This window comes from Schistocerca gregaria, chromosome 1 (assembly GCF_023897955.1).
Source record: "Schistocerca gregaria isolate iqSchGreg1 chromosome 1, iqSchGreg1.2, whole genome shotgun sequence".
NCBI lineage: Eukaryota > Metazoa > Arthropoda > Insecta > Orthoptera > Acrididae > Schistocerca > Schistocerca gregaria.
Genome location: NC_064920.1, coordinates 702,811,933 through 702,956,111, shown reverse-complemented (window position 1 = coordinate 702,956,111; position 144,179 = coordinate 702,811,933). Strand labels below are relative to the sequence as shown.

The window sequence follows — 144,179 nt, the reverse complement described above, 5'->3', positions numbered from 1 at the left end:
GAAGGTAATACATTTTTGTACACATGTGGGAAGGTTGTAGTCATTTTCACTAGTAGCCTCATACTTGTATGGCTCCACATTGTTCATTGCGCTACGTAGACTATTAGAACCAATCAGTACTGGCAAAAAAGGTTCTAATAGCCTCTGATGTTCCATGATATCCACTGTCTTGTCAGGATGGCATCAAATCGTGTTTCCTGACTTTATTGAAAATGTACAGTTGTTGAGGTTCACTAGTGTGGGAGTTTTGTAGTGGTGAGTATGCAGAATAATATGTGGATATTTGCCACAAATGCCACCACTTTATTGAATGAATCAATATGTGATTAGAGAGACACTCTTCAATAACCCAAGCATACAGCAAGACAATAATGAGAGAGAAGAAAAAAGTCAACAGAATATTCAAAGACATAAACTAATACATTGTTCATGGTACCGATTTTGTATGTCCATATGGATCTCAGTGGTTGGTGTTGCCACAAACATATCTTTCTATGAAACACACAGCTAAAAATGTAAAAGTGATCTTTGTTAGAAAAAATCTTAACATGCTATTTGTCAAATGACAACAGGAGGCATGAGCAATTGTGGGTTAATGAAACAGTTTAACTGTCTGTTAAAGTGTACGACGGGCATGCTATCTGCCCTCCTGTGAGATAGTGTTCAGCTTGGTATCATATATGAACCAAATCGTATCACAGATATATTCATCTTTTCTTTGAGTTATTATAGTTACAAATATATGGAGGACACCAGGTATTATGAAATAATAACTGTGAAAGAATATGAAGTTACTGAGGTGAACCCAAAGTGAGATGTCGCTTTCATTGTAAGCTACTAAAATCCTACCAAAACGTAGAGCAAAGATCTAATTCTTTGGCACAAAATAATATTGACATAACTGTATGTTTGTGTATGCAGTAACTCAATTATAGAGGAGCTTTAAAATGAAAAACTTTAGGTGTCAGAGTAATTGCACTGAGGGTGGCAAAACTGTCATGCTAAGTGTTCCAGAAATATTCAGCACAGGCAAAATTGGCTGGGCAGCATAACCAGTACACAGAATATGGTCTCCCAGCAAAAGGTAGCAGTATTAGGTGACAACAAAGTTGTGCTCAGCACAGAATGCATTTAGAAGGTCTATAGAAGTAAAAATGTTAACCAAACTAAAAAATTCAAGTCTACTGGATCTAAGATGTTACCTTCACAAGTCAATTATATGATTAACTGCTGAAGGAAATTTTCAGATGAAGCATTAGAACAATATCAGATGGTTCCCTGTACTTACTACCCACCATAATCACTTGAGTCTCCCCATCTACAAGTGGTAATTTGAGATCTCCACCTAATACTACAACATGGCCCAAATTTACATTCAACCTTCCCAAAATTTTTCCTCATATGTTCTGCCTGTACTTCTCCTGAGCAGGGTTCCAAAAAGCACCATATTACCATGTTTGATCCACTTTTAACTCAAATTATTTGCATTCAGAATCTGTATTAACATCACTAGTTATTACCTCATTATTTATGGCCATAAATATGCCCCTACTATAGGTGTTCAGCTGATCTTTGTGATCTACATTCCAGTCAGAATTTAGAATTTCATTGCTATTAATATTTGCTTTCAGCCAGTTTTCTGTCTCTAGTACTACGTGGGGCATTATTAAGGTTTATAAACACAGCTAGTTGTGAATATTTTCCATGTATGCTCCAGCAGTTAATATAACTTTTTCTTTCTCTGATCTGTCATGACAAGTGTCACTGTCTTTATGGCCATAAATATGCCCCTACTATAGGTGTTCAGCTGATCTTTGTGATCTACATTCCAGTCAGAATTTAGAATTTCATTGCTATTAATATTTGCTTTCAGCCAGTTTTCTGTCTCTAGTACTACGTGGGGCATTATTAAGGTTTATAAACACAGCTAGTTGTGAATATTTTCCATGTACGCTCCAGCAGTTAATATAACTTTTTCTTTCTCTGATCTGTCATGACAAGTGTCACTGTCTTTAATTAAAGGGACTGTTATTCATCCTTGTCTAAAATCAGAAAAAAAACCAGCAGCCTTTATGAACCAAATAGGAAGTTTCAATGGAAAAGATGGCGCCGAATGAAACTTTGTTCTGTAACGATGTCTCAGTTTCCTTAAAATGTGGTAGTGATGTGTGTAAAATCTGTGTAAAAAAGGTAAAAGTAGGTATCCTATGCAACAAGTGCAGGTCATGGTATGATGAGAAATGTGTTAAAGTGATTCTAAAATATATAAAAGACGAACCTGACTGTACATGCCATCAGTGCGTTGCGAGTGTCATGAAAAACCAAGTAATGGACACGATAAAATCAAAAGAAAAAATAATAAGTGTGCTTACACATGATTTAATGACTATAAATGCGAAATATGAAGAACTTCAGCAGAAATATCAAGAACTGGAAATGAAATACAAAGAGATACAAGTGGTTATATGTGCTGACTTCAACATAGATGTAAGGACTGATGACAAATTTTCTTCACACTTAAAGAAGCTGGTAGCCACAAATGGGCTAAATCTCAATTTTGATCAGTATACAAGAATTACAGCAACCTCTGCAACATGTATTGATAATATTGTAAGTAGTTATAATTATTATGTAAAAGAAAAGTTTCTTCTGGATTTAGGAGTATCAGACCATAAAGCACTATCTGCATCACTACCGAAGCAAAATTTAGTCTGCACAACAAAAAGATGTAGGAATTACAATCAAGAAAATGTGGAAGTATTCTCTAAAAAACTAAGCCAAACTAAATGACAGACAGCAAATACACTTCCACAAATAACAATTACCATAACTTCTTAACTGAATTCTTGGTATATTCAATGAATGCTTCCCTTTTGTAACAGTGACGACCAGGTCCCATAAAAGTAGATCATGGGTAACAAAAGGAATTAGAGTGTTTAGTGCAACTAAGAGGAAACTGCATACGGAGGTAAAAGTAAATCCAAGTCCTGAATTTCATAAGTATGTAAGCACAAACAAAATACATTCAACAAACTAGCAAAACATACTGCGAATAAAAACTCCATTTCAAATGCAAAAAACAAATCAAAAGCTGTTTGGTCTGTTAGAAGAAGTGAAGTTGGCAGTGAGGCAGAGAGAAAAAGCCCTTCTAAAATAGTGATAAATGGTAGAGCTGCTACAGAACACAGTGCCATTTGTGAATCATTCAATGACTTTTTCATAAACTATTACAAATTTGGTGACTGTTCACCACCAAAAACAAAGCCCAATATGACAGACAGTAATAGCCCATGTTTTAAGTTTTCTCATGTTTACATTTCAGATGTCATCAAAATCATAATGTCCCTAAAAAATTCAAAATCTGTGGGGTGGGATGAGATCCCCATTGAAATAATAAAAACAGTCCGTCACAGTATTGCACATCCACTCTCTTTCATAATCAACCAATCTTTCGATGAGGGATGTTTCCCAGATCGATTAAAATATGCAGAAGTTTGGCCACTACTTAAAAAAAAGGCAAACAAGATGATTTGGGCAACTATAGGCCAATCTCACTGTTACCAATTTGCTCAAAAATATTTGAAAGAGCTGCATGTGATCAGATCAAAAATCACAATTCATCTAACAGCATTATCTTATGCAATCAATATGGTTTCAGAAAAGGCCACAGCACAATCCATGCATTAAATGAATGAGTCACAAAAGTCAGCAGATGTCTTGATGATAGAATGTGTGTGTCAGGCATCTTTTGTGACCTGTCCAAAGCCTTCAACACAGTAAATCCAAAACCTAGCTTGCTATGGTTTTCAAGGCAAATCTCTTAGCGGGATGTCATCATACTTGGCAAACAGAAAACAAAGAGTACCTATTAACATCAATAACAAGAAACTTCTCTCTGGCTGGAAACACACACTATTAGGTGTTCCACAAGGTTCAATATTAGGACCACTACTTTTTCTGTATTACATTAATGATATGCCACACCAGGTCCAGTCTGATGAGTCAACAGCTGTCATATTGAACAAACACTTGGGAAAGTGGAGGCATGGGTCAAAAACAATAACTTGACATTAAATTTTACAGAAACAGAAACTGTTCATTTCACCACAAAACAATTTGCATAGTCTATAAGTGAAATAAGGTATATGGACTAAAAATCAGAGACTGCAGACTGTCAAATTCCTTGGCGTATTAGTCAATAAAAACCTGTTATGGAGTTACCATGTGGACAAGATACTGGGTCGACTAAATAGTCTTGTATATATTATGAATATCTTGTATAATATTACTGATTTAGCTGTAAGAAAAACTGTGTATAACGCATATTTTGTTTCAGTCATTAGCTATAGTATAATTTTCTGGGGGCTGAAAAAACAAATTTACTTAGAGCTTTTAGACTACAAAAAAAGAATAATCCAATCAATGGTGGGAGCAAAACCAAAGCAACATTGTAAACCTTTATTTGTAAAACTAGATCTAATGAGTATTCCAAGCATATACAGCTATGAAACTCGCACTTTCTTGAAAAGAAACCCACAACTTTTTGAGGGCAACTGCTTCTTGCATCAATATGATACTAGATATAGAATGATGTAAATAAAATAGAAAGAAACTTCCACATGGGAAAAATATATTAAAAACAAAGATTCCAAGACTTACCAAGCGGGAAAGCGCCGGCAGACAGGCACATGAGAAGACTTACCAAGCGGGAAAGTGCCGGCAGACAGGCACATGTGCCTGTCTGCCGGCGCTTTCCCGCTTGGTAAGTCTTGGAATCTTTGTTTTTAATATATAGATATAGAATGAGCTACACTGATTAAAATCATATGAAAATAACCCATACTATGATGATGATGATGATGATGATGATGATGATGATGATGATGATGATGATGATGATGGAGTCCCGTACTCCGTGACGGAGCGTAGGGGAACGATGCGGGAGACTCGCACCGCCATACTAGGCAAGGTCCTAGTGGAGGTGGTTTGCCATTGCCTTCCTACGACCGTAATGGGGATGAATGATGATGATGAAGACGCCACAACAACACCCAGTCATATCAAGGCAGGAAAAATCCCTGACCCCACCAGGAATTGAACCCGGGACCCCGTGCTCGGGAAGCGATAACGCTACCGCGAGACCACGAGCAGCGGACACCGATACTATAAGGGCACAAAATTTGTAAATAAAATATGGAAAGGTATGGATGACCCAAATGTAAAAGGACCAAAAGAGACCTGGAAAAATATCTGAAAGATTACTGTTACTATACTGTAGAAGATTTCTTGAAATGCAACAATGCATTATAATTGTAATCAAAATACCTCTTTGAAGATGTTACACCAAATGTATTATTAGTTTATTGTCTATTTTTATTAGTATTATATATAGCGTAAAACTGACAAGCCACTTATGTCACAGTCTTTGATTGTATAAGGCATGTTATGTGATAATAAAAATGGAAATGGACCTCCAAACTCTGGGAACAGGCATGATTTGTGTGGACATGAGCCATAATTTGCAACCGGGTGCTCATTTGGTGCTGGCAGTGCCATGTCCTCATTTGTATTTTCTTCTGTAAATGAAATTTCTTCTTTGGACAGTATGGTCAGTATTTATTTGGTGTAATTATCCACATTCATTAAATTCTACATGCTTTCTTAATGCCTACGCTTTTATGACTTGGCTTAACTCGCCATGATTTCTTATCAGGACTAACATCAACCTTTATAGCTGACTGAGTCAGCAAATGTAATATCAAAATTTATAGCAATGGTATTCCAGGAAAAGAAATATTTTCAAATTTTCTCTCTCAAATACGGTAAAAAAACAATAAAAATCTTGAATGATTATTCCAGAGAGAGAGAGAGAAAGAGAGAGAGAGAGAGAGAGAGAGAGAGAGAGAGAGAGAGAGAGAGAGAGAGCACATTTTAGTATTTTGCCAAAAACCAAATGTGAAAAATGTCAAGTAAGATGCCATACTCTGTAGCCTGTATCCAGGCTAGAAATTCTTATGGCAAAACAAAAGATATGAATTTCTTAATTTCTTTTGACATTAGTCACATTAAATCTAATAACGTCTACAATGGCCTGAATTGATGTGGATCATATCTGCAATAATGGCCACTATCTGGTCACTCACAATTTCAAATGTGTGTGCTGCCAGTTACTCCACCACATTTCCTACAGTGGCACAAGGATGCTGCCATGAACGGTTACATCACTGCCAATGAGATGCAGCACCCCTCTCCAGAGCTCCAGTCGCAGTGTATTTGAACATTGATGCACAGACCCCATTTTGGGTGTTTGTCTGTTGAATAGCATTTACAGACTTTCACAGTGGCCAGGGCTCAACACCTTCTGAACAGACATTGTACTGAAGAGTGACAGATTTACAAACCTTTTGTATCTGTACATATTTCTGCGTTCAGATCCGATGTTAGCAACTGATGCTACTACTTAGCAACAAATTTATGTATTATTTTTACTGTTTGGTATTTGATGAAGAATTCATTAATATTTGAATTCTCTGTTCATGAACCACATCTGTTCTTCACTCCTTTATCCACTAAAGAACCACAAAGCATGCAAAGGAAGATGTAACAGATTGCAATGAGCAAAAGGAAAGTGAAACAAGGAACTTTGGACAGCAGAGCGGGACAACTTTTTTCCCTATATTGAATATTTTGTCTGTCAGCAATTTCTTGCCTTACACAAGTGCAAGTGGCCCAGCAGCAAAAGGTGCCAGAAACTAAAGAAGGAATTCAGCTGCTGCCTCCACCCTTTTGACAGTTTGATGAGACAAAGGAAACAATGAATGAATACGTAACACAGCTGCATCAACATTTCAATGCCTACAAAATCACAGGTGAATCATGTCATGCATTTTTCTTTTCATGTGTAGGAGTGTATACCTGCCACCTCCTAGTGAAATTGCTTCTCCTCAGTGAGCCCAAACCTAGCCCTACAAGGCCATAACTGCAAGGTTAGATGAATTTTCTTAGTGTCAGATACATGCTGCTGCTGCATGATGTATATTTTTCTGCACACAACATTGTTGTGATCAGTCCTATACAGAATGGATTGCAGAGTTGCAGTGCATGACTAGAAACTGTAGATTCAAGTGTGTCAGTGGCACAACTTATCTCGTTAAAATGCTTTATGATTCTATTATTCAGAATTTATCATATCTAAGGTAGAGGGCCATAACAAACATTTTGTCATGCATGGCTTGTGCCGCATTCATTACATGACAACATGGCTGCAGAAATCCAGAGTGTGGAGTCTCTTGGTGTCTTGAAACCTATTTCAGCTAGTCGGTAGGCATCACCCTTAGTCATCTTTCATAAGTCAAATGGGAAGTTTCAGCATTGTGCAGATTTCAAATGCACAGTTAATTCATACACAGGCACTGATTCCTACCCTATTCTTGTATAGAGGAAATTTTGGATCGCCTAGTGAAAGGACAGTTCATCTCAAAAATTGATCTTGCAGAAGCCTATTTTCAATTACATCTGGATGAAGAGACAAAGAAGATTTTTGTTGTGAATACTCATCTCGGCCTGTTTGAATATTAATGCCTATCCATTGGAAGTGCTTCAGTGCCTCCGTTGCTTCAAAAATTTCTCAAACAAGCAACATTCAATTTGCCTTCTTGTTTTAATTATCTTGATGACATAATTGTCTCCAGATAAACACTGGAACAACACCTTAAAATCTGTACTGTCTCTTTCAAGTTTTAACGGAGGCAGGCCTCAAACATAACTTGTAGGAATGTTCTTTTTTCAAAACAATGATTGACTACATAGGACATATCACTATGCCAGTGGTGCTTGTCCTTCAACTAATTCAGCAATTGCCATCTGCTAAGAATCTACATAAACTGCAAACTTTTCTTGAAAACTGAATTAATACATAATGTTCATTCTTAATACATGCAAACTGCCATGCCTCTGAACTGCATCAAATGTAAAAATGTTCCATTCCATTGAACAAAAGAATGTGACCAAGCTTTTCAAAGACTGAAAAATGCATTGCTTCATCAGCCTTGCACCATGATCTGTTCAAACCATTTGTGCTTGCAGTCGCTGTCTCATCCCATGGCTTCAAGGCAGTTTCATCCCTCAAAATTGCCAAAACAGAATGCCACATTGCATTTGATTCTGAAACTTCTAACAGTGCTGAGATTAATTATAGTCAGCTGTGGAAGGGGCCCTGGCTTTAATATATGGTGTCACAAAATTTCATGATTACTTGTATGGCAGAAAATTTTTGCTGGTCACAGACCATAAACCCTTGACAGCATTGTTTCATCCATTGAAAGAAGTTCCCAACTGAGTGGCACAAAAGGTTCAACACTGGTCGCTATTATTGTGAAATTGGAAATACGAAATTCTGTATCGCTTGACGTTACAACATGCAAACGCCAATACACTGTCTCATTTACCTGTTGTCATAGATGCAGCATTCAATGCATTGGATGTTTCTTGTATACATATTGGTTCTTCTGATTCACATGACTGGATTCTTTCCCTACTGATTCATGGCAGATTGCACAACTCACAGAGCATGACCAATCATTACAATTGCTGAAAAGTTCCATTCGCAAAGGTTGGTGGTGCTCTCAGAAATGTATTCATGATCCCTTAGTGCAAAGATACTTTGTGCACCCCAACAGCTTACCTCTCCTGAATGATATGATTCTGCTACACATGCCTAACGGACAAGAATGTTAATCCCCACATCGTTGCAAGAGGAAGTGTGAAGTCTTCTACATAGTGACCACTGGGGTACAGTTTGCACCAAACAACTGTCACACCAACATTGAACATAGTGTGGTTTAGATAACCAAACAGAACATATCTTGACACAATTTAGCACTTGTACAGACAATCAGGCTGCTCTGCACCAGGAATTTTTCTCCTGTTACATTCTGATACTCCATGGCAATGCCTCCATACAAACTTCACTAACCCTTCTGGCAAACACATTGGTTGATTATTGTCAGTATCTACAGCAAGTATCCTTCTGTTACCCCAATGCATTTGACAAATGCTGCGAGCACTATCAAGGTGCTCACTTCTGTATTTTCTCTCACAGGCTTGCCATAAACAATTATTTCTGACAATGGGCCACTTTTTTCTTTCAAAAGAATTTGCACAATTTTGCAAACACAATGGGATACAGCATATCAGGACAGCACCATTCTCACCATAGTCTAATAGTGAGGCTGAACATTTTGTTCAGACATTCAAGATACAAATGTCAAAAGGCATCTTCATATGGAGATGCTTTACAGATGTTTCTGAGTTCATATCATACTTTGCCTGTTCCTGACATTTTGCCTCCAGAATGTTTGCATGAGAGATGCCAACAGACCATGCTTCATACTTATTGCTCTGCTCCAGCTTCAGAATTCACCACAAAGTTTCACCTGAACATCAGAGTTCAATATCGAGTATACAACAAGCCACATTTATAGAATCTGGTGGTGTTCTCAGATCAGCTGTCAGAACACATTACACTATTCACAGCAGCCTGGGCACACATCTTTTCCACCAAAAGCAGCTACAGCTCTGTAAATTCAATGATCCTGCTGTAGATAAAAGTGTTTCAGATTTCTTCATTGCACGACATCCAGCTACCATGATGTAGCCACATCCATCTGCTGCAACGCAGCCTCCTGCGCAGCTTATCGAGTGGGCTCCTCCACCCAAGGCTGTCTCACCAATGGAAGTCTCTGCCTGTCCATGTGGTGCCGATGCTGCCAACACCACAAGTGGCCTCTCCCATGGAAATTAACGCTGTCACTATTGGCTGGTTGCCAGCACCCTCCATGCTCCAACCTGTGTCGCTGGATGCATCCTAAGGCAGGTTTTCCACGGCAGTTTTCCTGGTGCTCACAAGGCGCAATGCCGTGAGGTAGGTTAATCTGCTCTGCCCCCAGCCAAGCAATCAGCCTCATCACCGTCCACAACATAGGCCTCCTCCTGTACCTTCCAAGTTGGGTGGAGAGGGGCACGGTATTGGCCACTATCTACTTGGCCATACTTTCAAATACGCGTGCTGTCAGTTATGCCGCCCCGTTTCCTCCAGCCACCAACAGGGCATGAGGGTGCTCCCACAAACAATTACACTGCTGTCCATGAGATGCAAGCACCCCATCTCCGTAGCACAAGCAGTGGGTGGTATATTTGAGCATTCATGCACTGACCCCATTTTGTGTGTTTGCCAGTTGAATAATGTTTACATACTTTCATAGTGGCCATGGCTCAACATCTTTTGAATAGACAATGTATTAAGGACGGACAGAATTGTAGTTCTTTTGTATCTGTATATATTTTGACGTCAAATTTACTGTTGGCAACTTCAGCAACAAAGTTATGTACAGTAGAGTCCCGGTAATCCGAACTAATTGGAACTGGACCTTGTTCGGATTAGCCGAAATTATGGTGGCAAGTTTCTAGAATGGAATATACCAAGCAGATAAGTAGATACACCATGGTAACAAATGGGAACAAGTGTGGGAAGAATGGCTCACTCTCACTTCCTCCCCTTATTTTTGTACATTGTTGAGACCTTTGTAGTGTCTGAGGTCAGTGCACTGCCAGTTGGTTCACAAAGTGCTTGGTTATGTTAGTTATCGATCCTGGCACGTATAATAGTTATATTGTATTTGTTCAGGTGTAGTGGTGTACGTATTTTCGTCATGAGTAAATGGAAACATACAACGTTAACTCTCACAGAAAAGCTGAATGCTTTGAAGTGGATAGACAATGGTGAGAATGTATCTAAACTGGCAATGGAACTGGTTGTTGGTAAATCAACCATTTGTGGTTGGAAGAACAACTGAGTAAAGCTTGAACACTCCTGTGCAATGTCTTCGGGAAAACACTCGAAATTTGGCAGACTTTGAAACAGTCCCAGTACAATAAAGTGTATGAAGCTCTCTCCTTTGGTTTACACAGGAAAGAAAAAGGAAAATTCCTTTGTGTGGAGGACTGGTTAAGGAGAAGGCTGTTTAGCTGAACAAGTTAAATGAATGTGATGAGTCTTTTGGTGTGAGTACAGGTTGGTTGGACAGATTCAAAAAACGTTATGGAATCTGTCACCTAACAATTACTGGAGAGAAGCTTTCTTCTGACCGTGATGCACCAGTGAAAGAATACTTGGGTGAGTTTGAAAAAATGATAAGAGAGGGACAGCATTCTCCCAAACAAATATGAGACTGGCCTTAGCCTAGCATCAAAAGCAGAAGACCATGCTCCTGGTTTTAAAATGTGCAAAGATCGTGTGACTTTATTAGTGTGCACCAATGCTGCTGGTAATCACAAGCTGCCAATAATGCTGATTGGCAAATCTGTTAGGCCCAGAGCTTTTAAAAACTGCAACATGAAGTTCCTGCCCGTATATTATTGCAACCAGAAAAGAGCATGGATGGATGGTAAGCTGTTCAAGAATTTGTTCTCTTGGTTCAATGGTTTTCTAAGGAAATCATTTGTCTGCCCGTGCAATCCTTTTGATTGATAACGCGCCATCTCACCCCAGCACTTATGTGATGGAGAAATTGTGGCGGAGTTTTTGCTGCTGAATGTTACACCACTTCTACAGATGATGGACCAGAGCGTACTGCAAACATTAAATCTGATTTACAGAAAACAATTTTTAAGAATGCTGATCCAAGATGATTCCATTCCTTTAGTGGAAAAAATAAAAAAGACCAATGTGAAGGATTTTGTTTATTGGGCCACTGAAGCATGGCAGAATATTTCAGAAAATACTCTGGAAAAATTGTGGAGAAAACTGTGGACATCTCTTGAATTTCAGGACAACGTAGCTGAAAATGAAGAGGAACACAATCCCTGGATGTGAAGAAGCTAGTGAAGGAGATGTAGATGAGTGGATGACAGTGGATGGGACACGTGTGGAGAATCTTACTGACGCTGATTTAGTTGCTGCTGTTACTCAAGACCAGAAAGCAGTGGACTGCTGTGATGGAAGTGACAATGAGCCTGAAAGTGACACAGGAGAGCTGGTGCCACAGAGTGACGCAGCAGAAGCCCTTGACCTTGTGCTACGTTATTTGGAGCAACAGGGCACTGCTACACCTGCTGATTTGATGTTTATGAGATGATGGCACAACTATGCGTCATATAACAGACTGTCTTCATTACACCAAAAAACTATGACTGAGTTTTTGTCATCTAAAAAGCAGGGAAAAAATGTCCGCTGTATTTTAGTAAGTTTGAGAGCTTTTCTTTCACTGTTCTACATTGTTTAGACCTAATGTTTTCATGCCAATTTTTCTAATACACATTTAATTACTATGTAAATTAAAATAGTGTGTATGTACAGCAGTTTACCACACAGTTTTCCATACATAGACTAACATTTTTCATGCTCGCATTAACAAAATGTTTGGATTACCGGGGTTTGGATTAGCAGGACTCTGCTGTATTAATTTTACTATTTGATATTAGATGTAGAATAAATTAATATTTGAATTCTCTGTTCATGAACAGCGTCTGTTCCTCACTCCTGTATTCACTAAAGAACCATACAGCGTGCGTAGGAAGACATAATAATACCCTATGATAACCTCCACTACAGTACATGAAATACAGCAGTGAAATATAAAAGTGTGCTGTTAATTTCCCTCACAGATACTACAGTGCCACTCCTGCTAGCACACAATAAGATTTGCCAAACTTTTCTGGCAATTGCTACTTACCTTAAGGAGCCAAAGTCTGTTGTACTACCAACTGACAGATAATCACCACAGTTTCGGAATATACTGTTCCTGTGAAACACAACTGATTCTTTATTGACATGAAGTAATCAGTTCTATTGACAGGGGATCTCAAGTAGGTTGTTAAATTTTCAGAAGGCATTTGACACTGATCCTCACAAATGGCTTCCACTTAATTTCCCTGTCTGTTGAGTATTGTCTCAGCTGTGTGAATGGATTAGTGATTACCTATCACAAGAATCATGATTTGTAGTAATCAAATAGGGGTAATGCAGGAGTAGGTTTAATAATGAATATGAAAATAGGAATGCGGGTAAGCTACTACAAACAGCATAGTGAACGCATTATTGTGGCCAAGATAGATACAAAGCCCACACCTACTACAGTAGTAGAAGTTTATATGCCAACTAGCTCTGCAGATGAAGAAGAAATTGAAGAAATGTATGATGAAATAAAAGAAATTATTCAGATAGTGAAGGGTGACAAAAATTTAATAGTCATGGTTGACTGTAATTCGGTAGTAGGAAAAGGGAGAGAAGGAAATGTAGTAGGTGGATATGGATTGGGGCTAAGAAATGAAAGAGGAAGCCGCTTGGTAGAATTTTGCACAGAGCACAACTTAATCATAGCAAACACTTGGATTAAGAATCATGAAAGAAGGTTGTATACATGGAAGAACCCTGGAGATAATAAAAGGTATCAGATAGATTATATAATGATAAGACAGAGATTTAGGAACCAGGTTATAAATAGTAAGACATTTCCAGGGGCAGATGTGGACTCTGACCACAATCTATTGGTTATGACCTGTAGATTAAAACTGAAGAAACTGCAAAAAAGGTGGGAATTTAAGGAGATGAGACCTGGATAAACTGAAAGAACCAGAGAATGTACGGAGTTTCAGGGAGAGCATAAGGGAACAATTGACAGGAATTGGAGAAAGAAATACAGTAGAAGAAGAATGGGTAGCTTTGAGGGATGAAGTAGTGAAGGCAGCAGACGATCAAGTAGGTAAAAAGATGAAGGCTAGTAGAAATCCTCGGGTAACAGAAGAAGTATTGAATTTAATTGATGAAAGGAGAAAATATAAAAATGCAATAAATGAAGCAGGCAAAAAGGAATACAATCGTCTCAAAAATGAGATAGATAGGAAGGGCAAAATGGCTAAGGAGGAACGGCTAGAGGACAAATGTAAGGATGTAGAGGCTTATCTCACTAGGGGTAAGATAGATACTGCCTACAGGAAAATCAAAGAGACCTTTGGAGATAAGAGAACCACTTGTATGAACATCAAGAGCTCAGGTGGAAACCCAGTTCTAAGCAAAGAAGGGAAAGCAGAAAGGTGGAAGGAGTATATAGAGGGTCTATACAAGGGCGATGTACTTGAGGACAATATTATGGAAATGGAAGAGGATGTAGATGAAGATGAAATGGGAGATACGATACTGCATGAAGAGTTTGACAGAGCACTGAAAGACCTGAGTCGAAACAAGGCCCCCGGAGTAGACAACATTCCATTGGAACTACTGACGGCCTTGGGAGAGCCAGTCCTGACAAAACTCTACCATCTGGTGAGCAAGATTTATGAAACAGGCGAAATACCCTCAGACTTCAAGAAGAATATAATAATTCCAATCCCAAAGAAAGCAGGTGTTGACAGATGTGAAAATTACCGAACTATCAGTTTAATAAGCCACAGCTGCAAAATACTAACACGAATTCTTTACAGACGAATGGAAAAACTAGTAGAAGCCGACCTCGGGGAAGATCAGTTTGGATTCCGTAGAAATATTGGAACACGTGAGGCAATACTGACCTTACGACTTATCTTAGAAGAATGGTTAAGGAAAGGCAAACCTACGTTTCTATCATTTGTAGACTTAGAAAAATCTTTTGACAATGTTGAGTGGAATACTCTCTTTCAAATTCTAAAGGTGGCAGGGGTCAAATACAGGGAGCGAAAGGCTATTTACAATTTGTACAGAAACCAGATGGCAGTTATGAGAGTCGAGAGACATGAAAGGGAAGCAATGGTTGGGAAGAGAGTGAGACAGGGTTGTAGCCTCTACCCGATGTTATTCAATCTGTATATTGAGCAAGCAGTAAAGGAAACGAAAGTTCAGAGTAGGTATTAAAATCCATGGAGAAGAAATATAAACTTTGAGGTTCGCCGATGACATTGTAATTCTGTCAGAGAGAGCAAAGGACTTGGAAGAGCAGTTGAATGGAATGGAAAGTGTCTTGAGAGGAGTATATAAGATGAACATCAACAAAAGCAAAATGAGGATAATGGCATGTAGTCGAAGTAAGTCGGGTGATGCTGAGGGAATTAAGATTAGGAAATGAGACACTTAAAGTAGTAAAGGAGTTTTGCTATTTGGGGAGCAAAATAACTGATGATGGTCTAAGTAGAGAGGATATAAAATGTAGACTGGCAATGGCAAGGAAAGCGTTTCTGAAGAAGAGAAATTTGTTGACATCGAGTATAGATTTGAGTGTCAGGAAGTATTTTCTGAAAGTATTTGTATGGTGTGTAGCCATGTATGGAAGTGAAATATGGACGATAACTAGTTTGGACAAGAAGAGAATAGAAGCTTTCGAAATGTGGTGCTACAGAAGAATGCTGGAGATTAGATGGGTAGATCACATAACTAATGAAGTATTGAATAGGATTGGGGAGAAGTTTGTAGCACAACTTGACCAGAAGAAGGGATCGGTTGGTAGGACATGTTTTGAGGCATCAAGGGATCACAAATTTAGTGCTTGCAGGAGTGGCACTGTAGTACCCGTGAGGGAAATTAACAGCACACTTTTATATGTCACTGTTGTATTTCATGTAGTATAGTGGAAGTTAACATAGGGTATTATTTCTTCCTTTGCATGCTGTGTGGTTCTTTAGTGGATACAGGAGTGACTAACAGATGCTGTTCATGAACAGAGAATTCAGATATTAATTTATTCTATATCTAACACCAAATAGTAAAAATAATATAGTAAAACTTGCTCAAATCGGCATTTGTATAATTCAGAAATCTCCCATACCATAGAAGTATTTCAGTCCGATGCATTCAGTACATTTTTATATGCTGATTTTTTTTATATAAAGCAGAACGTGCCTAACATGGAAACAGAAAGTGAATCTAAGAACATACTTAATAATTCATTGTATAATGCGGAAAAGAGCCTATACAGTACTTCTGTATTACACTTCATTAGTTATTCACAACCCCCCCCCCCTTTTTTTTTTTTTTTTTTCAGTCTACTGACTGGTTTGATGCGGCCTGCCACGAATTCCTTTCCTGTGCTAACCTCTTCATCTCAGAGTAGCACTTGCAACCTACGTCCTTAATTATTTGCTTGACGTATTCCAATCTCTGTCTTCCTCTACAGTTTTTACTCTCTACAACTCCCTCTAGTACCATGGAAGTCATTCCCTCATGTCTTAGCAGATGTCCTATCATCCTGTCCCTTCTCCTTATCAGTGTTTTCCACATATTCCTTTCCTCTCCAATTCTGCGTAGAACCTCCTCATTCCTTACTTTATCAGTCCACCTAATTTTCAACATTCGTCTATAGCACCACATCTCAAATGCTTCGATTCTCTTCTGTTCTGGGTTTCCCACAGTCCATGTTTCACTACCATACAATGCTGTACTCCAGACATACATCCTCAGAAATTTCTTCCTCAAATTAAGGCCGGTATTTGATATTAGTAGACTTCTCTTGGCCAGAAATGCCTTTTTTTGCCATAGCGAGTCTGCTTTTGATGTCCTCCTTGCTCCGTCTGTCATTGGTTATTTTACTGCCTAGGTAGCAGAATTCCTTAACTTCATTGACTTCGTGAGCATCAATCGTGATGTTAAGTTTCTCGCTGGTCTGATTTCTACTACTTCTCATTACCTTCGTCTTTCTCTGATTTACTCTCAAACCATACTGTGTACTCATTAGACTGTTCATTCCGTTCAGCAGATCATTTAATTCTTCTTCACTTTCACTCAGGATAGCAATGTCATCAGCGAATCATATCATTGATATCCTTTCACCTTGTATTTTAATTCCACTCCTGAACCTTTCTTTTATTTCCATCATTGCTTCCTCGATGTACAGATTGAAGAGTAGGGGCGAAAGGCTACAGCCATGTCTTACTCCCTTCTTAATACGAGCACTTCGTTCTTGATCGTCCACTCTTATTATTCCCTCTTGGTCGTTGTACATATTGTATATGACCCATCTCTCTCTATAGCTTACCCCTACTTTTTTCAGAATCTTGAAGAGCTTGCACCATTTTATATTGTCGAACGCTTTTTCCAGGTCGACAAATCCTATGAACGTGTCTTGATTTTTCTTTAGCTTTGCTTCCATTATTAGCCGTAACGTCAGAATTGCCTCTCTCGTGCCTTTACTTTTCCTAAAGCCAAACTGATTGTCACCTAGCGCATTCTCAATTTTCTTTTCCATTCTTCTGTATATTATTCTTGTAAGCAGCTTCGATGCATGAGCTGTTAAGCTGATTGTGCGATAATTCTCGCACTTGTCAACTCTTGCCGTCTTCGGAATTGTGTGGATGATGCTTTTCCGAAAGTCAGATGGTATGTCGCCAGACTCATATATTCTACACACCAGCATGAATAGTCGTTTTGTTGCCACTTCCCCTAATGATTTTAGAAATTCTGATGAAATGTTATCTATCCCTGTTAAGCAGCACAGAACCAAGAAAAGAGGTCCAGTGCAGCACAGTGCTGCTGGTGTAGACCTAAAACGGCACCGCTCTGTGCAACAAGGAATACATTATGCTCAGTGTCGGTACAGTACATAAAAGGAAACGGTTCGTTTGTCAGCACTCTGTCGGCTTTCTTGTTTTCCTCATTATTGACACATGATGGCTCATACAGGAGTATTGTTGTGCATCTACCAACTTTCTGCTGCAATGTGCACAGTGAAACAGGTGGGTATTGTTCAGTTAAACAATGGTTTTATCTGGGAATGTCATCATTTTCTGCCTGTTTCAGTTGACTAGTAGCACTTTAACAGATACAGTAACATGATGTCTAAAAAGCAGTGTGTCGTTAACGCTTAACAAAAAGACTAATGTGAGAAAGGCAAACACTCTATGCGCAAAGTTATGTTGCGTTTCAATTGCGGTAAAACACAAATTTGTCAGACTTTAAGAAACAAAGACAAGATTCGAGATGAATGGATGAAAGGGAATGGGCAGATGAAAAGAAAGGCAAAGTAGATCAGAAATGAAAATTAACTAAATAGTGTGGGAATGGTTCATAAGTGCACAGGCTAAAAACTTACCTTTATCTTAACCCATATTGCAGAGTGAGTCTCTGAAAGTCACTACACAGCTTGGAATTACAGAGTTTAGGGCATCCACAGGATGGCTGGACAGTTCCAAAGCTACGCACATCATGGTGTGGAATGAAGTGTGTGAGGAAGCTAAGGATGTACGGAAAAGTGTAGCAACAGAATGGAAGACAGTACTGTCCAACTTAATTGTGAATTATGACCCGAAAGATGTGTTCAATGCTGATAAACGGGACTGTTTTATCATGCGCTGCCTTCAAAATCGCTAGCAATTCAAGGTGAAAAGTGCACCAGTGGAAAAATGTCCAAGGAAAGACTCACTGTACTATTGTGTGGAAAAATGTTAGGTGAAATGGAGAAGCCAACGGTGATTGGAAAGGCAGCAAATCCACATTTTTTCAAAAACATAACAGACATCAGTAAGCTTCCAGTCACATGGTGAAGCAATAAAAAGGTGTGGTGAGTGGTCTTATGAAGGAATGGCTGGGCTCTTTCAGTGGCAAAATGGAAAAAGGAAATCACCAATTCTCCTTTTCCTAGACAATGCATCCTGCCACCCAAAAGTAATGCCGCCGTCAAACATGAAATTGGCTTGGTTCCATCCAGGTTCAACCAGCCTCACACAACCCATGTGCCAGGGGGTTATTTACACATTCGAATATCATTGTAGAGGATTACTGATGCAATCTCTTATTCTTAAGTGTTGAAGAAGCCGAGTGTGTTTGATCTTGCAGGATCAGTTTCTGTCCTGGATGCAGTAAACTGGATTGGCTTGGCAGTAAAGGAAAAAAAATCCGAAACTGTCACAAAGTGCTTCAACAAAGCGGGGTTTGGGGGTCACGAACAAGCTGCTTCTGTGGCCATTGCAGTTCCAGAAAATGCAGCAGCAATTGCTGAATTAATGAAAATGCGAAATATTTCATGTAGTGCAGATGATTACATTCGAAGTGATGATTTTCTGTCAACTCACTCCACTTTCATTACAGCAACAGATTTAATATAAATCTGTAACAAAGAGCATGATGAAGAAGAAACAAAGGAAGAAGAAGAGGAGCAAAATGATGCCCCTAGAAAAATTAATACGCCTGAAGAAGCCATTGCATGCATAAATGATGTTATGCAATTTGCAGCACACACAAATTGTCCCAACTTGTAACTATTCTGTGGTACAAAAAATTGCCTAGAAAAAACAATTTTGAACAGGAAATTAAAACAAATTTCTCTCCTTGATCTGTGGTGAAAAAAGTGAAATGTAAAGCAAATAAACATGAGAATAATATGTATGTACAGACAATAATAAATAAATTTCAAGTTCAAATAAATATATAGAAATGCTATGTTATTTATCAATTAGTGTAACAGTCCAGTGTTCTATTGTCAAATATACAGCAAATAAACATCTACTGCAGTGTAGTGAAGATATGTAAGTACAGTATATGCATAATTAAAAATTTTTACTGTGATTTTGTGCATGATACCTGACAAATTTTATGTAGCCTAGTGAGTTTTGTGTAATCAGAAACTTGTCCAATTTGGAAAATTATTTTAGTCCTAGGTGATTTCATTTTGAACAGGTCTTACTGTGCACAACTTTGTTGCTGAAGTTGCTAACAGTAGATTTGAATGTAGAAATATGTAGAGATACAGAAGGAACTACAAATCTGTCTGTCTTTAATGCAATCTCTATTCAAACAATGTTGAGCCCTGGCCACTACAGGCCCTTAGCTGCTTTTAGTCCAAACAATTCAGCAGACAGTCTGAGCAGCCCTTTTAGATTGCTTGCAGATGATGCTCTTGTTCCAACCTAGTATTAGTCATCTTAAAGTCAAAACAAATGACAAAATATTTAGACGAGACATCTGCATGATGAGGAAAGTGAAAATTTACCTCTGACAATTACGTGCGAAGTCCCCCTCCCCCGCTCCCTCTCCGTGTGTGTGTGTGTGTGTGTGTTTTTATCTAGGGATTATAATTACAAACAGCTTAAACTGGAATCATAATGTAGAAATTGTCATTGGAAAGGCGAAACAATCAAAGACTGTTTTATTGGCAGATCACTTAGCAGTGCAACAGATCTACTAGAGAGACTGCCATCACTATGCTTTTCTGGATTTGTGCTGTATAGTATGCGATCCTTACCAGATAGAATTGATGAAGGACATCAAAAAAGTTCAAAGAAGGGCAGCTTGTTTTGTATTATGATAAAAAATGTTACACTTATTAGATAAAATTTTTCAGTCTTCATGTGAATTGACCATTTTCATTTGAAAAATTATATTCATATAAATTAAGATGCATATTTTGAGGAAGAATCTATCACTGTCAAAAAGACTGTATTTCATGCTTTCTGGATGCAGTTCCAAATGCCAAGAGCTGCTTGTTAGATGAAAATTTGTTAAACATTAGAAGCCTTTGAATTTCGGTAAAATATTCTCTATGGCTTAAACTTGTGAAGCAATGACGTTTCAGATAGATCCACCTTTATTGTCATGACATGAATTGTAACATATGCTGCCTAAACCATCATTAGCTAGCATACAATGAATCTATTCATCAACTGTCTTTTTCTAGTTAGAGGAACAGGATACCTTTTGCTTCTGAAAGGTTCAGTCTCTTTGACTTTTATATTATACACAAGAAAAGATAAAAAATAAAATTAAAAAATAAATAAATAAAAAACTTAATGAAGTCTTCCTCTTATGCAGATCGAAATAACACCAATCCTTTGCAGCTCCAGGACAATCTGAAGAGTGTTGTGAAACGGATACATTACTATTCACCATAAAGAGGAGACACTTTCAGCCAGACATGCCTTCGTCAGAAAATATATATATATATATATAGGGAAACATTCCACATGGGAAAAATATATCTAAAAACAAAGATGATGTAATTTACCAAACGAAAGCGCTGGCATGTTGATAGACACACAAAATTCAAGCTTTCACAACCAACGGTTGCTTCATCAGGAAATAGGGAAAGACGAAAGGATGTGCGTTTTAAGGGAGAGGGTAAGGAGTCATTCCAATCCCGGGAGCGGAAAGACTTACCTGAGGGGGAAAAAAGGACAGGTGCACACTCGCACACTCACACATATCCATCCGCACATACACAGGCACAAGCAGACATTTGTAAAGGCAAAGAGTTTGGGCAGAGATGTCAGTCGAGGCGGAAGTACAGAGGCAAAGAAGTTGTTGAAAGACAGGTGAGGTATGAGCGGCGGCAACTTGAAATTAGTGGAGGTTGAGGCCTGGCGGACATCGAGAAGAGAGGATATACTGAAGGGCAAGTTCCCACCTCCGGAGTTCTGACAGATTGGTGTTAGTGGGAAGTATCCAGATAACTCTGACGGTGTAACGCTGTGCCAAGATGTGCTGGCCGTGCACCAAGGCATGTTTAGCCACAGGGTGATCCTCATTACCAACAAACACTGTCTGCCTGTGTCCATTCATGCGAATGGACAGTTTGTTGCTGGTCATTCCCACATAGAAAGCTTCACAGTGTAGGCAGGTCAGTTGGTAAATCACGTGGGTGCTTTCACACGTGGCTCTGCCTTTGATCGTGTACATCTTCCAGGTTACAGGACTGGAGTAGGTGGTGGTAGGAGGGTGCATGGACAGGTTCTACACCGGGGGCGGTTACAAGGGTAGGAGCCAGAGGGTAGGGAAGGTGGTTTGGGGATTTCATAGGGATGAACTAAGAGGTTACGAAGGTTAGGTGGACGGCGGAAAGACATTCTTGGTGGAGTGGGGAGGATTTCGTGAAGGATGGATCTCATTTCAGGGCAGGATTTGAGGAAGTCGTATCCCTGCTGCAGAGCCACATTCAGAGTCTAATCCAGTCCCGGAAAGTATCCTGTCACAAGTGGGGCACTTTTGTGGTTGTTTTGTGGGAGGTTCTGGGTTTGAGGGGATGAGGAAGTGGCTCTGGTTATTTGCTTCTGTACCAGGTCAGGAGGGTAGTTGCGGGATGCGAAAGCTGTTTTCAGGTTGTTGGTGCTTCAAGCTTTCCACTTGATCAGAATCAGAACCAGATATTCTCTGCCAATTGCTGGAATGAACCAAGTATTACCTAAGACTCCAGGCAACGTGCATGATTTGCCCAGTGTGTGCACCACAATCTACAACTGGTTCCACCATTAACTGGATGGCTATTGGAACAGCCTCTGGCATGTTGAATGACTTGGCTTACGTCCTACGTGCATAAGGATTTCCTTTGCATACCTTGCATCCATCTGTTTTAACTACCAGCAATTAACAGACACGCTCCCCCTGCACTTTTCTATTGACTTCCCCAGCTAGGGGACAAAGCAGGCTTCCCCACAGGAGAATTGTGTCACATTTGTCAGTCAATTTCAGTGGGTTTAAACCTGTTGGCAAGAGAGAGCAGTGTAGGTCCGCAAGTTTTCCCTGCTCCTTGCCACCTCTACACAGTAACCTGAAATGTACTATTAACTCACAACTTATTCTAACTGTTGATTGTCCAATATTTCCTGGAGTAGAGAGTTTTCGTGGGGGTATCTTTGGTATCTCTCCTACATGATTCTCAGTAGTTCACTCAGCACAGCCATTCACAACTTCTAACAACAGTAGTCAACACAATCTTCAGCTTTATTGCAAACAGTAACTAATTTATCCTGTACCTTAGAAAAGCAATATGGCTGTTGCTATGGCTTTTGCAATGTTTCAATGTGATCACTAAACAAATAACTTTAAATTAACCTCACTGATTCTCTTTCAGTTTCTGGATCTGTTATGCTATATGGTTAGGAAGTTCTGAAACTACCACACCTATGCAAAAGGTTTGTGTTGTAATGGGGGGAAAAAAAAACTAACTTGGGACAAAATTTACTGATTCCTTGATGATAACTGTGTCTTGAACTTTTGTTAAGACTATGCTGGACAAAAGATTTACAATTTTGATTCCATTTTATCATATGATGTGTCTTTTCCAGATCTGTTTTTCTATGTGAGTATCCTGTTGTTGTTGTGGTTTTGGTTTTAGAGCACACTTCTATATGCTATGTTCTTTCTTTTTTAGCATTACTGTACTACCAGGAATGTGACAGGCTAATGTGGTGGATAGCTCTACCTATGTCTACAGAAATACTATTACAACCCTCCGAGCTCAGGGGGTGTAACACGTCAGAATGACAGAGGTATGGTTTTGGGAGAGGGATGATTCATGCCAAATTGTGCAGAGAAACACAGGCACATGTGTCACTAACTTTATTACATAGAAGGTACACAGATGGCCTTGCGCTCAAGTAGGCGATGGTACTGTGCAGCGTGCACGGGTCACTGCTATCTCGAATGCCGGAATCTGCAGTGTCATCAGTGTCTGGTTGGCCAGGCTTACGAACGTAGCAATCCTGCTCGCGCCATGACTTAGTGGCCACTGCATGCGTTAAGTGTGCCCATGGCCTGGGACACAGCTGACTCCTCCCTCAAGTGAGACTCGTGGATTACACGTAGTGTGTCAAAGGGAAACAGACAACTGCCACCTTAGTAAGCCTTAGCAGCTCTGGGCGTCTGCCCAGGACAGCTCATTCAGTGCCCACAGACAGCTCTGTACCTGGGAGGCCATGAGTACACACCCCAGGTGTGCCCCACCGGATGGCAGCTTGCAGTCCACCAGATGATGCTGCCCAGAGAGTGGAGGATAGCAGCCCGCGCCCTACCACAGCAATGACTTGCCCATGCAGCGGAGGTTGGAGGTAGCTTCAGTGGGCCTGTTGGCCACCAATATCCATCACCAAAAGGTCACTGTGCCTGGCCTGCAACTTAAACAACTGTCATTCTCTCTGGTCCTAGACGTGGACAAAATTGTGATATTACAGCCTGCTTTGAGCCTCTTGGCTCATTTATTTATACATCCTTTCCCTACACCTTTGGTGTAGTTCCTTTGGAGGGAACGAGTGTAGTGCTATTTGTTAATTACATCATCAGCTTTCCTCAGCCCACTTTGGTCCCTACACAGGTCACTTGGTACTGTTTTAACTGCAATATGTGTTCTTCACAGTATGCTGGTGCCTTGTGCTGCCCTGATTACTTCCCAGTTGTATACTGTGCCTGCCGGGTTGTGCTTTCTAGCCTATGAGTGGTGTCTTGCAAAATATCAACATACCTCATGCCTGCCATCCGATGTGCCAATCGGTCCCTTAACTACTACCTTTCAGCCACAGCTGCATTGCACAATCAGTTATATAGTTCTCCCATACAGAAATAACCCCTACAACACCTCGAGTTAAGAAGAGGAGGGGATGGGGCCCTGATTAATGTGTTTCATGACTTAATACCACATCTTTCCAAGGTATATGGAAATGAAGTTACTCATCCTTGTATGGAATATTTCGGGTGAAATGTATTCATTTGGTTTTGCAATAACTCATCCATGACTTGAACTAGTAATTCTTGTCATCAGAATAACTCCAGTTTAGTATTTCTGATTGTTGAACTCAACTTATTTAGGGAGAGGAATCTAGCAGAATGACTTACATCAGTAGTAAGCAGAATGATCAAGAAAGTCCCATTGAAACCAGCCTTTCAGTATATGCATTTAACTTCATTTATTTCTTTAATGAACAATACAATACAATAAAGTACAATACAAATTTAGAAAAACTTAACTTTAAATAATGTGTTTATCTTTGGAAATTATTTTGCACTGAATGTGGTCAGCTACAGTCACTCTATACAGAAACCTGACAGTTCTTCAGAGCATGTGCATCAGAAAATTTCTGACATTCCTTTCCTTCAGTTGTCTCAGTATAGCCTTTCAAACACATCGCATCAGAGTTGGAGCAGGTCCCTCGTATTGGCATCTGCATCAACATTTACTGCTTCATCTGTAACTGTTTTATAAGTTTGTTAGGGCTACAAATAAATTCATACAAATTTAAACTGCATGTATGTTATGTGAGACAGTTAATACTTCTGTTTGTACTTTCTCTCTTGCAACAATTGTGATCATCAAATTTTTTGGATTAGCTTTCACTCAGTGTGTTACAACCAGTAGTGAGAATGAATGAACAAGAAAATATGGCAGGACATTCACTGTGGAAAACTGCTACAGACAACAAAAAGATACCCTTGCACCCTATACAAATATTTAATCTAATATTATAAAATCGCCAGTTTCAGAATATCAAGAATATTACGAGAAGGGTAGATTGCTACTTACGGTATTGACAGGAGTTGCTGACAGGCAAAATGAAATTAGTATCACACTTTGAGCTTTCAGCTAAAGCTTTTTTCAGAAAAATTATTCTCACAAGTAAGCACACATGACCATTATCTCTGGCCAGAAAGCAATGGAACTGAGGCACAACCATGAACAATCACGACACCCTCCTACGTCAACCCATTTACAGGCCACCTAGAGGAAATCTTCCTAGCCTCCCAAAACCGAAACCATTGGACTGGTTCAGGGCCCAGACACCTTATCTTCATTCCTTCACAATCTTAACACCTTCTCTCTAATCTGCTTCACCTGGTCTTCCTCAATCCAGCATGTCACCTTTCTGGACACAGACAACCTTTTCTCTGATGGATCTATTCCCATATATGTCCACATTAAACCCACTAACAGTACCTGCATTTCGACAGCTGCCATCTCCTCCAACACCAAAAAAATTCCTCTCATACAGCATGGCCACCTGGGGACAGCATGGCTGCAATGACAAGAACTACCTTGCCCAGTATGCCAGTATGCTGAAAGTCTCACAAAGTCCTTCACAGGTAGGCACTATCCCCAGAAACCTAGTCCACAAATATATTTGCCATGCCATATCCTCACACATCCCCGAGCACCAGCTACAAAGGGTCCAAGGTGAACATGGGCCTCTGCACAAAGCCAAGGCGGTGCACGGTTCACACACATTGGGAAAGTGGCAGGTAGTGTGAACTTAAGCTGCCAGTGCAGTAACAAAGCAAACTCCAGGATGTAGCAGAAGAGGTACACACCCCATACTGGCAGTCAAAGGAGTCATTGGAGGCAGCATAGGATGGGTGACCAGGCTTGGCAGACAAATGACAGGCATATCCGCTGAGGAGAACATCACAGTAGTATGGCAGCATTAGCACAGCAGCTTCTGCATAGAGACTCTCAACCAGTCGAGTGTAAAAGGTGCCAGTAGCCAAATGGATGTCACGGACATGCAAATGTATAAACGAAACATCCATAATCTAGTTTCAAATCGACAAGGGATCAGTACAAACCAAGGAGGGTGGTCCGATCCACTCCCCAGGAAGCACCATTGAGGACACATAGGACACTGAGGGACTGTGTACAATGGCTGGCCAGGCTAGACACATGGAGGACAAAGCAAGTTTCTAACTGAGCCTGAGCCCCAGGAATTTGTAGTTTCAACAGGCAGAAGAGCAACAGGCTTAAGATGTAAACACAGTGGAAGAAACCCATTGTGCCACAAGAACTTCGTACAAATGGTTTTGTCTGTGGAAAAGTGAAAGCCACTGTTGATGCTCCACAGTAAAGACAATCAAGACGTCATTGAAGATGCTGCTCAAGGAGACAGATCAGCGAAGAACTGCAATAGAGTGCAAAATCGTCAATGAAAAGGAAAATGGAGATGCCTGGTGGGAGACGCCACAATATTGTGTTAATGGCGATAAAGAGGGTGACACTCATTATGGCACCCTGAGGCACACAGATTTCCTGGATGAAGGTATCAGACAAGGCAGAACCCACATATACCTTGCAAACTACTTATTCCTGAAGGAAATGAAGCAGGCGGCCTCAGAAGCCCCATGTGTAGAGAGTATGGAGGATATCAGTCCTTCAGAACGTTTCATAGGCTTTCTCCAAATCAAAAACACAGCCACAGTCTGGTAATTCCACAGAAAGCCATTCATGACATGAGTTGACAAAGTGACGAGATGGTCAACTGCAGAACAGCACACTCAAAATCCACATTGTGCAGTGGTTAGCAGATTGTGAGACTCAAGCCACCATACCAGCCGAGCACGAATCTTATGTTCCATCACCTTGGTAACACAACTGGTGACAAATTGGGCAGCAGCTAGCAAGAAAGTGTTTATCCTTATTGGGCTTGGATATAGGCATGACAGTGGCTCTATGCCAGCATCTGGGAAACGTGCCATCTGCCCAGATGCAATTGTATGAATGAAGCAGAAAAGTGCTTGCCTGCAACAGAAATGTGCTGCAACACCTAAATGTTAACATCATCCAGCCCTGGGGTGGAAGATCAGGAGGAAGTGAGAGTGTGATCAAGCTCCTGCATAGTAAAGGCGGCATTGTAGCATTCACGATTCTGTAAGTTGAAGGGTATCCCCAGAGCTTCCTCCACTCGTTTCCGATGGAGGAAGACAGGGTGATAGTAGGCAGAGCTCAAAATCTCTGCAAAATAGTGCCCCAAGGTGTTGGGGATAGCAATAGGGTTCCCTATGACATCACCTGCTACAGCCAGGCCAGAAATTGGGGAATGGACCTTGGTCCAAGGGAGACACCTGACATTCGCCCACACTATGGAAGAGAGTGGGACTGTTAAAAGAACTAATAAATGAAATTCAGTTAGCTTCTTTGATATCCTGAAGAATATGATGACATTGTGCATGCAAGTGCTTATAACAAATGCAGTTCACTATCATAGGGTGAGCGTTAAAAACATGGAGAGCATGTCTCTGGGCATGCCTCAGTATGTCAGGGCATAGTGCAGTAAACATGAAGTGTGACGAATGGAAAATTCTGCGGTAGTAAGGATAATGTTTATAAGGTACTGTACGTGGTCTTCACAACTGTGAAAATAATGTTCATCGTAGGTTGCCAGGGAGGTGTAAAGCCTCCATTTGGCCTTAGAAACATGCCAACTGAATTTGCACGTAGGTGGGGTAGGAGACAGCAAACAGATAGCACAGAGGAAGTGGTTGCTTGAGTACGTGTCGGAGAGAATGGACCATTCAAGATGACGGGCAAGCTCGGCAGTGCAGAACAAAATGTCCAAATGGGTGTAGGTGTACATGGAGTGTGAAAGGAATGTGGGTGCTCCAGTATTAAGGCAGACGAGGATGAGTCGATTGAGAAGGTTGGCCAAGAGGGCCCTCTTGACAGGTTCTGGGAGAGTCCCAAAATGGATGGTGCACACTGAAGTCACCAAACAGCAAAAAAGAGGTGAGGGAGTTACCCAATAAGCTGGAGAAAGTAGCCCTAGTGACACTGAATGACAGACGGATGTAGACGGTACAAAAAGAGAAGGTGAAACGAGTAACGCAATGCGGACTGCAACAACTTGCATCCGGATGTACAGTGAGATGGTTTCACTATGAATGTCAACCTGGATGAGCAGCATGACTCCTATGAGATGGAATGCTGTCTTTGGGGGAAAGCGATTGCAAGGACGCAATTTTGTTGCCTGAAGGCAGAAAACCAGTGGACACTGCAATTCCAAGAGCAACTGCAGTTCCCCCTTGTTGGATCTAATGCCGCAAACATTCCATAGGAGGAGAGTCATGAAGGGAAAGGGGAGGAGGGAGAAAAAGAAGCGTAGTCACTTCGGTAGCTCCCAAGCGTCAGCCTTCGAAGACACTCTGCCACAGACCGCAGAGGCTGGAAGATCCTGCTCCACGAGATCTACAAAGGCTTTGGCATTCACACTGGGTCTTCCAGTGTGATTTTAGGGCACAGAAATGATTGGCAGTGCGCAGCAGAGAAGTGGAGTTTGGCTGGCAAGGGTATCATGGGGGAGGAGGAGGAGATCATTTGCCTTTGTTTGGTTTCTTGGAGCCTTTGCAGTTGGCAGGTGAAGACTGAGGTGTTTGCTGGCTGGAGGGACATAAACAGTCTTTGCAGGAGTGTTCCTTTCATCCTTTCCAGCCTGCTTGTTATGTAGCAGATAATTTGGTGGCTTGGTGCACAGATGCAGGAGAGGAGGAGGAGGAGGAGGAGGAGGAGGAGGAGGAGGAGGAGGAGATGGGTATACTACCATAACACTGGGTGATTATGCAACCACGGAGCTGAATTTGATGTTGCAAGTCTGTATGACCATGTCCTTCATGGATCAAGATGTAGCGAGAATGGTACCAAGTGCCAGATGGTAAAGGACAGGCCTTCTGACTAGCCAACACTTGCGAGCAACAGGGTAAGGCACTCTTTCCTTCACCTGGATAGCTCACTCATTAAGATACCAAGGAGATACAAAGGACATTCTCGGGAGAAGGTTGCATGGTCACCATTGCAACTGATGCTGCAGGGAGAAGGAGGTGGGCAACTGTCCTTGTGAGCGTCCCTACCACAAGTAGCACATTTGGTTGGATTTTGACAGGACATCCAAGTGTGGTAGTAATGCTGACATTGGTAGCAATGCATAGGGTTTGGAATGGAATGTATTGTCGGACCATGATGGCTTCACAGGCTGCTTTGATCTTCGAAGGAAGCACTGCTCTGACGAACTTGAGAAAAAGAATGTGTTGAGGCATGAAGGATGCATCAACCTTTTTCATCACCTGTGGACTGCTGTAACACTTCTCCACCAGCGTGCTTCTTCCAGCAAGGGGGGGGGGGGGGGGGGGGGCTCAGCTCACCCGCCTTGGGTGAGTGCTTAAACTTCAGGCCACAGCTGCTGAATTACTGACAGAGGGACCAATTGGTAATTTGGGAAAGGAACACCTCAGGCAATTACCCTTCGCTAGACCCGACCTGTACCAGAGGGACAGGTGAACCCTAACTGTCAAACTGAGGCTGGGAATTATGCATTACCTAGTTACCTATTACGTGTCAGACGTGTGGCCCAGCTTTCAGAAGTGCACAGGGAGGAAGGATAAATGAAGAGGAATCTCAAACACTGCAGTAGAGGAAGGATAGGAGATGGAGAACGAATAAAGAAAGAAAGAAAAAACAGTGGAGGAACTGTTCTGACAGCCTTGTCCAGGCAGTGCTGACTCTTCTACTCCTTTCCCTTCCACCCATATCCTGCTATCCCTCCTCCTTCCCTGAATCATTCCAGATAGCTACTTCCTTTTGATGTGACATCACTGCATTCTGGCCAGAGATATTGGTCATGTGCTCGTGAGGTATCCCTGCTTGTGTGAATTTTCATTTCTTTTCTGAAGAAGACTGACCAAAAGCTCAATGTGTAACACTTTTTGTTGTGCCTATCTGCAACTCAATATTTCACCTTAGGATGAGGAGCAATCCATCCTTTCAATAACATTATTGATATTGAAACCTGGATGTTCCATAGTTTGATTTTTCCTAATAGCGATTCCAGAATAAACAGATGTGTCATTACTGATAAAAGCATAGATCTGACTGATGCACTACTACACTGAGATAGGTACAGCGAAATTTATAATGTTTATTTTATACACTGTGGTCTATAAACAGTGGCTTTTCTTCGTAACAGCTTCTTCGAAAGACAACAGATTGGTTGAGACGATGATAATGGTATTTGGATCTGTTTTAGTAACGTCTGCTGATATACCCACCAGTTACAGGAGTCAGATCCCACTCAACTGGCTGCAGATTAACACAGAACGGGTCATTCAAATCAAGACCCTCATAAATGTCTTTTTGCTGGCCAGTCTCCATATCAGATAAGTTTTCATCTGAATCATAATGCTTATCATCTGGTTCACTTTCATTTTCAAGCCCATGTATTAAGTGTTCTAACTGTAATTGCTCCAGCTGAAAAATATGACAACTACATTAGATGTTGAAGTGCAATTACATTACAAGAACATTCCAGAACATCTGCAAAGATGTTGTTACATTTAGATATACACCGCATCATATGACAGTGACACTCAGTTTAAATGAATGTCTTGTATTGTGTTTCCACAAAAACTTAAGGTGAAACCATGAGCATCTAAGGTAAGTTTGTGTATCAACAATAAGAAATGGATGGAGTGCCTGCTCGTCACATAGATAAGGCACTGAGTGGCATGTGGCATATGCATTAAAAAAGACTGCTGGATATTATCAGCTGTTGGATTAAATACTTTTGTCTGTCTCAAAAACGCGAGCCCCCCCCCACACACACAGTCATTTCTAGATGCTAAAAATGATTATCCCTGTAAGTATATTTGACATTGAACACGCTGCTTTTGACATTTACTGTGAGATGCAACAAATTTTGGAAGGACAAAAATGCATCACTTGATTATTGCTACAGAGCAGAAGTTGCAACAGAGTTTTCAGAATGCAATAAGATAAGTCACATGGTGAAAGCATTAATATTTAGATGGTTTTAGGATCTTCTCTGTACGCATTTTTCTTTCTGAAAGATGAAATTTTAATTTCACAACTACAAATGCTCTAAGTACTTCTAGTTGATCACATTTGACAAAAACTGATTTCTCGGTACATCCTCTTGTGCATTCAACTGATCTACTTGCGAATAACCAGTTTGATAGTGACTGTATTCTGCATCATTGTTTCACTACATTACATATAACCGCCATGATCTTTATCTATCTTAGCATTAAAGTAATTTTGTTCTATCTACGAGATAAATTAATGCCTTTCACAATTTTTAACCATATTTCTGGTTTGTAATTGCTTGTGGTTAATTATTAGTGGAATATTGTTTCACATTCACAGATCATTTCCCTCTGATATATTAATTATTAAAACATTCATCCTGAAACAATCAAGAAAAATTGCTATTAAGAAGAGGTGTCTAATATCTTGTTCATGGACTGAAAAACTTAATTGGCTGCTACAGTTTCATTTCAGTAGTAATGTCTCAAGGTTTTTTTTTTTTTTTTTAAAATCTGATGGTTTCATATATAATTATGTCCAAGCTCACTTAAAAATTACAACACTCACATTACCGGTTTCAGCACTTGATTGCCATGTTCAGATGTCATTAATCCGCAAACAGTTTCATCAAGAAATACAACAATTCAAATTAAGCATTCCGAACATCATGAAGTCTCATAAAAGGTGTCAATGAATACATCACTTCACATATTAAAGAGAGTCTGAAGACAGTATGTACAAACCAATCCAGCCAACAGAAGAAGACATACGCAGAGCATTCCTTACATTCCTCAGAGCTAGCTCAAGCAAAATTGGGTGCATGCTACGTAAATGTGGTATTAGACCAAATGTCTAACCTCCGCACAAAACTGAGGATTTGATGCATCTAGTGAAAGACAGCCTTTGATGTCAGAGTAGTTTCTAGAAAGTGGCAACATTATGCAGAGCAGACCACTGCTGCATTACCAGTTTACAGCTTTTGTGCATGCAAATCCCACCTGCCAGGTGACATCACCAATGGAAGTAAATATCAAGTAACATGACCTGGCTAAACAGAAGTTTTGACAGCACTATAAAGGAAGCAGACTTTGCTCCCAGCTGATGAAACTGATGGGATAACCTTCAAAATCTCAAGTTTTAACTCCAATCTTATGCTGTCTGAGTACTGATAAAACTTTATACTACTTTCTTTCATGATTATTAAATCAAGAGTTAGCAACCATTTAATTGGGTTCTGTACAAAATTCCACCAGGCAGTTTCCCTTTCCATGCCCCCCCCCCCCCCCCCTCACCATTTATGTTCATCTTCTATCCCCTTTTCTACTTTGGAATTACAGTTCCCACTGCAATTAATTTTTGTCTCCCTTGTTGTCTTCAGTCTGAAGACTGGCTTGAAGCAGCTCTCCAAGTTATTGTATCTTGTGCAAGCCTTTCCATCTTTGCCTATCTACTGCAACCTACATCAATTTTCACCTGCTTACTGTATTTGAGTTTTGCTCTCCCTTTACAGATGTCCTCCACTTCCTTCATTACCAAACCAACAATTCCTTGATGCCTTAGGAAATGTGGTGATCAATCAGTCTCTCCTTTTAGTCAAGTTGTGCCACAAAATTCCTTATTCCACTTAGATTCAATACCATCTCGTACGTCGTTCAATCTACCTATCAGATCTTAAATTTCTTTTGCAGCATAACATTAGAAAATGTTCCAATTCTCTTCTTGTCTGAACTGCAAATTGTACACATTTCCCTTCCAGGTAAGGCTACACTCTCTACAAATACCTCCAGAAAAGTCTTCCTAAACTTTAAATTGATGTTAGATGTTAACAAATTACTCTTTTCTTTCAGATACTCTTTTCTTGTTACTGCCAGTCTGTCTTTTATAACGTCTCTCCTTCAGCCATCATCAAACTATGTAAAATCCAGCATGGAATGTACAATGTTACAAAAAGGATAGTTGCTACTCATCATATAGCAGAGATGCAGAGCCACAGATAGGCACAACAAAAATAATGTCGGGAAGTGAGCTTTCGGCCAACAAGCTCATCTTCAAAATTAGACAACATTCTCTCCCTCTCACACACACAAGGCAACCTGGTGGCGGCAGTAAGGAGAACACTGGGGTGGGGAGGGATAACAGGGTAGGGGTAGGGGATGGTAAAGTGCTGTTTGTGGAAGTGTATAGGGACAAGGTTGAGAGAGCATAGAGCAGCTAAGTGCAACAGAAACAATGGAAATTAGACTAAGGACAGGGGTGCCAGTAGTGGAAAAGGAGAGAAGTAAAAAGACTGAGGGTGCATTGGTTGAATGTTGTTGGATACAGGGCTTTGTAGTGCTGGAATGGGAACAGGGAAGGGGCTAGATGGCTAAGAACAATGGATAATGAAGGTCAAGGCCAGGAGCGTTACGGGAATGTAGGATATACTGGAGGGAGAGCTCCCACCTGCTCAATTCGGAAAAGCTGGTATTGGTGGGAAGGATCCAGACGGCACAGGCTGTAAACAGTCATAGAAATGAAGGATGTCGTGTTGAGGGGCGTGCTCAGCAGTGGGGTGGTCCAGCTGCATCTTAGTCACAGTTTGATGATGGCCATTCATGTGGACAGACTACTTTTTTATTTTCATGCCCACATAGGATGCAGCACAGTGGTTGCAGCTTAGCTTGTAGATCACATCTATGGTTTCACAGGTAACCTGTCTTTCATGGTAGGCCACCACTGAATATGGGACAGGTGGTCTTGCATCTAGGCCTATTACGGGGATATAAGCAAAGAAACAAGAGGGTTAGGAGCAGGGGTTGTGTAGGGATAGACTAGGATATTATGTAGGTTCGGTGGGCAGTGGACTACCACTTTGAGAATCATCAGTTATTCTGCTGCCTAAATAGCTTAACTCTCATACTACATTTAGTGTCTCATTTTCTAATCTAATTCCCCAGCTTCTTCTACATTCCACCACCCTGATTTTTTCCTTTGTTGATGTTCATTGGTTGGTTGGGTGTGGGATTGAAGGGACCAGACTGCTAAGGTCATCGGTCCCTTGTTCCACGATAAAATCACACGAAATAAAAACTGTCAGTCGTTAAAAACGGAGAACTGAGACAAGGGACGACACAATACAAGAAAGACAGACAAAGACCAGACAAACGGAACTAAAATCACACCGAGTGTGAAGTTGGTTGGCCGACCATGAAAATAAGGAAAAGCCAACCACCAAATGACATTAAAACCCACAGTTTAAAACCACAGGCCAAAGTCCCAAGTCAATACAGGAAATAAAAGGACAAACACTCATATCATACGATAAAAACCCCCTGCCCGAATAAAACTCAACACGAGGTCCGCCATAGAAACGTCATCACATAAAAGGGCAGGGAGGGTATCAGGTAGCGCAAACGTCTGCCTGAGTCCTGTTAAAAGCGGGCAGTCCACCAAAATGTGGACCACCGTCAGAGCTGCCCCTCAGCGACATAGCGGTGGGTCCTCCCGGCGCAACAAATGGCCGTGCGTCAGCCACGTGTGGCCAACGCGCAGCCGGCAGAGGATGACAGAGTCCTTCCGAGAGGCCCGCAGGGAGGAGCGCCACACACCGGTCGTCTCCTTCACCGCCCGAAGTTTGTTGGGCGTGGGCTGGGTGCGCCACTCGTCACCCCAGGCACCAAGCACTTTCTGGCGCAAAAGCGACAGGAGATCACACTCCATAAGGCCGAGTTCCAGAGCCGGTGAACTCACTGCCTGTTTAGCCAGTGTGTCAACCCGCTCATTGCCCGGGATGCCGACATGACCTGGGGTCCAAACAAAGACCACGGAGCGGCCGCAACGGGCAAGAGCATGGAGCGACTCGTGGATGGGCATCACCAGACGGGAACGAGGAAAGCACTGGTCAAGAGCTCGTAAACCACTCAGGGAGTCACTACAGATGACAAAGGACTCACCTGAGCGGGAGCGGATATACTCTAGGGCACGATAGATGGCAACCAACTCGGCAGTGTATACACTGTTCCCGGGTGCCAGCGACCGTTGCTCACAATGATCCTCTAGAGTAAGAGCGTAACCAGTGCGACCAGAGACCATCGAACCGTCGGTATAGGCCACGGCAGATCCGGGAAACTCGGCAAGGAGAGAAACAAAGCGGCGGCGGAGGGCCGGAGGAGGGACCGAGTCTTTCGGACCCTGTGCCAAATCCAGCCGAATGCATGGTTGGCGCACACACCAAGGGGGCAGACGAAGATTGGCCCGGAAAACAGGCGGGAGAGGAAAAAACTCAATCCCACACAGTAGAGCCCGGATGCGAACCGCGATCGTACACCCTGACCGGGGCCACCTGTCTGAAAGATGGACGACCGAGTGCGGGAACAGGAGACGGTAGTTGGGATGCCCTGGCAAGCTACAAACGTGGGCAGCATAAGCGGCCAGAAGTCGGTCGCGCCGGATCCGCAATGGAGGAACACCAGCCTCCACAAGTAAGCTGTCAACAGGGCTTGTCCGAAATGCTCCTGTGGTGAGTCGGATCCCGCAGTGATGGATGGGATCCAGCAATTGCAATGCTGATGGCGATGCCGAACCATAAGCCACACACCCATAATCAAGGCGGGACTGGATCAGCGCTTGATACAGCCGGAGAAGGGTGGACCGATCGGCACCCCATCCGGTGTGTCTAAGGCAACGGAGAGCGTTTAAATGCCGCCAGCATGTTTGTTTAAGCTGCCTAATATGAGGCAGCCAAGTCAACCGGGCATCAAATACCAGTCCCAAGAACCGATGCGTCTCTACCACAGCAAGAGGTTCACCGTCAAGGTAAAGGCGTGGCTCAGGGTGAACCGTGCGACGCCGGCAGAAATGCATAACGCAGGTCTTAGCGGCCGAAAACTGGAAGCCGTGCGCTACAGCCCACGACTGCGCCTTGCGGATAGCGCCCTGCAGCTGGCGCTCAGCAACTGCAATGCCAGCGGAGCTGTAGTAGAGGCAGAAGTCGTCTGCATACAACGAAGCTGCGACGGACGATCCCACCGCCTCAGCGAGCCCATTGATCGCAATTAAAAACAGGGAGACACTGAGGACAGACCCCTGCGGGACCCCGTTCTCCTGGACCCGGGAGGAACTATGGGACGCAGCAACTTGCACGCGAAAGGAACGAGACAACAGAAAATTCTGAATAAAAATCTGGAGCGGGCCCCTAAGACCCCACCCATGAAGTGTGGCCAGGATGTGATATCGCCAAGTCGTATAGTACGCCTTCCGCATGTCGAAGAAGACGGCAACCAGATGTTGGCGGCGTGCAAAGGCTGTACGGACGGCAGACTCTAGGGAGACCAGATTATCGACGGCAGAGCGGCCTTTACAGAACCCACCCTGAGACGGAGCCAGAAGGCCTCGAGATTCGAGGAGCCAACTCAACCTCCGGCTCACCATACGTTCTAGCAACTTGCAAAGAACGTTGGTGAGGCTTATGGGGCGGTAGCTGTCCACCTCCAGCGGGTTCTTGCCAGGTTTCAACACGGGGAGGACGATGCTTTCTCGCCATTGAGACGGGAACACACCCTCAACCCAGATGCGGTTGAAAACATCTAGGAGGCGTCGCTGGCAATTCACAGAGAGGAGCTGTTTAAAAACAATGAGGTTCTCCAAGAACGGGTGCCGCTTATGGTGTTGAAGAGCCCGCCGGCGATCTCTAATCGCCTCTGCGATCTCGGGCGCCCACCAAGGCACAGTCCTCCGCCGAGGGGACCCGGATGAACAGGGAATCGCAGATGCCGCAGCAGAAACGATGCCGGTGGTGACCGACTGAACCACCGCATCAACGGTGTCATGGGAAGGAGGTGCGATAGTGGCGAGAGAGGAGAACAAGCCCCAATGAGCCTTATTCAGAGCCCATCTGGAGGGGCGTTCAGAAGAGTGACGCTGTGGTAGTGACAGAAAGATGGGGAAATGGTCACTACCACATGAGTCGTCATGGACACTCCAGTGGATGGATGGTGAAAGTCCGGGGCTGCAGATAGAAAGGTCGATGGCCGAAAATGTGCCATGGACTACGCTGAAATGTGTCGGCTCTCCCGTGTTTAAGAGGCAGAGGTCAAGCTGCGAGAGAAGAGTCGACATCTCTACCCCGGCCACGCTACCCCACAGGGGGTTATGGGCGTTAAGGTCGCCCAGTAACACAAAAGGAGGAGGCAGTTGTGCTATCAATGCAGCCAACACATGACGCGAGACATCACCATCTGACGGAAGATACAAACTGCAGACAGTAATAGGCTGAGGCGTCCACATCCTTACAGCGACAGCCTCTAAAGGTGTGTGAAGAGGTACACATTCGCTGTAGACAGAGTTAAGGATGTAGACGCAGACTCCACCAGATACCCTCTCATAAGCTGCCCGGTTCTTGTAATAACCCCGATACCCACGTAGGGCAGGGGTCCGCATTGCCGGAAACCAAGTTTCCTGTAGGGCAATGCAGAGGAAAGGGTGACTGCTGATGAGTTGGCGAAGCTCAGCAAGGTGGTGGAAAAAAGCGCTGCAGTTCCACTGGAGTATCGCTTTGTCCATGTCCAGAAAAGGCGTGAAGGGGCCGAGGAGGCAGATCACGCCACTGGGTCACCTGCTTCCACCAATGGAGGACCAGTACAATCTGCTTCCATGGTGTCTGAGGGTCCGGCGAGATCCATGTCCTCAGCGGACGCCCGGATCTCCACCTTATCCTCGGACGCAGAGCCTGTAGGGAGCAGTGGGGTGGATGCCACCGCGTGTTCCTTGGCCTTAGAGGTCTTCTTCTTCGTCTTGTCTCTCTGGTCCTTGGGTTTCATTGGCTGGGAGGCCTCCAGCGAGTCAGTCTCCGGGACAGAGGAGGAGCGGGAAGCCCTGCGACCAGCCGCTGGTCTGCTTTTCTTCCATTGGCTGACGTCACCCTTCCCAGAGGCGGAAACCTGGGAAGGAAGGGACCCAAGGGACCCTTTCCGTGCTATTCGATCCGGGGAAGTTTGAGGCTTCCCCAGCTTAGAAGTGGGGACTGATGTCCCTGATGGTTGGAGGGTTGCTGCTCCTGAGGCAGGTAGTGCAGGAGCAGCAGGGAGTGAAGTGCCCCCCACCATCAAGGGGGCAGGTGTAGCATTCCTCCTCTGAGAGGTGGCAGTCTGAGGGAGAGCTAATGGGGCCATAACAGTAGTAGCCGCGGCGTAAGAGGCAGTCATTCGAACAGGATGGAGGCGTTCGAACTTCTGCCTGGCCTCAGTGTATGTTAGGCGGTCCAGGGTCTTATACTCCATGATTTTGCCCTCTTTCTGGAAGATCCTGCAGTCCGGCGAGCAAGGCGAGTGGTGCTCTCCGCAGTTTACACAGATGGGAGGTGGAGCACATGGAGTATTGGGATGTGATGGGCGTCCACAATCTCGACATGTGAGGCTGGAAGTACAGCGGGAAGACATATGCCCGAACTTCCAGCACTTAAAGCACCGCATCGGGGGAGGGATATATGGCTTGACGTCACAACGATAGACCATCACCCTGACCTTCTCAGGTAAAGTATCACCCTCGAAGGCCAAGATGAAGGCACCGGTGGCAACCTGCTTATCCCTTGGACCACGATGTACGCGCCAGACGAAGTGAACACCTCGCCGCTCTAAATTGGCGCGAAGCTCGTCATCGGACTGCAATAGAAGGTCCCGATGGAATATTATGCCCTGGACCATATTAAGACTCTTATAGGGCGTGATTGTAACCGGAACATCCCCCAGCTTGTTACAATCGAGTAACCGGCGGGACTGGGCGGAGGACGCCGATTTGATCAAAACCGAGCCCGAGCGCATTTTGGACAAGCCCTCCACCTCCCCGAACTTGTCCTCTAAGTGCTCGACGAAGAACTGTGGCTTCATGGATGTAAAGGATTCACCATCAGCTCTCGTACACACCAGGTAGCGGGGCGAGTAAGGTTCGCTGGCATCCTTAGTCTTTCGTTCCTCCCATGGTGTAGCCAGGGAGGGGAACGATTTGGGGTCATATGTAGTTGCGTTGTATTGAACCCTGGAACGCTTAGAGACTGCTGGCGGCTGGCCGCCAGCAAGAGATGATGTACCACACTTCATTGCGGGTCATCCGCCCTGATGCCACCTACTCCGACCAAGGGCCCTCCCCACGGGCGCCACCCAGCCTCAGCAACGACCACCTGGCAGGATGGCCATTGCTGGGAGTCCCAATGCCCCAAGGAGATAGGCACCTACTCCTTGGCATACGTGGGGAGTTAACGGCGCTGGCATCAGCAGAGCGATCCCTGTGTAGTCAGGGGGCTACAACCAACAGGGTACATGGCGGCCCCACCACAACGGACTGGCTACCGTGCTGGATTTCAGGTGATGTAGTCCAATATCGTCATTGGCGCATAAAGCGACACAGCATAGCAGACTGCAATAAACTGCACCCAAGAACAAATCCACACCCAAGAGATGGTAGGTGAGCGGGACTGCTAAGCGATGACGACAAACCTGGCTAGAGATGGTAATGCATGATGGACACATCGCTCCTTGTAAGGCGCCCTTCCCCAATCGGCTCGCTCTTCGGAAAATTTAGAAGGATGGACGTCAAACCCGTTAGGGGACCATCTCACAAGGCCAAAACGTTTGAGACTCCTTTTAGTCGCCTCTTACGACAGGCAGGAATACCGTGGGCCTATTCTTACCCCCGAACTCACACGGGGGTTGATGTTCATCTTATAATCTCTTTTCAAGATACTATTCACTCCATTTAACTGTTTTTCCAAGTCCTTTGCTATCTCTGATAATATGACAATGACATTGGCAAACCTTAAAATTATTTCTTCTCTCTAAACATTAATTCCCTTTCCAAATTTCTTCTTGGCATTCTCCACTCATTGTTCATTGTGCAGAGTTAATTACTTTAGGGATAGAATATGACCCTGTTTTACCTCCTTGTCAACCACAGATTCCCTTTCATGTCATTATGCCCTTTTAACTATAGTCTGGTCTCTGTAGAAAATGTAAAAATCATTTTACTCCCAATATTTTATCCCTGCTACCTTCATAATTTCGAAGTGTAGTCCAGTTAATATTGTTAAAAGCTTTCTCCGACCTATGATTATAGCATCTGTAGATCTAATCTTCTAAGGTAGGTCATAGGGTCAGCACTGTCTTTTGGGTTTCTACATTTCCCCAGAACCCAAACCAATCCTCCCCGAGGTCAGATCCACAAGTTTTTCCATTTTTCTGTGAAGAATTCGTGTCAGTATTTTGCAACCAAGACTTATTAAACTGACAGTTCGGTCATATTCTCACCTGTCAGCAACCGCTATCTTTGGAATTTAAATTATTATGTTCTACTTATATATCGGGTGAACATTAATAAAAACCAACAAACTGCACAGACAGATTCCTGAATGGGAACAGAGGAAAAAAGTCTTACAAACTTGTGTCTGGAAAGGGAAGGTGTGCGTGCAATTCCAACAAACTGTCTCTGAACACAGTACAGAGCTGCATTGCATACATGTCACGACATATGTTCAAAGTGGCCTCCATGGGATGCCTTGCACACCTTCACACGTCACACCGTGGATTGCTGCACTCTTTTTGCATGTTCTCTCTCCCCTCTGAATAGCGTCACAGACATTGTGAAAATGATGTTGAAGTGTCCGCTCATGAGCAACCAGTTCAGCACCCAAGGCTTTTTAGATGTCCCCAGAGGCAAAAATCCATTGGTTTAAGTCTGGTGATGCTATAGGGCCCCTAAGTCCTCTCCAACATCCACGAAAGATGATGGTATGAACTGTAAAGCAGAAGTGAGGTGATGCTCCATCATGCAGAAGCCACATAACCTGTCGTAGTGACAGAGGCACATTCTCAAGCGGCCCAGGTGGAGTATCCTGAATGAAGTCCAGGTACATTCCTCTGTCAAGGTGTTGTAGAATAACTACTGGTCCAAGTACATTGTCACCAAGAAACCTTGCCCACTCATTGATGCTGAACTGATGCTGATGAGATGACGCATTCAGTACTCAAGGTTTATCTTCAGCCCACAGATGACTATTATGAAGACTGGTTATGCTAGTTCTGGTAAAAGTTGCTTTGTCAGTAAAGATGACTGATGGCAGAAATTCCATAATCGTGATGGTCTGCTGCAAAACCAATGGGGAGGGGGGGGGGGGGGGGGAGGATGCTTCACTTGTCGTAGAAGGAAATCCGCTACCGATATTCCTTGCACTCATTGCAGGTGAGAGGGATAGTGGTGATCATTGTGCAGGACACACATAATCGTACTTTGGCTTACATCATGTTGGCACACCACTTGCCTGGAGCTTGTACAAGGGTTCTTCTCAATATCCTGAAGAAACTGATCCTCCAAATGTGGTGTATACATGGTGCACTACCTTCCAGCTTGTCTGTCCGTCTGAAAGGACCCATGATCCCACAAACACCCCAAAAGAGCTTGACATCTTGTGTGATGTGGTTGGTGTCTCTGAGGGTACTAGTTTTGGTATAGCCGTGCTGCCCCTCAACTGTTTCCACCTGACTGGCTGCGCACAAACACCATCTCAGTTTTTCCTGATGTGAATACCACACCATTTTGCTGTTGTATTTCTTTCTCCTGTTCCAGTCCAATGTCGCCTAAAGCTCCATCTGATATTCAACAAACTATGGTTCCTTCAATTTATCCAGGTTGAATCCCCTCACTCTCCTAACTTTTTGCAATTTCATCAGTTTTAATCTATGCTTCATAACCAATAAATTATGGCCAGAGTCAACATACACTCATCAAAAGTATCTGGTTCATATTAGGTGCATTGTGCTGCCACCTACTGCCAGGTACTCCATATCAGCGACTTCAGTAGTCATTAAACATCGTGAGAGAGCAGAATGGGGCACTCCACGGAACTCACTGACTTCCAACATGATCAGGTGACTGGGTGTCCCTTGTGCCCACATTCCTAAACATCCTTAGGTCCAATGTTTCTAATGTGATAGTGAAGTGGTAACTTGAAGGGGCATGTACAACACAAAAGCGTACAGGTCAACCTCATCTATTGACTGGCAGAGACCGCTGACAGTTGAAGTGGGTCGTAATGTGTAATAGGCAGACACCTATCCACACCATCACACAGGAATCCCAAACTGCATCAGGATCCACTGCAAGTCTATGACAGTTAAGTGGGAGGTGAGTAAACTTGTATTCCATAGTCGAGCAGCTGTTCCTAAGCCAAATATCACGTCGGTAAATGCTGAACGATGCTTGGTGTAAGGAGTGTAAACATTGCAAAAACATTGTGTGGAGTGACAAATCATGGTACACAATGTGGCAACCCAATGGCATGATGTGGGTATGGTGAATGCCTGGTGAAAGTCATCTGCCAGCATGTGTAGTGCCGAGAGTAAAATTTGGAGGCTGTTGTGTTATGGTGTGATCGTGTTTTTCATGGAGAGGGCTCGCACTCCTCCTTGTTTGGCATGGCACTATCACAGCACAGGCCTACATTGGTGTTTTATGCACCTTCTTGCTTCCCATTGCTGAGGAGCAATTTGGGGATGGTGATTGCATCTTTCAACAACATCGAGTACCTGTTCATAATGCACGGCCTGTGGTGGAGTGGTTACACGACAATAACACACCTGTTAATGGACTGGCCTGCACAGAGTCCTGACCTGAATCCTATACAACACCTTTGGGGTGTTTTGAAACACCGACTTCATGCCAGACCTCACTGACAGACATCAATACCTCTCCTCAGTGCAGCACTCTGTGAAAAATGGGCTGCCATTTCCCAAGAAACCTTCCAGCACCTGATTGAACATATGCCTGCGAGAGTGGAAGCTGCCATCAAGGCTAAGGGTGGACCAACACCATATTGAATTCCAGCATTACTGATAGAGGGGGCCACAAACGTTTAAGTCATTTTCAGCCAGGTGTTCGGGTACTTTTGATTACTAGTGTATATCCTTGGACATGAACATCAGTTTAAAATATGGTTATGAAATCTCTGTCTAACCATTATATAATAAACCTGAAACCTTCCAGTGTCACCAGGACTCTTCCACATATGTAACCTTCTCTCGATATTTAAAAAAAAAAAAAAATCAAGCATTGGCCCTGGTTACATTACACTATGCAAAATTCTACCAGGTAGCTTTCTCCTTCATTTCTTTCCCCCAATCCATATTTTCCTTTCTGTTACCAAATTCCAGTCACCCATCACAATCTTTGGTCTCCCTTAACTACATGAATAATTTTCTTTACATCATCATATTATTTCAGTAGCTTCTTCAACTGAGATGCAAGTTGGCCAACAAGCTTTTCCTACTCTGGCTGGGTGTTCACTTCCTGTCTATAATGGCTACTATAATGTCTTAACTATGACATTAAGAGTAACTCCCATTATTTTCTCATTATTATTAGGCCTGCTCCTGTATCACCCCAATTTTCTTTTCTTTAAGGTACCCTGTACTGACCTAACCAGCAGACCTATCCCTTCTGCATCTGCACTTCACTAATTCCTGCTGTATTAACAGCTAGCTATTCATTCCCTTTGTAACTTTTCTAACCTACCTGACTACCTACTTACTTACTTACTTAATGGGTCAAACATTCCAAACACTGAACATCAGAATGGCAGATTTGTTTTGGTTGATGATGGCATCATCCTGAGCAGACCCATCCACAGACCTGAACAGGGGACTATGTTACTGCTGGAATATTTTATCACAGAGGATGCATCATCATTAAGCAACACAGTTGAACTGCTTGCCCTTAGCAAAACCAAATCACAGCGGTAATTTCCCTTGCTTTCAGCCATTCACAGAAACAGCATGGCGAGGTCATCACTAATGTTACAAGGCGAAATCAGTCAATAATTCAAACTGTTGCCCCTGCAGCTACTGAAAATGCTGCCGCCCCTCTTCAAGAAACAAGGGTTAGGTCTGTCTCTCCACAGATTTCCCTCTGTAGTGGTTGTACCTATGGCACAACTATTTTCTTTGAGGATCACAAGCCACCCCACTTCAGCAATGTCATCTCCACGAACAATCTCAGTCTTCACAGCTAGTAGACATATAATCTTTACTTATTTGGCGGGTATTGGCTTCATAGTTAGACCTATCTTGGCCATGATAGGTTCAGTATGCTCTTCATACCAGCTCACCCACATATTTATTTTCTTATTAGAACTACTCTTATATTACCCCTAGAAGACCAGTTCTTCCAGTTTCCCTGATACCATTGCCCTCTTGAGTAGCCCCTGTCTGTACATCTGACTGCACGAGGGAGGGGGGGGGGGGCATATTATCTCCTGAATAATTTACCCAAGAGGGTGCCACCATCTTTAAACAATACAGCAGAGCTACATGTCCTCACAGAGTGTATTCATGGACAAGGGAAAAATTCCCAGATTTCTTGGTTAAAAGGAAATTTTCCCATTTGAAAACACATTTTTTCTAGAGGGGGAGGGGGAGGGGGGAAGAGAGAGAGAGAGAGAGAGAGAGGTCATTTTGGGAAGATCTTTTGTGGGCAGCAACAGATACACTCCATTTTCGTAGTATGAAAGTATAAATATAATGTCCACCAAATATAGTATGTTAAGTTTCTAAAGCACTGAAATCGAGATACCAACATGTTTTTGTCAGCCAATCACAGCTCACTTCACATTATCTCGCCACCCAATGACAACAGAGTATAGGATATACGATGTAGTCAGTCCATAGCAACATCACTATTACGCAGTGCAACACACAAACAAGGAAAGTTAATGTTTGAATTAATACATGCAGAGTCAAGCTACAAGAAAAGGTAATCTTTCACACATAATATCAACCTTTTTTTTTTGCATGTGTTATCCTTTAAGACTATCAAACACGAATGTGCCAGTTGTTGTTGTTGTGGTCTTCAGTCCTGAAACTGGTTTGATGCAGCTCTCCATGCTACTCTATCCTGTGCAAGCTGCTTCATCTCCCAGTACCTACTGCAACCTACATCCTTCTGAATCTGCTTAGTGTAGTCATCTCTTGGTCTCCCTCTACGATTTTTACCCTCCACGCTGCCCTCCAATACTAAATTGGTGATCCCTTGATGCCTCAGAACATGTCCTACCAACCGATCCCTTCTTCTGGTCAAGTTGTGCCACAAACTTCTCTTCTCCCCAATCCTATTCAATACCTCCTCATTAGTTATGTGATCTACCCATCTAATCTTCAGCATCTTTCTGAAGCACCACATTTCGAAAGCTTCTATTCTCTTCTTGTCCAAACTATTTATCATCCATGATTCACTTCCATACATGGCTACACTCCATACAAATACTTTCAGAAACGACTTCCTGATACATAAATCTATACTCGATGTTAACAAATTTCTCTTCTTCAGAAACGCTTTCTTTGCCATTGCCAGTCTACATTTTATATCCTCTCTACATCGACCATCATCAGTTATTTTGCTCCCCAAATAGCAAAACTCATTTACTACTTTAAGTGTCTCATTTCCTAATCTAATTCCCTCAGCATCACCTGACTTAATTTGACTACATTCCATTATCCTCATTTTGCTTTTGTTGATGGTCATCTTATATCCTCCTTTCAAGACACTATCCATTCCGTTCAACTGCTCTTCCAAGTCCTTTGCTATCTCTGACAGAATTACAATGTCATCGGCGAACCTTAAATTTTTCATTTCTTCTCCAAGGATTTTAATACCTACTCTGAATTTTTCTTTTGTTTCCTTTACTGCTTGCTCAATATACAGATTGAATAACATCGGGTAGAGGCTACAACCCTGTCTCACTCCCTTCCCAACCATTGCTTCCCTTTCGTGTCTCTCGACTCTCATAACTGCCATCTGGTTTCTGTACAAATTGTAAATAGCCTTTCACTCCCTGTATTTTACCCCTGCCACCTTCAGAATTTTAAAGAGAGTATTCCAGTCAACATTGTCAAAAGCTTTCTCTAAGTCTACAAATGCTAGAAACGTAGGTTTGCCCTTCCTTGATCTAGCTTCTAAGATAAGTCGTAGGGTCAGTATTGCCTCACGTGTTCCAACATTTCTACAGAATCCAAAACTGATCTTCCCCGAGGTCGGCTTCCACTAGTTTTTCCATTCGTCTGTAAAGAACTCGCGTTAGTATTTTGCAGCTGTGACTTATTAAACTGACAGTTCGGTAATTTTCACATCTGTCAACACCTGCTTTCTTTGGGATTGGAATTATTATATTCTTCTTGAAGTCTGAGGGTATTTCGCCTGTTTCATAAATCTTGCTCACCAGATGGTAGAGTTTTGTCAGGACTGGCTCTCCCAAGGCAGTCAGTAGTTCCAATGGAATGTTGTATACTCCAGGGGCCTTGTTTCGACTCAGGTCTTTCAGTGCTCTGTCAAACTCTTCACGCAGTATCATATCTCCCATTTCATCTTCATCTACATCCTCTTCCATTTCCATAATATTGTCCTCAAGTACATCGCCCTTGTATAGACCCTCTATAAACTCCTTCCACCTTTCTGCTTTCCCTTCTTTGCTTAGAACTGGGTTTCCATTTGAGCTCTTGATGTTCATACAATTGGTTCTCTTATCTCCAAAGGTCTCTTTGATTTTCCTGTAGGCAGTATCTATCTTACCCCTAGTGAGATAAGCCTCTACATCCTTACATTTGTCCTCTAGCCATCCCTGCTTAGCCATTTTGCACTTCCTGTCGATCTCATTTTTGAGACATTTGTATTCCTTTTTGCCTGCTTCATTTACTGCATTTTTATATTTTCTCCTATCATCAATTAAAATCAATATTTCTTCTGTTACGCGAGGATTTCTACTAGCCCTCGTCTTTTTACCTACTTGATCCTCTGTTTCCTTCACTACTTCATCCCTCAAAGCTACCCATTCTTCTTCTACTGTATTTCTTTACCCCATTCCTGTCAATTGTTCGCTTATGCTCTCCTTGAAACTCCGTACAACCTCTGGTTCTTTTAGTTTATCGAGGTCCCATCTCCTTAAATTCCCACATTTTTGCAGTTTCTTCAGTTTTAATCTACAGGTCATAACCAACAGATTGTGGTCAGAGTCCACATCTGCCCCTGGAAATGTCTTACTATTTATAACCTGGTTCCTAAATCTCTGTCTTATCATTATATAATCTATCTGAAACCTGTCAGTATCTCCAGGCTTCTTCCATGTATACAGCCTTCTTTTATGATTCTTGAACCAAGTGTTACCTATGATTAAGTTGTGCTCTGTGCAAAATTCTACCAGGCGGCTTCCTCTTTCAATTCTTTGCTCCAGTCCATATTCACCTATTACGTTTCCTTCTCTCCCTTTTCCTACTACCGAATTCCAGTCACCCATGACTATTAAATTTTTGTCACCCTTCACTATCTGAATAATTTCTTTTATTTCATCATACATTTCTTCAATTTCTTCTTCATCTGCAGAGCTAGTTGGCATATAAACTTGTACTACTGTAGTAGGTGTGGGCTTTGTATCTATCTTGGCCACAATAATGCGCTCACTATGTTGTTTGTAGTAGCTTACCCGCATTCCTATTTTCCTATTCATTATTAAACCTACTCTTGCATTACCCCTATTTGATTTTGTGTTAATAACCCTGTAGTCACCTGACCAGAAGTCTTGTTCCTCCTGCCACCGAACTTCACTAATTCCCATTGTATCTAACTTTAACCTATCCATTTCCCTATTTAAATTTTCTAACCTACCTGCCCAATTAAGGGATCTGACATTCCACGCTCCGATCCGTAGAACGCCAGTTTTCTTTCTCCTGATAACGACATCCTCTTGAGTAGTCCCCGCCCGGAGATCCGAATGGGGGACTATTTCACCTCTAGAATATTTTACCTAAGAGGATGCCATCATCATCATTTAATCATACAGTAAAGCTGCATGCCCTCGGGAAAAAATACGGCTGTAGTTTCCACTTGCTTTCAGCCGTTCGCAGTACCAGCACAGCAAGGCTGTTTTTGTTATTGTTACAAGGCCAGATCAGTCAATCATCCAGACTGTTGCCCCTGCAACTACTGAAAAAGCTGCTGCCCCTCTTCAGGAACCACACATTTGTCTGGCCTCTCAACAGATACCCCTCCGTTGTGGTTGCACCTACAGTACGGCTATCTGTATCGCTGAGGCACGCAAGCTTCCCCACCAACGGCAAGGTCCATGGTTCATGGGTGCCAGTAAAATTTTAAATTATAACAGAGGTCTGGTCTTTTGGGCCGTAAATTTTGCTAGCTGGCTGCTCCTCAAAGTGTTGAGTTTTGAAAGAGAATCTAACATACTGATTTAAGAAAATGACTGCACATTCTCACTTTTAACATTATTCATCTTGAATGAGATTTTCACTCTGCAGCGGAGTGTGCGCTGATATGAAACTTCCTGGCAGTTTAAAACTGTGTGCCCGACCGAGACTCGAACTCGAGACCTTTGCCTTTCGAGGGCAAGTGCTCTACCATCTGAGCTACCGAAGCACGACTCACGCCCGGTATTCACAGCGCACACTCCGCTGCAGAGTGAAAATCTCATTCTGGAAACATCCCCCAGGCTGTGGCTAAGCCATGTCTACGCAATATCCTTTCTTTCAGGAGTGCTAGTTCTGCGAGGTTCGCAGGAGAGCTTCTGTAAAGTTTGGAAGGTAGGTGATGGATACTGGCAGAAGTAAAGCTGTGAGTACCGGGCGTGAGTCGTGCTTCGGTAGCTCAGATGGTAGAGCACTTGCCCGTGAAAGGCAAAGGTCCCGAGTTCGAGTCTCTGTTGGGCACACAGTTTTAATCTGCCAGAAAGTTTCATTATTCATCTTGCATAAAAGGAAATTTACTTTGAAAGTAACACTTCTCAAACCACCAATCACAATATTTTCACACAACCTATTAGAAATGTAGATAGTTGTGATTCACACACATCTAAAGCAGTCTGTTGCCAAGTATTACATAGTCTTCATCCTAAAGATTTTGACACATTTTGCTGTTGGTGCCAGACAGTTGTTTGCAAACTGTGTTCTGTTGTTGTACAGGGAAGTATTTTCTTTGACACTCAAGTTTTATTATGGTGTTTTTCTCTTTTTGGTTTATGTTTTATTCCTGCATATTACAACTCAAAATTGCAAAAAAATAACTGAAAACTAAAACAGTGAAACATTCCCTGAATTCTAAAACTGTTATGTAAAGACTCCACCTTTAAGCTCTCATGTTTTCAAATCTCGTCCAGTGCAGCTCCCAACAATCAGTCTTTTCTTCTCATCTCGTCCAGTAAGTCTCCCCTGAGATTCTGGGTGACTTTTCTAAACTGTACCCATTTTCCTAAGTCACTCCAGTCCTTTCCCATCACCCCCCTTCCTTCCCCTTCAACTCTTCTGCCAGAAGAAGGAGCCCCTAGCTCTGAAAGCTTGTTAAAATTAAGTCCTTGTGTGTGTGTGTGTGTGTGTGTGTGTGTGTGTGTGTGTGTGTGTGTGTGTGTGTGCGTGTGCGTGTGCGTGTGCGTGTGCGTGCGCACCCCTACCATAGCTTCGTGAGTAGATTTTTTTTTTAATCTATCCATTTATATTATACTCATATAGTAAGGATTAGTGGTCTCTCCAACTTCATGTGGCTGATATAGAATTAACATGGGTGGATTCTTCTTTTAGGAAAAATCTTCTCTGTACGATAGGCAGTTTCTGACTAGTCTGTATCTGAGTGTTATAAATGTTAGCTGAGCAGCTGTTTTTATCTCTAAAGAACGTAGGCACTGATATTGGACAATTCTTTTTTCTTACATGGTTTCAATGTCATTTTTGCAGAATTTATGCCAGTGTTAACAGTACTCATTCTTGATGAAAGTACACTGCTCTGCAAAACCTAAGGGCTGGCTAGATAAAGTAAGTTAACTATTTGTTGGAAATGAAAAAGTTGGGGCCATCTCGCCAAAAGTCTCAGTCTTGCACAGAAACTTGGATGTCACAGAGAGTGAGGTCAACATGACTGTAGCGAGTAAAGGGACTGCCTTCACAACATGAGGCAGTGAAAGGAACAGAAAAAGAATGGTCAAGCGAGCAGTTTCAGTGCATTCTGACAGTGATAGTGGTCTGCTTTACAACATGCTACAGAGACATCTGGATGACTTCACAGGGGGGGGGGGGGGGGGGGGGAAAGACTCACCGAAAACTGGAAAATGGGCATGGTATGACAAGTGTTGACCAGGATTCTGACATTCCTCATAGTACTATTTCCATGCACATGATGAGTGTTCCGAACCACAATCACTTCTGCCACTGTGTACTATATTGTGCAACACTCAAGGAAGGACCCACATTAAACAGCAGGTTCCATTAACACCTGCACATCAGCAGCACCGTTTGTGATGGTGTCAAGAGCATAGGGACTAGACCAATGATGAGTGGAGTCACGCACCCTCCTCAGATGAAAGCAAATTCAGTATCAAGGAAAAGCGATTCTAATCATACCCTCATATGTAAACATGTAATACATCCAGGAACATTGTCAAACATAATTGCTTGGTGGTCGCAATGTTATGGTGTGGGGAGATACTGGCCTCCAAATCTTTGAATGCAGTACACTCACCAATTAACATTGTGACACTGTCCTACTACTCATTATGCATCTTTTCATGCATGGATTCAGACCTGAATCCACCTTTATGGATGACAATGCACAACTGCAGCAAACTCACAGGTGGAGCAGCTCTTGGAACAGAAGGATATTCCGCAAATGGACTGGCCTACCCGTTCCCTCCCCCGTCTTAATTTCCATCATCAACAAGTAACAGGTGGGTGGAATACAGACTAGCCACAAAGGTGAAAGGACATTCTACACAAAGATGGTAAAGACTTGATGAAATTTCAACTCCAAATGGCAACTCCCATGAAGATATGACCTATGGATGAAACTGAGGCCATGTCATGTGAAAGATCCAAATATTACAATCCACCTACTCCCCAACTCCCTGCAATGCTGAGAGCTTACATGGTTATGATCATAAACCAACAGTCTATCTACTTTCTCCATAAATGTGTAGATTAATGTCACGTAATAGAATTGCCAAAACCTGTTACAAAAAATACAATGTATACTTATGTTCTTTGAACCACAAAATTGCTTGATTTTTTTTAAATAATATGTTCTTGGTCTGTTACATTGTTGTTAGTGTTTTTCAATCATTGTTTTCCTACAACTTTAATGAATTATTAGTATTTACATACTAGTTCGCACATAAATGAATAAAAATGGATCAGACACACAGTATTATCATAGTCTGTCACATTATTACTAATAGTTTCTCAATGACTTGACATATGACTAATTATTTAAATTTATATTCTAGTACACAGTTACATGAATGCTAGAGTATGTAATAATGCTTTGACGAGATAAATACGTAGTTCATCTGTTAATAACAGTAATATGAACTTCAGAATACAGCATATATTTTATAAGCAAACATTAACCCGTACGCCCGTGAGGGTCGTTTTTCCGCCTACTAAATGAAAGGCATTTTTTAAAAGTACTTTTCCCGGCCTAATTGTTGGCTATAAATAAAATTATGGCCAGTAGTCCATTAAATTTAAACAAAAAAACTTTCAGGACAGAAAAAGATACTGTACAAAGGAAGTGCAAATGAGCTTAGCTTCACTTGCCGTAAGGCTTGCGGCAATGGTCCTTGCTTTCAAAGTGTTGTTATACACATTATTTCCTGTACGTTTATCAAACCAAACTTATCGAAAAACTTGAGTCTTTGCTGTTGAAACATTCACTCGGGTGGGTGGAAAGTCTGAGGATGTAGGCCTATAAAGGAAAAATATTTTTTGTAGCCTGCTGGTGAAAGGAGTATTCTGTTATTGTCTGTAATGTTATTATTAATTTCGCATTATATTTTAACAACTAACCATCTTGTGATACAGTCACATTTGAAAACGAAAACCTACAAGAATACACAACACACCGATTTATATACATCATGGATGTTTGAGGCTTGAAAAAGTCTCAAGAACTATATAGTTTCATTTGATAAAAAAATTTAAACCATTCAATTACATTATTTTCATAACGCTGGTTAATATTAAATATAATGTTACACCGTTTCTTACCTCAACTCTGTGCTTTGCATCTCTAATAGATCTTATGCACGATTCGAGAAATGACTGGTGTTGATAAAGGATCCTTTGCTTAGCGACAAGTGCTGCAATATGTGGGGAAACGACTTTATTTTTCCTTCTGTCTGTCATGGTCACTACTCTCACTCAACTGCATCCAAGTTTCCATTCCTACACCACAGGTCTTACATGTCACCCACCGAGACCCCTACTGACAAGCGACTAGTTGAATGTCTACTGTAGTAATATAGTACTGTTGCAGTGTGGCTTAAACTTCGCTTCCAACAATTTCAAAGTAAAGTATCACAGATACTACCCCTGCAATCGAGCTCTATCCGAAGAAAGACACTATTCTACCTCTTTGGTTCTATCAAATATAAACAAGGGCTTCTTTATAATTATACGACAGTGATTTGAATAAAAATGTACTTTATACACATATGTAGTTCGAAATTGCATTGTTATATTGCTAATGAAAACGTATTTTTTCTAAATTGTCCGTAAACGATTTCAATAAATTTTCAAAACTGATTTGCGTTGGCCGCACTGACTAACAGAGTAGCTAACTAGAAGTGGCGTCTGTGTTGTGTGTACATTAAAAATCGGCAAAATGATGACCTTAGCGCCAAAAAAGGATGGGGGCCCAAATACAAAATTTTACGAATCACCTGAGACAATATCACTTTTTGATGGAATTAGGTCTTGGCTCCAGAAAAACTGTAAAAAGGTAAGACCACAAAATATCTCCGATCTTTCGTGTGCCGCTACATTGTATTTACTGCTCTCACGGAAAATAAATAAAGCCAATAATTATGGTATGAAATCTGTGCGTATAAGTAAAATGTAACAGTAACGAGTATTAGATTTGGAGCTTCATGTTCAAGACTCCTGGAACATCAGCAACCTTGATTATAGGGAAGAAATAAGAGCCTCTGCAGTTTCTCTTTGAGGAGGGAGCTAAATTCGTTAATATAATGTAAAATTTTTAAATGTATTATAAGTCTTTCATTTTAGTAATACATATACTTCAACCTTATTTACATGCTGGAATTTCCTGTACATAATCCTCCAATCATTGCTTAACAAAGCTGCAGAATTTTTCGAGTTACAACTGCATTTGAAAGGAATCTCTTGTTGCTAAAACCTAGTGAGTAATAGCAAGTATTTGGTTCACAGGAACTGCATTTGAAGATTGTGTTTTTATCTGAAGCAAATTCCTCTCCCATAGTCGAAAGTATTGACATCTCAGTCAAATTAAGCAAAGCAACTCTATCTTCCATGTAGTATATAATTCCCGAGACATCTGTCATATATTTTTGTCCACCAGTGATTACCACCATTTGCTGGACATAGTGTGGAACACAGTTATATACACAATGTGAAATATTTGGCACCAGCTTCAGTGTAGCAGATGATGCAAATACATGTACCGGTACAGAGATGTTTGTCACTGATATCGATGGGGATGGAGTTAATGAACGTAGTTACAAACACAGTGCAGACTTTTCCAGGAACAGTATTGTGAATGGAAACATGTTTTTAAACTTGTTTTAAATGTGGCTTTAGATGGTGATCAGTTTTGTGTTACGGAATGAAACCCATAACAGAAGCCCTTCTGATCTAAGGCTTTATTATAGAAACAATATTTGATAAGAATTAAGACATCGTAATAGATGTTATCGTAAAATGGTGTAAAATATTTGACTTATTATAAATATTACAGTTATTATAGTAAAAACAGATGCATTTAAGCAGTCATTCTTCCTGCAGTTAATACGTGGGTTAACAGTCAGAATCATGTAACATGTGGTATCACACTAAGTACTCTCTACAATGCACTTCACAGTGATTTGTGGCTTACGTACGTAGAAGTATACTCTGTAGAGAGAGAGATGGGAATACACAACAATAGGTATTAGAGAAGTACTGGGGTTAAATAAGGATGTAACACAGAAAAACTTTCATCTACTCTTCAACGTGTGTATTCAATTCGGATATGGGATTAAAAATGTGGGCAGAAGGAAGGCAATGGTAAGGTTTACTGATAACAAATGCCATTCTGTGTGAAAATCAAGAGGAATTGCTGGACCTGATGGATGGAGTGAACTGACTGCTGGATGCAGAATATGGATTTAAAGTAAACCAAACTAAGATTAAAGTATTAAGGAGCACGAAAAATGAAAATAGTGAGAAATTTAGCATAAAAATGGAGACCATCTGACTGGGGGAAGTGAAGGAATGATGGATGATGAAGTGTTAATTTTGAAGAAAACTACTTTCTAGTCAAATGAAGAGTTTTCTCAGAATGTTGTAAGGCAGTGGTGAAGTGAACTAGTAGCAATTAATGCAGTTCTTCTCTGTTAAATTGGCATGCCCATTTTACTGTATAACTGGAAGATGATAGTGAATGTTTCCTCTAGTACAACTTCATTACTAATGTAAACAGCTGGTTATCATATTTTAATGATTTTGGGTGGTAACCCTCGCCAACCCCATAATACCCCCCCCCCCCCTTTCCCCCTCCTCTCTCTCTCTCTCTCTCTCTCTCTCTCTCTCTGCACCGGAACTGTGTTTTAGTTGCTGTTTAAGCTTTACACATTGGTGCGCTGTTAAAATTGTAGTTCAGTTGTGGTAAATAATTGTCAAGTGCTTGCCTTCTAGCTTCTGTTACAGCAAGCATGATCACATCAGTAGGTGCTACTGTGGACCAGTTTCAGTCTTCAAGAACTGTCACCTTTCTAAGTGTGTGTGTGTGTGTGTGTGTGTGTGTGTGTGTGTGTGTGTGTGTGTGTGTGTGTGTGTTTAGGGCAGGAGGGGGGGGGGGGGCACAGCTTAGACTTCAACGTATATGTAAACAGAAGGCACAGCTCTTAACTGTTTTCAAGAAGATGAAGTTTGAAAATTCCAGGCATGGTTATGTACTTTGAATGGTCACTACTATTCAAGCAGTCTGCAGATGAGTGGGTAAGCACCTGGTTTCACTAGTGTGAGGTCTCTGTATCAAATCTTGGACTTAGTGCTTTTTCTTTTCACTCCTCTGTAGTTCTGCCTACGCGATTTTAAAGAAATTCCTCCAAAACATTCTGTGCTGGTGGAGCCTTGCAACTCTTATTTTTACAGGCAGGTGAAAAACCACATAAAATGACTAGAGAACTGTGCGAACACCATTGAACAGAATAGAGATATATCTTCTCTAGAAGATTGCAGAAAAATTCAATCTGCAGTACACCATCAGTTGTCTGGACCAATATTCGGTGATGTTTCAATATGCATGGTAGGCCGCGAAAAGGTGTGAAACCGAGAACTTTTTATGGTTGTAAAACAAGTATGTTTTACAACAGACAGATTGAAAAAGCTGAGCACATGCACAAATTTGTGTTCATTATATGGATTGTGTGTTGCAATAATTATCTGTTACCCATGTTTCATGAAGTACTTAATATGTTGCATATAACACTTGTCACAGCTGTAAAAATATTTATGTAAATAAAATGACTATAATGATTTGATTGAAAGTTGTGTGTATCCTTTTATTTCCAATCCCCTTAAGAATATTTTTTTTCCCCTTTTGTCGAGATAGAGAATATGAAAGTAGTGGATGAGTCATTAAATGTTAGCAATGTGGAGAGCCATAATAAATATGTTTTAGAATTATGTGGGAATGGAAAAAATGTACCAGCTAAGAGACCGAGAGATCTTGCACTTATGAAACAAAGTGCTTACTCGCACAGCTGCAGACTCCTTAAAAACTTGTGACAACATAGAGCATATAAGCACACATACAATTTTCAAGCTTGATTTTCTTGAAAATGGTTGAGAGTTCATTTTCCTGTTTACATATGCTGATATGTGACCAACATATCCTGTCAGTATGAATCAAATCAGTGTGAGGAACTTGTTAGCAAGGTGTCTGATGTTAGGGTTTCTCCTGTTCCAGTTGTGTATGGAGTGTAGGAAGAATGACTGCTTAAATGCCTCTGTGTGTGCTGTATTTAGTTTAATCTTTTCCTTACCATCCCTCCATCAGTGATACATAGGGGACTGATTCTCGACTCTGCACATGCTAATGAGTCTTTAAACTTTCTAAGTGTTACGGGATAATTGGAATCTATCTTCAGGTGTGTGACAATTCAGGTCTTCCAACATTTTTATGCTATTCTCTTGTGAGTCAGTCAAACCTGTTACCATTTGTACCATCTATCTTTGTATAGCTTCAGCAACCCCTGCAAACCCTGTTTGGTATAGGTCCCCCACACTTGACTAATATACCTCAGATGGGATGCACAAGTGATTTGTTATCAGTCCCCTTTGTAAACTGATTACAGTTTCCCAGGAATCTGGGAATGAACCAAAATCTGCCACCTGCCTTACCCACGATTGAGCCTGTCATGATCATTCCATTTCACATCCCTGCCAATTGTTATATCCATGTATTTCTATGAGTTGACTGATTCTGAGTGTGCTTTATTGATGTTGCAGTTATACAATTTTTCCATGTTTGGTGAAGTGCTCAGAGACAGTATTGCTGCTCACTACTTACTTTCAGGGTCAATGGTACGCTCTGCCACTATATGTTCTACTTTGCTCTTAGTCACAATTTGGAGGATGCCATTCATTCATGTGGATGGCTGGTTGGTGGTCATAGCCACGCAAACAAGTGTAGAAGTTGCAGTAGGTTTGACACATAGTTGACGTGATTTTACAGTCGGGCCTGCCTCTGATACCTGCCATCATAATCGAGGTAGCTACTGTATGTTTTATGCAGTGACACTCAGATCGGAGGTATGTCGGTTTGAATCCTGGTTATGGAAAATTTTCACTGCCAATATTTGGCTAGCTAGGGGAGGAGGGATGGTGGAATAAAGTTCCTGATCACCAGCCAATGCCCTGGACTGAATTCTAAACCTCTCTGCAGTCTCTCATGAAGGACATGTGATACTATTGATGGTGATCTGTCCATTGGCTGGGGACCTAAAGTTAAGTGAGACCCTCGGTGCTACCAGAGAGACATAGGCTAAGTACTGGCACCAGTTTTCAAATGGCTCTGAGCACTATGGGACTCAACTGCCGTGGTCATTAGTCCCCTAGGACTTAGAACGAATTAATCCTAACTAACCTAAGGACATCACACACATCCATGCCCCAGGCAGGATTCGAACCTGCGACCGTAGGAGCAGCGCGGCTCCGGACTGGAGCGCCTAGAACCGCACGACCACCGCGGCCGGCCACCAGTTTTCACCCTATGCATTCGCTTCACCTGTAACAGCATAAACAATGCTGAATGCTGCACTATACAGGCATTCGAAACTCTCTCTCTCTCTCTCTCTCTCTCTCTCGACATTTCATAATTGGTCAGAGAGAGACAGTGGCAAATCACTTCCTCTGGCACCTTGCCCAGAATGGTAGTGCAGGACTCCTTCACCTAATCTCATTCCAGTAGTATGGGACTACTTTGACTGCCTCTGATTTCGTGAGATGTGCCAGTGACAGAACTCATTTGTTCTAATCTGGTGTGGTACTGGGTAATAATTCTGGAGCTGGTTAGTAGGGGTGATTTGAGAATTAGGTGCATGTCGACATGGCACAGGTGGTGAGTTAGTGTATTAGGTGATAACTAGGAATTCAGGTGGGAAGATTTTATATCAGGTCATCCTAATGGAAGGACCGGGGTCCTTACATAACGCTTCAGCGTTCATCATCTTCGATACATAACTTGTCTGTATTAAAGTGAAATGAGCTTTAAAAACAATCAGCAGTAAAACTGACTGAGCAGACTTGGTGTGTGTGTGTGTGTGTGTGTGTGTGTGTGTGTGTGTGTGTGTGTGTGTGTGTGTGTGTGTGTGTGTGTGGGGGGGGGGGGGGGGTGGAGTGAGAGCATAGGTAAGGATGTGCATGGAAGTTAACGTAGACAGGATGACAGCCATCCTTCCATTCCTAAGTAGCTGGGCTCTCATGGAAACTGCTTTGCTGGGCCTCCTGTCCCCCCTCCCCCCTATCCTCCCCAGCTGACTCGCTCCACAGACCACACACTTGCTCACCGAAACCTTCCTGCTTCACAGCTTTTGCCCCCGTTGCTGGCACTGCCAATATACCTCCAAAGCTATGTAGATAAAGATTGTCAACAAGGGGAGAAACAGATGGAAGGCCGAGCCTTCATGACACATCTACACACCTGACACCAATGCATGAGCTCTATATTGCCCCCCCCCCCCTCTCTCTCTCTCTCTCTCTCTCTCTCTCTCTCTCTCTCTCTCTCTCTCTCTCTCTCTCTCTCTCAGTTGTGTTGGATGGTTTGGAGGGGGGGCTGACTCACTCGGGAAGTAGCTCGTCAATGGTTCAAAGATTGCTCAAGGGAGATTTAATCGGATAGGCTGGTGTTAACGAGGCCAGAATGACCTTGTTTGCCTCATGATGTTGAGCAGTATTAAAACCAAGAGTTTTACTGTAGTGCTCAGTGGTCTAAAAATGGCAAAGATTTTGGTAAGATGATGTATAAATTGGCCTTTAGTGACTGTGGTCAGGAATTAACAGCTACAATGGGAAAACCTGTTCGCCACCACCAACCCTCTTTGGGTGCGTGGAAGGGGTCGTATGTAGTCCACAAAGAGATGGTCCATGTGTCTGCTCTCACAGGTAGACTCCGGAAACCCTGCATGTGTTGGAATTGGATTTCCCTTGAGGCCCCCTCCGCTCCACTAACCATATGAAATTGTAGATGACTGCTATGAAAATACTTAACAACAGTGGGTCAATCCAAATCAAATTCCTGAGGCAATGTTGCTTATCATTTCTTATTTTCCTGATTTTTATTGTGTGTTCCCTGTAAGTAGAGTCATAAAGCACTGGTTGAAAAAATTTTATAAGCCACAGCTTTGTTCTGGCACCCATTTTTAAGATGTTAGTTGGACAAATTTTAATGGAAAACATGGTTTGCAGATAGTTTAATTGCCAAGTTATTTTAAAAGATATCAGAATAATTCAAAAACCATTGTTTCAGAATGGAAATGAACTTCAGGCACTTTTTAAAAAAAAAATTCTGTCATGCCAGAGACCAGACAAACTCGTCCTGTAAGGACTCGGAAAAAAATTTATCAATCGGTCCCTTTTAAGACAATAAGTTTTTATGAAGGAAGAGAGTCTCACTAAGAATATGTTATTTCTGTGTTGAGTACTTACAGAACTCCGTGCAGAAGTAGTTTTACTGCTGAGAATGTACTCATGTTTTTTCTACAGCTTTTCAAAAATGGCCAAAAACCTTTTGACATCGATTTTCGCAGGTCTGAATCTAAATAGGGACTGAATGAAAGCAAGTGAAAATTTAACAGAGTGCTCTTTATTCTGAGAGGAATATCTCACTAAAAGACTATGATTGAGACTCAATTACATTGAGAGCAATGGAGCAGTGAGTTTCAGTAAAAACGCAACTCTTCTACATGCTCGTTCAGTGCCAAGTTAGCAAACAAGGGCCAGAAAGTATTAAAATTGACAGTGGTTGAATGATTAAATTATTGCATACAAAAAATGATCAAATATTTCTAATTTTAAATAACAATAGGCAGTGATAACAGTAGGTAAGACTTCTAAATCTTAATCTTAACTTAACAATACTTTGGTTGTAATACTCTTGCGTACAGTATACACACAATAATGTTTCTTTATGTATTTAAACTTAAGTTGTAGCTACTTGATAGCTACAATTTTCATTAGAGAACTAAACAAACACTATAATTCACTGTATAGTTTGTCATCTACGTTGTGTGTTCTACCAGACACTGTTGCGAGTCCCAATGGAGTCACTTTTTGTACTACTTTCTATGCAGGTATCCAAGCAGTATCATTTGGAAAGTTGAAAGGCAGTTTTTGGTCCAAAAGGGTGAAAAAATTCTCCAAAACATCATTGTTATCTTCCCTTTGCCTAAGCCACCACTTTTCATCATAGATACAAACAACATAGTCATTATTTGTGAAAGATGCTATGTTTGTAAAAATTACTTAAGTTTAATCATCATTGAAGTTTGAGCCTTTCAAAGTAATAAAACATCTTATTTGATTGTCACTTAAAGGGACATATCTGTGATAGCTTCTTGTGCTTTAACTCATAAACTACATTCAAATCTCTCAGTCAGCTTTGTTATCATTTTCTCAATTTCAGGTGAAGAAACAAAAATATATATATATTTGACTCCAGTAATATTTTGTCGACAATATTTGAACATATCTTGTGGAGTTAGGATCTGTTGAGTCTAAGGTTTTTGAAGTGAAGCTTGCGTAACTTCTTGTTTCGTTGTTCCTCCTATCCCATTGCAAGGATTCTGTCCAGGTGATGAGGCAATGAAATTTCACTCCGTTAGTAAACCAAAATCATTTTTGTGTTGGTATACATTAATGAAGCTTTCTTTTACTGGCTGCTTGCACCATCAATAAAGAAAATGACCATTTCAACACTACAATTTAATTGGGTAGATAAAAAAATCTACTCACCAAGTGGTGGCAGGACACACGCATAAAAGAGGGTTGTAATTAGGCCAGCTTTCGGAGTCAGTGGTTTCTTCTTCAGACAGAGGGGTTGAAGGGGAGGGAAGAGGGGTGAAGGTATCTGGGGGAAGAATCCAGAATCATTACCTTGGTGGCTGTTATCCATTCACGGTTCTGGGTGAGTTTTCTGAAATATACCCCTTTTCCTAGACCTCTCTGTCCTTTTCCTTCACCCCTCATCCTCTCTTTCTTCTCCCTGAACCCTTCTGCCTAAAGAAGGAGCCACTGGCTAATTACAACCCTCTTTTATGTGTGTATGCTGCTGCTGCTTGGTGAGTAGATTTTTTTTTATCTATACAATTAAATTATTTTGTCAAAAATTGGTTGTTTTTGTTGTTACATTTCAACATTACGTGTGTTATTCATAATTTCCCCAATGAGAGGATATTGAAATGTGTACACAGTCATGGTATTGTGATCGAGGTGGTCTCTAACTATATACATACATTTGGAACATAGCGTGTCCTTATTTTTTTTAAGTAAATACAAACAGATGCTGTATCACGTGTGTATTAGTCCAGTGAAAACTTTGAATTTCGTCCTGTATTGTAAGTGGAAGTTTCTTTCAGGTTTTCTTTCATTTCCTTGAAATGCTAGGCTTGAACGTTTGAGATACAGTGATGAAATCATGAAAGCACCAGCTCATCAACAATGGAATGTAAATACTCCTCACTGGGCATTACCTGTGTAATTAGATCCGCTCTGTTGGTTTGTACCCACTGTTTGAAAATTTCTTCATCGAGCAAGATGTCAAGTTCTTTTTCTTAATACATGAGGTTGGGTTTCCGGTCCAGGACAGTCTGTACAGGTGACAGGCATACATTTTTCATTATTATTGTCACATACCATGAAAGCTATCAGGTCTTTATAATTTCCATTTAGCTTTGCTCCTTCATCTTAAGCTTCGTGTTCTGATGATGCTTGCAAGAGCATGCACTATGAATTCCTGATGCCCTTTGGTCGTACAAAGCATAACATGGAGTGGCCAATTTTGTGCTCTCGATATTTCTGCGTATAGTGGCTGTAGAGCTCGTTCAACGAGAGAAGAATTAACCTTTTCTGCTTCTGCATGTTAATATCATTAATCACAGTTGAAACACACTCCTTTTTACCAGGTCACAAGTGACTATTTTTGTCATCCTTGTGAAAGGGGGGGGGGGGGGGGGGGGGGAGCGAGAGGTAAGGACATACATGGAAGTTTGCCTGCAGTAATGTTGAACTGCCCAAATGACCTCCAAGTCACTTGTGGTTTCCAAAATATCATGCCTACTCACGGAAAACGCTTTGCAGGGAAGGTGATAACTGACAGTCAAATCCAGGCTCCATGCCTTCACAGGAGCCAATTCATTCTTTTGTGTACCATACAGAACTCCAAACTTTGCAACCCTGGCCAGCTCGCTCCACACACCACACACTCACTGTTCAAAACCTTCCTGCTTCATGGCTTTTGTCCCCACCAATGTCACCGCTAGCATACCTCCAAAGTTATCCAGGCAGTTGTCATCATTGAGGGGCGAAACTGATAAAAGGCCCAGCCTGCATGGCCCACTAATGTTGTAGGCTAATGTGTGTCTTTGAGAGTCCCAGTAAGAAAAGATCATCTTGGGGTTCCAACAGCAGTAAGTGGTCATAAATCAATAAGTTTTTGGATGAGGACTCCTGAGACATTGTCCAGTAACTCAACCTTATACAGCCATGTTGCCAGTTGCAATGTCACTGGTGTTGAGTCCATCACTATATAAGGCAATGTTTTTGTCTCACATCTGCAATTCCCACTTATCCTCATCTTGGTTTGGATCTTGCTGTACACAGCTGCACACTGTTGTCTTTATTGAGGGTTCTGTTAAGTATTGTCACACTTGTATCTTCATTTATTACACCACCCCAGAAACCAGTAGCCCTTGCGATGATAAAGCTCTCATCAAATTCAGTTTTATTTCTGTTTACTGAAGCATGTTCAAATGCCACAAATTTAACAAGATAGCTAGTTGCAGATACCCCTGATGTTCATCTGGCATTGTTCTGTCGTGCACCAGGTCTGCTCAGCTTAATACTCGTACTTGTCTGCATTCACAGGGTATTTTGTTACCACAAGGGACTTTGAGACTACATTATCTTTCACAATCGTCATCTTCATCTGAAATTGCATGCAATATTTATTTGCTATAACCATTGTAATGAAGACTGTTTGAGTATTATTCCCCCCTTGCGGCAAGTTTTTGGCACCGGAGGCAACTTCTGCTAGGTGAACATGCACTTAGAACTGTGCAGGTATCATTCTGCAAGAGTTGTCTTGTTTTCCAATGCACTCTGTGGCAGAAATATACATTATGTGTTTGAATGATGAAGATATTAAGGAAGGGCAAGACAAAGATTCTGTCATCAACATAGCAGTAAAAACATGGATTTTCAGTAGACAAGGCACTATCCTCAATGTTCTCCATGAAAAAGCTCATGGCTTCCCCATCGCAACACTATTCATGTGTTCAAAATATCATTTGCTAGGTGCAAATTAAAATGAGGTCAGAGTGTCCTTGAACAGTTGAATTACCAAAGAATGGGGGCAGCAGATCTATTGACCTTTTGATGGGAGCATGCATAAATAATGACTCCATATCAGTGCATCTCCAAGACACAGGTAGTATTATTTGGCTGATAATGTCAATGGTATTTTTTATGTATTACGTGCAGTGGCATACATCTCAAGTAAGTAGACTAGCAAGATGTTGTGGCAGTCTGTATGTTTGAAATCCAGTTTTATTAGTGATGAGTGATGAAGTTATCTTTGTAATGTGTACTTCGTCTTTGACATGCCAGAAAACTTGTATTATGTAGGTGGCTGAGAGAGGAGATTCTTGATAACACAGTCTTCTAGCAATGAATGCTTATGTAGCTTCAGCACCTTCTTCATTATTGTTGAGGTTGGGCCCTTGGGGCAATCTATAGTAGGTGTCCAACATCAATAGGATGTTCACATCATAGTTAGCTTGTTTTGAATTGATGGCTTGATTACCTATGTCGGCTGAAAGGACAGTGAGGAGACGATTATTGTGGAGTGCACTTAGGCTGTTGCCCTACGTCCTTGTCCTGTTAGGGATTGGTAGTTTGGATTTTTAATGGATCTGGCTCATTTCATAGTTAATTTTATCAGCAGTTTCAGAGCGTCTTGCAGAAAGGAATACTCACGCGTAAAAATAACTGATCTTTCTGCATTCTCCTTAGAGAACAGAAATATACAATAGGTATTAGAAGAACCTTACTGTCCTACAAAAGTGCAAATAAAAGGAGATTACTCTATGTTACAAAAAAAATAGAAATATTTACAAAGAGATTTAAACACAACTTCTCTCAGTGAAAACGTGGAATACATGGAGACCTGGAGTAAGTGGTTAATGGAGAATTCCTGACTAGATACTAAAAATGCAGAGGGAGTTTGTAATTACTATGGATCCACATGTGGCATTAGGATATTATTTTATGCATTCAGACATAGCACTAGATTATTATTTTGTAGCACTATTTTATCCTTTAATGTAACAAATTAACTGGCGACTTTGTATAAAAATGGATAGTCATTTAGTTACATTTTTAAAATTCTGTGACAATTGTACTTCTATGTACACAACAGTAATTCTGGTGACAACTATTGTTGTGTTGTGGTCTTCAGTCAGAAGACTGGTTTGATGCAGCTGTCCATGCTACAGTATTCTGTGAAAGCCTCTTCATCTCCGAATAATTACTGCAGCCTACATCCTTCTGAATCTGCTTACTCTATTTACCTCTTGGTCTTCCTCTATGATTTTTATTCCTCACATTTCACTCTATTACTAAATTGGTGATCCCTTAATGCCTCAGAATGTGTTGCGTCAACTGATCCCTTCCTTTGGTCAAGTTGTGCCATGGATTTTCTACCTGCCCAATTCTTTCATTACCTGCTCATTAGTTATGTGATCTACCCACCTAATCTTCAGCATTCTTCTGTGGCTCCCCAATTCAAAAGCTTCTATTCTCTTCTTGTCCAAACTGTTTATTGTCCTCACTTCACATCTGTACATGGATGGCTATACTCCAGACATATACAAGGCGTGTTTTTTAAGCAAGTACCATTTTGAAATTAAAGAAAGATGTGCTAAGATATCTCAATAATTTTATTTTTACATGAAAGCCTGTACCTTAATCTAATTTTCTACATAATTTCCGCCAATACTGAGGCATTTCTCATAACGTTGTACCAGTTTTTGAATACCCTCCTCATAGAAGTCTGCACCTGAGTTGTTAACCACTGCATCACCACTGTTTTGACTTTATCATCTTGAAGACGATGACTGCCCAGGTGTTTCTTCAAGATGAAACATGGATGGCCTACATCACACCAGACTCAAAGCAAGAGTCTATGGAATGGTGGCATTCAGATTCACCTAGTAAAGTGAAGTTTAAGCAAACAATTTCTGCCCAGAAAATCATGTACACATTTTTTTTTGGGACAGAAAAGGATTACTGCTTGTAGAATTTCTGTCTCGTAATGAGACAATCAATGCAGCAGCTTACTGTAAGACATTTCACAATCTGTGCCGTTCAATTCAGAACAAAAAACATGGCAAGTTGAGCAAGGGCATCATTTTGCTGCAAGACAATGCCCGTCCGCATGTGGCGAATCAGAACAAAGATCTCATTACATCTTTTCGGTGGGAAACTCTAGATCATCCTCCGTGCAGCCCAGATCGTGCATCCAGTGACTACCATCTTTTCCTACACTTGAAGAAACACCTGGGCGGTCAGCGTGTTCATGACAAAGTCAAAACAGTGGTGGTGCAGTGCTTAACAAGTCAGGCAACAGACTTCTATGAGGAAGATATTCAAAAACTTTTACAACGTTATGACAAGTGCCTCAATATTGACGAAAATTATGTAGGAAAGTAGATTAAGGTACAGGCTTTCATGTAAAAATAAAATTATTGAGATATCTTGGCACCTTTTTTTTTTGAAATTTAAAAAACACTCCTCGTACATTTGGAAATGACTTTCTAACATTTAAGTCTATAATCATTGTTAACAAATTTCTCTTCTTCAGAAACACTTTTCTTGCCATTGCCAGCCTACATTTTATATCCTCTCTACTTCGACTTTGTTTTGCTTTTGTTGGTGTTCATCTTATATCTTCCTTTCAAGACACTGTCCATTACGTTCAGCTGCTCTTCCAAATCCTTTGCTCTGTCTGACAGAATTACAATGACATCAGCAATCCCTGAACTTTAATTCCGACTCCAAATTTTTCTATGGTTTCCTTTACTGAGAGCTCAGTGTACAGATTGAATAACATCAGGGATAGGCTACAACCCTGTCGCCTCCCTTCTCAACTACTACTTCCCTTTTATGCCCCTTCACTCTTATAACTGCCATCTGGTTTCTGTATAAGTTGAAAATAGCCTTTCACTCCCTGTATTTTACATCTCCTACCTTCAGAATTTCAGAGAGAGTGTTTCAGACAATGTTGTCAAAAGCTTTCTCTAAGTCTGCAAATGCTCTCATAAGTTTGCCTTTCCTGTAGCTATCATAGGATCAGTATTGCCTCGCGTGTTCCTGTATTTCTCCGGAATCCCCACTGATCTTCCCTAAGGTCAGCTTCTAACAATTTTTCCTTTCTTCTGTAAAGAACTCTTGTTAATATTTTGTAACTGTGACCTAATTAAACTGATAGTTCAGTAATGTTTACACCTGTCAGCAACTGCTATCTTTGGAATTGGAAATATTATATTCCTCTTCAAGTCTGAGGGTATTTCATGTGTCTCATACATGTTGCACAAGAAGTGGAAGACTTTTGTCAAACTATCGTTAACGATTTGGATTAATTGATTCATAGCAGTGTACAATATTTGGGTTTTAATATGGCCCATTTTATATTTTTTTACATTATATTCCTAACTTAGCTTGCATTATTGCAGTTCAAAATTTATTAGAACACACAGACTTGTGCACAAGATGCTAAGATGAATATATGTCTGTGCATTACTTGTTATCTACCTTGATTGTTAATAATCTGTGCATTGTTATGCAGCTATGATTTTGACATAGGCCTGGTATAGTAGTTAGGCATATACTGCAGCCAAACTTTGTTCCATTTGGTAATATGTTATACTCTCCAACTTTGTGGGTTTTTCTTTTTCTTTTTTTTTTTTTTTTTTTTTTCTTTTTTTTTAAAGCATACCTTTAATAAGGCTATACAGCAATGACTACTGGGATTTATGTGTATGAACATTTTGTAAACACACTACAATCAAATATAATCATGCACGGTAATGTGAAACACTTAGCCGTCACTGTGTGGGAGACCTTAGTACCTTTAATCAGAGCACATGTTTACCAATTGATCACAAGAACTGTAGCCACATACTCCTCAGAGCACTAGAATTGCAAAGATGTGTGCAGTTTGTTTTCTGGTGAAGCTAGAATGCACTGTTGGTTCTGCCTTATGATTTTAACAAGATACCATTTATTTACATAGTTATATACTTCAATGTAACTTTCTTCCATATTAGCATATGTGAGGCAGTTAGTTTTTGACTGTTAATATCTTCATCTTCATTTACAGCTACATCTGCCTCATCAAACCACCTTGAGGTGCTTGTCCCAGGGTACATCCCACTGTACCAGTTATTAGAATTTCTTCCTGTTCCATTCGTATACGGAGTGCGGGAAGAATGATTGTTTGAATGGCTCTGTGTGTGCAGTAATTGTTCTAATCTTATCCTCGCAATCCTTGTGTGAGCAATAAGTAGGGGATTTTAGTATATTGCTAGAGTAATCATTTAAAGCCAGTTCTTGAAACTTTTTAATAGGTTTTCTTGGTATAGTGTAGGTCTATCTTCAAGAGTCTTCCAGTTCACTTCCTTCAGTATCTCTGTGACACTCTACCATAAATTAAACAAACCCGTGACCATTCTGTATAAGTTCAGTATCCCCTATCAGTCCTATCTGGTACAGATCCCAGACACTTGAGCAGTATTGTAGAAACAGTTGCACGAGTGATTTATAAGCTGATTGCACTTCCCCAGTATTCTACCAATAAACTGAAGTCTACCACCTGCCTTACCCATGACTGAACCTACATGATCATTCTATTTCATATCCCTACAAAGTGCTACACTCAGGTGTTTGTATAGCCATAGGATACTCCATTTTTTTTCCATTTTGTGAAGTGCACAGTGTTATATATCTGAACTTTTAGAGCTAGTTGCAATATCTGCACCACATTGAAATCTTATCAAGGCCTGACTGAATTCTTATGCAGCTTCTTCCTGACAGTACTTCATTACAGATAACTGCATCATCTGCAGAAATCCTTATTTTAGGGTGTTAATATTGTCTGCAAGGTCATTAATATGCAATATTAACAGAAAGGATCACAACAGACTTCCTTGGGGCACACTCAAAGTTACTTCTGCACCTGTGGCTATGACTCTCCATCCAAGATAACATGCTGTGTCCTCCTTAACAAAAGATCCTCAATCAAGTCACAAATTTTACTTGATATCCCAATTCACTGTACTTTTGACAATAAGTGTAAGTGTGGTACTGAATCAAATGCTTTTTGGAAGTCAAGAAATACTGCATCTACCTGGTTGCCTTTATACAAAGCTTTCAGTATACCATGTGAGAAAAGTACAAGTTGGGTTTCATGTGATCAATGTTTTCAAAATCCATGCTGGTTGGCAGTGAGGAGGTCATTCTGTTCGAGATAGCTCATTACGTTTGAGCTCAGAATATGTCCTAAGATTCTACAACAAATCTATTTCAAGAATATTGGATGATAGTTATGTTCAGCCCAATTTTCCAGGTCCTTAGCCTAGTTTTTGACTCCAGGGGCAAGGGATCATTTAAATTGGCAGCCTGGAACAAGGATTCCAACCCTGACCTATGTTTTGTAACACAGGACGCCCAGGGACAATCTTTATGTACAGTAAGGACAGTCCTTGGAGGTTTCCGCAAAAAGCCAACTCCGCCCAGTAATTCTAGACGTAAGAATTCAAATTCCTGTAATCACATCAATGCCTAGACCAAGATGGAACTTCAAAAAAGCAGACTGGACTAAATTTTCCAAAGAACTTGATACAGTGATCAGATGGACCCCCCACTAAGTGAAAATTATGAAAGATGAAAATTATGAAAGATTCGCCAGAGCAGTTCTAACAACAGCAAAAAAAAATCCACGTCTAGAGAATTCCAGAGAGAATATATGCCAGGCTGGAGTAATGACTGCGAAGAACTGTATCAGTTCTATTTAACCACAAATGACAGCGGAACTGCTGCAGAACTCCTAAAACACCTTGATAAAGCTCATAAAGAGTGCTGGGAGCGAAAAACAGAAAGTTTGGATTTTAAGAGGTCAAGCAGAGAGATGTGGAACCTCTTGAGAAAACTGGAACTCTACCACGGACCCGAAAAGATCCTGAAGTAACACCAGACCAGATTGCAAACAGAATAAGGTCTCTCTCCAAAGCATCCCCACAGGAGCCACAATCAAGAATGGTTAAGAAAAGGCTTATAAACCTGAAGCAGAAGGCACCCAACAAATCAGAGTACTCCAGAGACTTCACCAAAGATGAGATCACTGCAGCAATCAAAGAAATGAAAAAAGGCAAAGCTCTAGGATTTGATGGGATACACCCAGAGTTCCTCTTCAGTTGTGGAAACAGGACTCATAGATGGCTTGCAAGTTTCTTCGCTAATATTATGCTATCAGGGAACATGCCAAAAGCCTTCAAAATACTGAAGCTCGGTAATCCAGCAAACAAAACTGCTAGCTATCGCCCAATCGACCTTCTGAGCTGCTCCTACAAGCTTTTGGAAAGCCATTCTCAACCAAATCACTCCAAAGACCCATGAATTTATTCCTATTGAACAGGCAGGATTCAGACCAAACAGAAGCTGTGCAGAGAAAGTGCTCAGCTTAACTACACATGTAGAAGCTGGAGTCCAACGTCACTTTAAAATGTCAGTGGCTTTTATTGATCTTACAGCTGCCTATGACGCAGTACGGAGACAAGGACTCTTCTACAAACTCGCCAGTATCATAAACTGCCAAATCACTATCTGGCTCATAAACAACATGCTATTTGAGAGATGCTACCAAGTAGTCCTTGGCAACCAACTAGGCAGACAGAAGAAACTTTATAATGGTCTTCCTCAAGGCTCAGTTTTGGTGCCAATCCTGTTCAGCATTGTATACATCTGACCTCCCTGAAACAGAATCAAGGAAGTAGATCTATGCAGACGATCTGGCCTTGGCCACCCATCTGATGAGGAGATCCTATGCACAGATCAGCACAATAGACAAATACGTCATAAAGTGGAGACTGATACCAAATCCAATGAAGACTGAAGTCAGCTGCTTTCACCTTAACAACAGAATGGCCAACGCGAAGTTGAATGTCACCTTTAATGGCCAGGTTCTTCACCACCAAGACTCTCCAAAATATCTAGGAGTGACGCTTGATAGATCCCTCTCTTACAGGAAGCACATAGAAAACACCACAGCAAAGCTGAGATCATGCAATAACATCATACAGAATCTGAGAACTACAACACTGCTATACGCTGCCCTATGGCTGGTCTATTCTGTTGCCAAATACTGTGCCCCAGTGTGGCTCAATAGCACATGTGTGAGAGAACTTGACGTGGAGCTAAACACAGCAATGAGGACAATAACAGGCTGCATCAAATCTAGTCCTCTATACTGGTTACTGCCTCTAAGCAGCATTGCGCTACCAGACCTCTGAAGACAGAATGCCCTCCTCAATGAATACCAAAAATTACTTAAAATCCCCGAGCTTCCAATGCACTCCGACGTTCCTGCACTCTGAATGAACTGATTAAAATCTAGGCAGCCATCTGTCCTACTGGCAGAATCGCTACAGGCAGCTACTTTCGGTATCAACAAAATGTGGACAGAAATGTGGAACACTATTGCCCATGAGGAACATCAGACCATCCAAAGACCCAACACAAGACCAGCTGGCTTGGAGCTAATGCATTGTGGCTGGAAAACAATCGGATTCACACACTAGCTAGTCACTGTGTATATGTAATGCCATATGCTAAATAAATGGATGATAGTTTTGTGGATCACTTCTACTACCCTTCTTGTAGACAGGTGTGAACTGTGCCTTTTTCCAAAAACTGGGCATGGTTTTTCATTTGAGTGGTCTGCGATTGATTATAGTTAAAAGAGAGGCTAACCCAGCTGCAAATTTAGTATAGAATCTGACAGAGATTCCATCGGGGCCTGGACTTTTGTTCAATTTTAATGATTTCAGCTGTTTCTCGACACCACTAACACTAATACTTATTTCTTTCATCTTTCTGGTGCTATGAGGATTAAATTGGGGAAATTGTCCTTGGTTTTACTTTGTGAAGGAACATTTGAAAATGGAGTTAAGCACTTCAGCTTTTGTTTTACTACTCTCAATTTTAGTTCCTGTCTCATTGGCTAGGGACTATACCTTAACTTTGGTGCCGCTGACAGCGTTTACATACAACCAGAATTTCTTGGGGTTCTGTGGCCAAACATGTTACATTCAGCAGCTCTCTATCTATAGCCCATGCTTTATTTTTCACCTATCATGAAGTAATCTCTGTTTCTTTAGAAGATTCTTTACAGTTACTGTATACCATGGAGGTTCCCTTCCTTTATGAACTACTCTTCTGGTTATTTATCTATCCAGTGTATGGTCAACTATTCTTTTAAACTTGAGGCTGAGTCCTTTTACATGCTCCTGCCTTGTACTGAAAGTTTCAAGTTCCTCATTGAGATATGATACTACTGATTTTTTAAAATCTGGTTTACTGAGCACACATATCTTTCTGCTTGGTTTAGTTGTCCTTCGTTCCGTAGTAATCATTGTTGCCACATCCGCAGCGTGGTCACTGATACCACTTTCAATGTGGGCATACTCAAAGAGGCCAAGTCTATTTGTTGCCATCAGATGCAATATATTTCCATCATGAGTTCTCGGAAGTTTCACAGGATGTCTTATCATGCCAACCATTAACAAAGCTGTAATTTTCCCAATTAACTGTTGGATGATTAAAGTGCCCACCGATGATTACAGTGTGATCGGGGAACATATGTACAAGTGAACTGTGGCTTCCTCTCAAGTTCTCAGTTACATCAGGAGATGAGTCTGGTGGGTAATAGAAGGATCCAATTATTTTATGCCCAACTCTGAGACTGAGTCTTGCCCAAACAGTCTCACATACAGCTTCAGTTTCTATCTTGGTGGCTTTGAGTTTCTTGCCTACTGCGACAAATGATATGCTGGCAGTTGTTAGGGCAGTATACATGATGGTAACTTGGATGTATTAAGGCTTGTTTACTTTTATTGTTCCTATTTATTATCTGCCATAACAACTGTGATTATAGCTTACTAATTTTGTTTATTATATCCTCTGTCAAATTTCTGATAGCTTAGAGGAATTGTTTAAAGGAATATATTTTTAATCTTATCTTGCAGCTGCTTGAAAGTGAATGCGTAATATTCTAGTTAGGAATTTTTTCTGTATTTTTTGCATATTGGCTTATATGACTTTCTATTTGTAATTTTTTTTTGTGCAGTATATTCAGACAGATCCACCAACAAATAAAGGCCTAGCAGCCCTTGTTATTCAGCTTATCCAATTCCAGGAGGACAATCTTGGCAAAAATGTCAGCAAACCTCCACTTACTAGACTTCCAGTAAGTAAACTAAAAAATATATATTTTGTACGTATATGATTTGTCATTTTCAGAGTTCATTTTATTAAATAACCAATTTCATTTCACAGATGCGATGTTTCTTGGACTTCAAGCCTGGAGGAGCACTATGTCACATCTTGGCCACAGTTTACAAATTCAAAAGTGACCAAGGTTGGAGACGATTTGATTTTCAGGTATTTTTTCTTGGTTAATATGTTCTAGAACTTGTAGTGCAAATGTATTAATTTTGGATGGAAGAGTCTTGCTGTTGTAACTGTGTCAGGTTATGAGTTAAAACACCAATAATCATTTGGCTCAACCTAAAGAAGAAGATGAAAATTATTATAGGAATATTAGTGTGCAAGATGTGAATCAATATTGTGAGAATAAGTGAATTGTTTATGTGTGTGTAACACTGTTAAAGGCTTAAGGTATGATACAAAGTGTGAAATTTATAAACAGTGTACAAAGATTTTGTGTCTATAGTTGGTAGCTTGATTCCATGTGTTTTGACGTGCTCCAGATGACTGCAGTTGTGGCTCTTTTGAGTAAAAGTGATGTAAATTTCAAATCCTGACCCTTAAAAATACCAGGTTATACTCAGTTTTTGTTGACATCAATGGTGTTGGGATACTGATCACTTTCAGCAGGAGGAGGAGTGCAAATGAAAGGTGTCCTCTTGTTTCTCTTGCACTTCCAAATCAGTTTTTTGTCGTTCTCTATCTCTAAATAGACAGCACACTGTAAATTGAGGAACAACGTTAGAATGGTGTAAGGGGTGAAAATATTTTGGGTAATTGCAAAATGCACAATTAGGCCCTTTCTTGGCTCTGTAAAAGATCCCTTAGGACTAAGAACACCTGGCATGTATGGTATCATTTATGAATGTGGCCACCCAACTCAGTTACAAAGGCAAATTAGCTATAGCCAAGCATAGCACCTGCAAGGTGCACTCATTCAATTTCGAAAACACAAAAGTGCTATTTTGCAGCAGGGGTTTCTGGAAAGCAATAGAGTACATGAACATCTTGTGGACAGAGACGGTGGCTTCCATCTTGTCTTCATTTGGGATTATGTGTTATCAAATATTTCCCAGAAGTATTCCCTGATTCAAATGCCAGCAGTGGATAGATGCCCCTTGGGTTTGGCGTGTGGCTACTCCCCCACCATCTCTACCTGCACAACCTGGGATTTTCCTTCTGAGTTCATGTGATTTGCCCACCTGGTGCGGTTCTGGAATGTGAATGGTGTGATCTGAAAAAGATAAATAGCAGCATCTGTTATAAGTCAAACACTTCACCAGTAAGTAAGAAACTTGTAGAAACATTACCCCAAAATGAAGGTATTACTCAGCTGACTTTGTGAGAAAGACTTGTCAGCACGATTGTGTGAAAGCCAGCATTCACATGTAAAATGAGTAAATCACTTAAAATTCAAGTAAGTAGGGAGCAGTGGCTAAGGACTAGTCACTGTCTGATACCTACCAATATTAACTATGAACTTTCTTTTGATATTTATTTACTGTAAACCTTTCTTTGCCTGTAACTTCTAGTACTAAATAATTTTGTATTTTTATCTGTCCACATATCTTTAATATCCTTTTCTAACATCATCATATTTAAAATACCACCAACTTATCCTACTCATTTTTTCACATGACTCATAATTTCCATTCACAAAATGGTGTGATTCATGTATACAGTTTTGGAAAATATGTACTCAGTATTGTGACAATGTTTGATGATGAGAGTAAAACATTTTTACATGAGAAAGCATTCTTCTTCAGATGGCCTTCTTGATATGTTCACGATATGTCATTTTACTAAATACTGTGCTGTATCAGACTCATTTCATTTTTTCCTGTTTTTTCAACTGTGTTTTTAACATGATGATTTCACCCTCAAGCTTATCACATTCACCCCGAAATTTGACCTTGAGCTACTGTGACACTTGTGCCCAAAGGCCATCTTTATGTCCTTCTGTCTCTCCACCTGAAAAACTTAGCCGTCATCCCCCAATATGGGTGAGATGTTGAACTCAGTAGAATGGTGAGACATTAGTATCATGCACTACAGATCTTGGCAAATGATTTTCTTGTAAAAGCATTACATTGTGATCCTGTATTGTAATGTGATAGAGTGGTATTGTTGCCCCTTTTATTATTAACAACTACTGTGATTCCTGTAATTAATTTTTATTTGTGTAATTTGCATTACTTACAAAAAAAGTTATTAGCAACATTTTTCATCTTCTTGGGCACTTTATTACACAATTTTATTCCCCGATAGAAAATGCTGTTTTGAAGTTTTGTTTGTTTTTTCCTTGCTAAATGGATGTCCAAAGTGGGTCTTGTTCCATGGATGTGTGTAGATATATTACTGAAAGCTAAGTAATGTTTTCACTGCTATGCACAAAAAATGGCAGAAGTACTCATTTCGCACATTAAGGATACTCAGCTTTTTAAACAATATTATGAGAAGCAGAGATGCCGAGTCGCAGATAGGCACAACAAAAAGGTTCTCACAATTTGAGAGTCTTTTTGTTGTGCCTACCGTATTTACTTGAATCTAAGCCGCACTTTTTTCCCGGTTTTTGCCTGCGGCTTAGAATCGAGTGCAAAGTAAGCGGAAGTTCTGAAAAATGTTGGTAGGTGCCGCCACAACCAACTTCTGCCGTCGAATATATGTAGCGCTACTCAGGCACGCTTTGTAGGCACAAAGATAAATACTGGCGCCAAAACCTCTGCGTCGGTAAATAAATTAAAAGAAAAGGTAGAAGAATGGAAACATTATGCCATGTATTCTTTCGTGTTTGCTGCTATCTCATTTAAATCCTGTCTGCGTAATAAACTACGAAACTAGAGTGAGACAACAGCAAATGCGGAAGAATATACATATCGTCTCATGTTTATATTCATATTATTCTTATGCTGAATAGTGATACAGACGGAAATGAAGCACGGCAACTGACTAGATTTTTAAATTGAAGATGACTCTAATTTGTGTGCAGAATTTAATGTACTAAAGAGGCGTCTGCAAAGATTTTGAAACAGAGAAAAAATTTCGCTAAGCTCTCATTCAGAACATCCTCTATCATATGCAGTCTATTATTTGGTTCTTGTAGATCGCTAATGAGACGATTCCTCTTTTTTTTTTTTTAATTGTAAGCCGTGGTCGCGCGCACAGAAGCAAGCCATGCCGCGAGTGGCAACAGGTCGTAAACACTCATTATCAGAATGCAACAAAAAATGCATGACACATTAAAATAATGCAGTTTCAGCTTAGAGTGACGTAAACACCAATAACAAAGAGAACGGCAATTATCAGATCATAGCAAAATAAGCAATCGATTCAAACCAGATGAAGCACGTGAAAAAGGAAGGGTACCCTTACAAATAAGGACGAAGCGCCTGACACATAGCAATGGCTACTTGGTAAAGCTTAACTGTTAAGCTTTTGTTCGATTTGGAGGTGTGGTCTACAACTTTTCTCTCCCCTTGAATTTAGAGTCTCAAATTTCAGGTGCGGCTTATATTCGGGAAAATTTCTTTCTCTTGATTTCGAGTCTCATTTTTCAGGTGCGGCTTAGATTCGAGTAAATACGGTATCTGCCACTCAGCATCTCTACTATATTAGCATCTCTACTATATTGTGATTGGCAACTTTCCTTCTCATAATATTGTTACATTCCATCCTTGATTTTCCATTGTCAAATTTTTAAACGAATTATTACAATGAGCCCTACTACTACTACTACTACTACTACTACTACTACCACTACTACTACTACTAGCATAGTTGTTATATTCTGCCCCCCCCCCCCTTTTTTTTCCAGTACAAAAACTGTCCACGCGTACTTTGTCTTCAATCCTTAGAAAAGAATCCCATAGCTAATAATTGAGCGTACATAGGAATAGTATGTCTTCACAAGGTAGTGGCTGCTATAAAGTGATGATAGTATCCTAAGTGCAGAACATGCTGATGACATTCTTTTTGTTGGTATCTTTGTGTGTTTATTCATGTTCCATGTTAACTGACAATCAATGTTCATCCCTTAAAAACTTTTTGTTTTTTACTACATATTGGCCAGTGGTAAACATCTTCGATCATCTTATAAAGTCTGTAAAGTCATTGATATATATATTAAGAACAGAATTGGATGCAGAACATTACCCAGAGGAACATCCATGTTTATATCCAGAATGAGATTTTCACTCTGCAGCAGAGTGTGCGCTGATATGAAACTTCCTGGCAGATTAAAACTGTGTGCCCGACCGAGACTCGAACTCGGGACCTTTGCCTTTCGCGGCAGAAGTAAAGCTGTGAGTACCGACCGTGAGTCGTACTTCGGTAGCTCAGTTGGTAGAGCACTTGCCCGCGAAAGGCAAAGGTCCCGAGTTCGAGTCTCGGTCGGGCACACAGTTTTAATCTGCCAGGAAGTTTCATCCATGTTTATATGTTTCTTCTGACACTTGTTTTATTAAAAAAATTTCAGCAGCAGATGTGTGAAATATCTATAATACTTGCACCCAATTTTTATGATGAGACTGTAACTATCAGTTTGCTACTCTCCTTACAATTAGTGTTTCTAGCTTTTTTAGCCATATTTTATGGTCAACTATCTCAAAAGCTTTGGACAAGTCTACAAGTATGCCTGTAACAGTCATCCTTGTCAAGAGCTTCAAGTACCACTTTTGTGAACTCTGTAATGGCCATGCCTACCACTTTGGAAACTGAACTGTATTTCATTAAAAGGTTGTATTTATTCATTACTTTGTCTTTCATGATTGATTTACTTATTTTTGAGGATGCAGATATTAGTGAAAAACCTGTAGTTTTCAGTTCTCTCCACATTTTCTTTCTTAGTAATGCCACAACTCGTGCATGCTTCAGATACTGTGGAAAAATATCTGAACTAAAAGACTCATGTATTAGGCCTACATTTGTTAATGGGGCTTGTGTGCTGACTATGCATGCCTTTGGAACAGAGACTGGAACCTCGTCTATGCCTGCTGACTTCTTATTTTTTAATTTCTGTATTGTCTTTATGATTTCACGTTCCTTTGTGGGAAACAGCGTTAAGATTCCTAATGTGTAAGTCAATGTGGGTGTTACAGGAGTTCCTTGTATATTTTCTTGCAACTTCTCACTGGCCACTGTGGCCAAGCGGTTCTAGGTGCATCAGTCCAAAAATGTGGTGCTGCTACGGTCGCAGGTTCGAATCCTGCCTCGGGCATGGATATGTGTGATGTCCTTAGGTTAGTTAGGGGACTGATGACCTCAGATGTTAAGTCCCGTAGTGCTTAGAGCCATTTGAACCAGTTTGCAACTTCTCTGCAATACCAGAGAAATAGTCATGTACAGATTTTCTGTTATTTACCACCATCTGTGTTTTGTAGGTTATTATACTTTGTGTACCTTTGCCAGTTTCCTGTTTTATGACATAGAATTCTAATTTACTTTTGTTTTCTGCATTATACATTATTTTATCATTGAATGTTTTTTCCGCAAGCAGTACCCTCCCAGAATATTTTTTTTATATCTGTGACTGTAGTTGAGGAGGTATGTATTAGTGTAGTGCTTTTGTTAAGAACTGAGAAACTTAAGTGTTAGAGAGAATTTTCTTATACCTGTAGTTCTCCATCTATTTTCCTTGGCTGCTGCTGTTGAAGTGACTAATTTTGGGAGTGTCTTCTCAAAAATTAATGCAAACAGTTTGCAGATTTTAGAGAACTTAGTATTTACATTGTTTTTTTTCGTACCCCTTTCATCCCAAATTTTATTTTGCAATGACCAAGAAAAAAGTACATATCTTATATTCTGATAAGGTCCTTCTGCAGGCTTGTAGTTTTATGGCTTTTCACTAAGCATGTTTTTAGCTTTATTATGTGTCAGCAATGACCAGAAAAACCAAAGTCTCTTATTTATACTTTACAATTTTCCCTGTCAATATTTCTAAGTAGGTGGTCTAAGTCTGATTCCGAACTTTGATAACTTAGTAGCAATGTTTACCATATGTGCCAAGCCAAAAACTTTTAGAATGTTTAGAGCATTATTACTAATTTCACCCTCAACACCTGTGTTAATATTCATGTCTCCACATATGAATTTTGGGCTCTTTGCAGTACTTCAGTTAATTTGTTGAAAAGACTGTCCACGTTACCACTTGGGGAACAGTACAAGATTTTAAAATTTTGTGATTTGTTCAGCCCAAGCCTAAACTTCCCATATTCTCTTTTAGCTGAGTGATCAATCAGCCATATGTGTCCTTGAAGTATTCTACTTACTTCCCCAATAATTTATAAGAAGTTTGAAGAATTGACATAATCAGAATCCCCTACAGTACACATAAGTGCAAATTTTTGTGGAACTTTTTGTATATGTTGTAGCAGAAACTTCTAAAGTTTAACCATGTTACAGTAATTACATTTATCTCTCACTGTTTTGGTGTGAGCGCTAAAGACCTAAGTATCAAGCACCCAAAAACTCTTTTGATCATCATATTTGTGTGATTGAAAGGAAGAACAGAAATGTGTACATGATTCTACATTGCTTAGAAGTTGTCTAAATATTGTGGTCATGTGTTTAGAAAAAAATATTTGACTGAGCAGAGAATAAGCGCATCAGCCTCGACTATTAAAATAGCCTTGGGGATCCACCTGTTGTATTAAATGGACAGATTTTCCCAACTACAGATTCTTTCATTATCCTCTTTTAGTGTACCCATATGCAAGAGATGGGGTGCCAATATTGCTCACCATTCAAAGGCAGATAATAAGTATGAGGATGACACCTCCCATTTAGAAGCCATGAAACAAAATATTTTGATACTGTATAACAAATAGAGGAAAACAGAATTGGTGTGTGTGTGTGTGTGTGTGTGTGTGTGTGTGTGTGTGTGTGTGTGTGTGTGTTTTGTTCAGTCAAGAGAAACGATCAAATATTTATGTAATGTTCTTAATATTAATTTGTTTTCTATTTCAGTCTCCATCTCGTATGGACAGGAATGTTGAAATGTTCATGAATGTGGAGAAAGTGCTGATACAGAACAAATGCTTGACAATGCCAATTGTTTACGTCAGATCAGATGTCGATAAAGCTCTCCAGGGAAAAATTAAAGACATTATAAAAAGACACCAGGGATCAATCACAGGTCAGGAATCATAAAGATTTTTGTCACTCAATCATCTGTATAAAAAGAGAGCATAGTCTGCTGTAAGGATAATATGTTTGCAACCTCTAATTGCAAACTTGTTATCTTCACAGTGCAAGATAAATAGATAACAGGAAGCTGTGTTTGATATTGTATTGTAATGTATGATAGCTGTTTACAAAAATAGAGCCTGTAAAACCCACATTCATTTATGTCACGTTTTTCAGTGGAAAGGTTGTTAAAACAAGAGCACTGTGGGTGAAATATACAAAATTCATTAGCATTACAGTCAAAATTGTTCAGTTAAAGTTGTATTTATATAAATATTCCAAATTTCACTCAACTTGCATCTGTTCAGATTTAGAAAATTTTTATAGATTTCAGAACGTTGTAAAATATAATGTCTCTCTAACATCACAGGTATGGTGAACATCGCATTGCCCCCATATGTGAAACAAGGCTTGACATATGATATTGATACACAAATTATGAATCCCCTCCCAAATCCCACACAAACAATGAACCTCGCCATGTGGAGTGGTTTGTAGGCTTTAATAATATGGGTTACACAGATTGCTGTACCAAATGTGCAACTACATTCGAGGGGTAACTGTTGAGAGGCCAGACTAACATGTGGTTCCTGGTGTGGGTTGAGCAATCTTTTCAGTAGCTGTAGCAGCAAAATAGCTGAATGACTGACTGATTTTGTCTTGTAATATTAACCAACTTGTCCTAGTTATGCTGGAAATGTGAATGGCAGAAAGTGAGGGACAATTACACCCTTAATATTTCTTGCGGATATGCAGTTTTACTGTTTAGTTCAATGGTGATGGCATCCTCTCGAGCAATGTATTCCACAGGTAAAGGAGTCCATTATTTGGATCTCTTGGGGGGTGGGGGGGTGGGGGGGATGGGGGGGGGGGCTATTCAAAGGAGGTTCTCACTGGGAAAAACAAGACTGGTGACAGGACACTAAAAGATGTAAGTTGAAACCAGACATCTGAAACAGATGAATTACTTCGATTATTGGGAGAGCCAGCCATGACAAAACTGTTCCATATTGTATGCAAGAAATATGAGAGAGGTGAAATGCCCATGGGCTTCAAGAAGTATTTAATAATCTCAATGACAAAGAATACTGGTAAAAACAGTAGCGGATATTACCAAGCCATCCACTTAATAAGCCATGGCTGCAGAGTACTGATATAAATTATTTCCAGAAGAATGGAAAAATTGATAGAAATCGACTTTGGGGAAGCTGCGTGAGTTGTGGAGCAATTTATGAACACACTAGAAGAAAAGAAAACCCATGTTTATAGGATTTCTAGATTTAGATGAAGTTTTTGGCTTTATTGGCCGGAATACATGCTTCAGAATTCTGAAGGTGCCAGACATAATATCTAGGGAGTGAGCGGTTATGTGTGGCTTGTACAGAAACCAGATTGCAATGATATTGAAGTGTATGAAAGAGAAGCAATAGCTGAGAAGGGAGTGAGACAGAGCTATAATTGTTCCCCAATATTAGTCAGTCTGTATGTTCAGCAAACAGTAAAAGTAACCAATGAGGAATCTTGGGTGGAGGATAAAAGTAAAGGGGGAAGAAATAAAATCTTAGAGGTTTCCTGTAGCATTGTAATTCTGTTAGATACGGCAAAGGACGTGGAAGTTCAGTTGGATGGAACGTATAATGTTTCAAAAAGAGGTTATTAGACATCAACAAAAGTAAAACAAGAGCAGTGTCGTGCTGAGGAATTTAAATTAAGAAATGAGACAAGAGAATTATAAGAGGATGATACATAGTTCAGATAAGAATATAATAGAAACTTTTGGACTGTGGTGCTACAGAGGAAAGCTGAAGATTAAATAACTAATGAAGAGTTCCTGAATAGAACTGGAGAGGAAAGAATTTTTCAGGGCACAATTTGAGTAGGAGAAGGAATCGAATGATAGGGCACATCCTGAGACGTCAAGGATTTGTCTGCTGGATAATGTAGGGAAGAGTGGGGAGATAAAAATTATGGAGGGAGACCTAGGCTTCACTATAGGAATCACATGAGTGCATGAAGCAAGAAACTTAAGATTCATGTTTTCTAGTAAATAAATAATTAGTACTGATTTTATGTCGATTTAAGCAATTAAATTTCTGTTGTAAATTGGGACAAGAAAAAAGTATTATGTTCTGTGGACCACTTTTTGTGCCAATTGTGATATTTTTTGGCCAATTTCAGTGCTCTTTTTTGCCAGTTTAAATGTTACTTTCTTCCACTTGTGGTATTGTGAATTTTTGGTGGTATCTTCTCACAGCTTACTTTTGAAGTAGTATATGTTATTTATTTTTTGTCATTATTTTATTGTTTTCTTTGATAAGTGTATTTTGATTTTGAATGCATCAATTAATTTATTTGTATTGCTATCAACATAACATTAATTTACATTATTAATGTTAATCCTATTAAATATAACCAATTATGGAAAGGTAACTCTATAGCTATACACTTGACAATTTTTCAAAACTTCAGAATTCTCTTTAGAGATATCATGTATCACCATATCATTATATTGTGAAAGCAGATATCCAGTGTCTATATTTTGCAGTGAAGACAAACTGCCTTCATCAAAACATCTGTAGGCTGATAGAAGAAAGCCACACAGGTGCCATGTTATGATTTACATGTTTTACATATTTGGTGATTTTTGTATTTATAGTTTCATACTATGAAAATATACATTCTGATTGATGGTTTGCATCATTTTTGTTGATATACTTCACAAAACATGTCACAAAATGTGACATTAGTGACTTAAAACTGTTCATTGAAAGCAGGGTATTTTTGGTTAAAATTGTATCTAGAGCCATAATTGTTTATGCAGGAAACAGGCTGTTATTTTAAGATTACATACAACCCCCAGTTGCCTTGAGAAAAAAGTTGAAAACCACTTTCAACATTCAGTAAATATCAGTTAGCAATATTAGTAAACTGCTTTACGATGTTTTGTGCAGGGAAGATGCCAATTTTTGCAATAACTCGTTAAAAAAAATGGTTGCTTATCTTACACAGTACCACTGAAAACTACTGATTTCACATTATTTTTAGCATTATCATCTATGTGAAATTTTGTTGTTCCTAATTAAAAGCTGTACTAAGAAATTATTGCACTTCTATGCGATGTTAATACTGCAGACAATTTTCTAGTGTTTCCAGTACAGAACTCCCACTCATGTAACATGTTGCACCCCTCCTCCCTCTACCCCCTTCTCTCTCTCTCTCTCTCTCTCTCTCTCTCTCTCTCTCTCTCTCTCTCTCTCTCTCTCTCTCTCTCTCCCCCCCCCCCCTCCCCCCTTCTCCTCAACATTCTGATGCTGGTTACCTAAATGACTTCACTCATTTTGTTACCATGGTGCTCTAAAATCCTGAAGCGTATGTTGTGTATTGTGTAACTAGCCTAACCAAATATAATATTTTTAGCTGAGAAACATATTGCTTTGAAGTACATGATTGTATAGAATGAATGTTCCTTTTTCAAAATTTGTTTAGTTATAGTGTGCCTTGAAATAAAACTGCAGTGTCTTTCAAATGTCTTATGTAATGTGTCAGATAATGAAGAAGAAGCAACACATATAATCTATCCCCCATGCGATCCATTGGAAGAAGAGTATGCACGCCCTGTTATGAAACGTGACCGATCAGTATTACTTCATTGGTACTACTTTCCTGATAGCCATGATACATGGACTAATTTGGAATTGCCTGTTGATCCACCGGATTCACCAGCACCTCATGCTGGACCATGGAGGGTAAGCTTGTGTTAACCTTTCATACCACAGACAAACAGTGGAAGCAAAGATAAAAAAAGTGACAGATAGTGTAAATATCTTTTGTGACTAGTGAACCATATCAACATATTAAATTAGTTTTGTTGTAGCTGGTAATGTTAATAGCACAGAAGATACAAAATTAGTCATCCCATATGACCATATAAAACCATATCTAGCCTCAATAATGACCTTAATTCGATTAAGAAGAGAGCCTACAAATTTCCTCATGGTTTGTTATAATTAGCTGAAGCCACTCTTTGATGACTGGATCCCATACACCTACTTAATTGCTCTAATATTGGTTGCTGAGTTTCATTAGTTTTTTCAAATAGTCCCAGAGATGTTCTAAGGGATTAAGATTGTGTGATCTAGTAGTACAGTTGATGTGCATGAGGCTGTATAGGTTTTTGTCAAACATGGAATGTATTTGTGGTGCCCTGTGAATACGGTTGATGTCATCTTGAAAGATGATAGTGTCTACAGCCTACTCATCAGGAAAATGTAAAAGATAGGGCAACAGTTGGTCAGTGAGAAGACTGAAATTAGTGTCCTGGTTTGTGTTCATGGTAGCCTGAATGAGGAGGCCCAACTCATGCTACATAAAACTGCTCTAAAACTTTCCAAAATCACTTTGAATGTAAACTTCTGGGTTGTCAGTGAACTTGACATCTTTTATAATGTGCAAAGGGGCAAAAACCCTGAGCAGCCAGACCTCATTATATGCCTCCATTTAGCTAGTGTCCATTTTCTGTTATTTGGTCCATTGAAATGCAGCTTTGTGTGCCACTGTGAGTGGTGGTCTTTTGACAAGTATAACTCCAGATGTCCAATACATAATGTTCAGTTTGAAACTGGTTGGGATGGACCTGCATTCACTGAGAGCAGCAGTTCCAATTTGTTTTAAAACCAGTTGTCATTCCTTGTCTCCAACCCCTATTGGTTAGGATCTTTTCATTACCATTTTTCTTACTTATATTACATGGATGTGAATGGTACACCATTCCTTGTAGACAGATCGGATGGTCTGTGTTGATAATGAAAAAGGTGAGTGTTTTCATTCATGGTGTAGTTAATGCCACAGTAAAACACGGTAGCTCCTTTGTGCCATTCTATGATGATGTCTCCACGTCGACAACCACACCGTGCTAATTCCATACAATTAATTGGCAGATAACTTCACTGCTGTGACTTACATCAGCATCACGTGATCCACTGGTACAACTTTTACAGCATTTACAGTCTCGAAAATTCCTTTTTGGAACAGAAATGGTAACTTCTTTTCTCACGGTGGGAACGTATTTCCTATGAATAGGCAAGTTAATCGTGCATAAGCTCCTTTCTTCACATCATCTTTCTTGTCAGTGGCAGTCCTCTTTGCTCATTTCCCTATCACATCACTTCACATTCTATAACTGCTTATCATCATTTTCCTCTGCCTCAGAAGTGTAAAAGTAATTGCAGTTGTGTGCCTATCTTACTATCTGGTATAAAGATGTTCGTAGCTTTTAGTAGTTAGAGTTGTGTTGCTTGTCATATGAAATACCTTTTTCCATTGCAGTGATATAAAAATTTAGTTGAGTGAGATTCACTTCACTTGATTGATGCTATTTTTATTTGTTTATGTGTTTTGTGTTACTTTTTGTTATTGTCATTGTATATTTTTAAAGGTGGTGGCAACATGGGTGTCCGATCTTGAACAGTACAATGAATGGATGACTGAAGAAGATTATGAAGTTGATGAAAATGGCCGGAAGAAAGTACACAAGGTACAGTGTGGTTGTTGAACCAAGTACTTGGCAAAAATTTAATAAGTAAGACAGTAGGATAAGTAACTTATTCATATGGGGTAGCTGTACCATACTAACATAAAAACTGAAGACTAAATAACAATATAATGAAAGAGGATGGCTTGCTATTCACCACTTAGAGGCGGTGTTGAGCAGCAGACAGGTACATTGAAAGAAGATTCTTAGATATTATAAGCTATTGGACAGAGTCCTTCCGATGTAGAATCATACGTGCGCGCGGGCACACACACACACACACACACACACACACACACACACACACACACACACACACACACTTATAAATGCACAACTCACACGCACATAGCAACACTTCAGTACCAAGGCCTGGTCTTAACACAGCTTTAACAATCAAATTTATTATTGTTAAAACTTGAGTTAATATTTGTGATGGTACTGGTTTTGAATTCAGAAGCTTGTGGAATGAGTCATGACCTAAGGCTGTATTGCAATATGTTGAGTGTCACAGTTTATCATCTGCTCAAAAAAGAGAGAAAAGAGGGAAGTTTGCACCACTTGCATATATGTGCATGTGTGTGGACTTAGATTAAAGGAAACAGGGAATGAAAGAATAAGCCTAAAGAAACTTTATTGTGAAATAAGGACAAAGCAATAACAAAAACAAAGGCAGTCAGTTTAGAAGTGTACAGCTGTGAAAACATTTCTATTTGAAATGTGACTGATATGTTAATCAGAACTGTCCCATTATATGACAGCAGCCCTGTTGAGGTTAGCTAGTGTATGAGGATGGTTCCAAAAGTAACACACTGAAATTTTCAGCTGATCTTGAGCATACTCATGTCAGCCGATACAGAGCCCACCGCTGTAGTTGATTCCTGCCTCTTGGACGAAGAGGTTTATGAGATTGGTGCAGTTTACTGGTTCATTATTATCTTGAAAAACAAACCCATTGCTGACATTTGGCTGTAGAGCTGGACAAGAAGTTAGAGGATCTTGTCCCGATCCTGCTTAGCTCTCGAGAGTTTTCAGACACCCTTGCATAATACTGACCTCTCTCTGCAGAACTCATGGGATTGCAGGTATAGGATGCACCGACGTGCCTGGCACACACGCGAGACAGATGCTGCCTACACATTCTTCTATAACTATAATCAGTTGTCAGACAAATCCTGCACTTGTCAGTGAAGAGAACATGACACTGTTGATACTGGTTCCATTCCACCAGTTCCCTTCTACACTTTCATTGCCTAGAGGCCAAGCTGATTAGATAAAGACAGTAGCAAACTGTTTGTCTCGACACAGCTTTTTCAGTTGCCTCTAGAAAGGTAGCAGTGGTGTATCTATGTGCCATAATTTGTAGATAGTGGTCAGCTGCTGGTGGTGTTGACCATGTACGACCACACACGCGAGACAGATAATATTTATGGTCTGCTGGTAGTGCTGGAGTGTTCAAATGGTGTTGCTGTGATATGTCAATTCAAACACTTCCCACTCAAAGAACTAATCTTTCCACTGAGTGACAATGCGTTCACAGTCCAAACTTGAAATAACCCTTCTTGACCTGTTGACAGACTGAAGACGTGTAAACAAGCATTCGAGATTAAGCCATGTAAACAAGCATTTGAGATTGAAGACATGGTGCGCTCTACTGAATTGTCCTGAGAATACTTTATTTTACGGATTATAAGACGCTACAGACTATATGGTGCACCTTAATTTTTAAATGACTTTTCTTTCAAAAAAAAATATTTTTACCATTTTTATTATTAGATTGCAATGTCAGCCCGAAAAAAATGCTTAGTTTATAAAACTGAACTGACCTTTAAAATCCCGAAAATCGTCATCTTTCCTCTTCTTCTTGCTCTTCATTATCATTACACATAAGATAGTCCTCACTGTCATCGAGGGCATTTCGTATGCTGCACTACATGAAAGATTTAACAATAATGTTTTCTCTCACTCTAGACCAAGACTGTTTTATCCATTGACACACTTGTTTGATTGTAGGTTGTCTTAAAGCTCCCTTCAGTGGAAATTCATGTTGGATTTCATCCATTGTCCATTTGTTCCATTCCTCTCTCATATACACTTTAAATGATTCATTTATCAAGATGTCAAGAGATTGCAATTGTGAAATAAATTCTCCTGAAATAACAGCAAGCTCTGTATTTCCCTGTCTCTGTTTCTCTTTCATGGAGTTTTTTTGAATGACTACTAAACTGATCTAGCACAAGAAGAGATCTCTTCTTCAATAAAGCATCTTTCCTTCTCTGCCACCCTCAATTAATCCATAATTTCATACCAGCATCGTTCATCCAATCTTCGTCACGTACATGACGAACAACCACACCTGGATGGTATTTCAGAAGGTTTTGACAATGTTTTGCATTTGAAAATGATCATTGGAGTAATGTTAGTACTGTCAGCACAAGATGAAAGGGCAATGATGTAGTGCATTTTTTCATGTCCACTTGTTTCTGTAGTTAGTTTTACCACCTGTCATGGCAACAGTTCTTTTACTCGGCATGTGAAATGTCAGAGGAATTTCCTCTAAATCTGCTATTTGGTTTAGTTCCTCATTGGTTTTGTTTTGATGTTGAATGATAAAATGCCGTAAAGATAATATTTTCTCTTCATACTTGTTTGGCATTTTCTTAGTTAATTTGGTTTTGGTTCACATGGTAAGTCGATGACGCTTCATAAACCTTAAACACCAACCAACTCCACCATTAAAGTCTGTTAAGTTCCACTGTAACTCTATCTTCTGAGCATGTACATTGAAACCCCACTTTTACACTTTTCAAGGGACTTAAAAAAGGGTGTAAAATGCAGGAAAATTTGAAATGTTGGAAATAACATTTTAAGCTATGCATAGGATACCCTCTTGCATTTTCGCATTTGATGTATCATGTTTATGTAACAGGCATCGAAAGACTTGTCAGTGTCTTGTTTATTATCTAATAAAGGTTTATTATGTAAGAAAACCACTGATGTAACTGGAACTGCTAACTGGGAGGCAGGAATGTTTGGCTCAGTTACACATGTCATAATCAATATTTTTGAAAGGCTGCAGCTGTCATTCATTATTTAAATAATGAAATACTACTCTAGTTACATATTTTTTCATGCTTAGCAGGACACACTTCGAGAATTTTTTCTTGTTGTCAAGTGCAAATATGTAAATAAGTATTTTGTGTGGTGTTTCAATACATGTTAGTCTGCATCTCTTGCACTGTAGTAGTCTTTTTTTAGGTGTACTGTGCCTCCTCAGTAATATCACAAACCCCCCCCCCCCCCCCCCCCACACACACACACACACACACACACAAACAAACTAAATTCACATTGTTTGTTTGTGTAACATCACAAAGAATACATATGTAAACACTGCACTTCACAACGAGAATAAATTCTCAAAACACACCGGCATGCAAAAAATACGTAACCAGTGCTGTGTTTAAACTGAAAACATTTGAGCAACACAAAGGGAATGGCGGTGTCTACGAGCACTTCAAGTGGCCAAATACCGAAATGCACTAAATATGGTTCAACAAAGGTGTCATGATAATGACAACAGTCACGAAACTGCGTTTATGCAGTAGAGACAGTTAGGAAATGGTTGTGACATCTTTATTTGAACAAACCTAGTTACTCCCATCAGCCACCACGCCAAGTAGATCTTGGCAGCAGTGGGAAATAGAGCACGAATTGTTCCAACTTTTACACATTTACCTGTTCAAATTGGCTGAGTAGACTGCCCTGATATCAAAAAACTCAACTACATTATATTTGTAAACACTACTGGACGGCCAACATCATGCCAGCATCATTTTTTTTCTTCACAAACATTTTTTCATAATGCGTAAATCATGAGAAAATTATTAATATGTTGACGCAAAATCGGATGCAAATTAGCATTGTGGACATAGGAAATTTGATGGGAGTGATAAAAAATGTCATAAACAGTGAGAAAACATTAATTCTGGGAACGTAAAAGCAGCATTGTACTGTATTTCAATCATTTTTGTATTACTTCCAACGCCATTTTGATGTCATTTTTTTACTAGCTTGCCAATTGCGGATGGTTCTTTCTGTTGATGAAGAGCGAAAATGCCACTTAGCTGCTCTGTTTCCATGTGTTTTTTTTTCATATGCTAGTACTTTCATTTTATAGCACTAATCATTTGAATACCTTTTATTTTTTCCGTTATGACACTAGCTACTAAAAAATATTGTACTGTTACAGATAATGCAAATCACTTTCAATTCAAGTTCACTGGCACCATAAACCGCAATGACACATCGTAGTTAGACAGTATTCTGGGTTCTTGATGCCATGATGTGAGGAAGACAGTGTTAGCAGGCTTCTGAATCCCCGCAACTCATGTTCGTTGCTGACAGCTGAATCCAGTGTTGCCATATTGAGATAGGTTTTCTGTGGCATCAAATATATAGCCATTTTTAAGACTGACGGGAATTTTAAATCAAACACTAGACTTTTCATATTAATTAAAGTGACAAATTTAAAGCACATAAAACTAATTCATACCTTAAATCATTACATTATAATAAATTCATGGAACTTGTTTTTCTGAACAAAGAATGCTGACTACATAATGCACATAAAGGATCAGTGGTAAATCGAGCAAGAAATGGCCATAACTTGGATGCACAGCACTTCCTATGTGATTAACTGCCAGTGATAATTTTTTTCTTCACTTCCTTTTTTGTTTAATTACTTCAGGTTGTTTGGTAATGCCACCAGGACATATTACAAAGTCCTTGTTGTTCTTTGATCTTCCTGTGTGAGTTATCCCCTAAAAGAATCCAGCATCAATATTTTTCTTGTGCCTGGTGTTCCGTTCTTCAACTAATTTAGCAATGGGTTATTTGTCATCCATGGCTTTTCTTGGCATCTAAAGGTAAGCCCTGAAGACAGGTTTTCTTCTGGTATGGTTTCTCTGCAAGGAAATACATATGGAAGGAGCTTCCTTCCATCTACCTGTACTCCCAGCATTAATGTCATTCCTTCTTTTTATTGCCATGTCTCTTACAACATTGGTTCGTAACCTGGGGGTAATTGTACCTAGGGGTAGCATGAAATTTGCTGGGGTATAAAAACAAAAGGGTTTAATTGTGTTTGGTCACAAAATCAAATTATTTTTTGAAATTCGTTACTATTACTATTATTTCTAAGTCTGTCATACTGATTACACATTACCAGTCATTACACTCTTTTTCCTAATATGAGCAGTAATGCATGAAACAATGTGGTGCGTGTTACTGCTTATGAAATGAATGTACCTCACAGTCCACTCATCACACATGTACTTTTTACCAAGCACATATTACCGTAAAACTGAAGAGTGTATGTGTGTACGTCTGGGATCTCTGCCCAGACCTGTGGATCGATTTCAACCAAATTTGGCACAGATACAGCAGGCCTCACAAGTATCAGCTGTGTGTGGTTTATAACCTCAAAGTTCAGTAGGAGAGGAGATACTTGTTGAGCAAAATGGTGTATCAGTTGCCTTGTGCAATAGGCTAGTTGTGTGGGAACAGTATCAGTCTGTTTCAATGACCAGCTTTGCATGCCAGCCTGTACATCAGGGATAAATAAATGATTTTCAAGCCCCTGGTGTGTAGTCTTCCCTGCGTGACAGACATGTCATTCGTATTCAGTTTGCAACAATGAATGAAATAATTAGAGCACAACACAAAGTTCACCATGTAATGCCTACTGCACTGGTGTAGGACCTAATTATTATTAGTGGTAGAGGCCAGATACGAGGGTTGGAACGAGGGTGGCAACTATTTATTCACAACTGATACAAATTAGTTAAATGTTTGCACCTGTTACTGCCCTTCAAAGAAGCCACCAGCGTTGTGTAGAACCCGTTGCCAGCAATGTGGAATGCATATCAAAAGAAATGGGTGTCTGATCAATGTTGCCCTAGCAAATAATCATGCTGTTTTCTTAGGTTGACTGTATGATGTTGATACATAAATAGTTTTTTGTTGTTGTCAAATGCTATGGGAGGTTGCTGAGCCAGTGTTGCAGTGCATCCTAATGTAAGCTCCTCTCTCTCCTTATCGTTCTCATGCACCAGCCAGTTCAATAATTTCTTGAGTAATTGGTAAGTCTTCATTACTTTTCTCTTGCATGTAGTGGGGAATCTACTGCTCCAATTCATGAAACCATCCCCGCACCGGTCTCTGAAAGTTTCGTATGTAGAACTGGCATTCTTTAATTTATTCTTCATGTGATGCCACGTACAAACATTTTCTTTTGTGACAAAATTTTCGTACTGCTGCACAGTTGTGTGTGACATCTCCTTCAAAAGTCACCGTTAACTTGAAATTAGTGTTTTATTGCCTGTGTGAACCACAAACTCATTGATCCGTGTTTCTCAGCAGTCATTGCTGTAGATTGCATCCATTTTCATTTGCTTGAAATTCCAGTAATTGAAGCTGCTACAATCTGAATGATTATAATATGTTGACCTCTCTGGCACCTTTCAGCTGAATCAGTAGAAATTATACCACATTGAGTTAATACTGTTGGAAAAAGCCACATAGTGGGATGTACATAACATATGTTGACTCACTTGTGACATCCACAGAAAAATAAAACCTGTTGATAGAAAGACAAGTGTATAACTTCTCCCCTGAGAATCAGAATGTGCAGTGTTATAAACCTTTTATTACAGTTGAATATTTCTCATAGCCCCGAGTATGATATTTGGATATTGTGCTCTTCAAGAAAATGCCTTATTACAAGCATTTTTTTCCCATTTTGTGACAAATTCATTGAATAAAATGTTGTTGGTGATCTTGTTGGATTAAAAATCGAGTGCCACACGTTCACTGAAAAGATTCCAAATGATAAATGTAGCTCTTGCTTCATTCTTCTTTCATTATGACCAATTTCACAGAAAGCCTCCTTTAAAATCAAAGAAAATGGAAATACCAGACATTGTGCCATTCTGATTTCATTGATTCTTGGCTTAATGGTTACTCGGCCAGTGCTGGGCATTAAAACTAGAGAGCCTGTTTTTTAATAACAACTTGAAAGAAAATTTCTGTGAGTCATATAAGTGGACCCCATTGCACTCCACATGGCATACATGAAAATCTTTGTTTTGTGTGAATGACTCTTTCTTTGGTTAGTGAACTTCGAATTATGAATTAAATAATAAAACAACAAAAGCAATCAATTTTTGACAAAATAATATGATTGGATAGATTTAAAAAAATCTACTCACCAAGCAGCAACAGAATGCACACATAAAAGAAGGTTGTAATTAGGCAAGCTTTTGGAGCCAGTGGCTCCTCCTTCAGGCAGAAGGGTTGAAGGGGAAGGAAGAGGGGTGAAGGAAAAGGACTGGAGAGTTCTAGAAAAAGGGGTGTATTTTGGGAAAGTCGCCCAGAACCATGAGTCACGGGAGACTTGCCAGACGAGATAAGAAGGAAAGACGATCTTTCCTTCTCATCCCATTTGGTAAGTCTCCCCTGAGCTGTGGTTCAGGGTGACTACCCCTTTTCCTAAACCTCTCCGGTCCTTTTCCTTCACTCCTCTTCCTTCTTCTTCAACTCTTCTGCCTGAAGAAGGAGCTACTGGCTCCGAAAACTTGCCGGATTATAACCTTCTTTTATGTGTGTGTTCTGCCGCCGCTAGGTGAGTAGATTTTTATAATCTATCCAATTAAGTTATTTTATCAAGAATTAAATAATAATGTGGATATCTTTATGCAGTAGGGATGACTCTTTCAGCTGTATTTTGTAGGTATTATTTTATTTGTGATTGATTTTGTTGAAACGGTACACCAACCCTTCCATGACACCAGGTGATCATGTGGATACTGGGTAATCACCATTGTACATCTCAAAGCAGGCATTAAAAATCAATGTTCTCTGTGCTGAAGATGGTGTGCTCTAACATCGAAATCAGTGGCAAATAAAATAAGATGTACATATGCAGCTGAAAGTGGTGTAATAGATATTGTAACAGTTGTCACCCCATGACCGGTCAAACAGTGGATGTGTGGAGATTTAATGTGAATGTTATGATTTTTGAAATGTCATCAGAATTTAATCTGTATATGTTCGAATTGTTTAAAAGTGTTATACCATAAGCCTGGTGCAAGTTATAATGAAGCCCCCCCCCCCCCCCCCCCCCGTCCCCCCTCCTTTTTTTTTTACAGTTACGCTTATCTGTGGAAGACTTGATGAGCCAGTCTGATCCTGATAGAACAAAGAAAAAACCAAAGCGTAAGAGATCACCATCGCCTCCACCAAAACAAGTGAAAAGAAAGAGGTAAGGTTGCGGATGGTGCAGAAGTACTTATATTTGAAATATTTAAGAAGCTTAAAATTGTTTTAGTGTTGTGGCTGTTGCCAAAAAGTTGTCATTGTTAATGTAGTACATTATGCATGTAAAATATGCATATTTTGCCCCAGAATAAATAAGTTTTTTCTGTATTATTTATCATTTTTGTTGTTGTTTTGATCGTTCTAATTGTTTTTCTGATAGAGCGTGCTCATGGAATATACCAATAGAGCAACAGAGCTAATAGTTGAGAGATGTAAGCTGAGTCTCTCTCTCTCTCACATACACACACACACACACACACACACACACACACACACACACACACACACACCTTACCTTCTGCCCCTCCCCACAACCCTACTTTTATTCTAGTCTGTGAGTTTCTGGCATTTTGTTGTCAGTGCAAAGATTTTTTCTTGCTGAGATGTTTTTGTGAGAATTGCAGCTGTTTTGAAAGAAATCTTTTTTGATATTTCATTGATTTGATATTCTGCCTGATAATACATGTAGCAGTTTCAGGATGTTCTGTCTTCATCTGCACAATATGAGTGTCTCATGTGATCTTAGCTGCAGCTGTAGTGATGAAGCAATAAAGCTTCTGTGGAGGTGTAGGATTAGAGCAACCCAAAATGATGCCTTATTAAGTATCAGATAGTTTTCATGACTAGTGTTATGACTTGGTAGTCAAGCATATGGAATGCAGAATAACATAATTGCAGGCAACAGTATTTTCATTGTGGATTTTCATCCATCCATCATAACTTCTGCACAACATTGTTATTTACTACCACTTTTTATTTCATCTTTCAACAGTAGTTTTTGATGGTGGAAGCATGATCTAAAATTATTGGTAAATATGGTGGTATTAAGGAGTGATAAAGAAGAAATCCACTACTAATGGTGTGATTCTGGGTGCTTGTTATTTATTAAGTCGGGGAGACCAAACAATTGTGAGTTTTATTTAAGACAATTTTCCCTGTTGTAGGAAGTGTTTTTGTTCAGTTCTTCTCATAGCTTCTCTTTCACCTGCTTGAGAGACTCAGGTCTGAGCAGTAATATGTGCAAATCTCTGTCTTTTAAATTCCACAGATAACCTTAATTTTTTAGGAGATTTTGATCATGCAATTAGTAATACTGCAAATTTCATTAAGCAAAAGTTGTTGACTGACTTATGGAGTGCAAAAAGTTCTATAATGATAACAACATCAATGCTTTTAAATCCATCATTGATGTTCTGTGCCATTTCAATCAGTTACTTACAAATTGGGAAATATAGAGGTGACCATTACACCACAATCAGTGTTTGATAATGCTTATCTCTCCAGCATTTTGCGAACAAAACATATGACGGATATGGGACCGTAGATTCAGAGATTTTTTGAACTGTAGTTTGCTTTGGAATACCTATGACTTGAACATTCGTCCACATTTTCAGGATCATACATTTCTGTCCACTGCTGCCCATTATTTCTTTTGGCCTCTGGTTTTATGAAAGGACTGATGTTCATGGTATGTTAACCTTTCTCATCTAGACCAATGCTTTTACCATCTTAAATTTGCTTGAAGCTAAATTGCATTTGAGAAGTAAAAGTAAAGGATAAAAAGCTTGTCTGTGGGGTTTATTATTAGCAAGGAGCTAGTGGGCAGTTTGATTTGTCTCAACATTTACATAATTTTTTTCCTTATTGTTGATGTATTCGTATGATCATCTGTCAGAGCCCTGTTTCTACTGAATTTAAATTATTTACATACTGAATGCACTTTTTACCATTTCTGCATCTCTTTATCCATAGATATTTCTGCATCTCTTTATCCATAGATACTTATCAGGTTTTGATGATAATCAGCATTTTGTGTTGCAGTTCTCACTTGACCATTGACTTCTCAATGACCTCTAGTGGCTAGTGGTGCAGGGTGTTGTGGTAGGCTTAGACTTGATTCTTGGAGACTGACACAGATTTTTCTGTGTTGGTAAGAATTGGAACAGGACCCACTCAGCCTTATGTGGCCAAATAAGGAACTGGTCCAATAAATAAGCAGCAGTGTTGATATGCAAGCCACTGAAGTACCATCAAACCAGATTTCTTCCATTTGACACTCTTTGTCACAGATGATATTGGGAAGATCATGAAGAATTGCCAGTTGTTGTATTGTAACTGAGTGAGATGTTTGTTTTGCAGTGGTCGTAGTCCAGCTGTTGGCATAAGTAAGAAGCACAAAAGTGAAGAGGAGGCAGATGACCTGACCAAAGAGATGGAGGAACCACCTGCAGAGCCCAGCATTCAAGAAGTTACTGTTCCAAAACAAGGTATATTTCTCCATTAGGCAGCTTTCAGCTTCATTTGCAGTATATTAGACTTTATTTCTTGTTGATATACCGTATTTACTCGAATCTAAGCCGCACTTTTTTTCTGGTTTTTGTAATCCAAAAAACCGCCTGCGGCTTAGAATCGAGTACAAAGCAATCGGAAGTTCTGAAAAATGTTGGGGGGTGCCGCCACAACTAACTTCTGCCGTCGAATATATGTAGCGCTACACAGGCATGCTTTGTAGGCACAAAGGTAAATACTGGCACCAAAGCCTCTGCATCAGTAAATAAATTTAAAAAAAAAGATGGAAGACGAGCTTTTTTCCTCTGCCCTGAGTTTCGACCACTGCATTTTGGTACATTAGCCAACGAAGTAAATACAAATTCCATATTGTTTACCTTCGAATGTAGCAGCATTTCAATGTACTACGAAAATCCGATTGGTAAGACTGTTTGGGATGTTTGTCAATATGGCCAACTCTACGTTCTGAATTTTTTCCTACCTGTGAGAAGAGATGGTTGCAAATAGAAACTTTTATGAGTTGTGATTCACATGCAGTGTTCTCTTCACCATAAGAATAACATGAATATGAACATTTTGCCATGTATTGTTTCGTGTTTGCTGCTATCTCATTTAAATCCTGTTTGCGTAATAAACTACGAAACTAGAGTGAGATAACAGCAAACGCTGAAGAAAGTACATATTATGTCATGTTTATATTCGTCTTATTCTTATGCCTAATAGTGATACAGTCAGAAATGAAGCACGGCAGTTGACTAGCTTTTTAAATTTAAGATGACTAATTTCTGTGCAGAATGTAATGTGCTAAAGAGGCGCCTGCAAAGATTTTCAAACAGAAAATTTTTCGCTAAACTCTCGTTCAGAACATCATCTATCATACGCAGTCTATTATTTGGTTCTTGTTGATCATTATCAAAGAAAGCAGCAGTGTAAAGTAACAACAAATAGCAGTCTCTTGCCATTGTTTCGCTAATGAGACAATTCCCCCCCCCCCCCCTCTCTCTCTCTCTCTCTCTCTCTCTCTCTCTCTCTCTCTCCTCTCTCTCTCTCTCTCTCTCTCTCTCTCTCTCTCTCTCTCTCTCTCTCAAGTGGAGGCAGCGCGCACAAAAGCAAGCCATGCCGCGAGCGGCGACAAGCCGTAAACACACACTATCAGAATGCGACGAACAATGCATGACATAGTACAGTAATGCATTTTCAGCTTAGAGTGACGTAAACACCTATAACAAAGAAAACAGCGCTTATCAGATCAAAGAAATATAAGCTATCAATTCAAACCAGACGAAGCACGTGAAAAAGGAAGGGTACCCGTATAAATACGGACGGAGTGCCTGATGCATAGCAGTGGCTACCTGGTAAACCTTAACATCTAAGCTTACGACTCGAACCGAACTACTGTAGCTGTATCATCATTCATTTGACCTAAATTGTGTCTCATATTACAATGGACCAACTTTGTTTCGATTTGGAGATTTGGCCTACAACTTTTCTGCCCCCCTTGAATTTCGAGTCTCAAATTTCAGGTACGGCTTAGATTCGGGAACATTTTTTTTCTTGATTTAGAGTCTCATTTGTCAGGTGTTGCTTAGATTCGAGTGCGGCTTAGATTCGAGTAAATATGGTACTTCCTATACTTTTTTAGTTATGCAAACTGTACCACTCCTCCCCCTTTTTTTCTAAGACTTTTTTGGGTGTAAGCCATAAAATAAAAGCTTGTTGAAAAATGGAGGTTTTTAAGCATTTCTGGCACATTCATACAATTTAATTGCAAATAAAATATTTGAATGTCACTAAGTAGGTTTCATATTTGTACTGGTATTGCAATAATGTGATGGTCACATGTGTTTGTTTCATAAGGTATTAAGATAAGATTGTGAACTGAGAGATAAAATTAAGAAGGAATTTTCTTGACTAGTCAGTGAAACAGCAACACTCGGAGAATCCATGAAATGTTTTTGCAGTTACAAATATGGATAACCATCAGCTATATGATGGAATGATAACACTGAAATTTGTGCTAGACTGAGACTTGAACCTGGATTTCCCATTTACCGTGAGCAATCACAAGCAATCACCTTACCATTTGGCTACCCAACCATGACTCACAGCCAGACCCAAACTTCCACTTGTCATCGACAATGTGTCTACAACCTGTACTTGTACATCCATTATGTATATTCCCACATGTGGAGACATTTTACTTGAAGGTCGCTTGCCCACTGTTCGCATATTTATCCGTTGACATCAGGCAAGCAACTTTGAAGTAAAATGTCTCTCCAGTTGGGAAAATGCATAAAGGATTTACGAGTACAAGTTGTTACACATGTTTGATGACATCTGGACATTCGGGTCTGGCCGGAAAGTTTAAATGACTGGGTAGCCAAATGGTAAGATGACTGGGTGTGATAAGCAGGAAATCCGGGTTCAAGTCCAGATCAGGCACAAATTTTCAGTGTCATCATTCCATTAAACAGCTGATGGTTACCCATATTTGTAACTACAAATGCATTTCGTGTATTTCATAACAGCTGCCGTTGCAAGCATGTTCAAAGGAACATTGCATCATTATTCGGAATAACACAGGCACTGCAATATTGTATCTGGAGAATCCATTCTAAATTTTTATCTTTCGGAAACAATAGTTCCTTTATAGAGGTCAAAGGTAAGACAAAGGAAGGAAAAGTATTCAGAAAGCAGCCTTGAAAAGAGAAGATGAAGTTAGCCCCCCCCCCCCCCCCAAAAAAAAAAAAAAAAAAAAAGATGAAATGGTTCTGAGTGAACCTTCACTTTTTTCTTCTTGTCTTGTTTTCTTACATTTGTCATATGTTGCCTTCCTGTTGGTGTGGAAATTGGTGACCTTTTCTGTAATGTTTTTACCAGCACAGTTGCAGTTTTCCTCTTTGTAAAAGTGATAGCTTGTTCTTTGTAGTCTTTTATTAGTTGTACATTAAAATAAAGGCCAGTTGGCTAGAAAATATGACTTTCAGCACTATAATCTTATGCTTGCACAGTATCATGTGCCTCCTTGTGCAAATAACCAAATCTCCAGATACACTTTTCCTTTCGCTTTATGAAAGTTTGAATGACTGAAAATTCGACAACCGTAAATGTGAAACCTGTCAGTAATTCTGTCTCTCTGTGTAATGTGAATCAAACTTTGATTCTTTTTTGTTAGTGGGGCCTCTAATTAGAAATCCATTCAAAGTCATCATAAATTCAAGAGGCAAAAAAGTTCAGATAAATTTAAGTGCATGGAAAATCGTGGAAACTGTGATTTGTGCGTGCGTGGGTGAGTGCATGCATGCTTATGTGTGCTTACACCCTCGTACTAACATTATAGTTACTCTAGTTACATAATCTACTTATTACAAAGATAAATTACTTAATGTAGCACAACTAACATTTGTAAAAAAATTTCCATCAGTAGGCTCCTCTTCCAAGAAAGACAATGATCTACAGCCTATTAAAGGTGGTACAGTCACAGATTTGGACGAAGAAACAGATAATAAAGGTGAAGATAGTCAAACTGGCAAAAACTCTGAAAGCAATACACAGGTATGTGTAGTGCAGTGAAACGCTACAAATGAATATTGCTAATTAGTTTTATAAGTGTTTTGCTGCATTAAATTATTAATCTTTTGTATTTCCTTGTCCAATAGCAGTTGCCAGCTACAGAGGTTTGTCAGGTGTGTAGTTGTAACTTGATTTAAAAACTGTCATTTGTGGCTGTCAGTCTTCATCGTAAATAGTTGTAGTGTATTGAATATATTTTCTCTCATTTCGGTATGTCCAATCATTTCAGTAGTTGGGCATGAGCTTTAGAAAGTATTTTGATGATCTTTTGTAATCCATTGAGAACCAGTTATTAAAGTTATTCTTTTATTCTTGATTTTATGTAATTAATTGGTTGTACAATATGAGTACAGTGAGTCTTTTTCCTGATTTCGTCACAGTTTTATCCAATTAGTTTTTCTGTAGTAGTTTTATGATTTTTTGTGCCATGAAAAGACTGAGAAATTCAGTTCGATACATAATTTTCTATTTTATTTTATTGTGAGTCTCTATAAAACACAGAGAGAGCCAAAAAGGACTTCACAACTTCGGGATGATACAGAAATTTATTGAGATAACTTACAGCATTGGTAGATGTGTCTTTTGTAGCAAATGACCTCAAGTTCAAGTCATGAAGTGCGTCAGTACCCCATTGAGCCACCAGGAACACCAGCTTACTGCATATTTAAAATGGCTGCTTTCACTGGTGTAGAGCATGCTTGCTGTGTGTTATGATTTCCTGCAACTAGCTCTGCAACAATGCAGCAAATGTTTGGCATAAATTTTGCATTGAATACTCTAAAGAGCTTCCAGGCAGGCCTGCAATTTACTCCTGGCATAAGAACTTCGTGGTGATGGGTTGTTCTCTGTGACATGATGTCACAAGGTCACCCATGTGTTGATGATTACGTCGAACAAATTAGGGAGGGATTTGGCTGCAGTCCACAAAAATCAATGCAACATACGTTTCGCAAGACTGGCATTCCTCGAAAGACTGTTTGTGATTACTGCATAGACATTTACACTTGAAAGCATACAGAGTCACATCATGGAAGTTTGGAGGTTTTCTTGATAATTGCTTCCCAGGTTGGTGGACTGGCCGTAAAGGGCAGTCGCGTGCTCACTTTGCTGGCCAGACTTAACACCACTGGATTTCTTTCTCCGGGGTTTCGTTAAAGACTGTGTGTATGTTCCTCTCCTACCAAACAGTTTAGCCAACCTCAAAAATTGAATCTACACTGCCATTGTACAAGTTGTGCCCAATTTGCTGCAGCGAGTGTGGGAAGAAATTAATTACTGGTGGGATGTTTGCTACATCACAAATGGCAAGTTACACTGAACCAAAATGACATTTGTCCTTTTATGTGAAACTTAAGGTTGTTTGCTGCAAAATGAAACATCTGCTGATTCTGTAAGCTATCTGAATAAATTTACATTATAATTCAAAAGTTGTGAAGTCCTTTTTGAGGCGCCCTTTCTAATTTCATTTAGCTTGCATTTTCTTGCTTACAGCTGTAGGAAATGGGTAGTGGAATGTGTGTAAGTCAGTAGTTTTAAAAAGAATGTTGCAGCTTTGAAAGATACATTACAGAATTAAAAAGAAAAAAACATTCAGCAAGTCTTGTAGTTAATAAATTATTCATTACATTTTATGTTGAAGGTTTTTAGTATAGATCTTTCTTTTTATTTACTTTTTGTATGAAAATTATTTTTAAAATACAATTTAATATAAAGTTATCTGTCTTTTCCAGGATTTTGCATCAAAAGATGATGGCCAAGAAGACAATGTCACTGAGCAGACACACCATATAATCATTCCAAGTTACTCAGCATGGTTTGATTATAATTCTATTCACACAGTTGAAAAGCGTGCATTACCTGAATTTTTCAATGGAAAGAATAAATCTAAGACTCCAGAAATCTACCTAGCATACAGAAACTTCATGATTGATACATACCGATTAAATCCAACAGAGTATATTACCAGCACTGCTTGTAGGAGAAATCTAGCAGGCGATGTGTGTGCAATAATGCGAGTGCATGCTTTCCTAGAACAGTGGGGGCTTATTAATTACCAGGTAAAAAAGTTATTATTTTGTTGTTGTTGTGCAAAATGTTTGTTGCCAGTGCTTGCAAGCTATTGGAATGGATACAATAATTTTAAATTGCAGGTTGATTCGGACAGCCGCCCGACTCCCATGGGACCACCGCCAACTTCACACTTTCATGTTCTGTCAGATACTCCATCTGGACTTCAGCCAATAAATCCTCCAAAGACTCCTCAACCGTCTGCTGCCAAAACTCTTCTGGATCTTGATAAAAAAGATGGAGTTAAGAAAGTGGAAGTTGATCCTGGTTCTAACTTTGGGCTTAAGCTTGACCAGTAAGCACAAATTACTTATATACATTCCTTTTGTGAAAGCAGGTTCAGTATTAAAATTGCTCAACAATGGTAATTTTGGAACAGGTGCTGGTGTATAAAAAAATAGAACAAAGAAGTCAGCAGCTGTGGCTTCAGTTGCTAGTTAACTTATATGTTAGACTTGCAACATTATGTGGGCAGATAAAACCTTTGTCAAAGATGTATAAGCCAGGTAGTTTCTAAAGACACTGAATGGAACATAATCCATTGGTTGTATTGTGCCATGAAGAATTATACCTTCTACAGGCAAAATGCCAAATGCTAATTTGTGATAGCCTTATGCATATCAAGAGTTTCCTTCTTGTGCTGGGGATTTATCTTGGTACAGAGGTCCTCAAACTTCAGAAAGATGAAAACGTGCCTAGCAAAGAATTCAGTCAGCTTAACCTTTTACGCGGACTGCTGTGTTTTTATCTAATTTGGCTTCCGCTGAGTCAGTTTTCTTCCAGTGCCAGATAGCAGACTTTCTTTCGACATCACAGTTCAGCTTCTTCCAGTGCTCAAAGTTCTGTAAATGTAGATATAGTCACAATTCTTAGCTGTTGAAGTTAGTATGTGGCATACTCAGAGCAACAAACTTCCATGTGCTTAGTGTTTTCGGAAACTGTGTTGTAGACTGTATTAATGGAGATGGAAAAATTGTGCCAAGTGAAAGATATTTCACTGTCTGCTGTGCTCACATTGTCAGTGTTCACAGGCAGGCTATTGGTTTTGACTTTGTGAGGTTCATTGTGATGTAGCAGATTCGTTATGTCTTTGTGACCACCATGGAAGTTTTTGTAACCATTAAGTAACTTTAGTTGTCGATGCACTGTGACTGTTTTCCTTGAATGGCCACTAACTTCTATTCCACAGTGATCAAAAGCCGTAACAATCTTTGTAGGTCATTTATGAGCAGGTTTTGCTCTACACCAGCTGTGTCTTGTACTGCTCTGTGTCAACAAGTATGTGCTTGCAGGTACATGTGGACATTTACAATATAAAAACTGGTCATATGGCGTGCTTCCGTTAGTTTTGTAACATGCATTATATTATTAATGTAATGGTTAAGGAACCCCTCCCTCAATCCCTATCTCCCTCCCTCCCTCCCTCCCTGACCCCCTCCCCCTCCCCCTCAGGGACTTCTGACTTCATCCCAGGGTGGTTTTTGTGAAGACCATTCCAATACTGATAATCTGGTTTACCTAGAGTCCACCATCCAAAAAGCTTTAACCTGCAGAATTAGGACACCACGTGGCGACACCACAACCCCGCTACCTTACACAAGTGCGGTCTCCAGGGTCTGCTCCTGCTTCTTACCCAGAACTTATTGTACCACCGTACTTTCCGGGTTTGAGTTGGTGCTTTCCACAGTACTCCCATATCCAAGAGAATGGAGTCTCACAGGATCCTGTACTGACTGAGTCTCACAGGATCCTGTACTGACTGTCCCTCTCTTTCTAGTAGCCATCAATGGTCTAGCAGCAGCTGTTGGGTCCTCAGTATCACTTTCATTGTATGATGACGATTTTTGCCTCTCCTGTTGCTCGTCTTGTGCAGGCGTCACTGAATGTCGACTGCAATGTCAGGTCCTTTTGTCTGAACTCCAGTTGTTTCCTCTACTTTCCTCCGGGCCCACTCACATACACCTCCATGATGCATCCTTCGGCCACAGCTTTGTCTTGATCTGTCATAAGATCCGAAAGACTTGGTTTGTCCTGAGGCCCTCTGCTAACAATTTTTCTCCGTTGTCCTAGGTTTCAGAAGTAGCCGATAGTGATGGCTTGATGGTTGCTGATCATGTAGGCTTTGCTGATACTCAGGTGGGACATGCTGAACTGTGCTCCTTACTGGATGGTTGGTTGTAGTGTTGTCACTGTGGCCTTGGTAGTCCTCTCTCGTGCTCTGATCATATCCATTCCTTCACTGTTGAGTCCTTTCTCATCTGTAGTGACTCCTTGAGTAGTTTGCAAGCTCTCGATCTGTGTTACTCTCACTATCCCTTGGTCATGGCTGTCCAGGATTCCCGGCATGTTCTTGAACAATGTGGACGCTCAGTGACCTTTATCTCTACCCTGGGCCACACATTGGAATCCTGGGAAATGAACTCACTGATAGCCTGGCCAAACTGGCTACCAGTAAGTTGACTCTTGACATCATTATTCGGAAACAGACTTCAGGTTGGTATCACACAAGTTTTAGGGAGCTGGGGTATGGAACAGCTTGCTTTGACTTCACCAAACTAACAACAGGTGATATAAAGGAGACTATGAATCTGTGAGGGGCATTCTCCATGCATGCCTCTCACAAAGACTCTACCACCCTTTGCTATCTCTGCATCAGCCATATTTGGCTGTTTCCTGGTCACCTCCTCTGTTGCGAGGACCCACCTCACTGTAGTTGTGGTTCCTGTTTGATGGTGGTCCATATTTTGTGTGTCTCTCCCAACCTAGCCACACTGTTGTGAGCCCTTCATCTCCCTGACTTACTACCCCTGGTGTTAGGAGATGATGGCTCAATGGCTGACTTAGTTCTGTGTTTTATTCGTGACTTAGTTTTATGTCATATGTATTTAAGAGAAGGCCACTTAACCTTATTGGCCCACTGAGGAGTGGGCAGAACATTCTGTTGCTTCCTATGCCCAGACCGGGTTGTGGCTGACTGAGCTTGGTGCTCCCTCACCCTACCTGCTCTGCTGCTACCCCCCCCCCCCCCCTCCCACCTGCTTGGTCTGTCTGACTTGTTTGGCTTTTGTCTATCTTTGCTTCTGTTGCACTGTCTGTGTTGCTAGTTTTCCTAGGCAGTCTCTCAGTGGGCTACCTCTGGTAGGTGGTGGTGGGGTGGGGGGGATGAGGTCCTGCATTGCATTCTGCTTTCGGGGGTTCTGGCTGCTTCCTAGATGGGGCATCTCACCTGCCTTTCTTCCTATGACCCCCTTTCATCTTTTTCGTCCCTTAACTAGCTTTCGTTGATCTTTGTTAGACCTTTGGTTTTTCTTGCTTGGATTTTGCACAGTAGGCCGTTTCTGCTGTACAGTCTTGTAGACCTGCCTGTTTGAGGAAAAAGGGACTGATGACCTAGTAGTTTGATCCTTGTAATCAACCAACCAACCAACCAACATGTAAGAGAACTTTTGGAACTTTGACCCATGAGTGACCTGTTTACCTTTATATTGTGTGTTATGAAGTTGTTCTTGTTTTTCCTTGTTATGAATAATACTTGCAACAAACACAGATTGGGAAGTAAAACTCTTTGCCATATAGGTTTATGTATATTTTAAATTATGAAATCCTAATTGTAATTTGTGCTATATTTACTGATATATTTCAAATATTCAAAATATGTAATTGAATGCAAGTGGATGGCACACAAACTGGAGTGAAATGTTTGGTACGTTTAGGTATGCCAGGAAGCCAGCTGTCCTCAGAAATAAAACTGCAGCTAGCATGACTAGAGAATGGAATGAGCAAGAAACATTGTTGCTTTTAGAAGGGCTTGAACTTTATAAGGATGATTGGAATAAAGTATGTGAACACGTTGGGAGCAGAACACAGGATGAATGCATTTTGCATTTCTTAAGACTTCCAATAGAAGATCCATACCTTGAGGATCATGAAGCAGGTGAGCTCTCTCTCCTTGTAAGATAATGACTTACTTAAGCACCATTAGTTTACTCTAGTGCTCAGGAAATGAAAGATTGTGATTCCTGGTACACAAAGAAGTAAAATAAGCCTTAAGTTTATACACTGGGAGTCTTTCATCACAGTGTTGTTTTTGAAAAATCCCGTCCCTCCCACCCTCTGTAAATCAGTGATGTGTTAGAAAGTCCTGCATGTGGTATAGAATGGAATGAGACTTCTTTTTAATGGTTGATAACCAGATGTTTTGTTGATTTCTTGAGCTGCATAATAATATTTGATAACGACACCATGTAATTTCATATGTTCCACATCACGATGATATATATCAAATACTATTTTCTTGGTGGTTCCGTGCTGTCTTGTCTCATCATCCAACTCATCATTTATCGTGTTAACCTCACTCACCGTGCAAAAAGTTACCAACCGCCCAGCACACAATGCAAAAGCCACTGTCATTGGAAGTGCACTTTTTACCTAACTCATGAATCACTAGTGGCTAAAAACTAGCTGGCATGTCTCATTTCACAATGCAAGGCATACATATTCTGCTGCTCCCCAGTATCCGTAATGTGCTAGGTGTGAGATTTGTTACGGAAAAATATGCTCAAATACTTTGAGTTCAAAGTAGACATCAAAGGAAAAGTCAAGACCTGCAGAATTACATGCATAACAAGATCCATAGAATCAAAGAAATAGTAAACTATATCCTACACCAATAAATAAAACAAATCAGTACTTAGAAGAACACACAATTTATGTGAGACATATTTATGTGTATTTCTGAAGAAAAATGGACCACACGTTATAAATAGATATGGTACAAGATGATATTGAAGCAGTTACAGGTAAGGGGATATTTAGGAAAAATAGATCTGTTTGACACGGCAGAGTTAGAAGTAATTTTGCCAAAGTCAAAGAAAATGATTGTTCATGCTGTAGAGAAGATACAGTTAAGTGAGCCTGCCCATCAAGCTCAGAAACTGTCACCTGTTTGCCATATGTCTGAAAAGGTATCAGTATCTGAGTTAACACCTTCTTAAAAAACATAGTGTAGAAAGATAAACATTTACTGACATTTTTCAATTTTAATGCAGCTTATAAAGTATTTGGTGAAATAATAAGAGAAAAGCTCCAAAATATCTTGGATGTCATTTATATTTGAGGAAGAAATGAGCTTTTGAAAACGATGGTGTCACAGTTATGACATTTACAGTAAAACATAGTTAATACAAAAAAAGAGATACTTTCATTTGAAGATTTATCTAACAAGACACACTTCAAACTTTTTGGATGTCCACTGTCAATCCTACCTGGTAAGATTTATATACCGTTCAGCTGTACACCAGAAGAGATTGGACAATCGTAGTGTATGCTCCCTCTTTAGTAGATTTGTACCATCTTCTAAGTGTTCTACTAATAAAACAAAGATTTTGGTTCACTACAACATTTTCTGTGTGATTTTACCAATTTAAGGTGGTCATAATTGTAAGTCTTAAGTATTTAGTTGAATTGACAACCTTTAAATTTGTGTGGTTTAATATGTAATCAAAATTTAATGGAGTTTTTTGAGTATTCGTCTGGGGGGGATCTATCACTTCTATTGTTTAGAGTCAGTTGCCACTTGTAGCTCTATGCTGATATCCCAAATCACTTAAAAAACATATTGACCGAGCGCTTACTTTGGCAGTCGACCCATGTCAAGGAACAGCCACCTGGTGTTGACAGCGCCACACCTGTACTTATGGCATCAACCACTAGATGGCATTCCCTTCGGTGACATTTGTAAGACATTTCCCTGATGGCAGTGGCCCCTAGTTGCTTCCCACCGGCTGGTGGCTGTGAAGTACAGCTGTTTCTGACATAGCTTCACTATGGGATCGAGTCTTTTTGCCGAGTGTGTGCAAGTACATTAACTGAGGAAAGAGCAGATGGACAAGACCTGAAATAAAAATGTTCAAATTTCCCATCGAAGATGAAGAAAGGTTATGGTAGTGGATTTTGAATTCAGATGAATGAATGTACTAGTTACCATAGTGACCGCCACGAAAACAGGGCTTCAAGGTCATCTCGCCATCTTACAGCATTGGCAGTTCTTTTATAGTGAGAGTTTCAAATGTTCATAAAAATTTAAAAAAGAATATTGGGCAACCCTATATTTAGTCTAGAATATATGGAGTACTTCCCAAAAGAAAATTCTCACGAGCTGCTAGGAAAGAAAAAAAAATGGAAACTAAATGTCACAAGAAATTTTGAAGGAAAATAATTTTTTACTTCCACCTGTGATAGTAACAGAATCACTAATGTAATTGGACTGGAGGGGCTGACAGGAACATCCTCAAAGTTTACAGATGTATATGCTGTATCGCTTATTTCGGAAACATAAAAGTATTCTGAGATAAAAAATAAAATAAGAGGTGTGAAACTGTGCTGACTGCGCAACGAAAAATTTAGTCGCTGATGAATTTTCATTTTGTGGGACTGCAAAGGAACGTCCCATGAGAAAGTTGTTAAGAAAAGTACAAAATTATTTTTGGTAACATTTCAGACATTATTATTGTATCATACCACGTGCAGAGGCAAATTACTTCCGTGATATTCCATGCGCAGCAGCGCGTGAGTCATCGTATGCTGTCGCCAAGAGTTTTGTTCTGACTACTCTCTTTAATATGACCGAGAATATTCCCTGCTCCCTGAAAATATTTTTCTGGCCGCTAATACATATCCTTCGTCATTGCATTCGTCACTCAGAACACCAGTATAAGCTACGCAAAAGTAATTGTACTTATTTTGAAGCCAATATTTTCACTGAAGTCGAGCAAAATATTTGTTCAAAAGGTTTTGTGAAACCCAACTTTTTTGTAAATTTTCTGTAAGCGTATTATTCTCAGCATGCAATACATGCTTGGTACACAAAAACCTCGTTCTTACTACTGCAATGTCCGTGTCTTGTGTTACAAATTTCGTCCATCATTACAGTTTCTTAATTTAAAACCAAGTGGGCGGAGAAGACAATGCGTTGAAGTGACTGGCCAGAATAATCAGTTTTATCACAGACGTTACCCTGTATTTCTCTAGCTATCTGATAGTATACTCTGTCATACTAAAGTAATAGAATTCTACGTTCTAGCTTTTTGTAAAAGTTGTGAAATATAGATTTCTATGCTCTTCTTGGAGAATCAGAATAGGTGCTGGGGCTGTTCTGATGTTACTGCACTGTTTATATATACAGTCAATACAGAAGCACCACAATATTTTGTCATTTACTATGAAACGGCCAATAAATCCTCCTATGAAAAAAAGGAGTTAAATTTTGAATGACCAAGTAAACCAACTGCAGTAAGATTATATCTGAATGTAAAGAAATTTGATACAGGTTTTTAGGAAAAACTGTTGTTAATTAATGCAAAATTTACAATCTTATTTTAATTGACAGTTACTGTCGAGTAAACTAATCGCCACCAATTGTGAGACGGCGCTTACCTAAACTGAAGGATCTTCTGGCTCCGTGTCTTCAGATTCACTGTCACTTGTTTCAGCCAGGTGCATCATCACAGATTCCACTATGGTGTCTCTTAAGTGCTGGTTCAAAAAATTAGTTCCTTGCAATGCTTCTGTGTGTTTTACACACCTCTCCCAGTCCTGCTGAATAACGTTATCAAGATCTTCGTGTGTTAGCTTCTCAACATCAGCAAGTTTGAAAGCAGTATTTCTTTTTGCTACTTCTCACTTTACTTTGGTCCATATCAACAATGGGATTATACTGGAAGTGATACAGCGGTAGACATACCACTTAGTGTCCCATTTCGTTTGCCAGTTCATCTAATTCATAAGTCTTTCTGGCACCTACGATTTCTTCCTTAGACAGGTGTTCAGCCTTTGTTTCATTGACTGATAATGAAACATTCTTTTTCTTTAACCCCTCCATAATATCTGCTTTGCTCCAATTTGAATGTGGAAGCTTTTCAATCTGAATGGAGTGGTAACTGGCGTTGCCCATCATGATAATTGACCCTTCTTCCAGCACAGACAACAGTCGAATAAACCAGTTCTTAAAAACTTCTCCATTCATTTCCGAATGCTAATCAGATTGGCAAGAACTTTTCCCACCACGAAAAACAAGTTTGGCCTCTGTCATGAAGCCTGTGGTTAATGAAAGAGCGTGAACGATAATTAATCAGCCCCTCAACCGGTAGGCACTTTCAAACTGCCGTTTCCTTTGGAGTCTTGCCATATATACTTATTGGTGTGGTTCTGTGAAACCAAGTTTCATCCAAGTACACTACAGGCCAGGTGTCTTCAGCATACAAGAAGTGCATTGTACGCAAAAACGTCACTCTTGCTGCTGCAATGTCTCTGCACCCCATTAAGAATTTCTGTCCGTCATTACACTTCTTGATTCGAAACCAAGGGAGCGGAGAAGACAAAGAACGGAGGTCTCTGAGCCCAAGTAATTAATTTTTACACTGAGGTCAGTCTGTCTTTTTTTAGCCATTGGATACTCTCGTCTGTCGTAATATCTAAGTACAGTTCTGCGCACAAGCTCTTTGTTAAAATTGTCAAAGTCAGTTGATTTCCGTTCATGTTCATATCCCTTTCTTGGAGAATCGTAAAATCCATTCATGCCTGGAGATTTTGCTAATGAGACAGATTTGCTAATACAGCCTACAGTTGACCTGGAGACACCACACACTTTAGTAGTAAGTTTATGAATTTGTGCAAAATTTGAGTTAGTCTCTGCTTCTTCATTGTCGGCCAGATCAGTAAAAAACTTGAGTACATTCAATATGATAATTTTCAATTGCTTACGAATGTCTTTCTGCCCTTTATGCACACCGATTGGAGATGTACTACAAGTAGGCTGTTGCTCCTGCATTGTTATTCACCACTGAACACATGTCAAAGCACATTTCTAAAGACAGTAAGACACTGAGATCAGACGTGAGCACTCGATATAGCGTGGTAACACTGAGCTTTCAGCTGCTGTGACCTACCGCACTGATAATGGTACCTACATGGCAACAAAGCTGAGAGGCGGGCGAATCACAGCCCACAGTCCCTGCTGGCAGCAGGCAACAGCCGTGACCTATAGGACTCTACTTTTCTGCCAGCCATTCTAGTGAGAACTAATAAGAGCCCCAAGCACTCGATACTGTCCAAATTTTAAAACTTACATGTTGGTACAGTGCAGCGACAGCACTCTTCCAAAGAAGCCACATGATACTTTTAAATGAAATTATTGTTGCCATTTTATGTTTATTTATTTATTTCACTTTTACAATTTCGGGTGTAGAGCCATTTTCAAGTGCAAGGTAACTGAAACCTATAAAACATGTATAAAAGGGCAAGGCATAATGTGATAATATTTCATTAACAACACAATTTACGGAGCAATACTTAGTTGTGACCTTGTACTTGAAAGTAAGTCCACATGTGAAATCGCAATGTAAAATAAATGAATAGTAAAAACTTAAGTCTAATTGGGGCAATGATTTCATTTAAAAAGCATATAATGGCTGTAGTCCTCAGCTAAGTAAAAATCATCATATTATTTCATTTCCGCATTCTAAAGCCTGGTCATACAAAAGCAAGTGCTAGTGAACATGAGTAAACTAGTGTAACACCTCATTTACTATGCAGCAAATTGAAGTGAACACTGGTAAAAGAGCATTCAGATTATTTGCCGGTGATTACCACCGTTTGTTTGACCTGTGAACAAGCATTTACACAGGAGGGAACAACAAGCATTTCGATAGGAGAGAACATGAGAGGATGAGCATAGCGTACCAACTCTACTAAACACAGCATACTTAAGAGTTCCATACCTCAGTCAGTAAAATGGGATCCTTGTAGGGTGAGCTGCTTCATCAACGTAATCAAAAGATATGACTATTTAGGTCACATATTTTGATATTCGCAAATTCGCTCATCAAATTGGATTTTCTCATTTTAAGAGTACTGAAGGAGCGATCGGTTTTATTCATTAAAAAAAAAAAAAAATCTCCACAGCATAGATCGCATAAAATATTTCCTTATTTACAGTTCTACAGATTTTTAAGGTATGTAAGTGCACAGTTCTTAACATCCAGTTTTTGTAATGCCAAACTAAAACTTTTATCTCAGATATTACATCTTAACTCATGTTAAGTGAGACATTCCATTTAGATGCCCTTTGTTACAGACTGGAAAATGACAGCAAAGTCTTTCAGAATTGGTTGTCTTAAATAAAGAAACGTTTTATGTGATTGAGCCTGTCGAAGGCTTTTGTCTCTCATCAAAACCGACAGGGTACTTCCTGTTGGCGTAGAATCATGAAATTTGGCAAGAAGTAAGGTTTCACAGTAAAAGTAAAGAAAAAATCTGAAAATTATTATTTGTAATTACATCACACAAAAAATATTTATTTTGTCATTTGTTAACTGACTTCAAACTTGAAACTAAAGAAATCACTACTTCTGCATTCAGGCTGACTGGGTTGCAATGGTTCAAGTCAAACATCAGGCACGGAATGATTTTATTATTCATATGAAGTGTTTTGGAATTTATCCATCATGAGACATCAAGAGGCAATTATTGCATGTAGCTAAGGTGGTGTAAGTTCTGTGTGAAACAAACATTCACAGACTAATGTGCAATAATCATTCATGGATGTCTGATGATGGGTAAATTCTAAAACGTGTCATATGACCAGTAAATTAATTCCCTGCCTGATATTTGACTTTTACTATTACAACCTAGTCAGCCTGATGGAGAACTGCTTATTATACTAATGGTTGCCTGCCTCTTCCATGACTTTGTCACATTTATATTATTGAAATTAAAATACTGTTGAAAATCTTGGAATCCCTGTGCCCAATATCTTGCCAGTATTAATTTCAGTAACAGGCAAAAATGGTCACAATTCTTGAATCTTGGAATAGATGAACTGTCTATATACATAATAAAATTTGTATGGAACTGTCAGTGCATGCTCAGCCTTACCCACACCTGACCTTTTTTTAAATCCTCACATATGTTTCACAAGATAACAGCATTAGTTACAGCGTCAATGTAAGTCAGTGTTGCCACAGGTTCTGTAAATCAGGGAATTTCACACACATCAGGGAAATGAAAAAAAAAATAAAATAAAAAAACTGGAAAAATCTTGTTTTTGTCTCAGTAGATGAAATGGTTTGTTTACTGAGGTGTCATGCGTCATTGTTGGCAAGATGCAGCTGAGTACGTGAACTACTTCCCTACTCCCTCATTACTACTGCTTCTCTCCTTCCTACCACTCCTCTCAGCTTGTGGTCAGTGCTACCACCATTTTTTACCACTAGCCTAGCAGCTGCCGACAAGAGGCAGATAGGAATAAGTGATTTGTTTGGATCTGATTCTCAGAGACTGTAGAAGCAGCGGCCGGAGATGGCGGTCATGTGTGCATGATTGTGTCTGAGTGATTGTATGGATGTGTGTGTGCTCACATTTTCTGAAAAAAGCTGTGGCTGAAAATTAAGTTGTGAGACTGTTAATTGTCTTTTCTACATGCCCCTCTGCAGCTCAACAATCATCTTTGTGGTGACTTGCTACCTGTTCTCATTACTATTGGTTCTTAGAGTATTTGAACAAGTTATTTGTTGCATGGATTGATGACTGTGGTCTCATTTCATCAACATGTTGTCTTTGGCTCATGAATAGCTGGTCACATGAGTGGATTTCCACATCAGGCCAAAACAGCAGGCTGTTTCTGTGGGTATCTGTAATGGATCATGCCTGCTGATCTGAAGACATTCGATTTCCACTAATGTGCAGGTCCTGCTTGTCGGATCTAGTCTCCCCAATCTCCTTGCTGGCCAGGCCTGTTAGTGTGTGGTGTAAAGCAGTAGGTTTTTATGGTTTATCCATGGACCCAGGACAGTGATGCTCATCTGCATGCCAGAGACCATGGGTGATGAATTTCAGGAATTGTGATTGCCTCATCACAAGAATGTTGTACAGTGTGGCATTTTATAGACACTTTATTCGTTCAAGCACATTTTTGAACTTCAAAAGTAGTTAATATGTTATAAAGTACGGACGCTAAGAAGAAGGAAATTGTGTCAGTCGCTGACAGTTTGTACACTATGTACTCATAGATTTCTCAAAATAAAAATCACAACGTACCTGTAAAATAACAGATATAACACAGTGGGTAATAACCAGCAGTAATTAACATAGTAGAACCAACATTTATTGCAGTCAGTTACAGTGTAGGTTTACACAAATCTTCCCCACATTATACCCTTCTTTCAAGAGACCTACTTTTTTCTGAGGTTATTTCTGAAGTCACTGAAGGTATTTTAAATCTGTCTTGTGACTCCAAGGGAATCCATATTTTTGTCACCAAAGGTTTTTTTTTTAATGAAATAGAATAACATCAGTAGTCTAAATGGAAAAACATATACCATTTGGCTTGCTTTCTCCATCTAAAAATAGTTCATTACAAAAGATGCTGATATTAGTAAATAATATTCTTGCTCATATCAGGAAACATCATCTGCTTGCAAGGTTTTGTTAGATATTTCCTCTTCTGCACTATTGTTTGTTGTACTGTAGCTGCAAAGACAAACATTCAACTTACTTTTTAACTTATCCTTGAGATGTCAAAATTTGACAGGGAAAAATAGTAAAAATTATATGGAAATTGGGGAAATATCAGTGACTTTCACTCAGGGAAACTTGTGCCAACTCTGTAAAAAAGAGATACTGAATAAGATCATTGTGCCTGCTGGTTTTGAAAAAGGAAACGGAAAGAAGTAAGAAAATAAGTATGTAGGTGTCTGAATTTTTATGTAATCGTGAAATGTATCAAGGTACACTTGAAACCTGAATTGCAGTTCCAGCCTTCTTTAACATTACTCCAGAACTTTGCATAAGTCAGTTGATGCCTTTCCCTGGTTCATCAATATGCTTGAGGAAGAAATTTAAGAGCAGAGCATGAATTACAAATGGTCACCATAAAGGTGTAGGCACACAAAAGAACAAAAGACACTAGCGCCTAAGTGGAGAGGACTCGAGCTTCCTTTGATGGTATTTCGCAAAAAAGACGGACAAGTAGGTGAACATGAGCAAACACAGCAAATGTGTACTGAACACGACCAGATGTTTTTTCACACTCGTCCACCGTTATTAACACCACCCTCTGTGGAAGCCAGGCCCAAGTGAGCAGTTCGTTAGTGCTCTGTGCCATTCTATCATATTACTTGCTGTCTGTTTCTCTATGCATAACACAGTAGTGAATGGAAGAGAACAGAGAATGAGAATGTCATCACACAACCACTTGCAAACATTGAGATTACGCATTTGCTAGTAAGTTGTTTCTTGTTGTTGAAAAGCTAAGCAAAGGGAAAACAAGATTAGAAACAGGATTTGTTTCTCACTTATGAAGGAAATAATGTCACGTAAACTAAGAGATTTAAATCTTTTTAACATTTTAAAAAACGTCAGAGGCACTGTGGATAATGAGTGAACAATGGACCAAACATGATTGGAATGTCTCCTCTCACTCCTGCCAAATGTTTGCACATGAGATAACGCAGTTTGCCTTGATGTTTGTTCACTTAGTATTAACCAGGCTTAAGATATCCTTGGAATAGAGTCAACATTGACAGAATTTAAGGACTGAAATATAATGCAGAAATTATGTAATGATATTGAAATCTAAGAGTTTAATTTAGTCCATGAAATCTTGAAAATAAAGAGTTCTGCTAGCAAATACTTGGTAACAGGTTTATTTGTATGAAGCTAATGCTGCTTGAGCTACCAAAGTTATTAATGAAATATAAGTATATGCTTCACATTTTCTGAGAGACTGTTATGAGGGTTGTTTGACAAGTCTAATAAATTTCCGTGAAAGAATGGAACATTTTGTTGCACCTTCATGGGTGGTAAGCTTAATTATTCCAAGGATAGTATAAAGAATTTCAACAATTTACAGCGTACAATTCATTATTGACAATCGTCAAAATTGATTAATATGTCAATTTTGATAGAAAACTGAGGAAATAGTGTTTCGTGTGGTTATTATACAGTTTCATTAGATGTGTTGGACACTTGTACAAATGAAAGCAGAATTGGATGAAGTTGATGCAGGTTCTGCACTGTCTTGAAGACAATTTACTTTTGGATTAATGAATTTAAACATGGTCAGACAAGCGTCAAAGACAAAGCACGCTCCGGCTGTCTTAGTGAGTTCACCAGAAGGGAAAACAATGACAAAATCTGTGAAATAGTAATGTGCAAAACCGCAGAACAAAAATTTGATACTGTGCTGTGACTAGCTATCTCAGTTGAGCAAGTGTATAATATCCTGCAAGGAGAATTTGCTATGAGGAAGTTGTGTGCGAGATGGGTGCTGCAATTGCTCATGGTCGACAAAAAGTGCATCTGGCACAACATTTCAGCACAATGTATAACAACATTTAATAATAATTTTTAAGACTTTTTGCACCAATTTGTGACTGTTGGTGAAACCTGGATCCATCATTACACACCGAATCAAAACGGCGGCCAGCTGGTAACATGACCACTAATTCTTCTTTTTTTCCCCACCCTTTCCCCCAAGGAATTATCCCCTCATCAGTTACTTGGAAAGAGGCAGAACCATGACTGGACCCTATTATACTTCATTGCCAGATTGTTTGAAACTTATGTTGGCTGAGAAAAGACCAAGATTGGCACGCAGTAAATGCTCTACACCATAATAATGCACCATCCCACACATCAGCAGTAACAATGGCGAAAGTACATGAATTTGGCTTTGAACTGTTTCCTCATCCACCATATTCACCAGATTTAGACCCAAGTGACTTCTTCCTGTTACCTAATTTGATACTTTGGCTTGCTGGGAAGAAATTTTCATCAAATGAGGATTTTAAATCACGTTGCTCAATACAAATTATATTACAGTTTCAGAACTATGTTCAAAGAGAAGTTTCATAAAACTCTCTCAAAACTGAAAGTACCATAATATGTGTCATTTGTTTATATTGTGTTGAAGTGACAAACACAAAATCTGTACACTGCCCTAATCTATTTCATTGTCTTTCCTTTGTCACTCTCCCCCATTTAACTCTAAGGAGGTAACATGTTAAATCTATGTTTGTGACAAAAGTAGACATACTGACAGTATATTTAAGATGTTTACAGTCTCACAATTATTTTCTTTAATAGCAGTCTTGAAGATATAGTTGTTCAGTCCATAGACAAAATGATATCCGGTTACAGCTAATTGTAGTTATATGCAAAATGTGGTTGTGGGTAAGAATGGCTACAGAAATACTTACGAAGGAAACCAAAACTGTTTCATATGCTTGTTTAATGTCTCAGTGTAAAAAATATATTATTGTAGTTCAGCTAACCCCTATATATCCATTGTGGAAAGTAGAGGGCTATATCCAAAGAGTCAGGACATGATACCCAGTGGTACCCAGTTTCTATTTACTACAGAAACTGTGCTGAAATCATTTAGTTGATTATCGGTTGTAATGAGCCTTCAACACATGTTATTCATCATTTACATTTGTGTTTGGTGCAGGGAAATCACTGTGTTTTTTGTCCGTTATCATTTTAACGTCAGGCTGGAGCAGTCAGATAAAAACAGTAAATAGAACATTAGTGGATGTCTGTGTTCTTCTGTCATTGACACTTATTGTGTAGCACTGCAGCTCCTCCTGTATTTGGAGAAATTTATTGTTATTGTTACTAACGTGTGGTAAACAGGAATCAGAGAGGATAGCTATGATTGTATTGGCAAGTGATTAATAAAAGAAAAGAGCAAAGCAGGAAACACAATGCAATGGTGCAATATGTGTTTAATTAGTCAGTAAATAAACCGATTAAATGGAAAAAGTTGAGAATAATGAGAAAGGTTTCTAGTGCCGTATCTACATAGAATAACGAAAGCTAATCTGCGACCTTCAACTGCAATTGGCTACAGGTCGAATGCACTCAGTGGGCAGGACACCATACTTCACGATCAAAACAGGTCAATGAGCAATGTAGTGTCATGTGCGACATCTGTTGTTCGAGAAAAAAACTATTTGTGCAGTTGCCTGCACCGCCATAAGGATGGTCAATCTGATTATTCTGTGATCTGTGATGATATTATGTCTAAATCATGAGGAAACACTGTGTTGGTGTCAGTTCATGTTTTATGGTAGGGGTGGAGTTTGTTCATTAACAATATACTCCATTACACACTATTCGTAAAACTGCATGTATGTATTCTCTCTCTCTCTCTCTCTCTCTCTCTCTCTCTCTCTCTCTCTCTCTCTCTCTCTCTGTGCGTGTGCGTGCGTGTGTGGTGGTGATGAGAGAAGGGAGAGGGTGAAACCCACTGCCAGCACATAGCCTACCCCTTGTCAATAACTCCAAGGGGGCCGCCAAGCTTAATGTCCCCATCCAACAGATAGATCAACATCAACAGTGTCAAATGCCATCACTTCATGAGACACTGCAGAGAGGTTTGGTATTTAAACCAGGACATTGACACAAAGTCTGATGGTCACAAACCTTACACCACAACCTCTCTCCCTTTGACAGCCAAATATGGACAGTGAAAACTTGTTCCACCACCGGGGTTTGCACTGGCTCACCCCTGGGTTGACTGCCACCTAACAAGCTTTTTTTAGCAATATTGGCCACAGAGGCAGGTTAGTAGGGGCAGAATGTGAACTAAAGATGGATTATAAATGGAAAATAAAATGAAATTTGGGAAGACATATGCAGTTAAGGAGCAGAAGGGAAGGGAAAAAGTGAAGAGGAAGTAAAGGGGAGAGAGTAATGGAGGGAAGGAGAAAAAATAACAATAAATGAGTAAATAATAAATATCATTTTAACAGTTGTCATAGGGCTGGTCTGTTATCAGAGGTTAAGTTCAAGAAGGGGATGTGATGAGAGGATATGCTGGAGAGCAGAGTTTCATCTCCAGAATTCCAAATTACCTGTGTGGTGAAGCAGTTATGCTGCAGAGCATGCTCAGTAGCTGGATACTGGAAAGCACCAAGACAATTGATTCTTCTTTGTACATTTGAGTGTGTCCATTTATAGAAAATCGTACAGTGAACCAGTTACCTGGTAAAGAACAGTAGTTTCACATGTGCACTACCTTTAATGTTGTTGTTCTTGCAAGCAGAGGGACTGGTCTGTGGTAGGGGTTGAGTGTGAGAGTAAGATTTTATAGTTGGAATGCTTACAATGTAAAAGAACTTTGCGGTATGGATGGTGGTCTGGGAATATTACATAATTTGGTATTAGATGATCACAATTCAGGACTTTGCCTGAAAAAGTTATAGCTGCAGTAAAGGTTTTGTTGTTCACTATAGGTTTGTTTGATGGGTGGCTGTTTGGTTGCGAGCCTCAATGAGATTGAAGTCAATATCTGAGGTGGTAGCTTTGGTTTTGGATAGAGGTCAAATGAATTTCATGTGGAAAAATGAATTAAACTTTTGCAGAAATTTAGTGAGTTCTTTGCTACTGTGAGTCCATACTGCAAATATATCATCATTAAATCTGCACCAAGTTGGGGCACAGATTCTGACAATTGAGCAGTACCTCTTCCGTACGACATGCTAAAGGTTAACGTAAGACAGGATTATACATGTTCACTTAGCTGATCCACTGTATTTGCCATCAAAGAAGAAGAGCTTATGGTTAAGGATGAAGTTCACTAGTGTGGTAGTGAACAAGTGACATGTTTTTGGGATTTTCAGTTGGTTACAGGGAGAGCTTATGGTTAAGGATGAAGTTCACTAGTGTGATAGTGAACAAGTGGCACATTTTTTGGGATTTTCAGTTGGTTACAGGGGTACACAGTGTTTAAGGGATTAAAGGTCCTATGTAAATGAGATGGTGATGTTACATCAGTAGATCCAAGGAGGCTGGGTGGGAAATAGATTTGAAACACATCGGAAAATGAATAGTACCTTTTATGCATTATGGGAAGCTCTGCATGATAGATTGGAGGTGCAGGTCTCTCAGAGCTGAGTTATGTCAAATTAGAGCTTTGCAGTCTGCTATAAGAGACAGTTGTAAAGAGCATGCCACTATTAGAATTTTATGCAGCTCAGTCTGGATGGAGGGCATAGTCACGAGGAACAGTTTTATATGTTAATGTGTCCAAGAATGAAGAATTGTCCAGTGTCAAATGCCATGTTAGTGGAGTTTTTGCCCTAGGGGCCATGATAATAGTTTAGTCTGACTTCATATCGTGGATGCCCTGGGTTTAAGTAGGACTATGGTTTGAGGTTTCAGAGATATTTTATTGTAAGAATTGAAGGAGGTGGTGCTGCAAGTGGAGAATTTCTGCAGTACCAAGAGAAGCTGCTTTTGGATGAGGGTATATCGATCCTCTCGGATTTTAGGATGGAATGTTTTGGCCAGCATCTGATTCTTACTTTATTGTGTATGTATTTGGACTTTGTGGTATAGGTATTCTCAGTTGAGTCTCTCTCTCTCTCTCTCTCTCTCTCTCTCTCTCTCTCTCTCTGTGTGTGTGTGTGTGTGTGTGTGTGTGTGTGTGTGTGTTTGTTTGTTTGTTTGTTTGTAAGTAAGAGTTGGTCTTTGCTGTAATAATGAAGGTTAGGCCTTTCACTGGAACAGATATGTCTCTAGCAGAGTGAGATCTGTACAGCAAGTATAAACTTGAATCTTTGCTGGGGTTGTGATATGATTGAGTATGATTATGGCTGTGGTTGAAACAGAGTGGGAGTTGCATGGAGGCCAAACTGGGTTTGTTGGAAAGGTGGCATTATTTGTTGGGGGCAGTATTAAGAGTTGTTGTTGCTTGATAGGGGGGAGGATCTGTATTAGCACAAAATTGTTGTAGACACTGAAAGAAATTTTATGTGGGAGGTACATGAACCAGTAGAGTGTAGTATAGCTACAATACTATGTAACAGCTGTATCGATGATTTAGTAAGAACATGGACGCTTCACCAGATATGAACATTGGAAACTAGAAATATTACACTACTTTGTACTGATGTATTTGCATCTGCATCTGCATGGCTACTCAAAAATTCACATTTAAGTGCCTTGCAGTGGGTATCATCAAATCATTTTCACACTATTTATCCATCATTTCACCCTCATACAAACTGCAGGGAAAACAAAATTTGGATCTCTCCATGTGAGATCTGATTCTATTATTTTATTATGATGATTATTTTTCCCTATGTAGATGAACATCAACAAAATATTTTTGCATTTGGAGATGAGAGTTGGTGATTGAAATTACATGAAAAGATCTCACTGAAATGAAAAAGCCTTTGTTTTAATGCTTGTCACACCATCTCACCTGTCACATCCAAGACTCTCTCGCGTATCTTATGAAAATACAAAATGAGTTGCCCATCTTCGAACTTTTTCGATATACTTTGTCAATCCTGTCTGGTAAGGCTTCCCACTGCACAGCAAGACTGTAGCAGAGGATGGAGAAGTGTAGTGTAAGCATCTTCCCAGTGTTCTGCCAATAAAACACAGTCTTTGGTTTGCCTTCCCAACAACATTTTATGTGTGATCATTCCATTTCAAGTTGTTCGTAATTGTAATCCTTTTCTCAGACATTAAACCTAGTATTGTATTAGAAATAGTAAGGAACTTCAAGTCATCAAGTAACATTGATGTTTATGACATGTCTTGCAACTTGCTGAAGAAAATCGTTGACTCGGTTGTTTATCCATTGACTTAGTGTGTAAATGAATGCATATCAGAGGGATACTTTCCAGAGAAGCTGAGCGTATCTAGGGTGTTCCAATGTATAAAAAGGATGCAGGTTTCTGATCTGTATCAGTAGTTCCAGTCCTGGCCAAAATAATAGAATACATCATTTACCATCAACTGTCTGCTCATTTTGAAAAACTTGAAATATTTCATGTACTAAAATATGGATAAAAATTATCAACAATTGATGCAACAGACTCTATGATTAAATATGTTCTTAAAAGTGTTTGTGGAGAAGGGCTTTGCTCAGGTCTCTTCCTCTGTGTAGGACATGACACACTTCTGCAGAAATGCCATTTCTATGGCATCATGGGTGGCAGCCTAAAACTATTAACATCTTATCTCCAAAATTGTTGGTAGTTTGAGTGTAGTGGCACAGAAAAGTCTACAGAGAAACAAACTGCGGTGGGAGTTCAGCGGGGATTTGTATCAGAACGATCTTTGTTTTTGGTCATGGTCAATGATCTACCATCCTATATAAGCTCCAGTATGCTGCTGTTTGTCGATGACACTACCATACTAAATTATAACCATAATCTGAATAAGAACAAAACACAAAAAATGGTATTTAGTCTAAAGGACAAAAGCCCTATTCATGAGCCTAGTTACATAAAGTTTGTGAAGGTATACTTAGATGTCAAATTGTCCCGTGAGCAACACATAAAATACATTAGTGTTAAATCGCCTAGAGTAATTTACTTACTGAGATGTCTTATGAAATGCATACCAGCAGCCTATGTTAAAACATCTTATTTTGCATGTTTCTAAAGTATTATGTCATATGGACTTACTCTCTGAAGAAATTTGAGCCATGTTCAAAACATATTACTTCTGTAGGAGAAAGCAATCATAATCATTAAATGTTCTCAACATAAAGCACATTGTAAGCACTTGTTCTCTAGATGTAAAATAATGACGGTATATCTGTATAGACAAAAGTGTTAATTTGTACAAAAAAGAATCTGCATGAAGTTAAAAGTAGAAATAATATTCATGGTCACAACACAAGAAAAAATAAGTCCATATGTATGTCTTACCATAGACTATAAAACAATGGAAAATCCATGATGGAATGTAACAGTACCAGAGAAGGAAAGTTGCTACTCACCATATAGCAGAGATGCTGAGTCGCAATAGGAACAATAAAAAGTTTCACACATTCAAAGCTTTCTGCCATCAAGGCCTTTGTCAGCAGTAGACACACATGCGCGCACACACACACTTACGCAAACACAACTTGCACACACGTCTGCTGTCTCAGAGAACTGAAACTACACTGCGAGCAGCAGCACCAGTGCATGATGGGAATGGCGACTGGTTGGGGATAAGGAGGAGGAGGCGAGGGCAGGGAGGGAGAGGGATAGTATGGTGGGAGTGGCAGACAGTGAAGTGTTGCAGTTTAGACGGAGGGCAGGAGAGAAGGTGCAGAGGGGGTAAGTAGCGGAAAGGAGAGAAATAAAAATAGAAAGAAATTAAAAGACTGAGTGTGGCGGTGAAATGACAGCTGTGTAGTACTGGAATGGGAAAAGGGAGGGGACTGAATGGTTGAGGACAGTGACTAACAAAGGTTGAGGCCAGGAGGGTTATGGGAATGTAGGATGTATTGCAGGGAAAGTTCCCACATGTGCAATTCAGAAAAGCTGGTGTTGGTGGGAAGGATCCGTATGGCACAGGCTGTGAAACAATCATTGAGATGAGGGGTATCATGTTTGGCAGCGTATTCAGCAACAGGGTGGTCCACTTGTTTTTTGGCCATAGTTCGTTGGTGGTCGTTCATGTGGACAGACAGCTTGTCGGTTGTCATGCCTACATAGAATGCAGCACAGTGGTTGCAGCTTAGCTTGTAAATCACATGACTGGTTTCACAGGTAGCCCTGCCTTTGATGGGATAGGTGATGTTAGAGACCGGACTGGAGCAGGTGGTGGTAGGAGGATGTATGGGACAGGTCTTACATCTAGGTCTATTACAGGGGTTTGAGCCATGAGGTAAGAGATTGGGTGCAGGGGTTGTGTAAGGATGAACGAGTATATTGTGTAGTTTTGGTGGATGGTGGAATACCACTCTAGGAGGGGTGGGAAGGATAGTGGGTAGGACATTTCTCATTTCAGGGCACGGTGAGAGGTAATTGAAACCCTGGTAGAAAATGTAATTCAGTTGCTCCAGTCCCAGATAGTACTGAGTTATGAGGGGAATGCTCCTCTGTGGCCGGACTGTGGGAATTTGGGAGGTGGTGGGAGACTGGAAAGATAAGGCACGGGAGATTTGTTTTTGTACATGGATGGGAGGATAATTACAGTCAGTGAAGGCTTTCAGTGACCCCCTCGGTATATTTAGAGAAGGACTGCTTGTCACTGCAGATGCGATGACCATGGGTGGCTAGGGTGTACGGAAGGGACTTCTTGGTATGGAATGGGTGGCAGCTGTCGAAGTGGAGGTATAGCTGGTGGTTAGTAGGTTTGATATGGGCAGAGGTACTGATGTAGCCATCTCTGAGGTGGAGGTCAACACCTAGGAAGGTGACTTGTTGGGTTGAGTAGGACCAGGTGGAGCAAATGGGGGAGAAGTTGTTTAAGTTCTGGAGGAATGTGAATAAGGTGCCCTCACCTTCAATCCATATAGCAAAGATGTCATCAGTGAATCTGAACCAGGTGAGGCGTTTAGGATTCTGGGTTTTTAGGGAAGATTCCCCTAGATGGGTGATGATTAGGTTAGCATAGGATGGTGCCATGTGGGTGCTCATAGCTGTACTGCGGATTTGTTTGTAGGTAACGCCTTCAAAGGAGAAGTAATTGTGGGTGAGGATATAGTTGGTCATGGAGACTAGGAAGGAGGTTGTTGGTTTGGAATCCATAGTGCGTCTCGAAAGGTAGTGTTTGATAACAGTAAGGCTGTGGGCATTAGGAATGTTAGTGTACAGGGAGGTAGCATCAATAGTGACAGAGGCTGTGTGGTAAAGGGAAAGGACCTGTGGAGAGTTGGTCGAGGAAGTGGTCAGTATCTTTTATGTAGGAGGATAGATTCCGGGTAATAGGTTGAAGGTGTTGGTCTACAAGAGCAGAGATTCTCTCAGTGGGGACACAGTAACCGGCCACAATGGGGCGTCCTGGGCGGGTTTATGGACTTTAGGAAGCATGTAGAAGGTGGGAGTGCGGGGAGTGGTAGGGGTAACTAGAGAGATGGACTCTGGGGAGAGGTTCTGGGATGGGCCTAAGGATTTGAGTATTGTGCCTATCATGGCTCAGCTTCTCTGCTATATGGTGAGTAGCAACTTTCCGTCTCTGGTATTGTTACCATAGACTATCAAAGACAGTCAGTAGCTATGAGCAAGTGGGTCAAACCATTTAATAAGTTTCCACAGATTAAATAAATGGCTTGCCAAGCCCATTCATGAATGTAGAGTATTTTTTACTGTCACACAGAACCTAAGGTAACCACTGACATCCCATACTAATGTAATGATAATGCTGTACAAAAAATTTGCTGTTTCTATAATGGCCTCATGACAATAAAATTATGTCATCTTACCTGACCATTTAGTTTAACTGAAGTCTCTTAGCTTTGTGTGATTTACTGTGTAACTGAAATTCAGTGGATTGCTTTTAGTACTCATGTGGATAACCTCACTCTTTCCATAATTTAGGGTACACTACCACTTGTCACACCATACGCATTTCTTACTTAAATGATTTTGCATTTGGTTTTGACCTTATGATGACTTTACTTGACTGTAAATGACAGCAGCATTTGTGAGCAGTCTAAGATGACTGCTGAGATTGTCTCCTAAATCATGTATTAGGAACAACAGAGTGCACATATGATTTCCTTGAGGAACATGACATATCACATCCATTTTAATTGGTGACAGTCTGGTAATTACTGTGAACTATGACATTTCTGATAGCTAACACTTGGTTCAAGAATCATGAAAGAAAGTTGTATACATGGAAGAACCCGGGAGATACTAGAAAGTTTCAGATAGATTATATAATGGTAAGACAGAGATTTAGGGACCGGGTTTTAAATTGTAAGACATTTCCAGGGGCAGATGTGGATTCTGACCACAATCTATTGGTTATGAACAGTGGATTAAAACTGAAGAAATTGCAAAAAGGTGAGATTTTAAGGAGATGGGACCTGGGTAAACTGAAAGAACCCGTGGTTGTACAGAGTTTCAGGGAGAGCATAAGGCAACAATTGACAGGAATGGGCGAAAGAAATACAGAAGAACAAGAATGGGTAGCTTTGAGGGGTGAAGTAGTGAAGGCAGCTGAGGATCAAGTGGGTAAAAAGACTAGGGCTAGTAGAAATCCATGGGTAACAGATGAGATACTGAATTTAATTGATGAAAGGAGAAAATACAAAAATAGAGTAAATGAAGCAGGCAAAAAGGAATACAAACGTCTCAAAAATGAGATCTACTGGAAGTGCATAATGGCTAAGCAGGAATGGCTAGAGGCTTATCTCACGAGGGGTAAGACAGATACTGCCTACAGGAAAATTAGAGAGACCTTTGGAGAAAAGAGAACCACTTGTAAGAGCCCAGGTTGAAACCCAGTTCTAAGCAAAGAAGGGAAAGCAGAAAGGTGGAAGGAGTATATAGAGGGTCTATACAAGGGCGATGTACTTGAGGACAATATTATGGAAATGGAAGAGGATGTAGATGAAGATGAAATGGGAGATATGATACTGCGTGAAGAGTTTGACAGAGCACTGAAAGACCTGAGTCGAAACAAGGCCTCGGGAGTGGACAACATTCCATTAGAACTACTGACAGCCTTGGGAGAGCCAGTCCTGACAGAATTCTACCATCTGGTGAGCAAGATGTATGAGACAGGCAAAATTCCCTCAGACTTCAAGAAGAATATAACAATTCCAATCCCAAAGAAGCAGGTGTCGACAGATGAGAAAACTACCGAACTATCAGTTTTAATAAGTCACAGCTGCAACATACTAACGTGAATTCTGGTTGAAACCAACCTGGGGGAAGATCAGTTTGGATTCCGTAGAAATGTTGGAACACATGAGGCAATACTGGCCCTACGACTTATCTTAGAAGAAAGATTAAGGAAAGGCAAACCTACATTTCTAGCATTTGTAGACTTAGAGAAAGGTTTTGACAATATTGACAGGAATACTTTTTCAAATTCTGAAGGTGGCAGGGGGTAAAATACAGGGAGCGAAAGGCTATTTACAATTTGTACAGAAACCAGATGGCAGTTATAAGAGTCGAAGGACATGAAAGGGAAGCAGTGGTTGGGAAGGGAGTGAGGCAGGGTTGTAGCCTCTCCCTGATGCTATTCAATGTGTATATTGAGCAAGCAGTTAAGGAAACAAAAGAAAAATTCAGAGTAGGTATTAAAATCCATGGAGAAGATATAAAAACTTTGAGGTTCGCTGATGACGTTGTAATTCTGTCAGAGACAGCAAAGGACTTGGAAGAGCAGTTGAACGGAATGGACAGTGTCTTGAAAGGAGGGTATAAGATGAACATCAACAAAAGCAAAACGAGGATAATGGAATGTAGTCGAATCAAGTTGGGTGAAGCTGAGGGAATTAGATTAGGAAATGAGACACTTAAAGTAGTAAAGGAGTTTTGCTATTTGGGGAGCAAAATAACTGATGATGGTCAAAGTAGAGAGGATATAAAATGTAGACTTACAATGGCAAGGAAAGCATTTCTGAAGAAGAGAAATTTGTTAACACTGAGTATAGATTTAAGTGTCAGGAAGTTGTTTCTGAAAGTATTTGTATAGGGTGTAGCCATGTATGGAAGTGAAACATAGACGATAAATAGTTTGGACAAGAAGAGAATAGAAGCTTTCTACATGTGGTGCTACAGAAGACTGCTGAAGATTAGATGGGTAGATTACATAATTAATGAAGAGGTATTGAATATAATTGGGGAGAAGAGAAGTTTGTGGCACAACTTGACTAGAAGAAGGGATCGGTGGGTAGGACATGTTTTGAGGCATCAAGGGATAACCAATTTAGTACTGGAGGGCAGCGTGGAGGGTAAAAATCGTTTCGGGAGACAAAGAGATGAATACACCAAGCAGATTCAGAAGGATGTAGGCGGCAGTAGGTACTGGGAGATGAAGAAGCTTACACAGGATAGAGTAGCATGGAGAGCTGTATCAAACCAGTCTCAGGACTGAAGACCACAACAACAAAAACATGACATTTCTGACAAGAAATCATGACTCCAGTCGCGCAACTGACATGATACTCCATAGGCACCCAGTTTAGTTAGAAGCTGCTTGTGAAGAATGGTATCAGAAGCCTTCAGGACTCTGGAAATGTAGAAATGTGAAATCAGTTTAAGATACCCTGTTGTTAGCACTCATTACTTCATGAGAATAAAGAGATAGCTGTGTTTTCTGATTCCGTGATGACTATGTGTTAGTATATTATTTACCTCAAGGTAATTCATAATGTTTGAAACAGTATATAGTCCAAAATCCTACTGCAAATCCACATCAGTGGAAGGGGCTTTAGTTTAATGTATTTATATGGGTCTGTAATTTAGTGGTTTACTCCTATTTCCTTTCTCGAGCAGTGGTTTGACTGTTCCAACTTTCCAGCCTTCAGGTATGCGTCTTTCATTGAGTGAGCACTTATATATGATTGCTAAGTACAGAGCTATTATATCAGCATAGTCTGAAAGGAATCTAAATGGTGTATAATCTGGACAGGAAGACTTGCCTGTATTAAATGATTTTAGTTGCTGTGCTACACCAAAGATATGTACTTCTAAGTTACTCATGTGGACAGCAGATTTGGATTCGAATCCTGGAATATTTACTTCATCTTCAGAATATTTACTTCATCTTCTTTGGTGAAGGAATTTCAGAAAACGGTAGTTAATAACTTTGCTTTAGTGGTACTGTTATCGGTAACATTACCATTGCTGCCTCACATTGAAGGTATTGCTGTGTCCTGCTGCTGGTTACTTTATATACGGCCAGGATCTTTTTCGATTTTTTGCTAGATTTTGTAGCAGAATTTTGTTGTGGAAACTATTAAAAGCATTTCCACTGAAGTCCACATTAAATTTTGAGCTTTTGAAAAATTTTGTCAGTCCTTTAGATTTTGTATTCTTTTAAATTGGCATGCTTTTTCTGTTGTTTCTGCAGCCATTTTCTGACATGTTTTGTGTACTATAGGTAGGGGGGAGAGATCAGTTTCCTGGTTTAGAAGGAACGGGGAAACTGCCTTTTTGGAAAGTGTCAGGCGAATTTTTGCCTGCTTTTTTTAAACAAATAAGTAATAATGAATCAAAATAAAGATAGACTGCAAATGGAATTGTACAAACAGTGTCGAATAATCTCAAAATATAATTTAAGAATTTCAGCAAATAAAACTAAAGTTATGATATTCTTTGATCAAATATCATCTGAATAAAACTGGAGCAAGTGCAACATTTCCATTGTGTTGGGTGTGACATAAAGCTTAAAAGGAAGACAAATAGATCAGATTAGAGGAAATGTGACACTATTGCAATACCATAGCCAAGTGACAGAACAGAATACATGAACAAGGCCAGCCATAGCCAGTGCCTAATTCACAAACAGTTGTGTTGCCATAGTCACAGTAAGACTGACTCTCTTGTGGCATCCAAATGCTATCTGGCTGGAATAAGCATATCGAATTTACAGCCCGACGCTATATAGTATATTGCAGTCTAAGCTTTGATTCTGCTTGACCTAAAGTATCTTGTTATGGTAGAAAGCAATGCCACTGGCAGTGTTTGCAGCAGTATAACTTGTGGAGCTTGGGAGTCTGTATCATATATCGCCACTCCTTAGCAAAGGGGATAAGAATGCAAATTATATTTCATAAGCTGAGGGTAGTCCCTAAGTTATTACATGCATCATTGTGTTGGCTCCATTGCCGAAAGACGTAAGCAATTGCAAAATTTTGAATAGATAAAAGGTTCCAACATAACAGATAAAATTGGAAATTACTTTATAGTTAGAAAACTAGGTGTGCTATCAATGCAGAACCATGCTATATCCAAACATGTTCTGTGAGTTTCAGAAACAAAGATCCCAAAGAAAATCAGAAAAATGAAATTATACATAGTACAAATTGTTATGAATTATTTGGTGCTTTGATCTGTTTGCTGTTAGAGTGCAAACCTTGGAAAAATGGAGCTTATATTAAGTGCATTTAAAATGGTGTAGATGCTTCTGTCACCCTCTGACTGTTAAACTAGCAGTTGTAATGAAAAAAAGGAAAGTAAATAGAAACTAGTTGTTTCTTTATTATGCAACCCCTCTTAAAATTGTCTATTTAAAATTTGCTTAATAACAAATGTAATGTTACAGGTGGTGGAGCATTGGGCCCATTAGCTTATCAGCCAATTCCATTCAGCAAAGCTGGTAATCCAATTATGTCAACAGTAGCATTTTTAGCTTCTGTAGTTGATCCAAGGGTTGCAGCATCTGCAGCAAAGGCAGCAATGGAAGAATTTGCAAGTATCAAGGTGAGGGTTTTTTGTTGTGTTTCCCCCTTGCCACTCCAAAACATGATTGTTACTAAATAGTGTATTCCTGATACTTCATATGGAAACTGACATTCCTGATTCCAGGATGAGGTTCCTGCTGCTCTAATGGATGCTCATGTCAAGAATGTTGAAGCCTCATCCACTGAAGGCAAATTTGATCCCTCTGCAGGATTAGCACAGGTTTGTTAATACACCCTCAATGTTTTTTTAGTTACTTTGATTCTCATTGGGTATTGTGTTTTGTTGCCCTGCTGATCCAGAACAGTAGATCTGCTTTTTCACTACACACGCCAATGTACACCAGGACCACTGTCTACCCTGAGACTGAATGTTATATGGTTAGCATTGTTGGCACATTACACTGTAAGAAAAGTCTATACAGTAAGAAAGCATATAGGGGAAGCAGACACATATGGGAAGTCATTCTAGTGATGATTTAGGCCGCATATAGGGAAACTGACACAGCAACTATGACAAAGAGCAGATGATTGTGTCCTTGCACCTGGGAACAAGCATGTGATAAAGCTGGTTAGCTGTTTGTGTGCTACTGCTTTGAGCAGCTATGGAAAGTGGTTGAAGAATACTGAAACCAGAAGTAAGTGACAAGATTATCAAAATCTTTGCCTAATCACAGAATGTGAAGGTTGGAGGCTTGCCTGCACCATAAAACGGGACATGAAGCAATCTGTGGCAGCTCCGATGACGGAGTAAAAGTGTTTAGGAGTACATGCTCAGTGCATGTTGTTGAACTTGGGGCTCAGTAGAAGGCGACCACTGTGTTTTCCTATGTTTGCCTAACAACATTGTCAGTTATGATTGCACTGGATTGTAGAGATTGGACTCTGGAACTGTGAAAATATGTTGTGTGATCAGATGGATAACTTTCTCGTTATACTAGTTCTGTGGTCACGGATATTGGAAACATTCGCATAGTCATGTACACAGGCCAGTAGGGGCAATATTGTATTATTGGGACCTTACTTGGAGTTCCATCGGATCCGTTGTAGTAATCAAAGACACCAGGACAGCTATTAGAGTGTATGAACAGTATTGTGGATTGCCTGCATACTGTCATGCATTGTGTCTTTCCCTATATTGATGGCATTTTACAGCAGGCTGACTGTCCATTTCACAAGACCAGAACCATGCTATAGCTGTTTGAAGAGTATGATAGTGAACTCATGGTGATGTCTCGGTCACCAAATGCATCTGCAGAGGTACAAGTTTGGGATTGTATTGGGTGCCAAATCATTGTCCACTAGCCACCGACTCCGAATTTTCAGGAATTGTGTGGCGTGTGCGTAGCTACCTGGTGCCGCATACCTCTTGTAATTGTCTAAGAATTTGTTGAATCTCCACCACAGAGAATCGCTGCTGTATTACACTCCAGAGGTGGACCAATTTGTTATTAAGTAGATATTCATAATGTTTTGGTTCATCAGCATATGTTGCATGGCAGAAGGTTTTACATACCATTAATGTTCAGCCTTCATATTCCAGTTATTGATCCTCCTTGTGTAACTATATTTGTGCTTAATTTTTCCCTAATTGTTTTAGTATTATGCATCTTAAGTATGAGAAATACTCATAATGGATCACAGAAAACATAAGTTTGCTTATAACTATAAATATGAGAAACTTTTAATGTATGGAATTTCATGTGATGCAGAGATAAGCAAGAACTAGAAATTGAAAGTTAGCATTAGATTTTGCATGAATTTTGGGAGACGAGGACTTTTTGGTCGGTGTCATAACAAGCAGCACAAAAAATGAATCTGCATATCACGTTTCACTTTTTGCTCATGTTTAGTGCACTTACTCTGAAATGAAGCAAGTTTTATTTATTTTGCAGAGTGGAATTGCTGGTACTGTTCCGGAAAAAGAAGAAGAAGTTGTGGAGAAGGAAAAGAAAGATGATGATAAAGAAGCAGAGGAGAAACCGTGTGATGCTGAAGGAAAACAGAAGAAAGAGTCTGAAAAGCCAGAAGGTACTGAAACTGAAAAGAAATCAGACGAAAGGGATGGAAAGGAAAGTACTGAAGAGGAGAAGTCCAATGACAAAACTGATATCAAAGAAGAAGGAGAGCAGAAAGAAGGAAGTGAAGGTGAAACGAGGCCCACAGAAACAGAACACGATCGTTTAGTGAAGGACGCGCAGCTACAGGCTGCTGCAGCTGCAGCACTGGCAGCTGCCGCAGTCAAGGCTAAGCATTTGGCCGCTGTCGAGGAGCGCAAGATCAAATCGTTGGTAGCGCTGCTTGTGGAGACTCAGATGAAGAAGTTGGAAATCAAACTGCGCCATTTCGAGGAGCTCGAGACGACAATGGAAAGGGAAAGAGAAGGTTTAGAATATCAACGACAGCAGCTCATTACAGAACGGCAACAGTTCCACCTGGAACAATTGAAAGCTGCCGAATTCCGTGCTCGTCAACAGGCACACCAACGGCTTGCGGCTGAAAGTGGTGTTCCTAGTGGAGGATGGGGTGGACAGGTTCACTCTTCCCCTGCAGCGCCCCCTGCCACACCTGGAGGAAACCCCAGTGAGGGTGGTGTGACACCCAGTACAACACCAACACCACCTTCACCCCAGGCAACAGCTGGCCCTCCACACGCCAGTGCAACAGCTGTGCCCAATGTTCACCCCCAGGCCGTCGGCTCACCTTCTCCTGGGCCACAGCAGCAGGCTGTGTAGACAATCTATTTTATTGTTGGCAATTGAGAACTTAATTTGTGTCAATTTCTTCAGTTCTTATTGGATTATGAATACATCGTGTACTCTTTGAAATACTGTCATATGCATAGTGTAGAGATGCTTTATCATAAATCGTTATTCATTGTCTGTGGGTGTGTGTATTTGAAGTGTATTTGTAACTAACTGGTGAGGCAAAAAAGACAAAGAACAACAGGTGCAAGATCACTGGCCTTTGATGGTCCTTTTAAGCTTTATATTTAATCACATTTGGAACTAAAATGAGTGTGTGCTATCAAACATTATGATTATCGTCAAAGAACAGAATTATTAGAACAGAACTGAACAGTCGTAAAGGAAAATGGTAATTTGTTTTTCGATTCTATAATGTGAATCTTCAGTTGCTTTCTTCTGCACAGTTTGCGGTTTATTAAAGACTGATGGACGTTAACAGTTGTAAAGGAGAACGCTAGTATGAAAATCCTAATTTGTTTTTTAACTGTGTAATGTTCTGTTGCTTTCTTCTTCACAATTCGTGCTTTATTGAAGACTGATGGATGTAAATGTTCAGCAGTGCTATGTTTTACTGTGTCAATGTTTTGTTTTCTCACCAGTATTCTTAAAAATGTGTACTACCATTGAATGTCGTATGTTCTTTTCATTGTGTACCACATGATTTGTTTATAAGTATGTCAAATATGTAAACTCACAGTCACCAAGAGCCTATATATTTTCTTTATTTGCTAATTTATTTTAAAAACTGTGGAGGTGAACTAGATTTTGACTCTGTTAGACAAATGATGATGTAACTGAGGTGTTACTCTTCTCGTACCAACTGAATCTTTGTAACCTGTCTGTAGTAATCTCTGTAACTTTTTTATGACTTTTGTAGTGAAAATGTAATCTGTAAATTGTTTAGCACATATCTCCCTCTCCTTTTGTGTGTGTGTGTGTGTGTGTGTGTGTGTGTGTTTTATTGAGTATGCACATATATTTACCTATGTGCGTATCTGAGTGAAATGGTTAAAACACATGTAGAACATAGATCCATCTGAATTGAATGTAATGAATCTTGAGATCCAGCTGATGAGGATGAAGTTCAAGCTGCATAGTTAAAATACTCTGCATATGTAGAGACATTTCCATAGTATAAATGAGATTTTTCGTATTATTTGTATGTATAAAATGCGCAATGTCTTATGTAAATAAAATCAATTATGTATTACTGGAGAGCAGCCAGGCTGCTTAATCTTGTTGTATTTTATTTCTATTAATCATAGAGTTGAGACTTAAAAAGACATCTCTCAGGATTCCTAGTTGTGGTTGATTAATGGTGTGCTTCTATAAAATGGAAACTATTACTCAACTGAACACCTAGAAGCAAATCATTGAACAATGGTTATGGTAATGAAAGCTATCATCTTTATATTAATCAAAACAGCATCATTTTTATTGTCATTTTCCTTTGATATTAGCAGAAAAAGTGAACATTTACATTTACTGTTTTAGAAAGAAAAAGAATAACTACAGATAGACAGTGAATAGTTACAAAAACGTCATTATAACTCAATAATTAAACAGGCAGCTACACATTTTCAGAAATGACTGAAAGTAGAAAAACGAAAATTATGAACAATTTCAGTTAATTATGGAACCAAATGGCTATGAATTCAAAAATTATAGACTTATAACCTGCTACACTCCAAACCTCAAGTAAGTGAAATCACTATTATTTGGATGGGATCTTGTAATGGAAACTCCTAGTTGAAATAACACCAGTATTACGAAAAAGATTGATTGCTACTAACCATAGAGATGCCATGTTGAGTTGCAGACAGGTGCAACTAAAAGACTGTTACATATTCAGCTTTGAAAAAGGACAGCGATCTCCAGCTGGGTTGCAGCTGTGTCAGAGCAGTGACCTGGAGTAGGACGGGGGAAGGGAGGGGTAGGGGGGGGGGGGGCGAAGTGAATGCTGTTTGGTGGAGTGTGCAGGGTCTAGAAGCTGGCAGCACAAGGGTGCCAGGCGCAGTGTTACAAGGGTGTGGGGGAGCAAGGATGAGAAGCAGGAAAGCAGAGAAGGAGGAAAGGACTGTTGGATGCATTGGCAGAGTATGGAGCACAATAAGCATGAGGGTATGTGAATTGAGAGGAGGTTATAGGACGGAGGGGGCAGACACTGTTGAGTGGAGGGTGTGTGGATAGTATAGGTTTCTGTAAATTGAGGTTGGGATGATTTCAGGAGTGGTGAATGTGTTACAAGGATAAATCCCACCTGCACAGTTCAGAGAAGCTGGTGGTGAAGGATAGGATCCAGATGGCCTGAGTTGTGAAGCAGCCATTGAAATCAAGCATGTCATGTTCAACTGCATTTTGTGCCACAGAGTGGCCCACTTTGCTCTTGGCCGCAGGTTTTGGTCATTCATCCTGGCGGACACCTGTTTGGTAGTCATACCAACATAAAAAGCTTAGCGATGACTGCAGTGGAACCGTTATATGACATTTCTGTTTTCACATGTGGTCCAACTTCTGATGGGGTAGGATACACATGTGACAGGACTGGAATAGGAAGAGCTGGATTAGTGGAGTGGGCATTCTTTGCACCTAGGACGTCCACAGGAATATGATCCTTTGACAAGGAGTTGCAGTTGGGAGTGTCTTAGGGTTGAACTAGGATGTTGTGGAGGTAGGGTGAGCAATGGAACACCACTTAGGAGGGGTGGTTTGGTTTTGTGTAGGAAGTCCCTTATTTCAGAGCATAATGAGAGAATCAAAGCCCTAACGAAGGATGTTGTTCAGTTGTTTCAGTCCAGGGTGGTATTAGCTGACTTCTTTGTAGCTGGTTCTTGGGAGTGGTGGAAGGATTTGGGGTTTGAGGGGAAAGGGCACAGGTGATCTTTTTGCCGACTAGGACGGGGGGGGGGGATAGTGTCTGTCTGTGAAGGCCTGTGTAAGATCTTCAGCATACTGAGCAAGAAAGTTCTTTTCACTGAAATATACTGTCTCATGTGGCTAGGCTGAATGGGAATGATTTTTGGCATCCAGCTCTGCTGCAGTGCACAGCTTTGCATATTGGTGTAAGCACCCATAAGCTGTCCACCAGGATGCGTGGCCACCATCTAACAATGGCCAAGAGCAAACTGGATGACACTGTAGCTTAACATGCAGCTGAACATAACACACTTGATTTAAATGGCTGCTTCACAACTTGGCCATCTGGATGCCCTCCTCCACCAGCAGCTTTTCTGAACTGTGCAGATGGGAGTTATCTTTACAACACATTTTGTGCTCCTAACATCATCATGGCCTCATCATACAGTAACCTACTGTCCCCAGAGCCTCCACTGAACAGTTTCAGCCGCCTGTGTCCCACCACTTCCTCCCAGTTCACTTCCCCTCACCATCATTGTGCACCAAAATACTCACTAGTGTGTTCCTCTTACCTGCTCATTTCCTTTTCCATTCTCCCTCTCCCATTTTCTGCCAGCCACCTGATGCTTTGCACGACAGCCTTGTCCTGCCAGCTTCTAGTTCCTGCATTCTCTGCCAGGCAACGCTCTCTTCTCTCTCCTCACTCATGCTCTGCTATCCCTCCTGCCTCCCTACCACACTCCAAATTGCTGTTTCTGTTGGACGCAGTTGCATTCTGGCTAGCAATAATTGTCATATTTGTATGTGAGGTGTGCTTGTGTTTGGGTACATTTGTATGTTTCATTGCTGAAGAAGGCTTTGACCAAAAGATAAATGTGCCTGCAACTCGATGTGTGATCTCTACAGTGAATAGCAATCTATCCCTTTCATAATATTGTTGATGTGATCTTGTGTAATGTAGGGGGATAAAGGTTTGAAAAGTACTAAATAGAATGCACAATGGGGAAGAGAGTGTTGGCAGTTAAAGAGTATTAAGAAATGCAGAAGGTGTGATTTCACATTGTGTGTGTAAGGAAATTATGAGAAGGTACAAAGATAATTCAGATGCAGTAGCAGTGTTTGAAAACTTGTCAAAAACGGGCTGCTCAAAGTGGTATAGCAAAAAGAGGGATGTTGGTGAGGCAGAAAGAGAGACCAGGGTAGAGTGAAGCAATGCAATAAAAATGTGGAATAAAAGAATCTGGAAATACTTATAAATAAATACTGGCATATATCATAGTGCACCTGTATTGTTAAAATTTGTTTGTGTACTCAGTTTCACTCATATCCCTGTATGTAGATAAAAAGAGAAGCAATGTTAGATAATGCTGTATGTCACCTCATTTAAAGGCATTGTTCTTATGGAATCATTACAGTTTGTATCAGTCCATAGGGTGAAAAGATGACTATTATTTAAAACTCAGATAAACTAGTTTTCTTGCTGTAACATTTCTCATCATCAGTTTCGTCTGGTAAGTACTCTACACAGTCTCTTGAGTGACATGGTGACAGGTTCTGGTAATATGCTCTATTCTCCGGATGTGTAAAGGACATTAATGACAGTAGGTATTTAACCCTCTTCTGCAAGTAATCATTTAGGTCTTTTGTGAATAGATGACAAGACATGATCCACCGGATGTTTGGCCTTTCTTGCTAGATTTGATATCTGGAACACCTCTTGCAAGCTGAAGAAAATTTATAGTATTCGTTCCCTGGTGAATTACTCCTATATATTGCATTACTCCTCCATATTGCATTACTCCTATATATTGCATTTTATCTGTAGCCAAGGATCTGACTTACAAAAAGTTTTGTTTTGTGTCAACATAACCATCAATGAAGTAGTCCACTGAAATGAAGTAACTTGTTCTGCTAAAGCTATACTCTGTTTGTCTGCGGTTTTCTAGGAACTAATAAGATTAGTGCTATCCCTAGGTGTATGGTTTTTTTTTTTAGCGGCTTGAATTGAGGTGGCCTCCATATGGATGCAACCAGGTTCGAGGAACTTAATAGCCTCCAACTTGCTGCAACAGTCTCACAATGCAGGCTTTTACAGCTAGTATTTTTGATATTACTGATATTTGATTTATGGTCATAAGGCCGTTGTCAAAGGCATAATTCTCTGCCTAACATTTCACCTTCCACTGCTGGAGACGCCATGAGAGGCTTTAACTAGTCAGAAACTGTTACAAACTCTGCTGAGCTTGTTTGGGTCGTAACAGCTTTATGACTCTTTAAAGCCTTGGCAAAATTGGACAATGTCCAATGTCTCTGACAGTGACTGCTATGAGGAGACACTGCAGTCGAGTGACAACACGCAACTGCTGTGCAGGCACCTTCATTGCAATCTGTCACATGTGTCTATGTAGGTGATAACCACCTGGCACTTGCTTTTGTTCAGCCTGGCTCTGCATGCTGTTCTCTTTGTCATTGAACTGTTTGGCACCCTGAACATTGTACTTGTTTGTTCAATCTTGTATTTATGATGAGAAAATATACTTGTTCTAGCAGTGATAGTGCATTTTTTAGTTGTGAGTTACAACATAATTTGTGACAATCGTAGGCATTTTTCGTGTTCATTTTGTAACCATAGACCCTGTGCCCCAGGCTACTTTAACAGAGGTGTCAATGCAAGTCATGCTCCAACAATTTCTGCCATACAGTTAGAGGGACAGAAATGGCTGAAAGCCTTGCAGTTAGAGGGGTAGAAATGTGAGGAGGCCTTCTCGTCAGCGATACCTTCCTATCAGTCGCCCACAAATCTGCTGCTGGAACCCCCTACCACAAATCGGCGGAGGAGTGAGGATAGGCCAGAAATACCTCTGACAGCATTTTGCCAGATTCCATGTAGTGGATCCAGTCATGATCAAATCCCTTTCCCTATCAGGGATCTTGCCTAGTACATACCAGCACTTATGCAAACTGATCTGTCTTATTTAATCAGCACATCAAGCCTTTGATGAAATGGGTGCTTTGTTATTTATGTACCTATTTTCACCGCCACTGCCATGTCATTGCATCCTGTGTGGGGTTTTATCACCATTGTAAACAACCTGAGCAATGATAATACGCATTTGCAGCTGAACCGCAGGGACTCAACAGGAAATGCCATTTCGTGACTCCTGTACATAATCAATCATATCATGAAGTGATGATCAGGGCACAATTATTTGAGGAGGGGAAGGTTCCTTCGGATAAGGAAGTGCATCAGAAAGCTCTACAGTTTGAAGACCCTTCTTTGGAGAGCGTTTTAAAATTAGCCCAATCCTTAAAAGTTTCCTGGAGCATCAGTTAGATTTTGGACTTCAGACGCAGAAGAGGAATCTGATCTAACCAAAGTAGTAGATGCATTAACTGCAGAGAGCAAACACCACCGCCCTCTGGGTCGATCTCATAAACAAGGAAAACAGTCTCAGTCCCACAAGGAAAACAGTCTCAGCTCTCAGCAGGCACCATCATGAAATTCACTCGTGCAATACCATGTAACCCACAAACATGGATGCCCTTTCCCATCTTCCAATTGGACCCAAATCAGAATTTGACCAAGATGAGATCCAGTACTTACGTTTGGATGAAGAGGGTCAACATGTGGTGGATGCTTTTCATATCATGGTGACTTGTGGTGGGAGTAGTAGTGAAAAGCAGTAGCTCCAGGTGTGGCGGTACATCCAATGTGGTGGCAGCAGCTGCAAAAAGCACTGTTTTATGACAGGTGTGGTGGTAACTCCAACAGGGGGACTCTGACCCCTTTGCCATTATTTTCACCTTTTCCACTGGCTCATCCTGGTAGAAGCGTTATCCTTCTCACTACTGACCAGCAGGCTCTTTGGGTGATTCTGTCGGCATATTTGCACCCAACAGGGCTGCGTTTCCTACACTGAGGTCTCTCACATGGCTCTATGTGTACTGTTCAGGCATAGCATGGTAGGTATCTTGTTGGCAGCTGTTCTCAGTATGAACACCAAGCGGCACCCCACTGGATGTCCTCTTCCTGATCAAGCTCTTCCTACTGTTGAGAGGGGTTCATACTGACTTTGTGGGATACTTCTTGGATGCTACCTGGCTGATTGTCATTGACGTGAACTCAAAATTTCCAAACATGGCCAACTGTTGTGTTGGTTCACAAGTGTGGAAGCCACAGTTGCTGCACTTGGTAGAATCTTTAGTATTGGAGGTCATCTGCTAACACCAGTGTCCAACAAAGAACTGCAATTCTGTTCCCAGATTCTGCCACAGCAATGGTATTCGTCATCTGCTGCCACTGCTTTACCACCCTCAGTCAAATGGAGAGGGTGAAAGGCTTCTGTGCAGTTTCAAGAGACAGATGTGGATATGAGGCTAGCCAGGCACCGGCATGTTGGCCCGGTGGTTTAGACACCAGCAGGACAGGTGGATTCTGGCGGTCATCTGGCAGCAGTGGGGCCGCCACATGTTCATTCTGAATGTGAGGGACTGGACAGTGACCTGCTAATAAAATTAGCTACTCCTGTGGCTTTTCTTTGAAAAGTGTATGATGTTATGTTTAGAATTTTTCATTGGGAAAATTTATTATTAGCATTTGGCTCATTATATACATCTCCCCAATTAACATTTCTTAAACTTTCTCTGAAATGACTAGAAGAAGGGATCGGTTGGTAGGACATGTTCTGAGGCATCAAGGGATCACCAATTTAGCATTGGAGGGCAGTGTGGAGGGTAAAAATCATAGAGGGAGACCAAGAGATGAATACACTAAGCAGATTCAGAAGGATGTAGGTTGCAGTAGGTACTGGGAGATGAAGAAGCTTGCACAGGATAGAGTAGCATGGAGAGCTACATCAAACCAGTCTCAGGACTGAAGACCACAACAAGAACAACAAACTTTCTCTGAAATGCTCTATAGGTACCGAGCTGAGGAATCTCACACTTTTACTTAATGGTTTCTGAACTGTACACCCTGTTAGGTTTTGTAAGTTAATCAGTTGTGCATCGTGGTCTGACAATCAATTTACCAATGTGAAAGCATGTGTTTGTTTTACATCCTCTTTCTGTACAGAAACATTATCTATTCACAGTACACATGTGAAATGGTCTTACATGGGAATCCCCACTTCATCGCTACTTTAGAGATGCTGTGTCCCATTGCTCATTCACTGTCTACAACACCACATTCAAACTCACTTAAATCTTGATAACGTGCCCTTGTAGCAGCAGTAAGTGATCTAACAACTGCGCCAGAGAGTTGTTGTCTTATATAGGCATTGCCAACTGCCCAACTGCAGTGCCATATTCTGTTTGTTTACATATACATGTATTTGCAGTAAATGAAACAAAAGAAAAGTTCGAAGTAGGTATTAAAATCCATGGAAAAGAAATAAAAGCTTTGATGTGCGCTGATGACATTGTAATTCTGTCAGAGACAGCAAAGGACTTGGAAGAGCAGTTGAATGGAATGGACAGTGTCTTGAAAGGAGGGTAATAACATGAACATCAACAAAAGCAAAACGAGCATAATGGAATGTAGTTGAATTAAGTAGGGTGATGCTGAGGGAATTAGATTAGGAAATGAGACACTTCAAGTAGTAAATGAGTTTTGCTATTTGGGGAGCAAAATAACTGATAATGGTCAAAGTAGAGAGGATATAAAATATAGACTGGCAATGGCAACAAAACCGTTTCTGAAGAAGAGAAATTTGTTAACAGTGAGTATAGATTTAAGTGTCAGGAAGTCGTTTCTGAAAGTACACTCCTGGAAATGGAAAAAAGAACACATTGACACCGGTGTGTCAGACCCATCATACTTGCTCTGGCCACTGCGAGAGGGCTGTACAAGCAATGATCACACGCACGGCACAGCGGACACACCAGGAACCGCGGTGTTGGCCGTCGAATGGCGCTAGCTGCGCACCGTTTGTGCACCGCCGCCGTCAGTGTCAGCCAGTTTGCCGTGGCATAGGGAGCTCCATCACAGTCTTTAACACTGGTAGCATGCCGCGACAGCGTGGACGTGAACCGTATGTGCAGTTGACGGACTTTGAGCGAGGGCGTATAGTGGGCATGCGGGAGGCCGGGTGGACATACCGCCGAATTGCTCAACACGTGGGGCATGAGGTCTCCACAGTACATTGATATTGTCGCCAGTGGTCGGCGGAAGGTGCATGTGCCCGTCGACCTGGGACCAGACTGCAGCGACGCACGGATGCACGCCAAGACCGTAGGATCCTACGCAGTGCCGTAGGGAACTGCACTGCCACTTCCCAGCAAATTAGGGACACTGCTGCTCCTGGGGTATCGGCGAGGACCATTCGCAACCGTCTTCATGAAGCTGGGCTACTGTCCCGCACACCGTTAGTCCGTCTTCCGCTCACGCCCCAACATCGTGCAGCCCGCCTCCAGTGGTGTTGCGACAGGTGTGAATGGAGGGACGAATGGAGACGTGTCGTCTTCAGCGATGAGAGTCGCTTCTACCTTGGTGCCAATGATGGTCGTATGCGTGTTTGGCGCCGTGCAGGTGAGCACCACAATCAGGACTGCATACGACCGAGGCACACAGGGCCAACACCCGGCATCATGGTGTGGGGAGCGATCTCCTACACTGGCCGTACACCTCTGGTGATCGTCGAGGGGACACTGAATAGTGCATGGTACATCCAAACCGTCATCGAACCCATCGTTCTACCATTCCTAGACCGGCAAGGGAACTTGCTGTTCCAACAGGACAATGCACGTCCGCATGTATCCCGTACCACCCAACGTGCTCTAGAAGGTGTAAGTCAACTACCCTGGCCAGCAAGATCTCCGGATCTATCCCCCATTGAGCATGTTTGGGACTGGATGAAGCGTCGTCTCACATGGTCTGCACGTCCAGCACGAACACTGGTCCAACTGAGGCGCCAGGTGGAAATGGCATGGCAAGCCGTTCCACAGGACTACATCCAGCATCTCTACGATCGTCTCTATGGGAGAATAGCAGCCTGCATTGCTGCGAAAGGTGGATATACACTGTACTAGTGCCGACATTGTGCATGCTCTGTTGCCTGTGTCTATGTGCCTGTGGTTCTGTCAGTGTGATCATGTGATGTATCTGACCCGAGGAATGTGTCAATAAAGTTTCCCCTTCCTGGGACAATGAATTCACGGTGTTCTTATTTCAATTTCCAGGAGTGTAATTAGAGGATTGTACAAAGGGAAATTTGATACAAACAGAACAATAAATTGTGAAATGGGGAAGTCATTTGCTAGGTTGTAATATACAATGCACAAACCCCCTCACCTCTCAAAAATGTCAGGAACCTGAAAGGATTAATAATGTGATGGTGATCATTATTGAGACAGCCCTCCAAAATGACAATGTGATGCCTCAGCAGTGTGATTTGCATGTGGATACTTTTCAGGACCACCTGGAAAATGAGTCCACTGCCAAGGACAACCAACAGAACCAGCACAACTGCTCGGAAGTCAGCATACGTGGAATACACCAAAATTTAAACTATAGGTCAGTGACACAGTAAATATGACTTCGAGCCCCCTGAGTAAACCCCACTTAGGCCTGAAAATCTATTAACACAATGTACAATCCTTGAGCAACAAAACTGATGACTTAAGCATTTTGTTGACCAGTCAACTCAGTGATATCTCAGTAAAATGCCTAGCAGAGCACTGGCTCTGCACTGATGTAATTAAGGTAATCTCACTACCAAATTTCCAATTGTGTGAACACTAGTTCAGATCAAATGATGGATATGGTGGGGTTGCCATCTTCATAAAACAACACATTGAATATAGCCCACTGCCTACCCTAAAGGAAATGGGAACAGACAAGATCTTTGAATGTGCAGCCATAAAGCTTACAGATCTAAATCTAATTGTAGCTACAATTTACCATCCCCCTCCAGTAGTATTAATGATTTTCTGTTACAAATGGACTTGCTTCTATCCAAAATAAGCCAGTGGAAACAGGATGTGATTATATGTGGTGACTTTAATATAGACGTTGTCACCCATAACAGAAACAGGGAGACATTGATTAACATTGCAAAAACTTATAATCTGCATGGCCTTGTAAATGAGCCCACTAGAATAACACCCACATCCAAGGCAGCTGTAGATCAAATTTTTGCAAATAGAAATAAACTTAACCCAACTCTAGAAGTATACAATGCAGGATTCAGCGACCACCAAGCTATCATTCTAAAAGTCAATGTTAGCAAAGATACCTCAAACCCAGTCCCACCTAAAACTTTATGAAAGTGTTTCACTCAAGATAACTTGAACAAGTTAAATGCCCTCCTCAGTAAAGAAAAGTGGACAGAGATGTACACAGCCATTGATGTCAACATGAAATTCAACATATTTCTTGACAAAATGATCCACCACTTTGAAGAGGCTTTTCCACAAAAACCAGTAAGAATAAATAATAATAATAAGAGAAGCAAGACTTGGATTACACCAGCTATAAAAATCTCTTACAAACATAAAAGAATACTCCACATGTTATGCAAACAAAGTAGTGACTCCGCCCAACCAACAGAATAGTATAAAAACTACACATGTATCCTAAGAAGAGTGACAAGACAATCAAAAAGGATGCAAAATGATGAGTACATTGACAAATCCAACATTAAAGTAAAAGCAATGTAGAATATCATAAAAAGGGAAAGAGAGGAAATGAAAGCTACACACATAAACATAGAAATCAAACTCAACAATGAATCTATATCTAATCCTGAAGTTGTGGTGAACTCTTTT

The 144,179-nt window shown here is 40.3% G+C and overlaps 2 protein-coding genes across 5 annotated transcripts; one reads left to right on the top strand and one right to left on the bottom strand.

Annotated features, from left to right (window-relative positions):
- Positions 1-24,602: 24,602 nt before the first annotated feature.
- LOC126365690 (uncharacterized) lies at positions 24,603-52,693 on the bottom strand. Its single transcript, XM_050008167.1, has 3 exons — positions 52,343-52,693; positions 30,521-30,719; positions 24,603-24,912 (listed from the first exon to the last, which is right to left on the bottom strand). Exons 1-3 carry the CDS (start codon positions 52,478-52,480, stop codon positions 24,851-24,853), a joined length of 399 nt encoding a protein of 132 aa, XP_049864124.1. The 5' UTR covers positions 52,481-52,693; the 3' UTR covers positions 24,603-24,850.
- Positions 52,694-52,703: 10 nt separating this feature from the next.
- On the top strand, positions 52,704-133,767 carry LOC126365643 (SWI/SNF complex subunit SMARCC2). 4 transcript variants are annotated; one of them, XM_050008164.1, is made up of 16 exons: positions 52,890-53,075; positions 72,495-72,614; positions 72,704-72,808; positions 79,598-79,766; positions 83,363-83,562; positions 85,251-85,349; positions 93,557-93,669; positions 95,865-95,992; positions 99,442-99,569; positions 99,674-99,700; positions 101,318-101,644; positions 101,738-101,949; positions 105,368-105,588; positions 129,675-129,832; positions 129,938-130,033; positions 131,706-133,767. In XM_050008164.1, the coding sequence occupies exons 1-16, from the start codon at positions 52,959-52,961 to the stop codon at positions 132,543-132,545; spliced, it is 3,060 nt and encodes a 1,019-aa protein (XP_049864121.1). In that variant the 5' UTR covers positions 52,890-52,958; the 3' UTR covers positions 132,546-133,767. The 4 variants fall into 4 exon arrangements, with proteins under 4 accessions (XP_049864122.1, XP_049864121.1, XP_049864120.1 ...); XM_050008163.1 differs by having other exon boundaries at positions 99,439-99,569; XM_050008165.1 differs by lacking the exon at positions 99,674-99,700 and having other exon boundaries at positions 52,704-53,075; positions 99,439-99,569.
- Positions 133,768-144,179: the final 10,412 nt, after the last annotated feature.

Coding starts and splice junctions, on each gene's coding strand:
- LOC126365690 (XM_050008167.1), bottom strand. CDS start 52,480: ATGACAGACAGAAGGAAAAATAAAGTCGTTTCCCCACATATTGCAGCA. Junction 30,720..52,342: donor ATGCAAAGCACAGAGTTGAG/GTAAGAAACGGT, acceptor CATATTTTTCAG/CTGGAGCAATTACAGTTAGA. Junction 24,913..30,520: donor GGATCTGACTCCTGTAACTG/GTGGGTATATCA, acceptor CTTATAAAACAG/TTACAGATGAAGCAGTAAAT.
- LOC126365643 (XM_050008163.1), top strand. CDS start 52,959: ATGATGACCTTAGCGCCAAAAAAGGATGGGGGCCCAAATACAAAATTT. Junction 93,670..95,864: donor AAACAAGTGAAAAGAAAGAG/GTAAGGTTGCGG, acceptor TTTGTTTTGCAG/TGGTCGTAGTCCAGCTGTTG. Junction 101,645..101,737: donor GGGGGCTTATTAATTACCAG/GTAAAAAAGTTA, acceptor TTTAAATTGCAG/GTTGATTCGGACAGCCGCCC.